Source organism: Astatotilapia calliptera, chromosome 11 (assembly GCF_964374335.1).
Source record: "Astatotilapia calliptera chromosome 11, fAstCal68.1, whole genome shotgun sequence".
NCBI lineage: Eukaryota > Metazoa > Chordata > Actinopteri > Cichliformes > Cichlidae > Astatotilapia > Astatotilapia calliptera.
Window position 1 is genome coordinate 24,111,744 of NC_137432.1, and position 116,640 is coordinate 24,228,383.

Here is a 116,640-nt window from a genome sequence, read left to right on the forward strand (position 1 = left end):
TCACGTCATTTTCATTACCAATTAGACACTTCCCAGATGGTATTGCCTGATGGGTCAGCATCTGATGCTACTTTTCTGTGTTCATAATTCAATCAGTTTTAACAAGATCTCCAACACCAGTGGCTGAAAAGCAGCTCCAAACCATGACTGAGCCTCCACCGTGTTTCACAGATGGCTGTAGACACTCACTGCTGCAACTCTGTCATGACCTTTGTACATATTGATGACAGTTTGAACCATCACTTTTTGATTTTCAACTCAGTTCTTGTGTAGTTTGGCATACCTCAGTGTTTTCTCCCTGTTTGCCTTCCTTAAAAACGGCTCCTTTACAGCCACCTTTCCCTTCCACTGAGACCATTTGTCATGAGGCTTCAGTGAACAGTAGCTGGATCAACTGAAGGATCAGATGCTTCTCTCAGCTCCTGTGTCAGGTCTTTGCTGGATTTTTTTTACACTATTTCTTAAGGACGTTACTTTGCAGTACTACTACTATAGATACAGGCCTGCTAATTCTTTTGTTCTCTACTCGTCTAATTTCCTGATATTTTCCTAATATTTTAAGGGCATGATATGCCAAGTTCAGCAAATAGCTCTCTTGAAACCACTTTGTTGGTACAAAGTATTATTTTATGCCTGTCAAACAGTCTTATCTTCAGCATTTTCTATAGATTTGACCATTATTAAGTCTAATCTAATCTATGACTGAATGATTCATAGGTTAGTGTTAAGTGGTTTAAAAAACAGGATTGGACTGAAAAGTGACCAAGGTTTGAAAGACCTTCATAAAGCCTGGAGAACTACTCAAGACCACTTTAACTATGTACAGGAAAGTCTGGCTCCTTAGAAGCAAGATAAAAAGAGATAAAGGGGAGCTCGAGACTTTTGCACAGCACTACATTTAGTAAATCTCTAGCTTAGAAGAAAATTTTTCTAAAAATTTAAAGACTTTTGTGTCATGGTGGAAATATACATTTCAAATAATGTGTTTATGCACATCTATGCACAGCTTGACGTTTGTAGTTATTTCTATCCCATAACAGTTCTGTATATTATTCCGTACTTCGACTTTTTGCAAATGAAAACAGACAGCATACTGATGACTTAATAAAATGCACTGTGTTAAATTAATTACCCAACAGAATATAAAGAAATATATATTAGCTTCTCATTAGCAAACAACAGGAAAATGCTGCTCACACTTTAATTACATAAGTGATGATGTAATGTGTAATACATAGTAAGGCACTTTAAATGCGTTTTTAGCACTGGATCTTTGATATTTTACATCTGTTTTGTCACAATATGTTTTATTTATGCAATAAATACATAAACTAGTATTTTTTATGTTGTATCAGGAAAACTTTGCCTAATTAAGGACCCAAATACTTCCTTCACCACAGATGTTTTTAAACTGATAAACTGTAGACATGGACAGAAACAGAAAGAACACAATACATATAAGGTGGGACAACAAGTAAGAACTGGCTTACTGGGTTGTGTCTGATGTGTGCACGTGAGCATTTCTGTGTGCATGCTTGCGCCCCACAGTATTTGACAAGGAGTCTCATCTGAGGGAGGAGGAAGAAGGGACAAGAAAATAAGTAAGCTGGTATTATTACTGCCATCTTTGTCATCTCCATCATAATTACAAATGACCTTGTCACGTCAGTCGGGGGAGGAAGTACGTCAGCCACCAGCAGAAACGGTTAACCATGCCTGGTGAACAATAGCTCTTGAGTTGTCTTTATCTCTTAAGATAATCACCATTGGTATGTTTCCTGTTCTTTTACTGACATATTTTACATGTATATAGCCTCGCAACTGCTAGATGACCGACAAAAGATATTCTGTTTTTGTGGCTCAGGTGGTAGTTTGATCCCTGGCTCCTTCAGCCTTTGTGTTGTTTTATCCTTGAACAAGATACACTAAATCTAATGAATCTTGAAGGTTTAAAAGTGCTTAGGCAAAGAAAAAAAACACGTTTTTGTTAAGGAGTGAATGAGCCTTGTAGTAAGAAAGCACGTTAAAAGCTTAAATTGAGTAGAAAAGCACTGTGTAAGAGTCCATTTTCTTTATTTTTTACATCAAAGCAGCTGACCCATGGATTCACAATAGTTTGGGTTTCCTAATCGGACAGATTGATAATCAATTGTTATGGGAAGAGCCTGACCTAGTGGGTTTGATCCATTTCAAACCTCTAAAGAGGTTTGTAAAATGTTTTTACCATTATGAAAGTAAGAAATGTCCATTTTTAAATAGTTTTTGAAGAAAACAAATAGAATTTAAGGAGGAATCTTGTCATGGAGTCCACCATACTGAAGGCAATTTCATCCTTGCGCTTCTCTGCATCTGTACACAAACTATATGTGTATTTGTTTGTGTTTTTGCAAGAGAGAGAGACTGTAAGAGAACGAGGGAGAGAAAACCTTACTGTTTGATTGTTAGCTCAGAGCTAAACAGATGCGTAAATAGAGATAGGAGAACCTAGTCACATCAGATTACAGCAAACAGCAAAAATCAAACTGTCTCTCACACTCTCACTCTCCAGCACACAAACACACATATGCAGTCACAGACAGTAGTCGTACCCTGGAAAACAAACAGACATCAGCAAAGCAATGTGCCTCGATTGTGCATCCAGCCTTTATTCGTCACAAGCGGAGAACGTGTTCCTATACTGTAACTATCCAGTGAACACATTCAGAAAGCGTGGGTCTTTGTTTGCTACAGAAGCATGCCGACGCGCATTGAGGAATAAATACAGTGATGATGCATACCATCACATGCCTCATAAACCCTAATGTTACCACTCGAACATCTCCGTAGACCCCAGGCAAAACGGAGAGCCCACCACAGGGACAGGGGGAAAGAGCGAGAGAGAGAGGAGCGCACGAGCGAGCTGTGATGATGAATTGATTGATGAATGCAAATGAAGATGAATGCATGTGGCAAATACAGATAACAAGAGGAATATGAAGAGCACAGCAGCTGGTTCACCTTTCCCCCCCCCCCCCCCCCCCCCCCCCCCCCGTAGCAGAAAATAGGAATAGCTGATATGTATCTAGCCTATTAATACCATGACAGCGACAGTGAACGCACCACTAAACCAGATATGGCTCTCTTATCGCAAATCGTATGGCCTAGGAACAGTGGCCACCAGTCTTTCTATACCATCTGGAGCCTAATCACTGGGATGGGACAAACAGATCAGCTTCATCGCCTAACATCCTAACCTTTATTGCCATATGGAACGTGCCCTTAAACTGACTACACATCAGTGTGCATGTAGATTAACGAGCAGTGGTTTATGTTCCTAATTGTTTGTCCCCAGCGCAGCATCGCTCCATCACAAAACATACCGAGTGGAAACAACGTGGTGGGCACTGGTGTGCGTGGAGGTGGACTGCGCATGCTTGTGTTTGTGGACTTAGCTTTATGATATCAGCAGATGTCTCACAGAAGTATCTGTCAGTATTTGCAGATTAATCAGTTAGTAATCACCATAAGTGGGAAGATAATAAATAAAACTAACTTAATTGCCATCCAGGTAATTTGGATGAACATGTGTCTCTTTTCCTAATTTTACGTGTAGAAAATCAGCTTCTTCACCACCAAAATAAAAATCGAATTTTTCTTTTATTTCAACAGCAGCGAAATTAGTTTTGTGTTTATTTCCCAAATTTTTATCTCTGAGTTTTCTGTCTCGGTGTCAAGAGGTAATGTTTTTCCTAATGAAGTTTAGTCTGTGTGAAAACATTTTGCAGCTCCTAATGACGACACAGCTTCTGGAAATAGATTCTGTCTCAACATTTTTCTTTCGCTCTCTTTTTTAAAATGTTGTGATTAACAAAAAATAGATTTTTCTGTTTGGAATATTTTTGGATTTTTTTTTTTTTTTTGGAACTTACATCTTGAGATAATAAAAAAAACACTTTACCAACAAAATCTTTTTTTCATGCACATTTGTGATGATGACTGTGTGATGCAGTATCTTTAAGACTGATTGCTCAAAGTCTGATAAAGGACTTTGAGCCTCTAGACATTTGTCTGAGTCTGCATCTGCACAACTGCAGTTTGTGTGCACACAGATAATTTTCAAATTGATGATGACTCAATTGGAAGCGAGGAGTACCTTCATTTACTAAGCTGCAATACTCGAATACATCAATACAAAGAGACTCCTTCTCTCTTTCTGTGGTTTCTTTTACATGCATGTCTACTTTTTTCCCCACAATCTCAAAGTCTGCTGGAAAGGTTAAACTCCTATCACAGCACCATTTCCAGAGCGATCTGAGACTAACTATTGATTAATGCTGATTTGACATTACACACAGATGAGGACAACACCACCTTCTACATTTAACAAATTAATTTTTGGGAGAGAGAGGACTGTAAATAAAAGAGGGAGTAATTTAGTTTATTATTTACCCCACTGTTTCATTTGCATTTCTCTTTGCAAACGGTTGTGAAAAGTTACTTTAATATAAATGTGTAATTTCAGCTCTCAGGCCTAACTCGGCTGCAGCGTTATGATCCTACTGCATGCGTCTTGATCCTCCGCAAGCCGCTCACACATGGTCGCTGACATGCTACTGTAGTAAATTTCTCATTCACATGCACGCTTGCGCACGCGCGCACACACATTTAAACACACACTCCATGCAATGCAAAGACGCACCAGGCAGGATGACACTCACATGTGGATCCACAAACGCTGGTGTGGCGCCTCCGTTTTGCTTGGAGAAGCAGAAAGAGGCGATAGGAGGCAGGAGGGAGGGGGAAAAAAAGGCAGGACGGCGAGGGAGGGATGCAGGGAGGCAGCCGGTGATGGATGGATGGAGGGAGGGAGAGAGGGAGGGGAAATGCGGAGGGACGCAAGGGAGGTGGCGATGGTGGTGGTGGGGCAATGAGAGGGCTGAGTGGTTCTAGTAAATATTTATATTGCATTATGATACGCGCGACAGTGAAAGAGGGAGACGGGGAAGGCAGAGAAAGGGGGGATATATAGAGCGTCCATCCCTTTATTAATTTTATTCCGGACCGCTAAGTTTAGCATTCAACACGTGTCGCCAGTGATGGAGAGAGGGAGGGAGGGGGGGAGAAATCGAGAGAGAAAGGGGGGAGAGAGAGAGGTTGACGGTTGCTAGGTGACGGGGCGCATATACTGAATTTTAACAAAAGATCGGGGAAAGAGGGAGAGCTGGAGAGGGAGAGAGAGAGAGAGGAGAGGAGAGAGGGAGGGAGAGGAAAAGAGAGAGATCGGAGAAATTGAATACATGTAGAACATATATATATTTAGATATATATTTTCACAGCGCGCGTGTCTGTGTGTGTGTGAGTGTGTGTGTGAGTGTGTGAGTGTGTGTGTGTGGCGGCGGCGGCGGCGGCGAGAGGGGGACACCCGCAAAACGGATACCTCAAAAAGGAAGGATGTGAAAAAGGATGGAGGGACCCAGGAAAAGAGGGGGGACAGGCTGCTGAAAAACAGTAAGTACATTTATTTTAATGATATTTGCAATGCGGAGGCATCTTTTCTTTTTCTTTTTTTTTCGCTGCTTCACTCCACGCACACAGACTCTGTGCTGCTGCTTAGATTAATTGCGGCTCGGGCAGTGAGAGGGTGCTACGCGTCATTGAGACGGGGATAGCGGGCTCGGGTGTCGGCATGTCGGGTGCGGACGCCGGTGATGGAGAGATGGATGGATGGATGGAGATGTGGAAACGGCCGGCGCACCGGGGCTTTGACCCCTCTGTCATTGCTGCGCCTGAGAACTCACAAGCACCTTAACGCATATGTTCCTTACAGCAGATGGGATAGGTAGTCTAATGACACACACAGACACACACGCACACACAGTTTACCGGTAGTTCAATTAATCATATGGACTAAACCTTTAGGCTATGATTTTGTCTGCCAGGAAATTTCTGTGCATTATTAATAAAGACGGAGTTTGGGTTCCGTTTAAGTCTTCAAACACCGGCGCTGGCTGCAGTTTCCCCCTCACTTTGCTGCGGATGTATTAATTGAGGCGATCATATCTGTTGATGCTCATTTTGTCGGGCTGCGTGGTCAGTGTCAGTGCGTGCTTGTGTTTGTGTGTGAGTGAGCGCGTCTGCTCGCTCGTCTTGCACAGCTATAGCGCTAAGCCCGCAAGATTGCCGATCAGTTTTGCCTCTTGATCTATTTATATCCCGATACGCTGAATATTTGGGCGTATGGCAGCGCGCAGTTATCCCTCTGTTGCCACCGAGGAATCTTCCCCCAACAGGCTGACTTGCCTCAAACATTCTCAGACAGCTGGAACAGGCGGTTTTTTCCTCTCTCTCTGCTTTTTTTTCTTTCTTTGCCCAGCTGCGTAAAGGAGTATGTGAGAGATTTCACTCTGTATGTACATTTTCTGCACCTCTTTGGGTGCCCAAATAACTTTTGTTTTTGCCTTATGGTACTTTAATAGAGTGAATAACAGGCACAACCAACACCATCATCATCATCATCGGTCATTTTCTAGAAAAAAAAATAGGCCTTGGCCCAAAGAGACCACCAATGGAGAAGCTCATGCTGTTGACCTGTAAAACGGAGAGGCACAGTGTTGCTTCTATTACAGATTTGCTGCAGTGTTTGAGAGTGGCAATGCATTGTGAGGCCAACATTTATCCAGATGGAAATTGGAATTAATGTGTTTGTTTTCCCCTGTTTCTGTGGGGTGTTTGGTCTCCCCCCCCCCCACCCCCGCCGCCCTCACCCCTTCACTCTCTCAGCTGAATTCTGTAGCTGATATCCATTTCAATCAGCTCTTTCACCCACAGGTGACGTGCTCGGTACAGTTTATCACTTTGCCTCACAAACCCTGTGAAATCTACGCACAGGCGTACTGCAGCAGTGTGCTGCCTGCACTGCTGCCCGTAAAGTGTTGCTTTCAGTGTCAGTAGAGCCCCCCTTCTCTGACGATCTGTCGTACAGTTGCCCAGAGAGAGCTGTACTGTACCAGCTGTGAGTAGGGGCAGGCAGGAGGGGAGGGGACGAGGATGAGAGAGACAGCAGGTGTGGAGGGGCAGAGAGAGGAAGACAAGGATGAGAGGTGTGAGGACAAGGGGGAGGGGGGTGGAGGAGGGATGTGAGCGGGAGAACTGGGCGAGAGATTGGGAAGGCAGGAAAACGAGGTGGAGAGTAAGAGAAGGAGTTGGTTGGAACTGAATCTCGGGGGGGGGGGGGTGTAGTTGGAAAAGCACATGAGAAGAGATGAGGAGAAGCAATAGAGTCAACATTTGTGTGCTTGTTTTCTTCAGCCCATGCTCTTCATCAATTTCATCTCATTGATTCTTTGACTCTGGCGCAGAAAACCTTCAAGCTTAGCTCAGTCCCTGCTTCGTTTGTCTCCCCCCAGTCCCCCGTTCCCTATCGCCTCCATCCTTTCCATCAAAACTCTCACCTCTGCAACCTGTAACTTCCGCTGCAAGGTTTCCTGTTCCTTTTCCCCCCTTCCTTCTGCCCGCCCTTATATCATTTGCTCAACGCAACGTTAGTGGATGGTTTCCTCAATTCTGCCGCCCACCCAAACCCCTCTCCCAGCGTCTGCACACGTGGCACCCAGTGTTCTTTTTAAGGTAAAGCTCGTTAGCACAGAACATCAATTAGTCTTTAACGAGATCAGAGGCCGCTGTTTTGGAGCGATTACTGTACTCTCCTCTCTCAGTCTTCTCCTTTGGACACTTCTTTGGGTTGTATTGATAAACGTGTTGCATATTCACTTTGGCCTGCAGCAGTGCAGCTCAGAATTTAATACATGTGGTTGGGAGTGGGCTGTGAGATGTCCTTTTTTGATGAATTATCTGACTGTCTTGTGCTATTTTCATTTGAAAACCCTTCGTTGGCTTACTCACAGCAATAAATAAATCAAACTCATTAAGGACAAATCTGTATTTTCCTAAGATAACACCTCTGACTGGTGCTCATTAAACAAATCCATATAATTTCAGGAAAGAATGCCCTCCATTGAAATCAGCAGGGAACACAATTTATCAAACTGACTCTTCTCTACAGTTTAAATTGATCTAAAGTGTAAAATTGGATACTACAGTCGTCAAGCTTTTAATGCCTAAAATCACTTAAAACATTTTTTTTTATTAATGATACAGGTGTTTAGAAATTAAATGATGTTCTGTTATGGCTTAAAAAAGAAACTGCCACTCAACACAAGACTTACAACTAAAAGTAAATTTAATAAATCTGAATCTTTTCAGGAAGTGCCATTGTGAAATTCTGCATAGTTATAGCTGAGATAATAAATTAACTGCCTGCACAAAAAATAATAAGACATCTTAAAATTTCTATCATTTTAGACCTTTTAAAGCAAAAACACATTTTTAAAAAATCCAAAATGTTCTCGCTTCAGCTTGTCCAGTGTCTTTTCTTCCTTCATTGAAATTCTGGGTATTTAAAGACAGTAACACACGTCACACTGGACAGGGAAGTTTATAAATCGTTAATGAAGGAGTCAGGCTTCATTAATGAAGCTACAAATAGGTACATTTAGTAGAGGATGCTTATTTATGGTTTTATTTCTAGCAAAATTTTTACATTTCCATTTAAAATCAGGAAAAAAGAGGAGTATAGTAGTAATTCTAATATATTCAAATTTAATCTGCGTCTGCTAATCAGATTTAACAAAACAACCTTTTTGGTAAAATCAGTGCAGGTACCTCAAATTTCTGCTGATTAGCTCCGTTACAGCTGCCAAGCTATCAGTGACAACTCAACCAATCTACTAGTAATTAGCTATACAAGTAACATTATGATGCACTTGATTGTGACAAGTGTGAGGAAAAAAACAAAAATCATCTGGTTAACCATGTTTTAGAGAGCGACGTCTCCCAGAATAAGGTATTTGGATAAACGTGTAAATGAATTAGTAGCTGTTGATGGAAGTGGTGCAAATATAGCTTTCAATATGATTTAAAATAACTGGAAAATCCAATACAGTAGTACAGTATCAAATCCTTTATGCTGATAGAGCTACATTTAGTAGAGTGACTTCAGAGGTGCATTCAAATACCTGGACTATATCACCTGTATAGTCACCTAACAAACAGATGGGAAGTAGAATCAAATGGACAGGTGGACAGGCTGGCTGACAGACACACTGATAAACAAAATCACACAGACACACACAAAACTGAGGGACATTTAGCGTGCACTCCTTGCACAGTGTTGTCTAACAGGTGTGTGCACACACTCAAGCAGGCATGCACACACACACAAACCTGAGCCAGAGCCCCGCGGCTTGTTTTGGGAATACAAGTCTGGAGGCAGAAAGCAGGCACACAGCTTCACATGGCTGCATGCAATACACAGGCACACAAACTCTCAAAAAGTACATTCAGGGAGAGACCCATGGGTATGCAGTCAGACACACACGCACACACACACACACACCAAAGCATACCCCAGAAATACACACAAAAGGAATACTGGCAATCAAACAGACACAAACACACAGTTTTGGATGAGAGAGGACCTTGGCCACGAGATGCGCACATTTATACACTGTATATATACACTTGTGTGCACACTGCATTGAGACACATGCGCACACACTGACAGACACAAAGAGGAAAGGCAGGACGAAGAAAAGTAATGAAAGAAAATAAAGAGATGTGCAGGAATGTTTTGCGGAGCGCAGCGTTTTGCAGCAATGTGGTGCGGTCCTTCATGATGATGGATGGGGCAGGAAATGACAGCATAAGTGGTTATTAAAAAGAGGAAATGGGGGCATTTATAAAAAACTACGTTAGGCTGTGTCTGCAGTCCATGTCTCGAGTCATCCCGAGCTATTGTGTCATGCCTTCGGATCTGTGAGTCTTCCCCGAGCTGCATGCGGAGCGAGCTTTGTTAAAACTCAATGTCATTCTCCTTTCAAAGAACTCAGGAGCTGGCATTTATAGTAGACTTTGTACAGTGTGCGATTTACAAGGTGCAGGTCCCAGGTGCGAAGTCAAACTTGTTTTATTGTCTTATCACTTCATATAAAAATAGCTTTGCACTATTTTTATGTTAAGTTTGAATGTGAAATTCCTCCATAAACAGGTGCCAACCATACAGCTGCTGAAAATGCAAATATGTGTGTTTGCACCTGAGTGGAATTTGCACAGTGTGTTATCTACAGTACAACAAGGAGGGGAAGACAAGGAAGGAAGAGGGAATGTCAGCGCAGAGATGGAGAAAAGGCTCTGATGAAGATAGTTTGATGTTGCTGTGCTGTTTTAATGTGCCTCATCTCTGCATAAATAGCTCCAGCTTCTAAAACTGGCCTTGTGATTTGAGACAGTTCTACAGACTCTCTCCTGCTTTTTTTTTTCGTTTTTTTGACACTGAAAAGAGTGAAATGTACAACGTGCACAGATGCTGTTAGCCTAACTCAGGATTACAATTAATTTGTTTTCATTTCAGGTTGCGATTTTTCATTATTCCTCCCGAATATTTTCTCACATCGAAGTCCTCTTTAGTCTATCTCTAAAGGTAATTAGGACCGAATGCCTTCTATTCAATTATGTAATTGCAATTTGAATCTGATGTGTCAAACGAGCCAATAAACCACCGTGTCCTTAAGCTACCCTTGTTCGGACTCATCAGGGCGATTGTTATTTGATCTGTCCTGTGGTGAACTGTGGCATATACTCTATAAAAGACTGCAGCTTTGGGAAAAGAGGGACACTTGTTCACACATTTTGCATGGAGCAGTATAGGAGACGGAAAGGAAATCAATTCTTGGCACTATATGCTCCATGTCATCTACACCCAAATATTAAGTCAGCTTTTTGCAGCTCCTATCATGAACTCTCCGGGGCAATGTCACTTTGTGAAGACTAGTTTTTGTGAGTATGTGTGTGGATCAGTGTTCACTGTTATGCTGTCGTTAGCTTTTAATTTGACTCAGTATCATCACTGACTCGACAAAGATGAATCATCAGTCATATGTTAGTCATGCCATAATGGTGGAAAAAGTGGGTAATGCGATTTTTATTAGAACCTTTCCACTCAGACCAGATGAATCACATTAAGACTAGTTTTTCTTTTTCTTGTGATAAAACACACTTTCACGTGAATGCTGTTTTAACACCTAGAGGGTGTTGAAGACACTCCCCAGTGGCAGTGGCCTCCTCCAGAAGGATAAAGTGCTCTGCCACAACACTAAGGGTCAGAGTTACTAAATTGGGCAACATAGCGCAATCCCCAAATAGCACTGATAGATGTGGTTAGCTTTACAGGTTATTCACAAATGTTGTCCTGTTTTCTAATCAGAGGTGCGGTCAATTAATTTCAATACCAAAAATAAGCTTTAACTATTGGTGCAATTAGGGTCATCCGCACAAACCTCTGAGTTCCCACCTTTTACACACAATCTTGTCACTGCGCTCTCTTTATAATACAGAGAGTGCTTCTTTTTGTATATCTGGCACTCAGAGTGGTCAGGATTGTTGTGAGGAACATGTTGAAGAGCCCAAGGCACTAACCCGAACTCCAAACTCTCCAAATACCCAATCTGATCAAGCATCAGTGGGATGTGCCATCTCTGGGTCCCATCTTTCAGTTGTGTTTTGCTGGCATGATAAAAACCTGCATGATATTGGCTGAAACTTTATTGTTGTGGGTTAATGGTGTTATTTATTTACATGTAAATTAGGCCCCGTCACACAGGTCTTGAGAGTCACACAGATCACTAGGAAAAATGTATATTCCCTGACTGTTTGGTGAATAATTGCTGAAAGCTGATGGCAGTCACTGTGAAATCGATTGCTGAAGCCAAACGCCCAGTCGCTAGGTGAAACTGGTCAGAAAGAAGAATATGGTGCACCACAGAAAACATCACTGCGATCGCTTTGCTCACTTGCAGGTTGCTCGTACTTTGCAAAGTCCGAGCTGACTTCCAAGCTACTCATCGAGTGCTTGTGCAAAGTGAGACGTAAACTGCAAATGAAGACTATTTGCTTTCTAAGTCAACGTTGTGCCTTTTGAAACATGTCGGTTGCAGCAAAAGGGGTTGCCTTTCACTTTTGCAAGCTTTACCTGCACGGTGAGTGATTGCAGACAAGTCGCACTGTGCACATGATGGGCTGCTGTGGCAGAGACCAAAGCCACCACAGGGAAGTTTTTTCCTTCTTGGGGTTTTTTCTCCTCTAATAGCAAAAGCACAGCTGTCAGAAATTTTTGATATCTCATGACATGAACCGTTTTCTCACTGCTTATAATTGCATTCTGTAAACGATAATATGAAATCTGCTGAAAAAGCTGTGGCCATCTCAGCCCACTGAGCACATCTCTGATGAGATACCACAGCTTCATATGTCAGGATTTTAAAAAAATGGAGAAGACAGACATTTCATATTTGTTACTGTGAAGCAAACATCATAGCATTAGTGAACTCCAAGGGTGAAGAGAACACAGCGGGGCTCTGACATCCCCTTCACTAACCTCTCACCACCTCTTATTATTGAAAATCACCCTGAGTCCTGATTCAGGCTTCTGCGGTAGGTAGGCAGGTAACTTTTGCAGTTAGTGAGGTTTGGTTAATTGGTGATTCTAAACTGGTCATAGGTTTGAATGCGGGTGTGAATGGATGTGTGTCTCTCTGAGTTGCGACAGACCGGTGATCTGTCCAGGGTGTACCCTGCCTCTCGCCCAGTGGCAGCTAGGATAGGCTCCAGGCTCCCTGTGACCATGATAAGGATAAGCGGAAGAGAAGGGATAGATGGATGGATTCCGGTGTTGGGTTCAGAGGGGTTTGCGGTTACGTCGTAGGTTGCGGCATAGATTTCCCACTGAAGCTATAAATCAGACCCTGAAAACGTTTGCTGGTCTCGATCTTTATATTCTTCTCCCCTTGCTGGTTAGGGTTGCTCTGTCTGCGTCGGAGTACATTTCCTGATCCACCAATGTTCAGACGATAGGCTGACAGAAGTGTTGCTAACACCTTTGGTTATGAGCGTGGGTGGAGCCAGATGTGCTGTGAATGCAGCTCAGACCTGCATCCAATATTGTTACGCGGCTTCAAATTCATGCAGAAGGAATCCAGCTTGATTCAGCAACATTTGGCACCTTCCTTGGAATGAGACGAGCTTAATATTTCTCCCACTTTAAATTTTCCTAAACATTTGGACGCCTGTGTAAGTGTCACAGACGAGCTATACACAGTCACCCGTACGTGCAAACCTTGAGCACGCTCGCCTGCTTGTGCAACTGTGTGCGTTGGCACTTGCCTGTGTGTGACCTTGTACAAAGACACAATAGTTATCAGTGAAGGTTTCCCACACCGGTTTAATCTGTTTATCCCCAGAATAAGATTGTGAATCATTACTATGCAGAGCCAGGTGCTTTTTTCTGCTGTGAGTCTTGAGCAGCTTCCTAGTTTGTAGTTGTTAAAGAATGTTTCACCTTACAGGTCCTGAAGGGCTGCTGTGTCGGCTGCTTTTCATCTTGCTCTTTTAATTAGTGACTGATTTAGATCTGGCTAGGTGATCCCAGTGTCTGGCCAATCAATGAGGGAATTAATGGAAGCAAAGCAACAGTGTGGCTTTGCGACTACTGGTTCGAGTTAGAGTGGGAAAATAATCTGTTTAGCTTCAATCCTTAAAAACGTGGTATTTGTTCAATGCTTTAATGCGATGCCACTAAATGGCGAATATTCCGAGGCTTATGTCGACTGCCTCATCACGTATGCTGTGACTCCTTCATCCATTTTGTTCCTAATTTCAGTCTCAGTGCTTGTTAAAAACATCAATCAGTCAAGCATTTCATTCATGAATGTACAGTATGTTATGTAAATGCTCAGTATGAATGCATTTTTATTATTAGATGCATTGATAGTGCTCTAATATTGAAGCTATTTTCCCTAGACCGAAAGCCCTCGGAGTTTCTGGATGCAGGTTGTGCAGTGAGAATTTATTCCTTTTAAAAACAAACGTAATAAGATAATCCCCCAGGCTGTGCGTTGTAAGCACATCTTAAGAGATTTGAGGGGGGGGAGGAACTACAAAAACAATTTATATGTACATTAGAAGGAGTAAATTATATGATATCATAGTCAACCTGGGAAAAGAAGGGAGGGCCAGGCACCAGCACTGCAGTCCTTTGCTGCCTTTTGTGTTGGGAAAATGAAATACCTTTGCTCCTTTTACCAGCATTAGCACTGGACATATAAGCTATGTAGTCTCCCTACAAAGCCATTTTTCATTCATTCAAGTAAAGCTAGTATAGGCCATTTAGACTTATTGAAATAATGCTTTGTAAGGTACAAATTCCAGCTGCAAGCTCCCCAGACGCTGGCCTTTCCACATGAAAGTTTATGACCTCGCTGGTATTTATGTCTGAAAACTCATGAGAGTAGTAGATCATTTGTTGCCGATGTTTACTGAATGGATGTGTTGGTTGTGAGTTTGAGGGAGGGAGAAGATAAAATAGAGAATAGAGAATATTTCTGTTCATCATTCATACACAAATTGATTTTGTTTATGCAGACTGTGCAGCTCAAAGCACTCTGTGTGTGAGCTTGAAATGCCCCGAGGATTAAATGAATGACGGGGTTGAAAGATAACACATACACACACACACACACACACAAGATAGTTGTGTTTTCATCACTTCTTAGGACATAGCACTGACTTATTTGCTGTACATGTACCCTTAACCTAAACCTAAGTACTACTTGGACAAAACATAATTCTTAAACTAAGGATTTATGTTAGGAGGACATGCTTTTTATCCCGAAAAGTGAGGCAGGATCTTCAAAATATGACCATGTAAACAGATTTATGTGCCTGTAGCTTGACTTATAAAACACACACACACACACACACACACGCGCACACACACACACACACACACACACACACACACACACACACACACACACACACACACACACACACACACACACACACAAACCAAAGAGAGAGAGGGGGAAAGCAAGAGAGTGTGGATAATTTAAGATGCCTAGGCTTTATTACAGAGAAAAATTAAAGGCCATGAATTTTATCAGCTGATTTTTCCTCTCAGGTTACGTGAGTTCATTTTTTTCTGAGCATTACAGCAATTACCCGGCATGTGCAGGTTCATAATAAGCAAAATCAAAAGGCATTCTCCACTTAGGTAATTATACACTCTGTCCTGAATGGTGCGAGTTAGAAAGATGAGATGTGGATAATGTCAAATATTTCAATAATGATCATCCGTAATGGATGTGATTTTCCCGTCACTGCTTTGTGTGTCTGGTGTGCCAGAAACCATAGAGACATTTTCCTTTTTGTTAAAAAACGAGGTCAGTGAATTGTTAGTGCAACACTGAGGCAGGGTCCAAGGTCAGCTTCATCTCATTTCCATCAATCCATAGAGGGACGAGAAACAAGGAGTGTTCTCCCATTCAAGTAATGAAAGTTATCCCCTCAATGTACAGAAGTGGAGCCCAATTAATTGACACTGTCTCTTGGCAGGAGAGTTTAATCCGAAACGTAAAAAAAAGAAGAAGAAAAAAGCCTGAATTAAAGGCAAGATCCTCTGAACCTCGGAGTGAGGTGCATTTTGTACGACCACATGGAAGCTTGAAATGTCAGAATAAAATGCCGTCTTGCTGTGAAGAAACATCAAAGTGAGATGTCAAGGTGACTGTTTCATTTTGTTCTTCCAAAGGGTTACGAAATATGAAAAGGACATGTGGAGACTACCTGCCAGAAACAAATGTTTGGCATGAAGAGCCAAGGGGAGATTTTGCTTTCCCATCTCACATAGTGCTGCAGCTTATATGAAATAATATCATATACAGTATATAAATTTGCATTTTGTGGGAAGACAAAGTAGAGCGGCGGCCTTGAGACTTAATATCGAAGAGTTTCTTTTTATTTGATAAAGAGGCAAACTCGATTTATTTCGCATCTTCTATATCACCTAACCTTAAATTTAAACAATCCATATGCAAAGCTGTCTCATAACAGAAGCAACATATTGTGATTTGTCTTTCCTCTTTGAGGACCTGCTGAGCTGATAGATGCCTGTGTGATTTTTTTTCCTTGAATGGCTTATGATAGTCACAGCTCTGCAAGTCCAAGCAGGGCAGCTGTGGCTGCAGCAAGCTTTACTACTGCTGTTTACAGCCATGCAGTAGAAACACACAGAGCACTGTACGCCCTACTGCTGCACGCTGAGCTTCTTGTCGATCACTCTGCACACTATGCACAATGGGAACAAGAGCCGCTCGCCTGCCTGGTGGCTCTTCTACTCGACAGGGATCAAAGAGAAAGAGAGCGATAGGGACGGAGAGAAATGGGAGAGAGGAAGTAAGTGAGGGAGGGAGGGGAGGAAGCAGAGAGTGAAAGAAGCGCAGGACAAAGACGTGCGTGAAGGGAAAGAATGGGGAGCGATAGAGGAAAACAGAGGGAAAGGAGAGAGGGCAGGAGAGTCGGTTACAGTGGCATGCTGCAGAGTGAGGTGGTAGAGAGACTGAATGAATGAATGAATGAATGAATGAATGAATGAATGAATGAATGAATGAGAGGATGAATGAACGAGTAAAACACCAAAAAATCCAAACGTGACTTAGTGAGACAGACTGAGTGAGGGAGTGTGTGTGTGTGTGTGTTAAGTGAGAGTGCATGAGTGAGTGGATGAACAAGTGCAGCAGGACAGAGAGGGAGGGGGGAAGGGAAAGAGAGAGAGAGAGAGGGTGCGATATTGGGAAGGGGGGAAAGAGAGGGAGAGAGGATCTGTTCCGTCAGAGAGGACACACTCCAGTGGCTGTGATTGAAGTATGGGCCAATTAACACGAGGAGCATTGAGCTCCAGCTGCACTCTTCTCTTCATTCCTCCGCTCCCACACACTGCCATATTATCCCCCACAACACACACACACATTGATACACTCACATATATGCACACTATGGACACCACACTGTGCTGGCACTTTATCTTATCTTTTAGTACAGTAGAGCTATGTACCAAAGAAAATTATTGAGGCTACACATGGCCGTTTTCTCAAGTACACTGTCGGGCTTAAATGTGGACAAATGAAAAAAAAGGAGATGAATTGAGTCTTCATCTTCATGAATGTGTGTTTCTTAACCTAGGCACTTAGAGCGAGAAGCTGCAATCTCTTCTAATAGAGTATAGCACAGTATTTATTAGATTGCATATATTTCAGATATGTTTTCTTGTGTGTGTTGGCTGTGGAAAATGGCCTAAGCTGATTCAGTGCAGCTCGTGCCACAGGCAGCTGAGAGCAGGTCCATTACTCTGCGTGACAGCAAGGAATGAGCAGCAGAGCCTCATTGTGGGCTAAACACAACGCTGAACACCGCACTTCCGCAACTCCACACTGCACAAACTCCAGACTACTCAAACTCCCATCCCCGCTCACGTTTCCCAGCAGATCCGATGCAGCGCGCGGTCTGGCACGCTGCCTCCATTGGAGTTCAGTGTGAAAGGGGCTCAGAGAAGTGTGGATGCCAGCAACTGACATCTACCCAAGAGCTCCCCACCTCTCTCAGGACGTGCTCTTCTACAGTCACCGCAGGCGCTCGAGCATACAGGAGAAGGGGGAGTAGGTGATCTTAAACATTGTGATTGTTTCCCTACCATCGCACTGACACCAAGAATCAATTTCATTTTTGTGTTCAGAGGCTATACAAGTTTTTTGGTCCCTTTAGCTTTGGCAGGAGTAATATAGGCTTCGCTGTTCTCCTTTATAGAAGGATGTACTGTACCTTCAAAGCTGATTTGCCTTCCGCTGCACAAAGCTGCAAACCTATTTTGATATTTCACAGACCAGGGAGAGAGTTTTCGCATAAGCTGCACATACACTCGCCATTAATTCCTATAAGTAATGATTTGAAATGGCAGCAAGCGCATTATGCAGAGTAAATCAAATGTTTAAGCAGAAATATGATAAGATGTGTTTTGATTGTGAAGTACTGGCTGGCAATTTTGGAAGAGAAAGACGAGACTGGCTTGCCTGTGTGAATGTTTTCTCTCTCATCTTCTTGATTAGCTGTCTCTGTCGGCCTAAGAATATGCTCTGCTCTTAAGTACCCGGTAAATATTCCTGAAGGTGTTTTTAGTTTGCTTCTAAGAGTCACTGGCATGTACGCTGGCTGTCTATGGTGCTGTAAATGCCACTTTCTTTGTTTAAAAAGACAAACTAAACAGCCTCAGCAGAAAAAAATTATAATAATTAAACTGTAGCTACAGTAAGCGGCTTATTACAAGATTGATTGACAAACGGAGAGATCAACACTGCACAGTGCACATAGTTTTAATGGAGCCGCTGATGTAATGATTTAGAGAGCTTATAATGATTGAGGGGCCGTGATGAATTTAAAGTTGTGGTTAGGTAAAAAAAATAAAAAATAAAAAAAATCAAAGGAAGCACTTTTCCATAAATTCAGATTTTCCGTTACATATTTATTGCATCTGCAGATGACAGACAAGGTCCAGGCAGTTCACCTAATAACGCACACGTGTTTAAGAAACGACTCTACAATAATAGATAACTTGCCTTTAATGACTTTCAGTAAGAAACAGAAATCTATACACCTTTTGATTAAGTGATCCCACGTAAAGCAATCCCTGGATTGTGGGCAGCCTCTTGCCAAGTACATTTGGAGTATCCAGCGCTTGTCTGGAGGAAGCTCCAGGGGACTGAAGAGGATGGTTTTTAAAATTAGGGGGGGCATACTAAAATGGAAGAGAATAAAAAGCATTTTAACTAAAGATTAATTTACGTTAGAAAATCAAATGGAACTGTAATCTCTCACTCGTTCTCTCCCACTCCTTCTCATTCCTCGCGTGTGTGTTAAATGTAAGCCTGCTTTTTTTATTCAGTCTGCAAAATTTCACAGATCGTAGGAAAATAATGAACTTATAGTAAGATATATTTAAATGAGGATTTATTTATAATTAACTTTATTGAAGCACGCCCCAGTGAGATGTTGCAATTTGCACTTTTGATAACGGGCAGAGTGTGCTGTAAGAAATGTGGATGCTGAATGTAGTAATGCGCTGTTCGCGCTTCCAGCGAGGCTCACCGATGGTGGAATAGCACACACTGGTTGTGCAGTGCAACGTAAACACCTCGTGAGACTGAAATACGGTGACAGCCCTAACAGTTATTGGCTGTGAGCTCGGCACCGTAGAATACATCTTCTCCAAATGAAATGATGTACTGTATTCCTGCAGTTCCATCTCTGGCGTTCTCATTTTCTACCTTTCTGCCCGTCTCCGTATGTCCTTTCCTACCGCAGCTTCCTTACATCAAAAAACACAGAAACCAAACCAAAAAAAGAGGAAAAAAACCCAACAAAGCCCTGTTTTCCTACCTCTCCTCTTCATTATTAGCTCCTCCTTTTCCCTTTCTTCTACTAACAAGTTTGTCTCCCCCTATCTCTCCACATCTCCATCTCTTTTTCTCACCCATTTCTATCAGCCTCCCTTATTCACCCTCTCATCCCACTCTCGCTCTCTCTCATTCTTCCTTTTTCTCTCTACTTCCCCACCACACACACCCTGTCACTCAAAACAGAAGGTTTGGCAGTACATTTGCCTAGGCCAGACACGTATACACATCCCAGTGATCAATATTTCTTTTCCTGCTACTCTCCCCTGTCATATTTTACACCACCTCCAACCTCCCCACCCACCTTCGCCCTCCCCTCTCCCCCGCCACCGTGTGGCCTGCTCCTCCACACAGTCTCTCGCTCAGTACATCCTAAGTCATATGCTCCGAATATTTACAGTACTTTTCATTCCTATTCATTGCACAGCTCTCTCTTGTGGCTGCTCCCTATCTTGCATTCCTCCGGTCCTTCTTTTTCTTCACTGCTGTCTTTTTTTATCCAAAAGACTGATCAGGGTCAAAGAATCGGCAGACTGTGACAAAGAGAGGCGAGTCGGATGAAGACAGAGCAAACAACATAGAGGGGAGGATAGGCCAAACAGAGGCACAGAGAGTTACTGTAGAGAGAAGATTATGTCAGAAGGCCCCTGCTAATCAATGCAACTGTGCCTGGTACCTGAAGCCATGAAAAACTGGGAGAAGAGACGGGAATGTAAAAACGGCAGAGCACAAGAGAGTGGGCTGAAAGTGAGGAGGACGTGGGGAAAGGGATGGAGGAGGGAGGGAAGGAGGGCAGCTGGCACCAGGAGCAAATTGAAAATGATTTGCTGTGTTTTTTCTCTTTTTTTTAGTGAGAGTGTGCGTGTGTGCACATATTAACCCTGCTATCTCCCAGGTAGTCATTATCTTTCTGTGTGGCTGTTTGCGTGGATGTGAGCGCGTACAGCCATGCATACTGCATTAACCCTCATATCTCTCTATCATTAAGGTGCTCTACAGGCGCAGTGCTGCTATGAATTTATCTCAGGAATGTTTGTGTGGCTTCAAACGCTTGCATGCTTGTGTATGCGCGTGGACGCGGTTGCGCGTGAGGGCGAGTGTGTTTACAGTTATCTTAATTGTTGTTATCATTCATGCAGCACAATAACCACCTCCGCCCCAATCTTTGTCTCTGTCTGCTATTAACTCTCTCTCCCTCTCACCCACCTTTTCTCTAACGGCCAGTTTCTATTTTTCCTCTTATTGTTCCTCCTCAGCCTGCAGCCTAAATAGCACCCATTTCTTTTTTTTTTTTTTTTTTTAATATTTTTGGATGGACAGAAACATTAATAAATAAATATACAACTGCAATAATCATACTGTCAGTTCTCTGTCCATTTCTAAACAAACAAACAAACTAAGACAAGCAAACAAACAACACACAAAAAAAAAAAAAAAAAAAAAAAAAAAAAAAATTACATAAATAAATAAATAAATAAAATAAATAAAACCCAGGAGAAACAAAATAATACACCGCCTCCTGGAGAACATCAGCAAAAACAAAAACGAATAAGGGTAAAACCCCCTGGTGCAAAAAAAAAAAAAAAAAAAAAAAAAAAAAAAAAGACAACAACCAAAATACCAATGACACATGAAATATCCCTCTAAGAGACCATTTATCATAATGTCTAAGAGACATTGTCAATGTACCGCAAAAAGGGACCCCAGACCTGCTCAAAAATATCTTCTCTTCCCTTCATTCTATACATAACCCGTTCATATGATGCCATCCTAGACATTTGTTCGGTCCATTCCTTGAAAGAACAGGGGCTGGATGACTTCCAATGCCTAAGAATTACCCTGCAACCAGTTATAAAAGCCAGACGCATCCACAATCTCTGTTTTTTTGAGAGAATGTTATCGTCAGGTAGTAGGCCCAGGACGCATATAGCTGGAGATTTAGAAAGATTAAGTTTAAAAATATCATTCACCAAGTTGATGATCCCATCCCACAAATAATCATTTTTCCGACATGTATACAACATATGAACTAGAGTCCCGACTTCCTGCTGACATTTCCAACAAATGTCCTTATCTGCGAGCTTCAACCTGACTAATTTACTGGGTGTCCAATAGTTTCTGTGAAGCAACTTGTACTGGATAAGTTGAGACTGTGTTTCAGGTGAGCAGACATACCATGATGAGATCAGCATCTTCCAACTGTCCTCTGAGATCTGGATACCCAGATCTTTCTCCCAACACCGCCTCAATCCCCCCAAACTGGGAGCGTGTGCCTCTCTGAAGCTCCCATAAAATTTAGATGCCCTGATTCTGTTATTGTCAGGGGTTGCAAACATCTTCTGAACACTAGATGGAGGGTCTAGATTATTTTTCAAAATGGCTTTAATACAATGTCTTATTTGAAAAAACCTCCAAATTTCCCTTGGATCCAAATTGAATTCTCGTCTGATTTCTGCAAACGATTTCATGCCAGTCTGCCCAAATAGGTCCCCCATCTGATTAATACCTGTCCTAGCCCAGGCCTCCCACCAGACCGGTTTCTTACCTATTAATACTTTCTTATTATACCAAATAGAGGCTCTAGCGGTGAGATAAGGGCTGCTGTTGGTATATTGGTGAGCTCTAAGCCAGGTCTCTTGCATGAAAGACAGTACTGGATCTTTAAACGGTACTGGCCTTCCCTTCTGAGTAAGGAAGGCCTCTAAAGACGAAGGGGCCACAAGACTTTCCTCAATCCCAACCCATGATGGCTTATCAGTAGAGGAATTATGTATCTTAACTAACTGAGAGAGGGAGAAAGCATAATGATACCAGACCATCTTAGACAATGCCAACCCACCACTCTCTTTAGCAGCATATAATTTAGACCGATTGAACAATGGCTTTTTACCTGCCCACACAAAACCCTCTACACATGTATTATAAAGCTTTAGCAAATTATGTGGGACTGCTATCGGTAACATGTGAAGAAAGTACTGAAGTTTAGGGGCAATAATCATCTTCACCAAATTAATTCTGCCCAAAAGGGACAGATTTATTTTAACCCAATTCTGCAACAGCGAACGGATGTTTTGAATCACTGGGGAAATATTTACTTTCATTATGTTGTCTAAACCAGGGGTCAATTTAATCCCCAAATAAGTCAGACCCTCGGGCATCCACTTGAAATGCCATGAACTCCTCATAACAGGCGGACACAATTTAGAAATAGGCATAGCTTCAGACTTAGACCAATTTATAGTGTATCCAGAGATTACAGAGAAAGAATCAATAATTGAGGAAATTGCAGGAACGGCCTGTTCTGGGTTAGTTGAAATCAGTAAAATATCATCTGCATACAAAAAAGTTTTATGTTCTTCTTGACCCAAATCCACCCCTCTAATTTTCTTACATTCACGTAAAGCTATGGCTAAAGGCTCCAAAAACAGAGCAAAAATGAGAGGTGATAAGGGTGAACCTTGTCTAGTACCCCGACTTAACGAAAATGAGGGTGACATTATCCCATTGGTAATAACTGTAGCCATTGGATCTGTGTATACCACCTGAATCCACTGCCTAAAAAAGGGACCGAAACCAAATCTCTTCAAGGTATGAAACAGAAAAGGATACTCAACTTTATCAAAAGCTTTCTCTGCGTCCAAAGAGAAGGCAACGACAGGGTCTAGCTTAGTCCTGCTCTTCCAGAGTATATGCAATATCCTACGTAGATTATCCGCAGAGCTTCTATTTTTCACAAAACCGACCTGATCCCTATGCACCAAATACGGAAGAACTTTTTCAAGCCTAAAAGCTAATATCTTAGAAATAATTTTTTCATCCACATTAATTAATGAAATTGGGCGATAATTCCCACAATGCTGTGGGTCTTTCCCTTTTTTATGTAATAACGTGATCACTGCCGATCGCATACTAAACGGTAGTCTCCCTCTTTGAAACGCATCTTGATATACCGACAGTAGTCTTGGAGCTAGTTCGTCCACAAACACCTTATAAAAATCTGATGGAAATCCATCATTACCTGGAGATTTACCCACTCTAAGGCTGCCGATTGCCTGCTTAACTTCAATTAATGTAATCTTACCTTCTAATATACTTCTTTGATCTTCCGACAGGCTGGGAATTTTAATAGAAGAGAAGAAATCTGACAGCCTCTGTTCCTCCACCAGTCCATTAGAAGTGTACAGCTCCTGATAATATTTAGTAAAAATATCATTTATTTCTTTTTTACTAGTAGTCAACTTATTATTATTACTAGGATCAAAAATAGATGGTATAAGGTTACTAGATTTTATCTGCTTAACCCTGTGTGCCAACATTTTACCTGTTCTCTCCCCTTGTTCAAAGTACTTCTGATTTAGACAAAACATTGCATATTCCACTTTTTTCTCCAATATGCTATTCATCTCAAATTTAAATTTAATTAATTTGTTCCATAAGTCCCTCTCTGGGAGCAACATATGTTGTTTTTCAAGCTCCTTGATATCCTGTTCCAACTTCATCAGCTTATCCCTCTCAGCTTTTTTAATCAAGGAGCAATATTGAATAAGGCGCCCCCTCAAATAGGCCTTAAAAGCATCCCAGGTCATTCCAACGTCGTCAATAGAGCCCTCATTGTACAACCAAAACTCCTTTATCATTTCCCTTATACATTCGCAATGACCCTTATTCTTCAGTATTGAGTTATTCAAGCGCCACCTAGGTGACGGTTTAATATTATCAGTGTCAGTAAGAACAAGGTCAATGGGAGCATGATCCGATATAGCAATGTTACCAATAGAGGACCCAATAGTTTGACTTGCCAAAGAACGGGACACCAAAAAGTAATCTATCCTGGAGTAGGTTGAGTGAGGATGCGAAAAAAAGGTATAATCTCTTTCTTGAGGATGAAGAAGTCTCCATATATCTACTAGACTCAGTTCCTCTGACATCACGTCCACCGCAGCGTTTGTTGGGTCCTTGCTTAGTCCAGTACAAGAAGATTTATCCAATAAGACATCCCTGACCCGGTTAAAATCTCCCCCAATTACAATGTGTGTGTTACCTATAGTCCGCACCATGTTACAGACTTCATGAAAAAATTGTGGCTGAGGAGAATTAGGAGCATATATATTGACCAATGTCATTTTCCGCCCCTGTAAACATGCATCCAAAACCACCCATCTACCCTCCTGATCTGTATAATGCTTAAAGACCTGAAAATCCAAGTTTCTTCTAATCAATATGACCACCCCTCTTTTTCTAGCCGAAAATGCACTAAAATAAACTTGCGCCACCCAGTCTCTTTTAAGCTTTAATGATTCGGCCTCATCAAGATGGGTCTCCTGAATCAGGGCTATATCAGTCTTTTTCTGTTTCAGATATGTGAGGATTTTCTTCCTTTTAATAACATTATGACAACCCGCTATATTCCACGACACAATTTTACATAACTCCATAACACCATGTGAGCCGAATTATTATACAAATTTATCCAGAGGAATATCCCATTTACCCATATAACAACTCTTAGAGCCAGTAACATGAGACAACCCAATGATCCAAAAATTAGGTCTATACAGGACAGTTGGTACCATACCATCAAAACCAACAACAAAACCAAACACGAGAAAAAAAAAAAAAAAAAAAAAAAAAAAAAAAAAGAACATGAAAACATAAAAAAAAAAAAAAAAAAACGCAGGTCCGTGGCACTCAAAAAAAATTCCCAGATGGTGTCCCTCCTTACGTCTCCCCCCCCCTCAGAAGTAAACCAACCCATAGCTTATCAAATCCTCTTAATCTACATCACCCGGAATGTTAACCAAATCCAGGCCGCTTAGAAATTGCTTAGCCTCAGCTGGGTTGGAAAACTGATGATACTGGTTATCCACTGAAAAAGTCATAACAGCCGGAAAACGAAGAGAATAGCCAATCTTGTACTGTTGCAACAAGCGGCGCACCTCATCAAACTTCCTGCGTTTTTCTTGTACCTCCTGAGCGTAATCCTGGAAAAAAAGAACTCTCATGCCTTTCCAAACGATCTGCCCCTTTTTTCTGGCAGCCGCCAGCACGGACATCTTGGCTTTATCCCGTAGGAAGCGAACAATAATGTGTCTCGGTCTGGAGTCCGCATTGGGCTTCGGAAAAGCTGGCCCCATTCGATGGATTCTATCTATTTCGTAGTAATCTCCCATCTCAATGTCCAGAGCTTCAGACAGCAGATTCTTCACGTAATCCTCAATATTACTGCCTTCGGATCCTTCTCTAATACCCGATATTCTAATATTCTGGCGCCGTGAGGAACCCTCAAGCGCCGTTACTTTTTCCTGCAGCCGCTGGTTCTGTATCTTCAAGATCTTACATATTGAGCTGGCTTTAGCCTCTTCGTCCTCCAATCGAGAAATTCTTGTCTCTGTTTCATCCACTCTCACACCCAAACTGTTCACAGCTTCCTTGAGAGACTCGATACCACCTTTCACCGCCGTCATGTCTTGTGCTACCTGCTCAAGCAGAGATCTTATAGAAGTCAGCTCGGCCGCCACACCATCTTGGGAAGGACACCTGGCATCGACTCCATCAGGTGTCTCCGCCATAGTAGTTAGTGAAGTAGCCTGAGTGTTGTGTGTTTTTCCTCGCGGCATAATCGAATCGTTGCGTAAAACGTAATGATTCTTCTGACTCCTTCCACTGAATTTACCAGGGCAGATCCCAAATAAGACAAATAACCAGCTCTAACCTATTTTTAACGAGGTTTCGGGGGAAGAGGAGTGCGCGTCTCCCACTTAAGCTGCCATCTTGGGCGGGCGTACCACGTGACCGAAAAAATAGCACCCATTTCATCTTCTCTCTGTCTTCCTTTCTTCTCCGTCCTTCATTGTTTTGTTTTTTTTTCTTATCCTGCATCTTTCGTCCAGTATTTTCTTCAACCAAGACTAACTTTCATTACCTCATGATTGGATTCAGAATTTGTTTCCCAGTTGACTGTATGAAGTCTCTGATCACTTTCTCTCTCTTTTTCTCCCCCGTTCTTTCTTCTACAACTCTTACTTAGTGTGTCCTTCTTACCCTCTTCTTTTCTTCAGTTTTTCTTTATTCTCTAATTTGATTTGATGTCCTCTGTATTGGACATGATAGAAAAGTCTAACTTAATGTCTTCGCTCTTGCTTTTTTCCTTCTTCTTCACCTCCCTTTTTTTCTTCTCCTTGCTGTCTCTCTTTCTTTCAGGCACCCTCTCTTAGTGCGATATATATCTGCCTCCCCCCCTCGGCAGGTTGCCATGGTCGCCATACCTACTCTCTCTCTCCTATTGGTCCTGGCAGAGTGGGCAGGTCTGGTGGACGCCTCCCCCCACCTCCTGCTCCGGCCGAGTCCGCGGGAGCGTGATGCAGGGGCCATGATGAACTTCAACATCGCCGTGATCCACGCCGGTGCGACAGTGCAGGCGGAGGCGGCGGTGGCGGGGCCTGGGGGAAGGGTGCTCTATCCCGGCTTTGGCCGGGTCTACGGCTCCCTGGGGGAGAGCGTGGTCACCCAGTGGGGCTCTGCTAACGTCATCTGGCTACAGGTTACACACTGTCTCCTCTATCTAGTGCTTGTTCAGCTTTACTTGAAGGAGGGGAATAACAATGACGATCCATTATTCATAATCACTCATTATTTTAGCTGAATAGGCAGCACATTGCTGCTGTGTGTATAGGCCCTGCTGAATGAGCAGGGAGCTCTGCTCCTTGACCACAACTTGTATGAGGAGCCAGACATGCCATGAATACTACAGACACCTTCTTTGTGACTAAGGCAAAGTCAAGACACACTGACCCACTCTCTTTTTCTCTCTGTCTGTCTTCGTTCCTCCCTTCATCTTGCAGGTGAATGACAGTAGTCCTAAGACAGTACTGTCCCAGCTGTGTGAGCTGCTGGCGGCGCGGCCCCTGCAGGGTCTGGTTTATGAAGAGGAGAGGCCCCCTCGCACAGCTTGGGGACCTTTGGCCCCCATGCTGGAGTTTGTCTCTGCACAAACAGGACTGCCCATAGTGGCTGTAGGAGGGGGAGCGGGGCTGGGGAGGATGCCACAGGTAGGAGGAGGGAGGTTGTAATTGGGGTAGGTGAGGAGGTGTTTGCGACTTGAGTGTGTGTGAGATGAAGTTAGGAGAGAATTAAAAAAAATATATATATATATGTATGTATACAAGAGGCCAGTGTCCCAGATTGTGTAGCTGCAATTGTGAGAAAAAGCAGGTAAAACAATCTTAGTATGATGTGTCGCACACTGAAGCATCTCGGATTGACGGGATTTTTAATGGACTATAAAGGGAAAACTGCTATCCCCATAACAACAATGTCACAACTTTGCACATCCTGTTTGTGAAGAAAAGGTGCCAGGGAAGTGCCTGCGGGATGGAGGGCAAGCTGAAGGTCAGGGTCACTGATCTGCAGAAACTTTACAGTGTTTGATCTGTAAATGGCACCAACTGGGGCTATTGCTATGCCTGTGATGTTTTGGGGAGGGAAGCAGTGAGTAGACACGAGTGTGTATGTCAGTGAGTAAGGATGTGTCTGCAGACTGTACATTTTTTTTTTTTGAATTACATGATTGTGTATGCATCAGAGAAAACTAGTGCCAAATTTCATCACCAAACAAGGGGGGGAAGAAATAAAAAGCAGTGCATTTGTGCTTACAAATAACTGTTTTAACCATTTACTCTTGAGGAATTAAATTGTAGCACTTTGATGAACTTCCTTTGAAGCTGTACCCTCGCCTAATCCTCATTCCCTCCCACCTCCTGCACAGACTTTTTAGAAACACTCCCTTCTGGATGTCATAGGAGAATTCGTGCAACAATCCAAGCTGTTTTAGCCCTGCGGCGGAGCGATTGCTGCTGCTCTGTAACAACTACAAGCCCCGTGATGCCTCGATGTTGTGCATAAAGATGGAGCAGTCCAGGGCATTGTAGTTCTTTTTAGTGAAAATGTTGTTTGTTAGTTACTCATGCTAGTGCAGCTACAGTTTAGACACAGAGGGGGAATTTTAAAGTGAGATTTTTAACCACATCTGCCACTATCTTCCCCAAATTAGGAATCAGGTTCCGTCTTTCTCCAGTTCAGCTCCTCTACCGCACTCCAATTAGAAGTCATCTTTGAGGTGTTGGAGGAGTATGACTGGACCGCCTTTTCCGTGGTGTCCACGCGCCACCACGGCTACCGGGATTTCCTGTCTGTGGTGGAGGGCCTAACGGACGGCTCGTTCATCGGATGGGAGAAGAAGAGCGTGGTGATCCTGAACGTGACCGACGACCCTGGGGGGGCACGCACACGAAGGCTGCTGAAGGAGAACGAGGCGCAGGTGAGACAGGGGGGAGGGAGGAGGGAGAGGGGGAGGAAAGGGGAGGAAGTGCTGCAACTATCATTGGGGGCCCCCCTTTCTGACAGGTGGCTTCCCAGCTTTTTCCTTCCTTCTTCATCTCTCCCTCTGTCCCTTCACGTCTCTCTCTCCCCTCTCTCCTCTATCCCTCTGTTCTTCTCTTCCCCTCCCGTCTTGCCAAAGCATAAAGAGTTCATCGGTACAACGAAAAACCACGAGTCGGTCTGACTTTGCCGACTGGCTTTTGTGTGGCATTGTATGTTCTGTGGTGATGCGGAGCGCTGAAGAAATCCAGCACTTATTATACAGTTTTCACCCGTTTTCCTTTTAAGAAGCTTTAAGGTTAAAAAAGTTGCCAAATGTCTTATGTCGTGTTCTTTTTTTTTGGTGTTTTCGGCCTGTCATACTCGTTACTGTATGAATAGAAACTGGATTGTAAAAAAAAAAAGATAAACAGGACTGTTCATCGTCTTAAAAAAACAATATTTAGCCGCACAGAATGAGTTTGTAATGAGCGATCAGTTAGTGCGCAGCTGCTTGTTGGAAGAAAATGACCGTAACCGATTTTCTTTTTTTCCTTTTTCTAATTCATAATTCAACCATTAACAAGCTGATGCTACACAATTGCTTCCCATTATGTAACTCTCACTCTCTTTATTTTGGCTTAAACTTAAACTGGCTTTAACTTAAAATATCCAAATATTACAAAGAAAATCAATCAATTCTAAAGCTTATGCTTCAAATTTTCTTTGACTTATTAATCTCGACCAGGATGATTTGTGGTTTTGCTTTGTACTTCTGACACGTTTCATTCCTTTGTACTGTATGCTTGCCCCTTCTTACCTTCTTTCATACATCCACTTTCATCACACTGTCTTTCACTCACATTTTTTTATACCACCAACCTCTCTTAAGCCCCCTTTTAACCCCCATGATCCTCCTGTTCAGATTTGTTACTAATGTCCGTGTTCTTATGCCTACCCCACCTCCCCTTCAAAGCTCCCTTTCTCCCTCTCTGCCTCCCCTCCTGTGCTTCTTTGCCTGGAGACAAGCTCAGTCTCCTCTGCCGCTTTGCTTTTCACCTCCATCTCTGTATGGCTACCACTCATTCAGTCGCACATCCCTCCTGCTGCACGTCTTCCTGGCCACAGACTCTGCTTACCGTTGGCTCGGTTTAGTCTGGGTCTCAATGTCATCGCTAATGTCCCAGAATGGCTACTGCAGCTCTGCGTGTGTGTGTGTGCGCGTGTGCATTTGTGTCTGTAAGTGTGTGCATGTGTATTGGATTCCTTAGGCTCCACTCAGCTGGTGTCACTGTTAATCTAACATACCGCCTGCGGCGAGTTGCCTATACGGAGAGCTTTCTTTTTAACCTTGCTTTTCATGACAGCTCCCTTGTTTTAGCTTTTCTCTATTGCTAATAAATGCTCGTGATTGGCTAGTGATGTATGTGTTTGCATTGCGTGCTCTCTTCTCTCTCTCTCTCTCTCTCTTTCTCTGCGCTACATTTATGATAATGTCTTCCACATTGTAGATGGCCCCTTGCAGGTCTGGGTCAATTTCAGCTCGGCTCTCTCGCTGTCTTTCATTTGTCCCATTCCTCTTCCAGCTTCTGCTTTGTCAGTGTTTCTTCTGCTCCTTCTGTCTTCATCTCGCTCTTTTTGTCTGTTTTGTGTTTCTCATCCTCATTTCCTATCTTTAGATATTGTGTGTCTTTTTTTAACAGCTGATTTCATCCTTCCTTCTCAATTAAGTCTCCCAATCTCTGTCTTCCACCCTCTGTCTCCCTCCTCCTCCTCCTCCTCTGTCACTCTCATTCCCTGCCTAATTCACTGGAGGTTTATTGGCATACGGGCAGGATTGTTTTGCCAAGCCATTACAGTTCAAAATTCAATGAAGGCGCAATTCTCAAAATGTGCTTTCAGTCTGTTTCCCTGACACCCCCTCCTATTGCATGAAAGAGTTGTCTTTCTCTTTTTTGCCCTTCAATTCTGCTTTGTCTCTTTTTTTCAAGCTGTAGTTTTATTTTTGGTTTCCTCATTTATTCTAAACACTTCACTTCTTTTTTGGTATTTGCCCTCACCTTCTTTCTCTGACTTCCTGCTTCCAGATGCTACTTCCTCTCTCCACTTCCTTCTCTCTCCAGTTTCCCAGTAACCCCTTAAAAACCCTGTCAATTTCAACCCTCCTTACCTCAGCATTTGCAGCAGGGCGCTCATCCCATGTCACTTCTGTCTAGCTTTAATATTTTTTTCTCTCTTTCTTCCCAGCCCCACTCAATCATCCAAACCCCTCTTTCACAAACATCTCTTATCTCTCCAGGCACTGATTTCACCAAAATATCATCCTTTGCTTTTCTTCTCTAACCCTCCTTCCCCCCTTTTTGATCTCCAAGGACTGACTATTCTCTGACTATCCTCCTCATCCGCTCACTTTGCCCTGGTTGTCTCCCGTTGTCTTTCTCTATCCTGTTTTTTAATAACATGTCAGAGCTTAACCTCTTCCCCCTTGTTTTCCCTCAGGTGTGTTTGGACTTTAACCGCCACCCCTCCTCCTCCTCCTCTTCTAGATCCCCACCTCTTCCTTGCCGCTTCTCTGCTCCACCGCTTAGAGTTGTTTGATTTTTTTTCCTTTCCTTGTTTTACTTCTGTTTTTATTAACCATAAATGTAACTTGTTTCATTAGGCCTAAGCTCATCAAGCACTGACCTTTACTGCTACGCACCTCTTAGCACACATCACATGCTGCCCTGCAGTCTTCCCTCTTTTTAGAGCGCCTGCATCCCTCTTGAAGTCTAACACCCGACTTCCATGCACCTTATCACATCAGCTTACAGCTATCACTTCTCTTACCTCATCCAGCATCCTTGTTATTTGCTGATATGGCCTTTTTATCAAACCTCCTCCCCTCCCATTCAGGTACACCTCTTCTCCGGCTCTATCTTTCTCCCCTTACTTCTCCCACCCTCTGTCTCTCTCCACGTCTCCCCTTTCCCCTCCTTATCTCACTAGTGTGTATGTGTGTGTGTGTCTCCCCTCGTCCCTGTTCCCTCCCTGCCTTCCTGCTGTCCTCCAGGTACGTTTGCTGTACTGCTCCCAGGAGGAGGCTGAGCTGGTTTTCCGAGCTGCCTGGGCCGCAGGTCAAGCCGGAGCCTCGCACATGTGGTTTGCTGTGGGACCAGCCCTCTCCGGTTTGGGCATGGAAAACCTGCCCCGGGCTTTATTTGCTGTACGGCCTCAGGGCTGGAGGGACGAGCCCCGCCGAAGGATCGCTCGCGGTGTGTCGGTGCTGACTCATGGGGCAGTGGCAATGCGAAAGGAATACGGAACCACGGGCGGGCCAAACTTTGTCACCAACTGCATGACGGATGCCAATCAGACCCAGAGGCTGCGAGGCAGGATGAGGTGAGAGAGATATCGGGGAAAGAGTGAAGCTCTAGAGAAATGAGGAGGGAAGGAGGAGAAATATTAGGTTGGAGGGTAAAACACAGCTGGCAAGCTCCAGACAAAATCTTTGAAATAGGAAGGAACAGAAATAGAGATGGAACATGGTTTAGTCTATGAAAGGAGGTCTGGTTCTTCGCCAGAATGAGCTGGAAGATATATGGGTGGAGCTGGTAAATTCAGTGTCAGAGAGCAGGCACAAAAGGGATATCTGAATTTGGAGCTGGCTATCATCCATGCAAAATAGATGTTGTTGGTGCGTGTAGTTGTGAGTTGGCGAAATTACCACAGCATCTGTAGCAAGCAGACCATGTCTCATGTATATTAATGAACTAGCTTTAATATATTCCTCGTAGGCTGTACAAACGCACAAGCAGCACACTCTTAACAGGTATGTCAGGTGGCTGTGGTTACCCCGGTTCATATATAACACCAGTCATTCTCACTCTATGTGCACATTGAACACAATATTGTATGGAGAGAGTACTCTAAGTAGTTTTCAAACATGAAATTGATTAGTTTATTTGCTGTAATTTTTTTGTAAATGATCCTCAGCACAAACGGTGAGGCAATTATTGGGAAATGATTAATGGATTCTCCTCTGTTTGTTTATAAATTATGTCTAGGAACAGAGCAGAAAGATGTTTTCGTTTCTATTTTTTTGCACTGCTACCTGCTGTTCACTGTCTGCAACTACAAGCTGCTGTTCCATATGAAGCTTTCTGTCATGCATTACAGAAAAAAAAAGAAAAGCTCTCATATTTTGTGTTTTGAAGCCAGCAAGATGACATAAGGAGACAATTAGAAAGCCTGTCCTGCGTGATTACCAGACAAACTATAGAGCCCGCAGCCGATGCCGAGAGCAGCAGTTGTTTGACTTCAAAGATCCTGACAATTCTGTGTGTCTGATCATTCGTCTGTACATTTGATTAACAGACAAGCCCTGACTGTCACCACAGAGGATCTGTGATTTAGTTTCAAGTGAGAGCAGGGCAGGCATTCTGTTGCATCAAACACAAGTGACGTTTCTTTTCTCCTCATATCTTTAAGATGAATGTTTATTCATTCGCTGATATTATGCGCTTTCTGTCCTCTCCCCTTCTGCCGCTCTTCAATGCAGATATTTCAGCAACATCACGCTTGGTGGTCGAGATTACTCTTTTAATAGTGACGGTTACCTGGCCAACCCCTTCCTGGACGTCATCTCGTGGACACCTGGACGTGGATGGGAAGATGTAAGGACATGACATAACTTCTTTGAATCTTTTATTTGCAGATTTATTGAGGTGTAAAAGGATAATTAGTTTTTTGTTGACAGTCTTGAGACTACAAGTAGGGAACAAAACAAAAGCTCTTAGCTGCTGACCCCCAGAGCAACCTTTTTTTGCTGATTTGAGCAAAATGAATAATATCTCTACAGTATGCGAGCAAGTAGAAGAGATTCATGTTCGAGTAATAGGCACATAAACTTGACAGTGAAGATATGCAGGTCACAAAGGTGCATGCTCATGTGAAGTTCAGGATTTCGCTGTTGGTGCCTCAGGAGAGAGAAGCTGGCTGCTGCTGCTGACCATCTGACTGCGCTTTGTGAATGTGCACACTTGCTGTACTCTGCCTGTTTGGTTAATGCTGCTTATTCAGTTCATTTCATGGTTACAGTGCATTCACGTAATACCACAAACAAGATTGCACACACACACACACACGCACGAACGGACACACTTATTACTCTGTAATGATCGGAGCATTGACAAACATCTAATCATCCTCAAGTTTGATGATTATAATTTTTTGAATTCACCTATTAAGCAAAACATGCACGCTCTCCAGCTTCTAAAATGAAATTTCCTGCTTTTTTATATATATATATCACTTTAAACTGAACATTTCTCATGTTTTTTTGTTTGGTTTTCTTTGGTTTGACCAATAAGCAACAATGGCCTCCCCCCATGACCACAGGGAGGCCATATTATTTGATAATTTTACTGAAATTGCTTCAAAAGGCACCAATAGAGCTCCAGTTTAGCGACTTGAATTAGCTGTTTTGAAGTTGTTGGAAAGGGGCATGGAAACATATCGCCATGGGAGTTTATGAGGATTGACTTGAGTGGCCGCTGGTGGCAAAGGTTTTATTCTTGGACTCTAAAGGAGCAGTGTTGCATGATTCATGTTTCAAAATAATCCCTATTTATCTTCAACATGGTCTGCAGTCCCACAGTTCATCCACTGTCTGAAACAAGCTGCTTTAGCTCCCTTTCCTTTAAGCCATCGTTCTGTTTGCCCCATAAAGAACAGACACTGATGAGCACCACCTCGTTCACTTGCTGGTGTGTCGGCTCGGGAAACAAACTGTAAACCTACCAAAAAATACCAGTTCCATTCCACAAAAAACTGTAACTTTGCAAATCCGTTCCCAGCTGTTAGTTTATATTTGAGCATGAATCTAATGAAAATTAAGATTGGACTGCAGCAAAAACATTTCAGTATTTAATCATGAGCTCCTTTTTTGGAATAAATAAATGGACTCACCTGACACTTTATTAGTTACATCTTTCTGGTGCCAGGTGTGTTGGCTCTTGAACTGTTTTAATACTTTGTGGCATAGATTCATCAAAGTGCTGGAACCATTTCTCTGAGATTTTGCTTCATGTTATGATGATGTTGCTGCAGATTGGATGTGCATTCATGAGCTCACATTCCTATTGGATTGAGATCGTCATATTCAAGAATCTACTTTGGAGATTATTTAAGCTTTGGGACGTAGCTTGTTATCAGAAGATGGGCACACTGTGCTCCCCATGGTCAGCAACAATACTCAGGTAGGCTGTGGTGTTTAAATGATCCTCAGTTGGCGTCCAACCCTTGCCAAGAGAGTATCCCCTATATTCTCACACCACCAAAGGCCTGAACCATTGGTACAAGGCAGGATGGGTCCAATGCTTTCATGTTGTTTATGCCAAATTGTGACGCTACCACCCAAACGTGGCAATCAAAACTCATCAGAGCAGTCTTCTATTGTCTAATTTTGATGAGAATGTGTAAATTGTAGCGTCACTTTCCTGTTGTTAGCTGACAGGAGTGGTCTTCTGCTGCTGTAGCCCATCTGCTCCAAGGTTCAGTCTGTTGTATCTTCAGATGTGCTGTTCTGCATATTTTGGTTGTAGCAAGTAGGTACTTGAGTTACTGTTGCCTTCCTATTAGCCCGAAGCAGTTTGGCCATTCTCCTCTGACCTCTGGCATCAACGAGGTATTTTCACCCAGAGAACTGCTGCTCACTGGATATATTTTCTCTTTTTTTGGACTATTCTCTGTAAACCCTAGAGATGTTTGTGTGGGAAATCCCAGTAGATGAGCAGTTTCTGCTCACCAGCCTTTCTGGCACCAACAACCATGACACATTCAAAGTCACTCAAGTCACTTTTCTTCCTCATTCTGATGCTTAGTTTAAATTTCAGCAGGTCGTCTCGACCATGCCTACGTCCCTAAATGCACTGAGATACTGTCATGTGATTGGCTGATTAGATATTTGCAGGAGTTGTTGAGCTAGTGTACCCTAATAAAGTGGATAGTGAGTGTATGTAGCTGATGACTGATGTTTCTATGTGTCTGCATACGATCATACTTGAGATTGAACATTTTTATACACGTAGTAACAGCTGCAATTATATAATTATCAGAATTATAAGGTTCAGTAAAGCTACACTGAAATATTCCCATTGTTTTTACAGAAAGTATATTAACAGGCTATTCAGTATGATCATTAAGATCAACATTTCAGTGATATGTTAATTATATCTCGCCATTCTCACTCACTATTCCCCTAGATGAAACGCTTTGTCTTTTATCTTTAATGAAGCTAAAATCCAGCTGTATACTGAGCTTTGTGAACAAACAAAGCTCAGTATACAGTCTGTGCAACTTTTGTCTGTTGATGGCCTTAAAAAAAGAAACGACATCTTAAGTTAAATGTAAAGTATTCTAGCTGATGAATTATTTTTTTTTATTTATTTATTTTTTTTGCTTAACCTCCAAAACTCATGAGTACTTCAGAGCGGTGAACAAACTTTTCAAGTTAGACTAGAACTGTGTGCCCGACAGGAGTGTAATTAAAATATCCTCAATCTTTAATGTCATCCAGGTCCTAGAGTAGAAGAAATTGACTGTTTAGAGCAATCCTAATAGTGTTTATATATGTGTAAATTTATATATGTATAAGAGAAAATAAGTAGAACTATAAGAGAATTTTATTCAAATGAAAATGCAGTTAAACATGTTTATTTACTTTATTCTTTGTCCATTCACAGAAATCGATTTCTTGATGTTGTTTAGACTAATAGTTGCTGATTTGTTTTTTTTTTTTTCTAAAATAAAGTGAAAATCAGACTTAAATAGTCCTGAAGGTTTCTGGGCTTCATCTGCATCTGATTGTAGCCTCACCATTGTTTTGTGTGCACATCTACCGAGCACCTGTACGCCTGGCGTGTCATGCATATTCTATAAAACAGCATTTGTTCAGGAATCCTTAATACGAAGCCTTGTCACCTGTTGGGGATGTTTTCCCTTTAATGCACTGGGATTTTCCCCTCGTCAGTGTCAGAGGAGAGAGAGCGAGGCTCATTTTCACACACACACACACCTGCCTTTCTTTCCCACACTGCACATGCATAAAGACACAAAAATCTCAGAACATTAATTCTGCGACTGGATTCAATTCTGCACAAATACAAGCAGCAATGCACCAACATACGCTTACACACAACCACAAATACACACATTGGTGGTTCTCAGCCTCCTGCTGGTTTTAACAGCCCACCAGAGTCCAGTCTCAGCATGTCGTAACATGCTGACTCCTGCCATATCCCTCAAATCCCTTTCAATTAGAAGCTCCTGCGCTGGTCCTTCGACTCTGTGCAAACGCAGGGTGCGAAACTCGCCCACATACACACATGCTTAGAGCTCACATGCAGACATCTACATATGTGCACACAAATGAGAGAGCATAGAGTATGCCTACACCCTTCTTGCACAATCCTTATTACACACACACACACACACACCCTCAATAAGGATAAGACGCCTGCATCTGCCTATTATGCACATCCACGCTGTTGGCTCTCCCTGAATATTTAATGTTCTCTTTACAATGACTGCACCATTACCTAGAGCATGGGAGCACCCAGCTTAGTACGCTGAAACACTGCAGACTAGTACTGAAGGTTGTCCAGCTTTTGCGCGGCTCGTTTCACATATGAGAAAAGCACAGAGAGACAGATTACTAGAATGAACCTTTATTAATGACAATCAGAACTGCTAAAGAAGAAGGTTTGAGTTTAAAGTGGCTCCCAGTTCCCGAACTTATGAATATATTCAGCAATTTTCATTTTTTACGTTTTTTGGCTGGTCTTTTTCGGACATTTGCGCTTTTGCCTTTTGGGGATGTTTCTTGTAGAAAGTAATGTGTTCTCCCATAAGCTTTGTCTGTTTTCTCTGCGTTTCCTGAGTGTGTTTTGATTGAACGTCTGCTGTGGAGCCTTGGTCGAAGTGCTGTCGAAATACAGTCATTGTTGTCACCGCCTCCTCTTCTCTGCCAGTGCTCACATTATACAGACAGGAAGGCGGCACAAAGCTGTCAAACTTTACAGTACTGGCCTGCTAAAGCACTCACATTTTCATTTCTTATCTTTTTTTATGTGACTGTGTGTGTGTGTGTGTGTGTGTGTGTGTGTGTGTGTGTGTGTGTGCGCGCGCGTGTGTATGTGTGTGCATTTAACGGCATATCTTCTTGTTTGTGCATGTGTTTACAGTTTCCATGTGCACTTTCTATTATGTTGTGTCTTTTTCACTTGTCACGACACTGTGATGTGACTTTTATTGGGTGATCACGCCGAGAATTGTCAAGAGAGGCCGGTAGAGGAAGTTTCACAAATAAACTCACTGTTCCTGGGTGTGGTTCATCCTTGTGCTGCTTAAGAAGTGTGAATATCCCAGGCACCCAGGCAGAGGCATCCAGTCCATCCCGGCTGCATTGCTATAAATAATGCTAAGAGAAGGAGACAACAATGATACGAGTGAAAAGATGCTTGATAGACATTTTCAGGTCGATAGAGGACAGAACAATCTGGTCTCATAGCTTCATGTAAGATTATCAAAACAAAAATAAAATGTTAGGGCCAGTTTTTTTTTAAATTAAAAAAAAGTCAAATGAAAGCATAACTTTGGCTCCAGGCTGTTAAATGTCCAAAATGTCTATGGATTTAAGCTCAGCACAGTTAGCCCCATCTCAGTAAAGCCCTCCTTCTATTTGAAACTTAATGGCACCTCTGATTGAAGTCAAGTTTTTAACCTTGTTCATATGGTGTTTTATTTAGGCATTCATTTATTTTTGGTAGTCGGATCATGAGTAAAATAAATAAATAAAAAATCCAGTCAGAGTTGAGGCTGGACATGCAACAAACCGATCGAAACCAGTCCTGTGAACTTGCTGCATCTGGCTAATTTATCAGAGCAAAGTTTGTATAACATCAGAAAGACACTATATTAACTGATAAATGACATCGTGAAGGGTGATACTGTTTAAGGGCATGTGTGAGTCTTCTGCTCACCACAAGTGTCTCACCTGTCCTCCTCCTATGCTCTGCTTTACAAACAGACCACAGACACACAAGGAATGTAGCAGAGAAAAGACAGGTGAAGTAAGGATAACGTTACTTAAGTCGTCAACAAGCTTCCCAAGAAGAGTTAATCCATCAAAATGCTTTATTTGTGATTGCAAACTTGTTTAGTTTTAACACTAAGCCTTAGCATCATGTAGTGTACTCCTGGAACTGGATGCAAACCTTGGTTTTGTCTTTCCTCTGAAACACAGAAACAACATGTGCTTTGGACATCCTGATTTATAAATTAAGCACATTTTACTCTACTAAACAACTCTAACAAAAAATGGACTTTGGCTGTGTAAACCACGATGTATTTAATAAGAGAATTTGTAAGGCAGATGCAGAGGGTGAGTGGAGAGGGTCTGCAGGCAGTTAGCTGAGGAATGATGTTAATTAAATAAGTTAAAAGCACAGAGTTGCATCTAAGGCATTTTAAGACATGAAGGCTTTATTTTCAGGGGGGAAATGAAATTTGTCATTTTAATGAACAGAGGTGAGTTTTGGCAGATTTAATCAATGCCAGGAGATGGATTTTAATTGGTTCATTCTACTCAGAACCATTACCATGAATAATGTTCTTATTTAGTTTAATGTCTGATTTGACAAACATATGTGAGTAACAGCTGCACCCTTTGCACAACCACAGATTGGCCACATGACAGTGAATATTAAAGGCTCGGTTTTCTAAAACAGAGTGAGTAAGCGCAGCATCCAAGTTATTAACAGTAAATATGATTACAGCCTTTCACAAAGTGCTACCTTTATGACCCCCTTTAAGATTCAGTTTTTATTGAGACTGTCAAACAGATCTTCATAGTAGCTGCAATCATCTGGTGCCACTATTTTGTGTGGTTGCTGCATTGGATTGTTTTTTCTGTCTTTTTTTTCTATTTATGTAATACAAGGATTTCAGAAAACATCCAAGCCAACAAAAACTACAGATATAAGTGTATTTAATAAACATGTCTCTGTTGAAGGGCTTTCTGAGATCGTTTTTATGCTCTGCCCTTTGGTTGTGATAGGTACTCTATTACTTCACACAAGCATACATACAGTTAGGTCCATAATTTGTTGGACAGAGATAACTTCTGCAAACCACAGCAGTGGATCCAGCCATCGATATGTGATGGAAGTGGAGACTTTGAGCTTTAATTCAAGGGGTTTTTGTGAAGAACACTGGGCAGAGTGGACCCAATCGCAGGACTTAGAGTGGTGAACTCGAGTGCATTTATTAACAGTGAATTAACTGTGATACATACAGATAGTGATCAGCAAGTTCTCTATAGAACTTGGCTGCCAGCATGCAGTTGAGTCCTATAGAGTCTTGCTAATGACCTACTAATTTTATTCAGGTGTGGTGCAGCAGGGACACGTTTAAAAGTTTCAGGACACCAGCCCTCGAGGACTGGAGTTTGACACCCCTGATATAGAGGCTTCTGAGGACAACGCTGGGAGAACGTTGCCCATAGTGAGACTCTGAAGCGAATGTTTGAAAGAGACATTCTGGTTTTTATTCCAGTCTATGTTTGGGTTATGGCATCTCGACCAGGTGTGACTAACTTCGAGAGGAGTGAGAGGGGCCTCAAGAAGACAGACAAAGTTGTTTTGAGTTGTTGCCAGAGAGAATGAGAGGATGATTTAAGATGATTTCTGCTGGAAACATGAGCCTGAACATGAGGTAGGGTTGAGCCATTTCACTGCTCGCTTGCCAGTATCCCTACTACTACTTGCGAGCGTGGTCTTTTGGGCACACAGGACAGGCATAAATGAAATGTCCTTTCACTCCAAAATAAAGGCACTCGCCAGCTGAGAGCTGTTCTGCGAGGGAGAGTCGGCCTGTGCAAGTTGCACGGGTTGTTCCTCATTGTTTTCACTAACACTCCATTCCTGGCAGCAGGTGCGTTCAGCCAGAGGCAAACCGCAATGAGTCCCGTCCATGAACACAGACACAGAAACTCAAGCACGAGGAGAAACAGGAGGACTGAGGGGGACAGTTTTACAAACATTTTGCATTAATTTTTTAGCAGTTACAGCCATTTTTATATAAAATGAATTGTTGACTGTTTTTAATACTTGGGGAAAAAACCCAGTAGATTCTCAACATTTTTATCAAAACTCTATAGTAAGTGTTCACATAAAATTATATTTGTAGTACCACCTGTGCCTTTAGACACTTTTATAATGAACTAGTCTCTTTCAATAGTAGTTCTCACAAACTACTGAATGTAAAGGCGCCATCTTGTTAAAACACAGCTAGAGTTCAGCTTCTTGCTGTAAAAAAAAACTTTTTTTTTTACAAACCTCTCTACCACATGTGCTCAACTGTTGACCTGCAGAAGAAGAACGCCACCTACGTTACTGTTACTGTGCCGCGTGCATAATTGTGAGCATTTATTTTAGTCTGGAGGTAAATATTATAAACTTCAGATAGCGTATTATTTCTTTCTTTTAAAAAAATTATTTTTTAAATGGCATATTATTTCTAAGCCCCTCAGCCAATACTTATTTTTGACCAACATTTCAGTATGATTTTTTGTTGTGTTTGTGTTTGTTTTTTAAATATTAAGGTGCTCTAAAAACCACTGCTGAGAAAAGACATGCAGAAACTATTTTACTGTGAATTAGTCTGTGTGTGGAAATGTGACCATTTGGTCCTAAAACACTGCAGTCCGCTCTGCTCACTGTTAAAAACAACGTGGCTGTGTGTGTGTACCAATATGTGCACCTCAATGTGCGTAACTTGTACTGGGATTCTTCCTCTGTGATCAAGTTACCAGTATGATTGAGGACGACAAATATATGGGACTGGGATCTAATAATAATTTGCAGTTAATTATGCCTCAATGAATAGTCCCAATTTTTTGCCCTCTAAAAGAGAACAACAAATACATGGACAGCCACAAAAACATCTCTGTTCAGTTGGAAAATCAACACTGCCCCCCTTTAGTAAATACCAGCAGCAGCTTTTTAAACAGCTGTAGCGCAGACCATTATTAAATCTCGTCTTAAACTGCATAAACAGTATTTTCTGAATGAGAAGTCCTTTCCATGCCCCTCCTCAAGCCAGCTAGACATCAGAGAGATATCTCGGGAAAGTCCAGGAAAGAAGCAAAGCAGACCAATAACTGGAAGTTAATAACAATTCATGATCTGACAGGAATGAAACTCGGTCGTGAATTTCAGAGAAAGGTACAGCCACAGTGTTCAGTCAGACACTGAAAACTTCACAGTGCTACTGGGAAACGTCCACAGGTGCATAAAACACAGCCTAACAGAAATACTCTGAATTTCTAATGCAGATTATATGCACATGGACACACATAAATTTATAAAGTAAATGGGAAAGAGAGTGAGTCTAACAAAGTTCTCTGAAATATTTTGTTACTTGTTAAGGTTGATTCAACCCTCCTGGCCAATCAGAATCCAGACTTAATTTGAGATAACTCATGAATGAACTGGAATACTGCCATCTTACACCTCTTGCTTCTCTGCCAAGGTCACACATTTTTATCAGCCTTTCAACCAGATGCCCAGATACAAGATTAAAATCAGCCCTTGCTTCCAACTTTCTTGCAGATCGGTGAAAAAGACAACCCCAGAAATGGGCCTGAAAAAAGCCTTAAAGATAGCAGCGGTTTGAGCCAAATTATCTTCTGAGATTAGTGAACATTCTGTTTCCAAAAATGGTTACACAAACTGATTCTGTTACACATTTGGAAAACGCTCGTTTGAATTACTTGAAACATTAATCCAAGTTAATTTAGCTATTACTTTCTAACAAGTCTTGAGACAATGTGAATATGACCTGTCTAAGTTTTTTCTAATGCTTTTTAATCTATATGGGAAAGATTACGTGCTTATTTATCATTACAACTAAAGGTCTTTTGCACTAGAGTACTGCACTTCCTCTAATGTTTCTCTTGTCTGTTCCCCTAGGTAGGCTGGTGGGAGAATGGCGTGCTGAGGTTACGGTACCCAGCCTGGTCCCGCTACGGGCCATTCCTTAAACCACCCGATGATGCCCAGCACCTGCGTGTTGTCACACTGGAAGAAAGGCCATTTGTCATTGTAGAGCTTGCAGACCCTGCATCTGGAACCTGCATCCGTGACTCAGTTCCCTGCAGACGACCCCTTAATGCCAGGTTTGAAAGCCTTGAAAGGAAGAGGGAGAAATGTAAAAGAAATAACTCACGTATTTTATTATGTATGTGATGTGATTATCTTTTCCATACCTTATTTTTGGACACTTTCATTTCAAAGATGGTGGTACTTTGGGAAAAGAAATAACGGAGGGTAATCTAATTGAAAGGAGTACTAGAGACTGCTTTATTTACTAGTGTTTGGAATGGAGTTCCTAAGCTCTCATGATGCCATCCAATTGAGGTGACATCAGTCACCTATCAAAACTGTGGTCTCTTCACTCCCTGGCCGTAATCAATAACAGACTGCTCTCCAGAGGATCAGTGGAATGACTCAGGGGTCTGGAATCAGATATGACCACAGTGGAGCTTTATGGTTCATCAGCTTCTGAAGGGATGACAGCACCTATCCTGCACAGGTCGATCAAACCTGTCAACAAGTGCTTGGCCACAGTACTCCGTTTTTGTGACCATATCCAACTGTCTTCCTTTCCTTTCCTTACCTTTCCTTAAAGATTTTCACCTTTAAAGTTTTACTATGATTATTTTTTGCTATTATCTTTTACTCTCTATGCTGTGTCTTTTTCATAGTGCCATCCATGAGGGTGTGGCTCCAATGAAGCAGTGCTGCAAGGGTTTCTGCATTGACATCCTCAAGAGATTGGCCAAAATAGTCGGCTTCACCTACGATCTTTACTTAGTGACCAATGGGAAACATGGGAAGAAAATTGATGGGGTTTGGAACGGCATGATTGGAGAGGCAAGTCTTTGTGAGTGTGTGTGTCTGTAAGCCCGTGGAAGCTCCCGGTTCTGCCTGTCTGCCTTTGTGAGCAATGTGTTCTCAATGTCGCTCCCGTATCACTTGTGCATGTGTGAAAAGGGTGTATGTGTGTGTGTGTGTGTGCCTCTGCATATTTGAGTTGCATTTTCGGTCAAGTAGTAGCATTCCTCAGTGTGTGGTCTCGCGTCCTGGGTGACCAGTTAAACGCTAAGTGTCACATCAATCGCTGTGAGAGTTATGGCCACTTAACCACTGCTAGCAATCAGACAGCTGTCATTTATTACACACTGCAGCAGGCGTGCACACACACACACACACACACAAAACAGAACGCATACTGTATTAGAGAGAAAATAACTCACGGTTAAACAAATTAGAAGGACAAGCATAATGTGTAACACATGCAGTGAGCTCACTCTCCTACAAACGCGTCCCGACAGTGTGTTATCTGCAGAGACACATCCTTAGTCACAAACGCGCACACACAAACACACACTCTGTCAGATACCCCCTAGCTGGTAGTCCTTGATATTTTCGTGGTAATATAGTTCATCATCCACCATCAAGTAAAGATACAGAGATGCTGGCAAGAAAATGAAAAAAAAAAAAAAAGAAGCATGCACAGACAGACAGAAAAGCATGCACACATCCTCACACACCAGCCGAGATCGATACGGGAGCTGCTGTTTCATTGAAGCGCCCTGCTGTTTCTATCTTTGTCCCAGAGGGAACTTGCCAAACGCCAGTTGTCACAGGTTCCAAAACAGTTCCACTGCGCTCTCCTGCTCTATCATTTATAACTTGAGCCCGTCTGTCGAATCTATTTTTTACATGCAAAAGGGCAAGCGAATTTTGTTTTCTCAAACTAATGTCTGTCTTTTGATCAGATGTTCCAAAGCCGGCCATTCTTTGATCAGGTAATCCAGAGACTTGGCAAAGTTGAGAGGAGGGTGCTTTGCTTTCCACTTCGCTTCATTTTTCTGCTGATTTGCTCTGAAGAGCGAATGTGCCATGTCTAATGTAGATTAACATTTCACTCATACAATCAGCGGACACAGCGGTTTTCAGGTTTTTGCTAGATGGTGGCAGGGTTGAGAAGCGTCCTAACTCATTTTGTATGCTAAAGGGATGCTGAAGAGACACATGTTCAGTATTTGTACAAGACCGAGTTTCTCATGCAGGCAAGTTTAATGATGTACAAAGGGTCAAGGTGTGACTTGTCAGCACCTTACCTGAAAACCTTCTGGACCGAAAAGGATGGGCTTTGTCTAGCTGTAACAGGTACACGATTTACTCATAATTACAGCCGATTTATTTCTTAGCGGTGCTGTTTGTCCCCCTTTAGGTGGTGTACAAGCGGGCGGATATGGCCATTGGCTCGCTGACTATCAATGAGGAGAGGTCAGAAGTTGTGGATTTCTCCGTGCCCTTTGTGGAGACGGGGATCAGTGTCATGGTCTCCCGTAGCAATGGGACTGTATCGCCATCAGCTTTCTTAGGTAAGAGGCTGTGTTTGTGGGCGGCGTGTAGCTGATGTACAGAATCTAATCTAATTGTGGAGCGCTGAGTTTGCATAACACGCCCCAGCCTTTGGTTGCTAGTTCTTTACATCAAGATTAGCCATTAGTTTTTCTTAGGTTCACGTCTTCTTAACTTTTACTTTCACTCCGTCAGCAGACTCCAGGCTCCAGCGGGAGAATAGTGTTATGGGCCTATAGACTGCATTGAGATGATTGTAAAAAAAAAAAAGAAGAAGAAGAAAGAGAAGAGAGTGTGTTTATGGGCTTTTGGAGAATATATTTGCTCCAGTGGTTTTTATTTCTCTGCATATATAGTCTCCATTATGGGCTAGATTTATGAAACATTCTTGTTTCTTATACTGATAATGACAGTTACAGTAATTTAATAATGCAATAAGAGTACAAAAAAGTGCATGTTTTTGTTTTTTTCCACAGAGCCCTACAGTCCAGCGGTGTGGGTGATGATGTTTGTCATGTGCCTGACCGTCGTGGCTGTGACTGTCTTTATTTTTGAGTTCTTCAGCCCCGTAGGCTACAACCGCAGTCTCCAGACCGGCAAGAGTGAGTGATGAGTCCAAGCTGTCTGTGTTTAATGCATCTCTGTGAAGTCCATCACTGTTGCCAAATGGATCAAAAGAAGAAACATTAAACACACTCCTGGAAAACTGGTTCAAAAAAAAAAAATCTTAGTCACAATGATCTTATGAAAGCATCTGATTGTTTTTTTTGTTTTTCGCTGTCTCGTTAGTTAGCTGTTGCATTAGATGGGGAAAAAATCTATGTGTATTTTGAATCAGCTGCCATGAATCTTTAGCTGTGAGTGTAGCAAAGAGGAAATTATACCTACAGTATACTGAACTCCTTCCAAGTATTCTCAATACCGAAGAAGCCATTTATTATTCAGCAGCATAGTTTGTACCCCTGTGATATTCAGTATGCCTGATGCCTTGGTCCAATACCCAGCCTGGCTCGCCTCTTTTACTGCATGATTGCTGTGTTCTACATAAATTTACTCCTCTGTCATCCTCCCATATATCCCTCTTATTCACTCTCGCCTCTCTTCTTCCTGCCTCCTTTATTCCCGCTGTGTAAAGGCAGGAGTGTTTGAGTCCTTTTGAATAGTGTTTTTGCACCAGGTGGTTTGTTGGATCGTGTAGCAGATGAATTGATATCTGCCATCTACGTAACGTATAGGCGCCACCTTATGAGGTTTGTTGTCAAAAGAAAATCTGCAAGGTTTCCTTTTTCATATGCTCCGAGGCTGTTTTTCATTCAGACGCGTTTAATCTGAGTCAGCCACGTCATTTACAGATGCCTGTGAATACACTTGTGCTGAGTACTGGCTGGATCACTTCCTAGAAGTAAATATAGTGTTACAACTGCTCTTTTTAAACTGAAAGATCTTCTTTTTAATTTCTTCTTTTCTTCCTTATCTTTCTGGACAGAGGCTGGAGGGTCTACTTTCACTATAGGAAAGTCTGTCTGGCTTTTGTGGGCCATTGTCTTTAACAACTCTGTGCCAGTGGAGAACCCAAGAGGAACCACAAGCAAGATCATGGTGCTGATTTGGGCCTTCTTTGCTGTCATTTTTCTGGCCTCCTACACTGCTAACCTGGCTGCCTTCATGATCCAGGAGGAGTACATTGACACAGTGTCAGGCCTCTCGGACAAGAAGGTACTTCATGGCTTGAATACTGATTAAGCAGAAAAAGCAGAAGGAGAATTAAAGTATTAGAGTGAGCTAAATCCCATGCATTTGAATGTTAAATTGATTAAAGCACAGGAATTTAGAAATGAATAAAATCTCATTTAACAGAACTCAATTACCACAGTTCTCGAATACTTAAAAGACAGTCCTAAATACTAATTTAAGTCCACAGACTGCTCTCTTTTCAAAGATTTGACTGTGCATGGAGTGTTGTAAGTTAGTCTGGAGAGTGGACAGAAATAGGTCAGACAGATTGGTGCACAGCCTGGTGTGTCTCATGCCCCTTCCGTCTCCCTCCCTCGTCTCCCTTTGCTCTGCTAGTTTCAGCATCCCGAGGAGCAGTACCCACCTCTGAAGTTTGGCACGGTGCCCAACGGTAGCACAGAAAAAAACATCCGCTCCAACTACCCAGACATGCACCAGTACATGGGAAAATACAACCAGAAAGGAGTGGAGGATGCCATACTGAACCTCAAAACCGGGTCTGTCTGCCATGAACCTTTACCTTTGTCTTACTCCACTCCTCTCTCACTCCTTCATCCATCCGTAACTGCCTATCTAAATAGAGTAGCAGGGACTTTGGGTAAAAGGAGGTGCGCAGCCTGTCCATCACAGGGTTAACGTGGAACGACACATCCACACCTGCAGCCAATTAAAAATCACTCACATGCTTGTCTTTGGGCTGTAAAAGGAAACCAGAGTACCTTAAGAAAACCCGCACATGTGCAGATACCCCACTCAACAAGCAGACTGGAACCCAGAGCCTTCGTTTTGTGAAGTGACATCCACTGGGCCAACATGCCACCTGGTTTGCACATGCGCTCATTTTTGTAAAATGTCCTCAAATTTAACATAAAATCATTTGCCTAAGACTTTAAGGGGACAACAGATAAATCAATATATATTATTACATATCAAAGCAAGTATACAGTGCTCTGAAAAAGGTTTTGCCCGCTTTTTTCTTTTTGTATATTTGTCACACTACATATTTGAGATCATCAGACAAAGTTTAATATGGGCAAAGACAACCCGAGTCGATGCAAAATTCAGTTTTTGAATAAAGATTTAATTTCTTAAGTGATTTTTCAGCCTACCTCATTTTGTCAGAGAGGCTGAACTTAAAGGATTTCTTGATTCAACAGGTCTAGCAGTTATCAGGCCTGGGTGTGGCTAGTGAAATCCAATCCAGCTTTCTAAATATGTGGTTAATCACAGCTATTTTTATAATTTAACAAGGGAGGAAATTACTTTTCCACAGAAGCTCAGGCAGGTTTGAATCACTTTTTTCTCCGATTCAAAAAAGCACTGTGTCACAATCTAAAGAAACAGCTGGGAAACAAAGTCACTGACATCTATCAGTCTGTAAAGGATTGCACCACCATTTCTAACCACTGCGAACCACAGTGAGAGCCATTATCCACAAATGGAGAAAACCTGGAATGGTGGTAAAGCTTCAATGGTGAAAAATGGCATCTGTGTGAGAGATCCTAGCAAAAACTACTGTTTGAAAAATATTCTGTGGACTGATGAAGAAAAAGTTAAACTTTCTGGAAGGCTTGTATCCTGTTACATCTGGTGTAAAACTAACACAGCATTTCATAAAAAGAACATCACACCAACATTCAGGCATGGTGGTGGGAGTGTGATGGTCTGAGGCTGCTTTGTTGCTTCAGGACGACTTGCTGTCATTGAAAGAACCACAAAATCCTGAAGGAAAATATAAGGCACACTTAGATTATGCAGCAGGAGAATAATGGGAAACACACTAGCAAATCAACCTCTGAATACCTCAGAAAAAGGTTTTGTTGTGGCCCAGTCAAAGTCCAGACTTAAATCAGATTGAGATGCTTTGGCACAACCTTAAATCCTTCCAGTGTGGCTGAATGAAAACACTTCTATAAAGAAGAGTGGGCCAACGTTCCTCCACAGTGAAGTGAAAGACTCATTGCCAGTTATCGCAAACTCTTGATTGCATTTCTTGCTGCCAAAGGTGGCACAACCAGTTATCAGGTTTAGGAGGCAATTACTTTTTCACACAGGGCCAGGTAGACTTGGATGGCTTTTTTCCCTTAATAAATGAAAACCTCCATTTTGTGTTTATTCAGGTTATCTTTGTCTAATGTGATATTGTGCTAAATATTGTCTAAAATTAAAATGAGTTGGATGCTCTGAAACATTTAAATATGCTAAATATGCAAAAAATAAGCAAAGATGAAGGGGGTAAATACTTGCCCGGTATACTTAACTTGATTTTCTCGATCTTTTTCACTGCACTTAGATTAAGCTTAGATATATATTATATAATGAAAATATTCTACCACATGGGATATTCAGCAGCTGTTGTTTATCTTTAAATCTCACAAAAAAAAAAGGCCAAATCAGTTTGTTTCCTCAAGACGATAAAAAACAAACCAAGCTTTTTTTTCTCCAATTAGTGAAATCTTTTAGTTAATGTTATGTCAGGATCATAGAAAGCATGGAAGGCAGGAGACCAGCAGCAAGATCCTTTACAGAGCAAAACAGGCATCAGTAGCCATGGATGACATTTATTAATTCAGAGTGTCACGAGTGGCATGAAATGGAGGAGGTGGTTTGCAAAGTGGTTTGCAGAGAAAGCAGCACTTCTGTGCAGGTTGAAGCATCTCAGATAGCGTGTCCCAAATTTGCCAGTGAGATGTGCAGCAGGCCAAACAGCTGTGCTATCAGCTGATGGGAGTTTGAGCTGGAATCAGTGGCCTGCGTTTGCATAAATGCAGGTTCCTCCTTGACCTGGGAAGCTGCAGTTGACATTCAACAAATCCGTGTGTTTGAAACGCCTCTGGCACGTTTGTTTGCGTCGGACGGAATGGAAATAGTTGCAGCAATGAACGACAGCAGATGTGGCCCGCTGTCACTGTTTGCTCCGGGTTTTTAATGTTCTCAGTCTCACACCAGCAGGCCATCACACACTCATTCTTTTCAACTCCAGCTAACGTTTCACATCTTTTGTCACACTTCATGCTTTCCCGCAAAGAGTCTCTCACCTTTACTCTTTCCCTTTCTCTCTCCACCTTTGCCGCTATCTCCACCCACGCACGCAGTGCAAACAGCATTTCCCTCTTCAGTTTCTAGTAGAATCTCTATCACCCGTCATGTGTTGGATAATCCCAGTTTACTTTATCCTAAGCTTCTGTCACCCCCCCTCCCCCATCAGCCCCCACTGAATCTTGCCTTGACACCACAATTATAACTCAGTGTTAACATGCAAAAGAATGAGGAACACCTGCTTTTCTCCAGCAGCTTTCTCTTCTGCTCCTCGGTACTTATCTTTCCCTTCTCCTCTTCATCTGCCCTCCTATGTCGCCATGTCTTTTCTTTCTCCTCCTTTTTTTTTTGGTCCATTCTTTCCCCTCCCAGTGTGCTTTCTCAGTGTGTCTGTATTTAAACTTTATAATCCTCATCACTCTCTAGCTCTATCCCATGTCTTTTCCCCCCTGAAGTGTGTAAATCTCTCCCCCTCTCTCTCACTCCCTGTCACAACGCTCTCCGCACCGTATAAATCCCCATCCTCCTCGTCCCCTCCGCTGCCTCCACCACCATCCCGCTCCCTCTTACCCACACATCTTTTCCTGATCTCTGCCTTATTTTATTCTCCTTGTGTTTTCACTCTTTCCGCCGAACCTGCTTTACTATTCCACTCTTCTTCCCTTTTCTTGTCATGATTTAACTTTTTATGCCCTCTCTATCATTCTGTGCGCCTGTCTGCTATATATTTTTGCACCCTAACTCCCTTCCCAGGTACATTGCGGCGCTATACCTTTATATCCCCTCTCTTGCCTCAGTCAGTCTCTCCATCCCTTTGCTCTTGTCTCCCATTAAATGATGAATGAATTCTCCCTTCATCCCTTTACAGGAAACTGGATGCCTTTATTTATGACGCTGCAGTACTGAACTATATGGCTCGGAAGGACGAAGGTTGTAAGGTGAGGACTTTTTACTCACACGTATGTGCATGCGGCATGCATTCACCTCGGTGGGTTTCTCAAGTTCTGCTCGTTGTCCTCTCTTTCAAGGTGATGACCATAGGCTCGGGGAAGGTTTTTGCCACCACAGGCTACGGTATCGCCCTGCACAAAAACTCACGCTGGAAACGTCCTCTTGACCTGGCCCTGCTGCAGCTGGTGGGAGATGGTGAGGACTGTGAGGAGGGGAGGGGTTCAGATGAAAATAATTAGGACAATGCAGGAGCAAAGAGAAGGTTACAGTAAAAATGAAAAGGATAGAGAAACGAGCCACAGAGTAGCACAAGAGTGTGGGGTGGATGGAGGACCCAGGGGGTAGATGAATGAGAGGATGTGGAGTGGTGGACGGGGGGAGTGTAAGGTGTGTGGAGAGGCTGAAGGCTCTAAGGTGTTTTGATTGTGACACAGGGAATAAGAGTGCGTAGGAGAGGGCCGATGGCACTTTTAAAGAGGTTTGCACATCTCTTTATTGGCCAGAGGAGAGGAGGAGAAACAACAGAGCAAGAAGAAAATTGTTTTGTTTGTTTGTTTCTTAGCAAAAATGACTTGATTGTGTTGATGTCTGCCTCCCCCACTGTCTCGCTACTCTCGTACAAACCTGTCTGAATTTCTCTGGCTTTCCTTTTCTCCCTGTTTGAAAAGCTAACAGAAAAAAAAAAGATTTACTTGTGTGAGTCACTGTTGTAAAAAAAAAAAAAAAAAGAAAGTCACAACTTGTGTGGTGGTGACAGATTTATACCTATTGCAGATTAGCTGAAACTGACATACAAAGTGAGGAAGTGTGGCAAAAAAGTGAAAAGAAACACCTGAAAATGCTCTGAATAGGAAAGTAAAACGAGGTATAAAAAACAACTATCATTAAATAGAGATGTTATTAGTGCGCTTTGTCTACTTTACACACTCGTGATTAGCACATGAGAATCTGTTTTTAGTCGTCGGTACACTAATGCTTGATTGTCATTTTACACAGTCCGCCACACACGTTTATTGTCTCAGTCGGATGCCGCTTGTTTGGCTTTTTCTCGTGTTTTAAATCAGCTTTGCTTATGGCGTGGCGGACAAAGCCCTTTAGCTGTTTCTGGCATGCAGACGCTTTAGCTGCTTACACACTGATAATGCCAATTTGGTGCCAAGATCTATTAAATAAGACTGGCGTCTGGAGCTGAATAGCTGGACCTGGAAAAGGATGCGAGTGTGTGTGTGTGTGTGTGTGTGTTAGCTAGAAAAATAGGGAGCCCAGACAGCCTTGACATGCAGTGTTTGTCATTTCTTTTAATTCTTGATAGATTTCCTTGTCCTTGCTTATGTTCATTGTAGCACAAACCCTTAACAGCTGTGCACGCTGGATGGATCTAGTTACAGGGTGGTGTTGAATGTTGAGAATTGTAGTTGTAGGAAGGCATTATTGGAGTGGATTACTAAGGAAGAGGATTAGTTTGTTTGGATGCGGAGAGCAGCAGGGGGTGGGGGGTTGGGGGGCTCACATTCAGCGTGCCCTCAAAGGCTGCATCTCAACAATCGCCCTGCGGCTCAAGGACTCAGCGTCGCACCTTCAGCGGGGCTAAGTCGTGTCACAGTGTTACATCATTATTGTACCATGCTGTGTTTGAGTGCTATCATTTTTTTTTTTACAACTGAATTAGAGGATAGCAGAGCACCCGAGATACTTTCCACTGCTTTCTCCAATGTGAGCACATTGTTCTCCTTGTTGTCACCTCTTGTGATCCATACCACAGCTTTAAGAGCTGGTCCATTGATCTCACTACAACGTTTTTTCGTGATAAATCAAAACTGCTGAGTAACAAGATTTCCCTTTCCCCTTCTTATCAGATCCACTCCTGTATTTTGCATAGTATCATGATTTTGATTCTAATAATATATTATTCAGTGAGTAGATATTAAAAATGTGAGAAGCTGGGTTTTTAGCTCTTGGCTGGCAGATTTTTAATTTTTTTTTCCCCCAGAAATCTTGCAATGAATGCAGAGAGGTTTGTCGTGTTGCGATAAAAGCATGGGATTGTACGGGTCATGGTTTGCTGCTCAACAGCTGTGGAGCTCAGTGTCTCTGGACATGTCTGGCATGATGCCCCATCTGGCACAGTGCAAAATGCAAATGTACACTTGCACATTTACATATGCACACTCGCCCACACACTTAGACACACACACACAAATACGTTTTTCTCTTATTAAATAATGTCTTTGTGGTGCGCTGCCAGCTCCGTGTTTGCAGTCTCGCCAGCTCTACCTGACCTGACCTGCCAGAAACGACATAGGTAGAGTGTGGATTTGACACACCTGTCAGATTTGGCAGACCTGAGCTGGCTGTGACTTAGAGGCAGAGACAACCGCCATCATAAAGGTCTAAGGGAGAGAAGAAACATGCACATTGAAAAAAGAGTCCAATTCATGAGGGAGACGAAGAAGCACAAGATGAATCACTCGGAGTCAAATGGCAGCGGAGCCAGGAAATGAGAGCGAGAGATCGGAGAAAGCATTCAGCTGAGACTTGTGAAGTACAGGACACTTGTGGGACTACCTGTTTATCTGCACCCTCAAGTAAGATATTTGATGTTTCCAAATCGGGCTCCTGTTTGGACACACAACTGCCACTGAAGGTCAATAATTCCAATGAATTCTCCACAGTGGGGACTACATTATAGAGTTAAAAACAGACATTGTGTCTAAAAAAGTGTGAGCATAAGATAAGACAGTGAGTTGTTACCTTAAACTGCCAGCGGGCTGCAGTAGCAGTGTGTCCATCTGTTGATGTAGCTGGACGCTACGGCCTGTTGGCTGATGATGTTCTACAGGAGACACATTAACCAGTTCACACAGATGACTGCATCAGCTTCATCTAAGCTACGCGAGCAGGGCTAATGATGGCACAAATGAAAAGGCAAAAGGTTGAGTTTTCGAAGAGAAGTGTAGTGTTACGACTAGATGTGTGACTTGTCAGCTTTTAAACTCTGCTCTTGCTTTTCATTTGAAATAGTTCAGAGAGTGCAGTGTGCAGTGAAGGCAACTTCATACCTGGTTATCGCAGCACTGCTCATCGGGCCGTTGTTATTAGTGCGACAGAAAGCTCTCATTATGACTTCTGTTAGTCATGATATAACTCTAACATGAATCATGCGCCGCATCTTGTAAATGATCAGCACTATGGTTACACCAGTAACCCCTGTAGCCAGTCACACATTTAGCCTGGAAACTCAGATTTGTTAAGAAAAGATATAGTTATGGGTAAAAAGTTGGTTCTCGGTTGGTTATTAGATGGGGATCTTAAAACCCCCAGAGCTTACCACCTGGGTGAGGATCCTGACCATCCCTCCAGCACAATTAACTGATTATGATCTTCTCTCCCCATCTCTGCCATTTTCTATCAAATCTCTCTCTTCACATTTTTCCTCTTTTTCTCTCCTCCCATCCTCTTCAAGCTGAGGAGCGTTCCACTGTTTGTCATGATGACACAATCTCACACAGCCCTCCATCTCTGTTTTCCTTCTTGCAGCCCTCTCTAACTCTGTCTGTCTCATTCTCCCTGACACGTTCGTGGACGGAGAGAGAATGCCGTTCCTCCTCTCTCTTTCTAAGGCTCCCTCATTACCGCTCTTACACTTTTCCATGCTCGCTCAACCTATCCAGCCATCTCACTGTGGCTCCTGGTCTCTCTTCTCTTCTCCTCATTTACTCTGGGTTACAATGTTGAGATTAGGTTGTCGATGCCATTTTGCTTCTCAGTGCTTCTTCATTGTTTTGGACCCTCTCCCCCTCTCTGTCTCAGTCCCCTTTCTCTTTGTTGTTTTGGACTCTGTTCTTTGTATTGCTGACCTCTGACCTTGAAGTGTCACCTTGGATAATGGGCAAAAAACAAGCCTACAGACCTGTACTTCAGTGCTTATCTATCTATCTATCTATCTATCTATCTATCTATCTATCTATCTATCTATCTATCTATCTATCTATCTATCTATCTATCTATCTATCTATCTATCTATCTATCTATCTATCTATCTATCTATCTATCTATCTATCTATCTATCTATCTATCTATCTATCTATCTATCTATCTGTCTGTCTGTCTGTCTGTCTGTCTGTCTGTCTGTCTGTCTGTCTGTCTGTCTGTCTGTCTGTCTCCTTAAACTAACTAAAATCCTATTGTCTCTTTCCCTTCATTCCCTCTACTTTCACTCGCTACCCCCCTTCTCTTCTATCCTTTATCCTCATCCTTCCCTTCCAGATGAGATTGAGATGCTGGAGCGCCTCTGGCTGTCAGGTATCTGCCATAATGACAAAATTGAGGTGATGAGCAGTAAACTGGACATTGACAACATGGCTGGGGTCTTCTACATGCTGCTGGTGGCTATGGGCCTCAGCCTGCTGGTGTTTGCTTGGGAACACTTAGTGTACTGGAAGCTGCGCCACTGCATGGCCACTAGTTCTGGAAAATTGGACTTTCTCTTGGCAATCAGCAGGGTAAGTGTTTTCCCCTTCGTGTGTTGGGTTTTTTCTTAATGTGCAAACATGTTAAATTTCTCACTGTTTTGAAGACATTCTGGCTGTCAATGTGTTTTATGTCCATGTGTCGACGGCCATTTTCACCCTGAAAACCTCTTTTTGTGCTAAATCTGGCAACATGATGGTAGACAGAAGGCTGTGCTTGTCACCATCTGAACACACATGTGTAAGCATGATCCTGTGTGTGACCTTTCCTGTTACTAAGCGTGAGTGTTAGAAATTGTGAGCTTTGGGGTCATTTCAATTCCCCTCTGTCAATTCAGGAGATTAATTGAAATTCAATTCTGCTCACATACTGGATATCCTCTTCCTCTGACAGTGACCTTGACAGAAACAACCGACTCCATGTATGTAATTATTGTAGCTTCACTGACAAATTATCCATTTCCCACTACTGTGGTCTCAGTTTATGCATTTATGAATGCATTTTATTAACCGTGCTGCGCACAGCTGTACTTATAAATAGTAATGAATGTAAAACTGAAAACGGCAAATTTGCATTTCTTTAAAACACCGTAAGTTTATGGATAGCGTTTTATTCTTACGCACTCCATTCTTATTCTGTTCTGCTCTTCCTCGCTCCTTCATTATCTTTAATGTAAGCTACATATACAGTAAAATACTGTGCCTTTTGTAACTTTTGTAGCTGTCACTTTTAGGGGGTTTAGTCAAACAGTTTGCAATGTAAACTGCCATCGTTCTTGAGGTCCTCACCCACAGGAGCATTTCCAGGATTTTAGAGTAAAGCAGCAAAAGCAAATTAGAATATTTAATCAGAAATAAAATCAGTGTAGCAAATTGGCACAGAAAACACTGGGCATGATTTTCAGACTGCACCCCTGTGTGCAATTACAGATTTGTTAAGTGAAAAGTGATGATGCACAAGTTTTAAAATATAATTTTGTGTTAGATAATTGTTTTGCAAAATGTGGGAAAAAGTATTAAGACTTTTATTAATAAAAGTTATAATCCTACTTAAGTTTTATAATCAAAATATATCGAAAGTACTGAAAGTAGTAAAGCTCATTATGTAGAATGGCACTTTTCAGATTACTACATATGTATCTATATATGTATTACTGGATCACATTTATTGATCATTTATGTGTGTATATATCTCACTGATTTTCCAACTGCTGATGATTTTAATTACTTTTATATATGATTGAACTTACTTAATATGGCTGATGTAAAATTGCAATTGATTTGCAAAATAATAAGAAACTAAAGGTTTAAAATAAATGATATGAACTACAAAGTAAACTATTTGGATCCAAAATATAGTAGAGTAAAAGCAGAAAGTAGCATAACATAGAAATAGTTAAGTACAATTACAATAAACCTTTAGTAAAGTACTTGAGCAAATGTAGTCATTTCCATTCTGCCTGGATCTGTCCATGCTGTTATCCAGTGGTGTTGGGCATTATAAGATTAACAGCACTCTAGTCAAGTGACATTGGAGGGGAGCTTTATTGCTATTATAGCGGCATGATAAGACACTGAAAAGAAGCAATGTAAAAGTGGAATGCAGAGCGTGGATGTAAACGCTGAAGTGGGTTATGGGACAGGCTACCCCCAGGAGGCTTTTGTGACAGCCATGGTGGAGAAATGGAACGCTCACTTGATCAATGAGCTGCTAAGCTACCAGCTGTTAGCTATTGGAATGTTAGCCAAGCTTTCTGGTGAAATTCACAGTTAACAGTTTAACATATTTTTGCGGTGTTGTGGCAAGCATGTTGGTACAATAAGAATTGAGAAATAGCTTATCTGGGTGTTGAATGGAATGCTAATTAGCCATGTGGAGCTGTGGCGTTTAATACCTGATTAAAGCATTGCTAATCTAGTGACAGCTTAAATGTTTAAAGATGCTTCAGGTGAGGAGGTATGAAACAAACCGTGAATTTAAAAAACTGTTACATCCCTAATATACTTACATTTATTCCCTCTTCAAAGCAAGATTTAATTAATTATGTCCTGATATTTATTTGGGAGAATACATTTGATTCTTTAGCCTTTTAAGTGACTAGTTTTGTATTTGTTCTCTCTTTGTCTTAGGGCATGTACAGCTGCTGTAGCTTTGAGGATGAAACAGCAACAGGTGGAGCTAAAAGTCTGCCAACGCATCACCACACAGCAATGGTTACAGTTCCGTCACAGTCACATGTTGTCTCAACGTCTTTGACCAACCCAGCAATTGCAATGGCGCAACAGCAGCAACAACCGCAACCGCAGCAACCGCAGCCCGTGTACAAAACACCTCTACCGGGCTCTCCTCCCACCGTGGTGCATTCTGGGACAGCACTGGGTCCAGCTAACACACCGATAGCTGGTGCGCCCCTACCTTGCTCCACCTTCCTGCCACGACCAGACCGCAGACTGGCTGTGGTGGATCGTTGGAGGCTGCCCAAATCTGCTACAGCCACCAACCCAATGGCTGTAAGGGGGGGTATCAGTGACATGGGACCCTTTGCTCAGAAAGTCCCACCAAACTGGGCTTCCACTGCTGGAGGGGCTGGGGGACTTGATGGTTATAAGCGTTACTATGGTCCCATTGACCCTGAGGGACTGGGGCCCTGCATGGAGCAGCAGGCAGGGTCCCAGACCCCCAAGACTATGCCCAGGGGCCACCCTCAGCCCCCTCCAGCCAGTGTGGCCTTCTACTCAGAGAAGGGCATCGACCATGGGGTGGGGAAGAAGGTGGTAGGAGGTGGCAGCGGGGGTCAGGGGAAAGGGGCTGTTAAACCTCTGGGCACTCCCAGACTGCCTCCTAAGAGTCAGGCACCTCTACCTCCTACACCCCCGCTGCCACACCCCTCCCCCCCTCTCCCCTCATCCTTCTTGAGGAAACGAAGGCCCAAGAAGCCCAAAGAGTCCGGGGGTCCACTATATGAGAACATTCTGCCCCTAGGGCGGAGGGGAGGAGCACGAGATGGTGTGAGGGAGGGAGTAGGGAGGAGGGCACGCCCCCTCTCTCCCCCACTCTCACTTCCTGTACCGGTACCCCTCAGCCCCTCCTATACCCCTCCTTCTCCCTCTGCATCCTTGCACTATACATCCTCGTCCTCTTCGTCAACCACATCATCCACATCCACGTCGTCATCTGCCTCATCTTCTCGCTCCACCTCTCCTACTTACTCTTACAGCTCCTCCAGGAGCACACGGGACAGAACTGGAGGAATAGATGGAGAGGATGATGATGACGATGAGGAGCTGACAGAAGAGTCAAGCCTCCTCCTTGGGAGGGGAAGAGAGAGGGAGCGCTCAATCATCCGGCCTCGTTCTCTCAGTCACGGCCGCCTGCCACCACCCATACCCCCCAGGAAACCACGCACGTCCTGGGGTGACAGAGAAAGGGAACGAGGGAGAGAAAGAGGTGGGAGCCAACTGTCTCAGCTCCAAGAGTGGTGGGCAAGCTGGAGTGAGAGAGAGAGGAGTGGAGCAGGTGGAGATGCTGAGCGGCAAAAAAGGGAAAAGAAGAGAAGAAAAGAGAAGGAAAAGGAGAAGAAGAAAAAGAAAAAGAACAAAAAGAGGAAAAAGCGAGAAGAAAGGGAAAGAGAGCGAGAGAGAGAAAGGAAGCGTAGAAAAGTAAAAAAGAGGAAGAAGAAGGCCCTTAAAACAAAGAAAAGGAAGAAATCAACAGGGGGAAAGCGGTCTGAGACAGAGGAGGGTGATATAGAGGCAGACAGGGAAGGAGAGGCAGAGGGAGAGAGGGAAGGAGGAATACAAGACTACTCTTCATTTTCTGCGCAGTATCGGAGCACATTTGGGGAAAAGGGGCGCGATTCATGGGAAGGAGATAGGGAGAGATGTAGAAGAGAAGGAGGAGATGAGGGCAATGACAGGGAAGAGGAGGACAGTGGAAGAAGCAGGGATAGGCGCCCTAAATCCTCACACTCTCATTCAAGGCATCGTACACCCAGTAAGCGCTATCCTAACCTGAACAAGCTCCCTGCGTCCGTCAAATTTTGGGTAAATGGAAGAGGAGGTGACTCTAATGCTCCTCCAATATCCCTCCATCCGCTTCTTCCGTCCTCTAAGCGGCGAAGAAGTGGGGGGATGGATAGAGATGATAGCGGCAGGCTTGGAGAACGGCGTCCTTTGTTAATGCGTTATGAAAAAGAGAAAGCACACACAAGAGAAGGGCTATCCTTCCATGAGTGGGACTCTGAAGACGACGATGATGATGATGAGGAGGAGGAGGAAGAGGAGGAGAGGGATAGAGTGAGGGAACGGGTGGAGGGCAGGGGAAGGAGGGCAGGTAGGGGGGCCGTCTCTGAGTCAGAGAGGGACAGGGCCAGGGCAGAGGACAGTTACTCAGATGAGGGCTCGTCGGGGGAGTTTGGCCGTTTTGAAAGATACTGGGAGGGAGGTTCAGGGGGAAGTGTCACTGGGATAGGGGGCATAGGAGGAGGAGGCTGGTTCTTTGGTACCTACCCCTCCAGAGAGAAAGGGGGCAGTGTCAACAGTCGAGATGATTCATTACTAGGAACTAGAGCAGAAGGCTGGATTGGAGCTGATTTCTGGGGATCGGGACCAGGTGTTGGTTGGGGTTCTGGGGGAGGGAGTGGGGGTTTGGGTTCGCAGTGGCCACCACCTCCAGCAGCCTTCCCTCCACCTCGACGATACTGGTCTATGGACAAAATTCCTGTGAAGGGTGAGAAAAAGTGGAAGAGTGGAGGAGGGAAGAACAAGGGACGATCTAGGGAAAGGGAGGAAGAAGCGCCACGGGCGACCATGTGTTCCTGTAGCCTTTACCCCCAACCCCATCCTTATCCACATCCCCACAGGAGCTCACACACCTCCCATTCCAAGAGAGGATCCACAGCACTTTCCCATAGCCAGGAAGAGCTTCTCCCCCACTGCCACAGCTTCAGCGGTGTCTCTCGTCCTAAGCCGCTGCCCCCCAAACCCGATTCCAGCCAGGCCAAATCAGGCAGCCAATCTAACCTCAGCCTTAGCACACAGCCCACAGACCATCCGCCTCAGCCCTCACCGTCACCACCACAGCAGCCGTCCATGTCTCCCACGTCCCTCCCGATGCCCATCCCACCTCCACCCTCCTCATCCTCTGTCTCGCCACCAGCAGGGGTAGGGATGGAAGGCCAGGCCCAGGCTCCGGCTTCAGCCAGTGCCAAACTCCAATATCAGAGACTGCGCTCTGTGCCACAGCCACGGAGGTTCTACTCTCCCCACCTGCCACTCAAAGCCAAGAGCCTGTGCTCACGTCGAGGGTCGGCCCACTTCTCTAGCCTGGAGAGCGAGGTATGACAGGGGGAGAGGAGAGAGGGAGACGTGAGAGCGAGCACCACTGCTGTTGAGAACCGTGGTGCCATGGCAGCTGGAGCCAGGGATGACGTCGGAGATATGGCTGCCCAGGTGACCACAGGTAATCAATTAGCAACTACCACTGCTGGAGCTGATACGGACAGTAGCTCTATTGTTAACACGAGCCAGTGTGAGAGCAACACTGCTGCCACCCGCTCCATCGTACGCGTTCTAGTGAGGGCGACAGTGAGACGCCATACCAGGGTGAGCTATGTGCGCCTGGATGGTTCCCACGATGATGATGAGAGTGAAGGCGAGGCTGCATCTCCGGGGACAGCAGCCCCAGAACTTCTTCTCTGCTCAGAAATGAGCTTTGTGATGTCATCTTCGGTTCTCCTCCCCTCCCCGAGTCACAACTGTGGATAACAGTAGTCTCCAACCTGTGAGTAATGATGTCATGTTTGTACACACACACACACACACACACACGCACGAACACACACACATACACAGATAAAATGCTCAAAACGTCTCCCTCCCTCTGGCTTTGAGAACACACCTCGGTGGGATGAGGAAAGACCCACCTTCTCCAAAAAGATGCCAGAATAGTTGTTGTGTCTGGCTTCCTCTCCTGTCTGGCTTTTGGCTTTTGAACTGGACTGGAGGACTGCTTGTCATGTGTTGGAGAGACCACTCCTTCCTCTTCCCTTTTGTAAATCAGATGATATGAAAAGCAATGCAGTCACCTCTCTCATGCACTGTCTGCCTGATCACCTTTCACTGGGCAGTGAGGACAGTGCTACTTATTTGCCCTTTGACCTCATGACACCATCAGACCCATCTAGCTCTACCCCAGGACCATCTACGTGATGTCATGTTTTACTAGAAACCCTTTTAACCAATCAGAGAGAAAAGGAACAACTTCTCCTCTTCCCTGTTGGAGCTTGTAATGCTTGAACACAGTTGAGTATCAGCATATTTGAATAACAAACTGGAGATCAAAAAGAGAAATAACAATAAGAACAAAAAAGACATGTAGCAGATTTTCTTTCATGTCTGTCTTTTCTTTTCTTATTCAGACTTTTCTCCCCATGCCCTCTTTTTTATTCTATCAATATCTGATTGTGTTAGTGTTTTAATAAAGAGGAGGCTGGATGTGGCTAGTGTTGGAAGTGGGAATGATTCAACAGCTGTGCCAAATTTAAGTGAAGAGCTTTTAAGTAAAATTGGTTTGCAAGTTATCCGTCTTCACAGATGAAATCCCATTTTTTATTTCCACATGCAAACTGCGCATAATTCACCCTCATGGAAGTGGATCAAGAGGATGATTGGTGCAATATCTGTAATTGGCACTAGATGGCTGCATAATATTCAAATAAGCTTATGAGACAATTGTGCAGGAGGCAGGAGTTGGAAGCAGGAGTTGTAAGTACATGATACGGAGGAAGGGTTGTTTAGCTATAAACTTTATTACTTTTATGAAAGTGGCCAGTCAGGATTTATTCTGAGGAGCCGAGGAGAGTTAAAAAAAAAATGCAGTGCATTGGAAAAAGCTCTCTTAGGATGTGATTTTATGTTGCTACTCTATTGTACCTTGGCAGAGTTTGTAGGTGATGGATTATAAGAAGCACAATTCCTCATTATATTTTTTTTTCAAACACGTGTGCCACACTTGTGCATGCACAATCTCCAGGTACCATATTTTGTTGGTGTAACTATTCACTTAATGTTGAAGTCATGTTGCTATAACGGAGAATAAAATCCACTGTAACCAGTGTTTAAGTACCACGACACTTGTGCTGAGGAAACTGCCCGCTGTGGCTGTTTCCTTTTGGCAAATAAGACTGAACGATATATATACTGTGAACGTTTTGAGGTGCACCTACACTAGCTGACACTTCACTGAATGCAGTCAGTGATAACTCGCGTTATCAAGATTATCAGATGACTGTTTGACTCTGAGCAATATTCCCACCTCCAATGTGACATGGATGCAATAGCACATCTTTTTGCATCGGACACATTCAAGTTTTAACTCTATTTTAAAATGTAAAAAAATCAGAGGTGTTCCATTCGTTCAATTATTTTCTTATCGGTAGGACAAATTTCATCTAACCTGGTCAGATACGATTGTGATCAGGTCTGTACGTCCAAAGCACCAGGCTGTAGCTGACCAGTATGACTATTTAAAAAATGTGTTTCAGAGAGGGTAGTGTTGTGTAGCATTGCACCTTCTGTGAGCTGTGCAAAAAGCCATCTACTGTGTAAACTGTGCCAATAATGCAGTGCATAGACTCTGTATTTTCATAATCCACCTCATCTCTCACGCTAAGACCAGCCACAGCCCAGCTCTTCTTCTGTCGTAGTTGAATGTAGCTTTGACATGATGTAGCAAAAGAACACCTACTTTTAGACTTTGTAGCTTTTCGTTTTGTTTTTCTTTTTTTGGATGCTGTTGATAAGGGTTAGAAGGAGGGAGGGGGTTGACCTGCTATGTCATGGGCTGTGCGTTGTGTTTGTGCATGTCGTCACAGATCGAAGGGTTAGTCGACCTTCTTGTATCCCCCTTTTTAACTCCTTTGCCTTGCAGTGAGGCCAGACTGTACCTTTTATCTGCACATGGATTGCTTTTTTTCTAAGTCTGCGTGGGGCAATTTTTAAAAACAATCTGTCGCTGTTTTTAGAGAAATGCTTTTGCCGTTTCCCATTCTTTGGAAAGCCCCGGAATCATTGCATGTTTAGCTGAATGAAACCTCAAAGATTTGTGGTGGGAGGGTTGTGTAGTTCAGTTTTAGCTAATGCTTAGGACCCAGGACAGCCACCTTTCAGTGAGATAGCAAGCTCGCTCTACTCTGCACCCCAACAGTGGAAAACACGTCAACAGTGCGACTGCTTCCTGCACACTAGAACAAGGTTCTTTCCAACCAATCAACAGGGTTTAAACCTGGTATGTCATTGAGCATTATTGATTTCTATTGAGGCGCTAATACTTAAGTCTGTGACTGCATGAACAGAAGTGACTCTTAAAAACCCTCTGGCTTATTTTGTTTTACTTATTTTATTTTATGCTGAGAAAAAAAAGAATATATTAAAAATATACTATGTTTTTGAGAATGTACCATGTTATACTGTGATTTAACTGAGATATTTTATTGTATTCAATTATCATTTGAATTCTATCATTTATCTATAAAGAAATATATATGTACAAATAAATATATACATATATATACATACAGGTATATATATATATTAGTTAAGTTTGGTATATTTGGAGGAAGTGTTAGATGAAATAGTTTTAAATGTTTTAGCTTTGTAGCGATCCTAGACACTGAAATCATTTTTGAATTTTGATTCCTCCTATATGACTGTGAAGACATTAGTGCCTGTGACAAAAAAGACAAGTAAAAGTCGAAACTCTCTATTCATCTGTATCTACTATAGCTATCAGTCTGTCACTCCTCTACAGTACTACCTAACATGACTTTTTTGGCATTCGCTGCTTTTACACATCAGTATGTTTCTCCCACACAGTCTGCTGTCTCTTTTGCTTTTTACTGCTCTCCTCTGCAGTTCCTTCTCCTGTTTTTTATTAACAAGCTATGAACACTCTCCACCTCTCCTCTTTTAAAGCCGCATCTCATGGTGATCACATCTCTTTGTTAATTAACCCATCCATTGACCTTTGTTTTTGTTTCCTTTGATCACTTTCTTGTTTTTTTTTTTGTTAAATCAGCTCATTACTCTGTCTCTCACTTAGCAAAAAACAGAGACCAGTAGATACTGTGTTCTTGCTCCTTTTGACTGATTGTTGATGATGATGATCAATTAATTGATTGATAAAAAATAATTAATGAACAATGTTGCTATTACTGATGTGACTGAAGTGTGTATCTGACGACCACACCACTGTAGTGAGTCTGGGCTGTACCACACCACCAGGGAGCAAATGGGGCCACAGTTGCTATGGTGTTGCCATGGCATTTTCATGGCGTTGCCATGGTGTCCTCTGCACCGCCACCACCTGGTGCCTGCTGGGTAATATAGCATAATGTCCTTCTCTTTCCCCAAAGTAATGGTCATAGTTCCGCTGTGCTTCCCTCTGCATAGCTTAAGACCTTAAGATATAGGACTTGGAATATTTAAAAAGGGGCAGCATGGTGGTGACATGTCTGCTGTTAATGCTGATCTAGACTGGACTGGTTTGGCTCGAAATGGCTATGAGTGTCAATACTGAGTTGATCACCTAATCTTTAAATCATCTGTGTGTGCTGCTCAGCATGTTCTCCCTTCACCTTCATATCACTTATAGCCTGAAACCAGTCGGGATCCAGATGTGGCTCCTTTGCCATGTTCACACTGCAAGCCTCGGTGCTCAGTTTGAATTTCTTGTTCACATCTGCCATTTCTTCTTCTTTTTTTTCTTCTTTTTTTGCTTGTTTAAATTAGTTTTTGACCCCTGTATGAATAACCTGCATGGTAGAAAGAACAAATCCAAGGGCATTACAAGCAGAATGTTGCTGTAAATATAGAGACCACTGAACACAGCGATTAGAGCATCGTTAATAGGCTGATGAGCAGTGGAAGCTAGCAAATTTGTGAGCAGATGTTAACAAGGGCTAGGATGAGAAGAAAGAGACTTCTCAGTTCTGACATTTTTGATGCAGCGCCACTTCTGTAAAAAGAAGTGTGTGGAAGCTAGAAAAATGCACCATGCCAAGAAGGGGCAGGTGCTAGGTTGAAAACAGGCATACAGCAAAGGAAAAAAATCAACAGCTTGCACACTGCAGGGCTCCAGTTTTACCTATTTATTGCACCACAAAGAATGCCACATTTCCAACCACTGCTTTTCATCAGAACTCTTCAGCAGTGGTGCTTAAATGTCACATTCTTTGTGATGCAATAAATAGGTAAAAATGGAGCCCTGCCGTGTTTCTTTTCTTGCAAGTGCAGTTGAAGCCAGCAATGGTGGGATTATGAGGTGAATAGCCTCAGTGAAACAGATTTGGTCAAAAAAAAATTAAGGATATTTTTTTTTGATAAACTATATAGCAGTGTACCTCCATCCCAACACAGTGAAGTAGAAAAGTGTGTCATTTCAAATTCACTGTTCAGACTGAGTAAAAGTAAAAATCAGATTTGTATCCAATTTAGCAAAACGCGGAGTGGTCAAAATTAGAATTGAAAAGATAGGACTGCATGCAAGTTGTGCAGACACACACGCACACACGCACACGCGAGCACACACACACACACACATACACAAATCCACACACAAATCAGATCTAAATCTGAGCAGAAAAACAACAAAGATCAGAACACCTTTGCCTGCAGTCTGAATGTAGCCTTTGTCTGCAATTTCATATTCCTGATTTAAAAGGTTTTTGTGTTATGGTGACATATATGCACGTGTATCATGTGCATAAATGATCAAAAGCATTATTTCGAAATTTTCCTGTTCCCGCTTCACTCAAGCAACAATCTTCATCTTCTCCTAACCCTCACTGCAAATGAATCATTGCCTCAAGTAGTCTGATGATGTCACACAGGTAGATGTCTGGCTTTGAAAACGCTCAACACACACTAACACACCCTGTAACTTATTTCTTAAAAGTGTCTTTTTTGCAAATTTAGCTACCCTGTGGAGGTTAAGTACATTCACAATGACTGTTCTGCTTGTTTTAAGCTGTCGGTCTCTTGAGTTTTCTGTATAGCCCTGCACTCTGCTTTGCTCTCTAATCCTTCAATTCTTGTGTTGAATAGCCAAGTTCAATTTGTTTTACTTGCTCTTCCTTTGATTTACCCCGCTGGCTTAATCTGCTTTGATTCATCAGATTTTCCGTTTGTTCAAAATGCATGCATTCAACAGTCCAGTCCAGCCTAGTACAGTGTGCTGTAGTGCCTGAGTTTGTAAGAGATCTTGGTGCAGCCTCAAGCTTATTCCCTCTGTCTATTGGCCCGTGACCTGGGAACTAATACGTGTGGCGCTCCAGAATTCAAACAGGGTCCTCATTGGCTGAATCGGCCATGAATTATATCACGGAAATACCGGAGTGTCACACGTTAACACTCGTCAGGTCTAGGGTCTGCATGTCGCTCTGTGAAAAGCTTATCCTACCACAGTGACAGGGCACATATACCCACAGCAGCCAGTGCGTGTGTGTGTGTGTGCATGTGTGTGTTTTCGACATTGTACAAGGCCCAGTTTTGCTCTAGTAACCTTGCCAACACTACAGGCCTACTTATGGGTTGCTAAGGCGGGTTGCTAGTTGGGTGATGTCGCTCCTAGCCCAGACTGGTCTGGTCTATGCCCTAATTTAAATGTGTTAGTTTATTTGACATTGTCTGTCTGGGGTGGGGCTGGAGGGTCAGTGCTGCACTTACTTCCTGAGAATTGCTTCATAAAATATGATTCTCTTTAATTAATGCCAGTGGTGCTGTGTTTCCTTCCAATTCTGTTGTCTCGAATGCGCTCATAAATAAGGGCCGCTGAGATTGTGTTTGTGGAGCGTGGCATGTCTGTGTGAGTGTGTTTTAGCTTGTGACAGTATTTTCCATACAAGCTATTACTCAGTCAGAACTCCTTCAAAGTAAATTTATGGAGAGCTCAAAGAGTAGTTTCTTTGGCATTCTATCAGGCTGTCCTGCCAGAGTGTGCGTGCGTGTGTTTGTATATGTGTGTGTGTGTGTGTGTGTGTGTGTGTGTGTGTGTGTGTGTGTGTGTGTGTGTGTGTGTGTGTGTGTGCATGCTCTGTAGCATATTTTTCCTCAGAGTTTTCTCAGCTCCTGTCAGACTTCTGCTTTGATCTGGCCAGAGTTGACCTAACATAATCCACTTCTTTTGCCCTCAAAAAGAGGAACACACCTAACACACTGCCTTAACCCACAACTTCAGGCTACAGAGTACAAATCAGAGCCGCCTGACCAGCTCAGGACCTGCTAAAACACACAAACAAATGTGTTTTCGATGATCAGAATAGAATTTCACACACAACAGACCTTTTCCCTAATGTAAATTTCTAGGATGTCAGCTGTAGACTCTTGTAGCATGTTTGTATTGGAAGACCACTGTTTAAACTGCATGGACTGAAGTCATTATCACGAATAGTGAATATAGAAAACACAAAGTTATATGAAACTGACTTTGAAATTGTCATCATCACCATTTCTTAAAAATCTCTTATCTAGTTGCCACTGCTGAAAATATATTAAAAGATATGGCACAGCCAAGCGAGAAAAAAACATCTAAATATTACCTGACACATGATATTCGATAAGAGCGTTGAGGGGGTCTTAAATATGTTTTGTTCAGCTCCCCGTGCGCCTGTGATCTCCTAATTAGCCGTGCTTTGTTAGTGTGATGGGCTAATGGCTAATTGCATTGTGAGGCCTCTGTGTGTACATGCAGTAATGACTTAACGCTCTAATAAGATTGAGTTACAGGCAGTTGGATCATTGTGTCCCCAAGCACTGATCTGAGGTCAGTGTTATGCTTTTCTCTCTAATGACTATGATGGGAGAGTAGATGGGGATAAACTGTTCCATGATCTCCCATGTGATACTTCTATCAATTGCATTGTGTCTCATCATTTATCTTAGAGTCGTGTGCAGTTGGATGCCAGCAGTGATGTAGTTTCCCACTGAGCGCTTTTGTGAATGTCAAATACGGGAATACAAATTTTATTTGATTAAGTATACATTATATTAAGTGCATGCTGCTCAACTCTGCTTTTCTCTGGAAGTTTTATAGTAAAAACAGTAGTGTGCAAAAGTCTTGAGCCACTCCTAATCTCTTTATATTTGCCTTCCAAGGAGCCAGATTTTCTTGTAATTTTTAAAAGTGCAAGGGTTCAAGTCTTTCTGGAGTTCTGTCAAAGTTTTTCTTTTGACATTGGCTGCTTTTTTTTTTCTTCTTAATTTCAGTCCAGTCTTTCTGTCTGACCATTTTCATTGGAATGTTTTTTGGTTAAACCACGACACTGACCTATGAACAGTGTTGGGGAGTAACAGAATACATGCACCGGCGTTACGTATTTAAAATACAGAATATGAGTAACTGTATTCTGTTACAGTTACCGTTTAAAAAGGTGGTATTCAGAATACAGTTACTTTGTTGAAATAAATGGATTACACGGCGGTTTATTCCTGTTTCATATGTTAGGCTGTGCCCTCTCTATTTTTGGTAATTTCACGCCGTTGGAAACCCAAGTAAAACAAGCACTAAGAGGCTCTAATGTCTGTGTCTCAATCTCGCGGCCCATGTCACCTCTACTTGCGGCCCGCATAATGACGTGACGAAATATTTGTAAAAATTATTATTCAAAAAATGATTTAATATGAAGGCAATAGGCAGAGTCTTACAGGCATAGCCCTAAAGAATGTAGCTTCATGGGCAGTGTAGCCCAGTTGTAAGTGAGCTATTAAGACTCGACTGTATACACTTTGTTCGTGTTTTTCTCCGAAACAGTAAATTTCGTTGGAGCAGCCTTTCAACGCCTCTCTCTGTTTCTCACTAGCAAAGTTGACCCAGACAGCAGAGCAAAGCTAGTTTTCGGCTACGAGCCCAACACCAACCCAACGTATTAGTCAGAGGTCCCTTTACTACAGTTCGGAGCCAGGGACCTGTTTTCTATACGAGATCACTGCAAAAATTGCAGCCTTACCTAATGTCCACCCTACTGTTACTCATTTTATATTAAGAATTAAAAATCTAGTTGGTATTGGTATCCGGTTGTTCAGTCTGACGTCACTAGCCGTGTCTGGACCTAAACTCCGCTGCAGGTCCATATATCAAACGATCACTATGGCATTACTGAGAGTTGAAAAACTGTCTAAAGTCTTTCATCTTTAATAAAATGATCAGCGTTCTGCTCTACCAGGTGTAACAATTGAATTTAACATCCAGGCATCCATGAAAACGGAATTTATGACATTTAACGGAGTTAGAAGTTAGCAGGGAGTTAGCTCGCTAATTTTCTATCTAAATACAATATAGCATGTCCTGACTGCTGGGTTTTGGAAACAAATTAAAACGTACAGCTCTGTTATCATTTCCAACATAAATGAAGACAGAAAACTAAACAGCAGTGACGTTTGTAGGGTTACTGAAGTTGGGCTAGCTGGTATTTAATGATGTGCTACGTGACCGCTAGCGACACAGCTATGTTAGCATAATATAAACAAGCTAACTTTTTTTCCACTCGATAAAAGTTAACGTGAGTATTCTCGGTGGTCAGGAACAAATGTAATCGCATGGCAGGATGCTGTAAAAGGACCAAACTTCAGCCAGGAGAACAACTGAGATAATCCATCCATAATACGAGGTTAGTCATTCATATACTGCTGCATGGGCTGGGCTGTAGTTACATCCTAAGATTTTAAAAACTGAGCTTAAATAAATGATTAGCGGTAATAAAAGCCGAGGGAGGTCAACAGTGATCACTGACTGTTTTAGGAGCTTTTTGAGATTAAATAAAAGAAAATACATAACATTAAACATGTTAACAACACAAAAGCCATATTAAACGCAGACTACTTTAGGCCCGGAAGAAGGATTCGTCACGTCATCACTTAACAATCGGATGGCAAGTATTCTTCAGTAATCACACAGCAATAGTACATTCATGTAGTTGTAAAAAAGTAAACCAAAATATTCAGAATACGTTACTGTCATTGAGTAACGTAAAGGAATACATTACAAAATACATTTGAGGGCATGTCTTCTGTAATCTGTAGTGGAATACATTTTAAAAGTTCCCAACACTGCGTATGAATTATTCAAGCCTGTAAAAGGCACCTAACTCAAGGATGTGTTGTGTCTACACATAAGAGACAACACCTAATTTGTTCCCATTTCTTTCATTAAATCAATGAACACTGAAAAGATAGCAGAGTTAAACAGGCAGAAAAATAGTAATTTTGTATCAGCAAGGTGATTTCCAGAGAGAAAAAACTGAAAAAACTGAGGAAAATGTAAAAGGAAACTGAAAAGTAGAGTACAAAAGATGTGGCAGGCCTAAGACTATCTACAGTAGATGAACAGTGTCTGAACGTCATGTCTGCAAGAAAGGAAAATAATAAAGAAGTGGACTGAAAATGTGTGACAACAAGTCTTATGGAGCGATGAATCCAAATGAGAAATTTCTGGTTTCCTTATCGTCTGTATATAGGAGGTACAACTGTGAGTATCTACAGACATCTGTAAAACAGTGGTGTTGGAGATCTTGTCAAAATTGATGGGATGATGAACGCAGAAAAGTACCATCAGATTTTGATCCACCATGCAATACCATTTATAAAGCTTCTGATTGGCAGCGTCTTCATTTTTCAGTAGGACAGTGATCCTAAAGACACGGCCAATGCTTTACGAGCATAGCTGGATAGAAAAACACACAGTGGAACTATCAGTCATGGATTGGTCTCCCTAGAGCACCCCCCCCCCCCCCCCCCCCACACACACACACACACACCCTTAAAATTATTGAAGCAGTGCGAAATCAATTTGACAGAGAACCAAACAAAAGGCAGCCAAGTTTCGAAGAACAGTTTTTAATTTTGTTTAAGAATCCTGGAGAACTATTCCTGAAGACTGCTTAAAGAAATTACAAGAAAGATGCCTAAGACAGTTCAGGCTGTGATGAAGAATAAAGGTAATAATTTGAAGTACTTGCTTTCAAGCTTGTTGGGCTCCATTTTTAAAAAGCATAATGTCTCCTTTCATTGCTTTGCAGATGACCTAAAGATATATTTGCCTATAAAACCAACAGCCATGTTTCTATTCAGACACTAGTAAACAGTCGCAGAGATGTACAATCCTGGTTGGAGATAAACTTCTTTAATCTGAACAAAAGAAAAACAGAAATTGTATTTGGGTAACCCGACCTCTTAGATGGATATGACAGCGCCATCGGTCTTTTAGCTTTTTTGCAAAGAAACTTGGTGTGAGTTGACAGTGCTTTAAAATTTGATGTTAAGACAAGTTTCTTTCAACTAAGGCTTCTCAGTAAGGTGAAGGTCTGCCTCCTGCCACATGACTTTGAGAGATCACACTATAATTTACTTTTTGTCTAAACTATTGTAACACTTTATATGTTGGCTCTGATATGTCCTTACCTTGTCGCCTGCAAGCTGTTCAAAATACAACAGCTGGCCTTTCGACTGGAAAGACATGGTATGATCACATCACACGTATACTGGGCTCCTTACACTGGCTTCCAGTCCATTCCAGTTTTATTACTTGTTTTTAAGAGTCTTAATGGTTTGGAGCCACCTTACTTAACAGAACTTTTGAAATCCTACCAGAGTACCAGAGTACCAAGGTTAAACTAGCTGCTCCCAGTCTCTCAGTCATTTTAAAACTCTTTTAAAAACGTATTTGTTGCTTTCAGGTCTAGTTGAGCATAATACCCTGGCTTTGATTATCCAATCAGTCTTATTTACTTGTTTTATTCGGTTTTTTAGTTTATTTTTATTTTTAATTTAGTAACTGTTTTCTATGGTGTACGTTTTGTATATTTTGCACTTTGGTCAACGAAGGTTGTTTAAAACATGCTATATAAATAAAGTTTCTTTGACTTGACTTATAAACTCTGTTTTTGCCTTATATACTGCTTATGTTTCAATAGATAATCGGACCTATTTCACGTTTTCCTCGCAAAATATAAAGAAATGAGAAGTGGCTCAAGAATTTTGCGCAGTACTGTAGTTTGGGTTAATCTGCTGAAGAATAACTAAACCCAACCCAACCCCCAATTTTCCCATCTTCTCCTCCACACACCACCACCCTAGCGCACCCAACCTCAGGTATTCAAACACATACAGTATGATGACACACACATTGATGAAGGGTGTGCGGGAATTGAAGGAGTGTTCTGCGTCCCTGCTGAGGTGCAGCAGATTGATCCTGTACTGATCTGCCACCGGCTCCCTGGGGATTTGTAACGCATGTCTGCAGCGCAGGGCTTAACACTCGCTCGCTCTCTTTCTGTCTTTGTCGCTATCATTCTGCCTCTGTCTAGCGTTGTGTCTTGCTAAGCAGTGCAGTGGCTCCATGCTCCTACACCTCTCCAATCTCCATCTTTCTCACTATTCTGCCAGTAACAGGTTTCCTTCATCTTGTGTTTTGATCTTCTTTTGATTCTGTTTCCTCCGACTGACTCCGTCATTTCATTTATATTCTGCTTTCTCTAGTTTATCCCTTCCTTAAAATATTTCTAACCAGTGTGTTCCTGCACTATTTGATTGAATTCCTACATTGTTTCTTCTAATCTTTTATTGTCTGTTGCACATGCCATATGCATTTTTGTATAATTATACATATTGATATGTATACATTATTATATAATTTCTTATCTTCTTTCTGTCTTTATATCTATATCCATGCGTATCTCACACACTTCACTCAGACAGCATATGTGGAAAGAGTGCTCTGTTTCTTTTTTATCATGTATGCTCCGCCACAGGGTTCTACAACTCATCAGCTTGATCTCTGAAGTTGAAAAAACATCCAAGCATCCTTTCATCTTGCTCTTTTTTTCCCCAGCTACACAGCCAATTTCTCGCTTCTTCCACACGAGCCACACCGAGCTACATCCGGGGACAAATGGGCTAACTGACCCACAGCTAAAACCAATGTTTGTTTATGTGTGTGACAGAGAGTAAGAGAGAGACAACATGTGCACAAATGTGTGTTTGTATGTTTGCACTTCCTTTATTTTGGCCATCCCAAGCAGTGTTTGTTGCAATCTGTGGCTATTTGATTAGTTTTAATGGTAATGAGCACAGAGGGTGTTTACACAATAATGCACATGCAATTTTTTATGCAAATTTTCTCATTTATTCGCATCTCTGCGGATAGTCCGTCTCAAACCATTAGAGTAAACCACAGCAACGTGTATTTTCTGTTGTTCTGCATTGTGCTCATGCTGACACAGATTACCCAAGATGATGTTTTTTGTTTGTTTTTTTTTCTCAATGAAGTGCTTGTTCTAAGAATAGTCCAAAAAAACGGCCATCACAATGGCAGATTGCTGGAGGTGATGTGTTAAAAGCCTCTTTTTAGTTCAGCCTACTATCCCGAAGTTATAGATATTATATTTACATAAAGATAAAACAGAGGAGAGCAGGGTAGTACATTTGAGTAGCCTTAAGAGAATATGAGGCTTTAAAAAAAACACTGAATGAATCATCTTGTTTAAAAAAAGTAATTTTCTATGAATGAACTGAACAATTAATAGAATAATCATTTCAGCTCTAATCTGAGCGCCGGCGCTATTCACCCTATTTAAATTGTATTTTCTTGGTTCGTCTCTAAAGTCAGTGTTTCAGTGCTGACAGTCCTTAAGAGGGAGCATTCACATCAACAGCAATGCAAGTTTGCTGTCTTGTGCAGCTAGTATGTGTGCAACAACATTAACACCGCATCTAGGACACAATAATTATTCGTATTACATCCTTATTTGCCACTGCTTGTGTGTGTGTGTGTGTGTGTGTGTGTGTGTGTGTGTGTGTGTGTGTGTGTGTGTGTGTGTGTGTGTGTGTGTGTGTGTGTGTGTGTGTGCGCGTAGTGCCGCCTGCCCAAAGGGAATTCATCCTAGAAAACTGGGATGAAGATTAAGATATCCTCAGACTTTACCTTGTTCTCCACATGCCTCATTATCCAATCGCCCCTCTTACCCTGAAACCCCTGCCCTCCTGCTTTCATTCTTCCCCTTGAGCGCATTTTGTTCACAACCTTCTTTTCCTCCTTGTAGCAGTAAGGAAGGTTTTGCAGCCCAAAAGCTGAGGCTTTGAGTTCTTGTTAGTTTTTTTTTCTTTTGCACATACCCAGTGGAGACAAGGTCTGCCAATGGTGAATGTTTTATATATCAAAATTAAAAAATGGTCAAGGTAGAAAGAAGTTTAAAGTTCACAAAGTCCTTATTTTAAAGTAATGGTATAATACATAACTACAGGTATATGAAAGAAGTTCATCATACAGATGTCTGTACCGCTCAGTATTCCCAACAAAACAGCTACAAGAAAAGTGAACTTACATTTACGCGAATGCTCATGTTCCTCTGTTGCTGTTGGATGTGTAAATAAAAAACTATTAGTTAACACAATCAGACATCAGGGTCAAGCTCACTGCCTGAGTGTTTCTAAAAGTTTCTAAAACATTTGTAAATCATATGCATTTATACAATCATTCAAGTTAAGCAAGAGCCATTACATATGGTTTCCCTCTGCATATGGTAATGCACAGTTACACATCAGTGGAAAGCATTATGCTGAAGCAGCATGCTAGAATGTGCTAAAACAAAATAGGAAAGCAGTTTGTTGCGCTACAGGCATACAAAGGAAAAACAGTGGTTGGTTGGAGATTAAAAAATCTAGTTACCTTTAAAAATGGCTTCTGCAAAGATGTGGACCAGGTCGGCCACCACTCACGTCTTCAGAAGTGATTTTAGTGCATCAGGACAGATTAAATGGCAATGAGATTATTAACTATTTTATAAACTATGATTATAAATTAGATGGCAATTTTTTTGCAAAGCAGTGGTTGCAGTCAGTTTTGTAAATATTTAGAGACAGGTTGGATCCCATCAGGCAGCCTCTGCACACACCTTGCAATTGAGAATAATCACCCAGAAGTTAAGGGTCTTGCACGTTCAGTCTCCGGGCAACTGCTGCAAATACTTGCAAACAGTCACTGAATGTCAAAAGATTCTGTGCAATCATCAGGCAACCACATTTTTCTCAGTCATAAGGAGGTCCTGTCCCATTTTTACTCTAGTGGGCCCGAGACATTAGTGTTGTATTTAAATCGATGGATAGATTCTTTGTATCTGAGAAATGAAGCCAGTGTGCAAAAGCCAACCTTGCATTCTTTTTAGCTTCCTAGCTGAGGACTTGTAGGTGGTCTGGATACTCCTTTGAGCATCATTTTTTGTATATGCAGTTGTAGTAGTCTGAGAGTCAGTAGGACGTACTCAGCATTTGAAATTGGTCCAGTGAGAACAGGAACAGTGCTCTGGTGGTGTCGCCTCAGTGTAACCGTGGTGACCAAGGAGCTGTCAGACAAGACTCAAACTTCTGGTTTAAGGCTGTGCAGTTGTGCCATCCACCACCCCCTTCTAACGTGGGAATAGACTGTAGGTTTTCTTTCTTCCTCACATGTAAAAAGGAAACTACAGGGAAAATGACACTAAGTGGAAATATGACTAGAAGCATTCCCTGACCACACATCAGCTTGTGATAAGATGGAAGAGAGCATGTGTTAGCAGATGGCAACTCCTGTGATTTCTAAAAAGTCTAATTGTATAGAAGTCTACGGCTCACTTGATTTAATAGGTCAGTAAACACGTTCCTATTACAGTTATGGTTTCAGATGCTAGTTTAAAGTCTTTTTTAATACACCATGAGGTTCATTTTCTAAGTTATGGCCGTATTTAGAGGAAAATAAAAAAGAAGGATTTGCTTTAGGGCAAGGCATACTTTATGAGTGTGCAGTCTTCTCAGCTCCTTGGTCATATCCACCCCACACTTGCTTATTTGGTTTCAAAACACCAAGATGGTGAACGCCTGAAATTCAATATTTCAAAATGGGATCCCACAGCTTGAGTCCATCTTTAATCAAGCTATGACAGAGACAGACTTCCTGGAACTACACCGGTTCAGCAGAGTTGTAATGAAAATCATAACTTGTAAACGACTGCACAAAGTGATGTAATATTAAAGACATTAATACCTGACACCTCTTACACGCTTAGATGTTTGATTTGCTCAAATGCCTCTGTTTAGGCGTGCGGTTTTCCACTTTGCAGCATTTCACATTGCACTGAGAGTCAGGTCAGGAGTAAAACAAATATGGAGAGCAGGCTTATTTGTTTCAGGACTGAGAGTTTTGTAGGCCATGTTGACAGACCCTAATCGCCTGCCAAATGTCTCATCTGACTGGCGTGGAGGTTTGTTGCTCTCTTTGAAAAACACAGCGGACCACACTTCATTAAAAAAGCAAATAGAAGCCAATACTGGCAAACAGAGCCAATTTGATTCTGAAGAGACAAATTTAACAGGCAGATATGATTACCTCAGACACCACTTCTCCCCTGATTCCACAAACAACAGTTAGGCAAGTCAATTTACCTTAATTTCATTGGAGAAAGCCAGCCAGCCAGCAAGGTTGAAGTCGGTGCTTGATACGACTGAGCACTCGTTAGATGATAATGGATGCATGTAATTGGTAAAGTGCTGATTGCTCCCCCCTCAAAAAGATTCTATCGGAGGAGAATTTTCTGTTTCATTAAGCCATGGTCAGAAATAATGAGATGGCCATCTGTAGACTGTGAGAGAAAAAGAGTGAGTAGGGACTAGTGGTTGGTCATAACTGAGACAGGTTTTTTGTGGTGTCTTCAGCCTTCTGTTTTTTTCCATTGTCAGATATATATTTCCTTTTGGCTTCAGTTCTTTCTGTGTCTATAGCATTTCCCTTTGCTGTTAATCATGCAGGCCGAATCAGTGTGTTTTGCACACTTCCACGTGTATATGTCTTTTTGGTTTACAGCCTTAATGCATCATTGGCTGGCTGCACACCAGCTCACTTTTATGGCCCGGGATCAAACACGCACACATGCTTCAATGGGCATGCAAAAGCACACTGATACAGACACTTTTAGAGCCATAAGTGCTTACTCATCATGCCGCATGGAGAGAACGCATTGGGAGCCATTTATGTTTTGTTTTCCAATGCATTTATTACTGAAGAGTGCATGGTCTGCTGCTTATATTTTTGTGCCCCTGTGTCTTTCTCTCACTGCGCAAGGACATCTTTCTCATTTAGTTGTGACAACAGAACAAGAACATGACTCATCCAAGATAAGACCAATGAAGACTGGGAGTCTTATGGGCCAGAAAATGAAGACAGCAAAGGCAGTTCTATAGAGAAAAAGCAAAGGAAAGCCCCCTCCCTATCATTTCCAATCAGCTGCTGGTTCTGCATGACTAATGCTGAAATGACATATATCATTGTCAGATAGGGCATGTTCACACAGCTGTTATTTTTTTTCACCAAAAATGACTGACTCTAACACACACGCACACCTTATGCACGCTAGCTCACTATTATCTTGCTGGCTGACACCATTTTGCTCTCTAACAATCTTGCTAATTATAATTGTTAATTAATTCTCTGCCAGTGTCCTCATCAGGAGACTAATAACCTACATTTCCATTAATTAGACCTTCAACCCTTCGCTCCCTCTCTCAGTCTCTCTGTCCCACTCCAATCCACCCCTCCATCCTCTGCCTCTGATCCTGCCTGCTGCTCTCTTCTCCCAGGATCATCCGTGGACCACACATGGCCTGCACACATACATGCACACATAAACTGTGATTAATTGTGTCTGTGTGCGCTTGCATTAGTAGCATTGTGATGACAAACGTTTGTTCTTGCTGTCGCTTCATGAGCTTTCAACCTGTGAAAGGGATTGTGATTTTAAAGTTAAACTAATGAATTATGAAAATGTGTTTATTTACTTCTGAGTGACAGTCAGGTGTAAAGATCATTGCAATCTCTCATGAATGACTTCTAAATATAGCCTGGCTCTTGTTGACATCTCAGCACATCCAAAGATCATAATGAGCATTGCACTGCTAACCATGGCACGTAGTCTCCAAAAACAGCGGCATCATTCTTACACTATGATTGCTGCATGAATGCTATTTACAAAGACTTGCTGAGAGCTCAGTAGTGCAGATTGGTAGCTTTTGTTACTGTCTAAGCCACAGGTGTCGAACTCCAGGCCTCAAGGGCCGGTGTCCTGGAGGTTTTAGATGTGTCCTTGATCCAACACAGCTGATTTAAATGGCTAAATTACCTCTTCAACATGTCTTGATGTTCTCCAGAGGCCTGGTAATGAACTAATCATGTGATTCAGGTGTGTTAACCCAGGGTGAGATCTAAAACCTGCAGGACACTGGCCCTCGAGGCCTGGAGTTCGACACCCCTGGTCTAAGCACAGTAAGAAGGTCCTGGGTTTAAATCCAGTCTGGGTCTTAGTCTTGATCCCTGACTTTGTGTGGGTTCTCTCTGGTTACTCTGCCCTTCTCCCACTGTCTGAGCGTGGCTGGTGGTTACCCACTGTTTTGTCTTTTTGGAAAGCTAACCAGCTCTTTGTTCCAGCTCCATATTTGCTAAACGGACATGAGATGTCATTGTTCTCATCTGGCAAGAAAGTGAAAAGGCACATTTGCAAATATCTTATATTCTAGTCTTACTTTTATAAGTAGAGGCCATTTATCTGAATTTGACGTGCTGGAGCACACCCTGGCCCTTCTGGGCTGTGGTATAGACAAATCACCCCTTCTGGTCATTTGTCTATAAATTTGTTCCCCTTCTTTTTGAGGTTATAAAGCTCTCTCAAAGGTATCAGGGGATCTACCAGGCCCATAGCAGCCACCGCCAATCTATAATGATCTCTGGCCTAGGTTGTTTATTCATTATCAAAAAATTTGTATATGAAGCTCTTGGAGGGGCAGGAGCGTGTGTGGTGCAGTGATCAGCCTAGCAAGAAGGTCCTGTGTTCAAATCTTGATTGAATGTGAGTGTGAATGGTTGTCTGTCTCTATGTGTTAGCGCGTCTACCGTTTGGCACAGGGCAAACACTCCTTTTTCCTTATGACATCTGGGATAGGCTCCAGCCCAACTGCAACCCTAAATTGGATAAGCAGAAGAAAATGGATGGATGCTTCTACTACAAATCTGGAAGCATTTAGTTCTTTGGACTCTTACCGGGTCTCAATAAATATGTGTCCCTATAGAAAAGGTAAGAAGCTACTGCTCGGCTGTGTATGCAGCAATAGGTTGCATCTGCTGTTGTAGTTTGGACTGTAAGGCTTTGTGTTTTTATGGGCCATGTGTGTCTCACTATCTGTCTGTCCTTTGAATGCCCACAAACTGTAGAGGCGGCAGACAAAAAGTCCCACTCTCATGGAGACTACTCTTCCCATCAGGCTTAGCTGACCTGGTTTCAGTGCAGAGCGGAGCAGTGTTACTATATCGCCACTCTACTCCTGATCTCAGAACGCTGATGTGAAAAGCTGAGCCGTAGCAGCATGGACTAACAGGGATGTTTGTTTTGCAGGCCTGTTGATCCTTCAGTCAGCTGGATCGGCAGCAAACTTGAGTTTGTTTCCACTTTTAGCTACGCTCAGCCATTTCTCAGAAGCTCTGCGTTTTTCTTTCAGACTGAATCCTCTCTCTCCATCTGGCACAAGAGGAAGTGAGAGACAGTTGGCACTTGCTCGTCCATACTGTATTTGTGGTGCTAAAATGGCATGTTCTACCTCATCCGTCCTCCTTCCTCTACCTCCCTCACCCTCTCCTGAGAGAAGTAACCCAGATTTCAAAATGAATCGCCGCCTATTCCCCTCAATCTTTCTCCTCTCTCGCTCTCTCTCTCTCTCTCTCTCTCTCTCTCTCTCTCTCTCTCTCTCTCTCCGTATTTCTGTTTTTACTTCCACTCTCTCTCCTTTTCTCTTTCTCTCGTCCTCCTCCTAGTAAAAACCGAATCAATCTTGGAAAGAGAATACCACCTCTCTATCTCGTCCTCCTCCTCACCCTGCCTCTGGGTTAACGGATATATATCACTTCACTTCTCTATATTTGGTTCCTAGAAAGCTTGAGTCTCTCAAAACGCTTGTTGCTTACCCATTTTTCATTTTTACATTTTTCTTTTCATTTTTTTCTTTTTTTGGGGCTGTTTTTCCCCTGCTAGCCACTGCTTTTTCTTCCCCCTGTTCTCTTTTTCCTGAGGTGACCAGCTACAGGTGTGACACCTTAGCCTTTCATTTGAAGTGAGCCAGACAGAGAGGAGGAGGAGAACACGAGGAGAAAGACATCTTCAGCTCAAAACTTTCCTCCAAAATTGTCCCAAATTCAGGTATTAAGTCTTTATTATCTTTTCCGTGTGAGTCTGTACAACATTTATTTCTTCTTGTCATTATTCTACTCATTACTGAGCCCTGTGCCATTTTTCTTACCGTCCACTTTCACGCCTTTGATTGATTTGCTCCTGCTTCTTTGCTGAGACACAAACATTTCATCACATTTCTTTTATGGTATGGGTTTTCGCTGTGGGCTTATTTATTTATTCATTAAATCTCTGTTGGTGTTTCATTTATCATTTAGTAGCGTGCAACTCTTGCACCACAATCTCTCCAGCTAATATTGCCGTTTTGCACTTTTTCCAGCGCATCTCATTCCCTATAGACATGTACATATTATTCTGGTCCAAACTTTTCTTCAGAAATGGGACTAATTGCTAAAAAAGGCAGGCAGGAAGATGAGGAGAAACCAGGCTCTAATATTGGAGCAGCTGGTGGGGGTGTTGTTGACATGGCAACAGAAGTACAGTTGACATAACGACCAGGGGGTAGGAAGGGAAGGGGGGTAGTCATAGCTGCGAGGGACATGGATATGCATGGGTAGCATGGGCAGGCAGTATGTGGGACGCAGCGAGTTGCACTAATCGTTTAGCGTCTCTTAAGAGACTCCTGTCTCAGCATGTGAATTAACCTCCCTGTCTCCTTCATTATATCTCTTCTTTCTCTTTCAATCTCTACCTGCCACTTTCCCTGTGCTCCCTCTTTCGCGCTGCACTTCCGGCCCATTCATCCCTTCTCGATCTTTCTCCTCATCGCGTCACTCTTTCACCGCTCCCTACCCTACATCCCATGTGCCATTAATACAACTTCTGACCCATTACACTTTTCATCCATCGTCCTCCTCCCGCTCCTCCTCCTTGTCCTTGCTTCCTCCTCTCCGCCCTCTCCTCTGTTCTATTCAAGGTCTTCTGCTCAAAGCAAAGCCTTCGTTACTAACACTCATCATCCAATCCCCCTTACCTTTTCATCTTTTTACCGCATCCTCCAGGCATCATGTCTACCCCAGTCTCCCCGTCCCCCTCGCTCTCCCCACTGACACTGGCCTCCCCTACATCTGCAACCTCCCCCAGTGCCTCCCCTCTGCCCTCGCCTCTCTCCCCTCCACCCAGGGTGCCCGTGTTTCAGAGGAAGGGAGCGCTCAAACACAAAAGGATTGTCGAAGTGAAAGACCACCAGTTTACAGCACGCTTCTTCAAACAGCCCACCTTCTGCAGTCATTGCACCGACTTCATATGGTAACACACGTACACACAGACTCACACACAGCTACACAGAAACCACCCCAACTGTTCAAACACCACCTCCTCAGGCATCCCACCACTCCACGTAGTGCTGACTTTCACTGCTTTTTTTTCTTTTCTCTTTCTTTCACCCTTTCCAGCTGCCTGCTGGAGAGACTGCCCACACTGACCTGCTCTGATCACATAACCTCACCTCCACACTGCCGCCCACATAATCCAGGCGTTACTTTAGGAACTCACACACGCCGATGCATTGATTTATATACTGAAAAAACACACACAAACAAGAACTTAATTAGAATATGAACTTTAGCCTGACTGCATTAAAACAGACAGGCACCAACCCTGAAGTAATTTAATTTTTTAGTAATAATTAACTTTCTTTTTTTAAAGGGGTACTCTTTAGTTTCATAAATCTGAAGGACTCATAAGGGATGGACTGAAGAATCTGAGATATCCACAATAATAATGCAGGAGTAGAAAACATTCAGTCTGAAATTCAGACTGAGACTTCAAAAGGGTTAATGTTTCAGACTTCTGCAGTCTCCTCCTGAGAGGCAAAACACATCATAGGATTGTTTTCACAGAGTTAGTAGTATGCTTTTTAATGAGTAAACTAAACCAAGCAGTAAAATACAGTAAAAAGCAGTAAAATACAGTAAAAAGCAGTAAAAATTCTAAAATGCAGTCGGTTTGGCACTGATAGAGTTTTACCATGTTTACTATCTGCTGTAATTGCTCCAGATGGTGCTGGACTGCATTTGGAGATTTGAGATTAATGTTACAGAAACTCTGACATTAATCTCAGAAACACCTAAATCCCAAACTGGGATTTGGTGTAAGTATTTAAGGTTTTAAGTATCTAGAAGTACATATAAGTATTTACAGGTGACTTTAATAACTTAAAATATTAGATTACCTTTAAAAAAAAAACCTGAGAGTAAAATAACATACCAGTGCTTATCATCATTTATAACATTTATGCGCGTATACATGAATTTAGAATCAGATTTGACTTCTTTATGATCAGACGACACCCTGTGAGCGCGACCACTGAAGGCGCAGTAGTCTGTGTTTATCGTTGTGAGTGTAAGGGGCTGTGTGTTTGAACATATGGTGGGAGTGTATGTTGGATGCAGGGCGCTGTACGTGCCAGCAGCCTCTGGGTATCTTTCAGGACATTTCTCCAACTGGCTGCTGTCTTGGCAGTGGTAGCAGCTCTTAGATGAGGTTGAAAACTCTCTTATTTTGCACAAGATGTCAGAGCAGACGCTTTCAATCACGGTGTTAGAGGCCCCGGGGAGATTGTTAGATTAATTAAAGACTAAGGCAAGATTGTTCTAATTTGTAAATGTAAATATCTTGTTTATTAAGTCAAGGTCTTAAAGAGGAGTGGGTTGTACCTGTTTTGGCTCCTTTGGGTAATAACTAAGCTAAACTGTCTGAAAACATTAAAAAAGTGAAATTGCTTCGTGTCACAGTCCAGTCTTAGCATACTAACAAGGATCATAGTTTTTAAAATATTTGTTATGATACTTAAACCTTTTAACATCTACCAAGCTGCTGGTCACCTGCTTACTGTTAGGGTCAGATGGTATTATCCATATACTAAACAAGTGGATTATTTAAGGAAACATTGCATATATAGTGTCATTTTGGTCCTGTGTTTATTTTTTGTTTTGTTTTTTATTCTTTTACAAGCTTTTCCACTTGTGTGTGCCAAGTGGGACAAAAAAACCCTATCTATAAATAGACTGGATCCTAACCTAATCCTTATCCTAACCAGAGCACCTGGTGGATGTTAGGAGGCTGAAGAAGGCTGAATTGTGATTTGGCATAGATGGAGATCAGATTTGCTGGTCATAACATCACCATCAAGTGTCTCAATAAGCCATAATAGTGAGCCACATCAGAATGGTCTGAAATTAAAGCATCCGTATTGTCAAGGTAGAGACAAGTCTCCAGTGTGTCACAGAGCTAACAACAGGACACACAATTTCATGCTCACATTAGCATCTGGAGCCAAATTAGAATCACCGGTTAACCTAACATGCATGTCTTTGGGCTGTGGGAGGAAGCCAGCAAACTTGGAAAGAATCCACACAGGCACATGCATCCTCACAGAAAGGCCCCAGCCAGTCATCGGGTTCAATCTCGGGCACTTCTTGCTGTGAGATAACAGTGCTAACCACTGCACCGCTGTGCCACCAACTGCAGCATCCATCCATCTAGTTATCCAATAAGGGATTGCAGTTGGGCTGGAGCCTATCCAAGCTGTCATAGGGCGGGAGTTGGGGGGGGGGGGGGGGGTACACCCTGGACAGCTCGCCAATCTATTGCCGGGCTCACACAGAGAGGCAGACAACCATTCACGCTCACAGTCACACCTATGGCCAATTTAGAATTACCAGTTAACACCTAACAAGCATGTCTTTGGACTGTGCCAGAGTACCCGAAGGGAACCCATGCGAGCACGGGGAGAACATACAAACTCCACCCATAAAGGCCCCAGCCGGCTGATGGATTCGAATCCAGGACCTGCTCGCTGTGAGGGGACGGTGCTAATTACCATCAGAGAGAGTGTCATAGATTCTCTATCTGCAGCAGCAAAATTCATTTGTTTATTATGTGTTTGTTCTATTGTCACATGTCAAAGTGTGTTTTTTGATAAAGAGCTTTCTCAAAAAAAAGCTCCAAGAGGGGTTAGTCTGATTTTTTTATAGAAGCATTTTATTCAATTGCATGTGTTTGGTAGATTTTTTTCACATCATTAATTCAAAATGCAGTTATCCCCTACATTAAATTCTCTGTGATATCTGGCCAGAAAGCAGCTCTGTGAATCCTCACCATATCTGGTTCTCTAATGCTCTCTGCTGGTCAAAAAGCAGAACTGGTCGGATGCATTTGGTGCTGCAGACACGGACTTCTGTTGAGTGCCTATCAAGGATCAGATTACCCTCAGCAACCCTTTCTTTAATTATTACTCAGCCAGATGGTGAACTGATTGTAGATCAGTGATTATGGTCAGTTTCCTATGAACCCCTGAGCCTCTCCGGTATGACTGTAGAGGAGCTGTCGAGGTCTCTCGTTTGCCTGCCTTTCTAAGTCTTCTAATCAAAACTTGATCCACAACAGGCAAGCTGCTGAGTGGACTGTTTAGTCAATCAATGAATTAATTATTCAATTAAAGCTTTAAGGAGACCATGGAAGCTAGCCAACATTGCAGAAGCATTGTATTGGTGTGTGTGCGTGTAAGTGTTTGACCTGGTCAGCGGTGAGGCTTTGAAAGGAAAAGCACTCAAACTTCACACATAATGACTTAGTATATCAAGTTGTTGGTGTTTTTTTGTCTTTTTATGAGACAATTTGTTCTCCACTAGAGTCTGCATTCCTGTCTTTATACAGTGCAGAGTAACGCAACAGCAATATCTCATTCTCCAAAGCTAAATATTTCACCTTAAGGAGGACTGCAGAAAATTGTTTTTGTATCTTAATCCATGTGTCTTTTTCACACAGGGGCATTGGGAAACAGGGATTCCAATGTCAAGGTAGAGATAAACCTAGCATTATTGCCTTTCCTTGCAGCGTTAATCTTCTCTGATGTATTTTTTGTCCTGCAAAGCAGATTCATTCTGAGATGTTTGCTTTCTCTAGTTTGCAGTTTTGTGGTCCACAAAAGATGTCACGAGTTTGTGACCTTCACGTGCCCCGGCTCTGTGACCGCCCCCAGACCAGATGTGAGCAGACATATCTTTTCCCTTCTTATTTTCGGTTTTTGTGAAGATTTGCATCGTCATCATCATTTTTCAACATCCTTTGATGACAGTAGCATGTGTGCGTGAGTCAGCCATCAGTCCATGCATCTTTCTCATCATGCAGCCTGTTTCCATCCATGACGTCTGCACTCATGTCGTGCAGTCCTAGAAGGCATCTGAAATGCTGGGAGTGGGAGATAGGGTGTGGGGGAGACACAGGTGGAGGGCAGGATGGACTGATAAGAGTGAGAATTAGAGGGGGGAGAAAGAGAGCGAGAGCCACAGACTGCTCAGTCTTCTTCTGTGTGGCATTTTGAGGATTTCAGGGAGATTTGTCTTTCACTCACATTTTTTTTCTACCAGCTAAATAAACTGCCTGAGAATTGAGGTCAATGAGAAAATGTGTGTGTGTGTGTGTGTGTGCATGTGTGAGAGATCGAAAATGGATGAGACAGTGAAAGAACACACAGAGGGAAAGAGAAGAAACAGGGTGACAGTTTTTAAATAGCGACTCAGTGCGACAAGGGAGGGAAAACAGTTTGGGAGAAGGTGGTGTATGAAGCGTGGCGGTGGGGTGGTCTGATGAGCTGAAGAGAGATAAAAATGATTCATCCCTCTGTGCACAGTATATACACGCTCACACACACGCAGACACTGTGTGTCCTCTCCGAGTGGAGAGATCTAATTGGCTTGTCCACGAATGCCCCACTCATCTTCTCTCCGCTAATCACGCTCTGCACGTGTGTGTGTGTGTGTGTGTCTGTGTGTGTGTTCCACAATCATCGTATGTATGTGTGTGTGAGAGAGAACGATTTCTCAGCGCAGATTGTTTTTCTGTTTTATTTCAGGACCTGAAGAGTCGACACACATTTAAGATCCACACGTACTCCAGCCCTACATTTTGTGACCACTGTGGCTCGTTGCTGTATGGCCTCATACACCAGGGCATGAAATGTACCAGTGAGTTTCACTCCACTCTATGAGATACATAAATCTACGTGCTTCGAGCCTTTATTAGCTATTATGCTCAGATGAATATCACTCCACATATGCACATTGCTGAAACTCACATCTGGAGAAGACTTCCAGCTATTATTATCATTAATCTTTTTTTCTTTTCTTTTTTTTTTTGGCTAAGATAAAGGAATAGTTAGTCACTAAAAAAAGAAAAGAAAAAGCGCTTGTTCACTTTCTTGCTGAGAATTAGATGAAGAGTTTGGAAACTAGTGGAGAGTCCAGGAGGCTTCTATACCCCGTGAAGAATGTCTGGCACATACCAACCAATAATTTCAGAACTTGCTCACATAAATGTTCTTGTTTTTTGAAAGCTAGTGAAGCCCACAACCACTATTCCTCATCTCATCTTTTTAATTATTATGCTTAATAAAGCTAGTGGATTTAGACCGATTACAACTAATTACTCCACATGTATCCAGCGCATGTCTGTGTTCACACTTTGTCTTTTGTGCGTCTTTGTGTGGTGAGGCTGTGACATGAACGTCCATCGGCGATGCGAGACCAGCGTCCCCAGTCTGTGTGGCCAGGATCACACAGAGAAGAGAGGGAGAATCCATCTGACCATCAGAGGAGAAAAGGAGGACGTCTTTGTCACAGGTGGGAGGACCCGCTGGATTCAACCAATTTAAACAAAAAGCAGGCTTCTGCAGGAAATGTAAGGTTTCTCTTCTTTCCTTTTATTGTTTCACTGCTGTTTCAGTGCGGGAGGCTCGTAACTTGATGCCCATGGACCCAAATGGCTTGTCAGACCCGTATGTTAAACTGAAATTGATTCCAGACCCAAAGAGCCACAGCAAACAGAAGACTAAGACCATCCGCTCAACACTCAATCCCGTCTGGAATGAGAGCTTCACCTTGTGAGTCCTTGCAAACTTTAGGGTGGAAAATTTACAGGGTTCTGCCACAAACGTTGCTATATGTAAAATCGGATTACTCAGCGGCGTTAACCTTTACTTTCTTATAGGTGCATCTTTGATATCCAGGGGAAATAAGACATTTCAGCAAAGGTCACACTGAAAAGGGATGATTTCGTTCTATGCTTTGTGTTTCATCATGTATCAAATTGTCACAAGTGTGTGTTTGACTCCTCAGCTCCGTGCGTGGTCACCAGTGGGACAGGCGTCTGTCTGTGGAGATATGGGACTGGGACCGGACGTCTAGGAACGATTTCATGGGAGCGCTGTCGTTTGGCGTGAGTGAGATCTTCAGGCGTCCAATCAGTGGTTGGTTCAAACTGCTGGCCCAAGATGAGGGAGAGTACTACAACATTCCTGTGCCAGACCCGGACCTGCAGGTAGGCAGCAGGCTGCTTTATATGGACATAAAGCCATCAGATGGGCTCAAGGTGAACAAAAAGCAAGTGACGGGATATTTATACCTGTATTCACCAGGAAGTGGAGCAACCCTTTATTTTGTGCCATGCCTTTGACCATTCATCCTTAGACCTTGGCATAGCTTTTATCAGCTTATAATTACCTACATCTAACAAACAGCAGCTGCCACAGCTCATACTGGGTCAGCGTCTGTCCTGCTGAACTATCCCGTTTCCTACAGTTCTATCTAAGGAAGAAAAAAAAAACTTGGAAGATTAATGCCGGTGTTATTGCTAAATAATTAGATAATAAATTATACTGAGTGCCCTTTCTTCTCTGTTGCACTCTGCATCCACCAGGGTGCAGAATTGTGCTGCCTGACTGCAGTCCAAAACTGGGGGGTAGGAGGGAGTTTGAGGTTTGTCTTGGGTTCCTGTTTTATGGATCTGTGTGGGTGTGTGTCGTTTATCTCTCGAACATCCCATTTTATTTCTCCAGGAGCCTCAGCCAGATGCTACTACACCTTCTTTGCCTCAAGCGATGCCTTCCCCGCTGTCTGAACCATTTCCCGTGGCCCTGTCCCCGACCCTCATTCCCTCCTGTCCCCCTGTCCACACTCCGGGCCCTGGCAAAGTTAAAATGGGCATCCACGATTTCAACTTCCTCATGGTTCTTGGAAAAGGCAGCTTTGGCAAGGTAAACGAAATGCCATCTTTTCTTTTGTACACACAATCATCACCTCTTATCCAGCAACTGTGAATGATATCAAAGAGACCATTCATGCTGGAAACAACAAAGATTATTCCTGGATTTAAATCCTTTCTTCTATCGATGGACTTGACCTTCAAGTGGCATTTCATGCAGCAGCTCCCAGGCACAGGAAACCAGAATTTCTTTGAAAAAAATAATAAATTACCCTTTCTTACGAACATACTCACTGTCTTTACTTCTGCTGCCAAATGATTCATTTAACCCTTTGCTGCTTTTGTGTTGTCAGCAGTCGTGAGCTTCCCACATGCTACACAGGCAGTCATCCTGGAGGTGTTCATTTCAAGGGAGCCTTTGCTCTCCATTTTCTCTTTAATTCCCCAGTAGATGAGACATAATGAAGAGAGAGGAGTTTTGAGTCCTTCTTCCTCTTCTGAAATCCCCCTGTGCTGTTTCATAACTGTCAGAGGAGAGTCTACAGAGGACAGGAGAAATAGACTCGACTTACGTAAGATGTGAGGAGAGAGGGAAAAAAAAAAAAAAAGGACCCAAGAAAGGAGAGACAGACCCCGGGGCTGCTGAGTGAGGGAAAGTGAGAAGGAGACAGACAGAGATAGAGGGAAGAGAGAAGGATTACTGTGCTGCAGAAAGTGACAAAATGACCAAAAAGGAAATGGGATAACAAGAGCGGCAAATAGAAAAAGTACATGCTACTAAGATTTGTAATATTCTGCAGGGTGATGAGTCCTATTTTTATGTGAGTTGGTTTAAAACCACGACACAGAGCAGGAGACACGATCACAGATGGTAGGATTTCTCCTGTTGATTGGCAGTTCATCAATAGCCCTGCACACACACACACAGAGGGAGTGATCTTAGCGTAGTCGCACTGTTTTATATATATATTTTTAAAAACGGTGTAATTTTCAGTGCTATTCACCTCCACTTGAAAGTAAAATGAGATCCTTAATTTCCACTCGCCTCTATTACAGCTCAGCACTGAGGGTTGATCATTTCTAACAGTGTTGTTGTCAGCATTTTCCATATTTATTGACCATATTTATCTCAGTGAAACCTGGATCACGTGGCACTCATTGTGGAAAATTATAGCATCATTAGCACTCAGAGCTACCCACGAGCAGCCAGTTTAATAGGAGTGAGAAAATGTGTTTTTAATGTCTGATTAAAACACGAGAGCAAGCTTTTAGGGCTTTCCCTGTCCACTCGAGACATTAATGTCTCGAAACCCTCAGGCCTGTTTCAACTTTAATTAAACTTTACATTGAGTTATTTCATCATACATGTACATTACCAAACTTGCTGTTATCCATTCTGAAGTTATAACTTTTTCTTTTCCTCTTGCACTATATATGCCTTTTATTCATTTTACACGGGCGCTGGTTTATTTAAACAGTGGAACTAGTTTTCTCCTGCGACCAGTGCACCTCATCACTGCTAACACAATAACCTAAAAAACACTCAGACCTGACTGCAGTACAGCACGTCACATGCATGGCTGTCTTTGGAGCGAGAAGAGTTGCATTGGGGATTTTTTTTTAAGTCTGAGAGGACTTTATGCCAAAGTTATAGTCATTTTTTTAAAGCTGCTCCTGGTTTGCTGCTGTTGTGTTATCCGTTCAGAAATGTTCAAAGGTGACTTTGGAATTTTGGGGAAATTGTGTTTTCTCGACTCTCTAACATTTCAACCCGAAAGCCAGTCCTGTGTTTTCTGTAAACATTTTGTTTATTTATGGGTTTTGAAGACATACGGTAGCTGCTTTGCAGACTTTTGGGATTCACGCTTGTCTCCTTGTTTCTTCAGAAACTTTCTCTTCTCTTCCCGCTCCTGCACAGGTGCTGCTGGCAGAGGAGCGAGGCAGCGAGCGTCTGTTTGCCATAAAAGTGCTGAAGAAAGACGTTCTCTTCCAGGACGAGGACACGGAGAGCGCTCTAGTAGAGAGGAGGGTTCTGGCGCTCCTTTCTCGTCCTCACTTCCTCACGTCCCTCTACTGCGCCTTCCAGACTGAGGTGTGTGGGTATCTGGGTTCCCAAATGATCTATCTAAATTTCATTAAATTGGCCATAAAGCTGCCTGACACTTTGGCTGCATCGTCCTCCCAGGAGTTGTTTCGGTCCAGGTTGGGCGAATTCCGATTAATAAATGAAATAATTAGCTTGCTTTCTTTAACAAGGTCCTCGGTCCTGAAGGAGGTATTTTAACAGATTGCTTTTTAATTTGGACAAAAGGTGCTTATGCATGAGGAGCTTGCGCATGTGTGTGTGTGTGTGTTTTTGCTTCTGCAGGACCGACTGTATTACGTGATGGAATATGTCAACGGAGGAGACCTGATGTTTCACATTCAGATAGTTGGGAAGTTCAAAGAGCCTCACGCAGCGTATGTAGTCAAAAAGCTCCTTTAATCACCGTCCTTATCTACACAAAGTCTCATTTCCTGCCTTTTTGTTCTGTGCTCTCTTACATACACACTCGTCCCTTAGCTTTGTTCATTATACCTGGTGACTCATAAAAAGTCATCAACTCAAGTGCCAGCCCTTTTCTCTTCCCCGACTTTCTCCTCCCACTAATCTTATCGTATCATCTACATTCTCCCTCCCCCTGGCTGTTCTTCTAATCAATAATCTTTGATCAATTATCTAAAACAAATTTTTGCCCTGTTGCTCATTTCCATCTCTCTTTCTTCATTTTCCTGCCTTTCATCTCTTTGGTTGCTTCTCCCTTTCATCACCCTCTCCAGCGCCATTCCCTCTCTCCTAACCTCTTGTCATCATCCTCTTTTGAATTAGCTGATTCTCTGTCCCTCCTTCTCCTCCTCCTCTCTCCCTCCAGGTTTTATGCGGCAGAGATAGCGGTCGGCCTCTTCTTCCTCCACAGCAAAGGCATCATCTACAGGTAAAGAAGTGGGCTGCTTCATAACGTGGCCTGGTTTGCCCGTGTTCACTTCAGTCTGCGTTCGGCACAGACACGACACAGATTTATCATGTCTCTTGTAGCTAATGACTGTTATAAAGATGGTATCTATCAAAGTGATTCATACCTGTGTGGCGTTTCTCCCCTCTCAGGGATCTAAAGCTGGATAATGTGCTGCTCGACAGCGAGGGCCACATAAAGATAGCAGACTTTGGGATGTGCAGGGAGGGCATGTTCGAGGGCGACACCACACGTACCTTCTGCGGCACTCCTGACTACATCGCCCCTGAGGTACCGTGACCGCTGCCCTCACGCTATTGTCCACAGTCACTCCTGATATTTCCCTCATTTGTTCCTTATTTTCCCTCATTTTCCCTCATTTCACCCCTCTTAGTTTGCTTGACCTGTTCTGCATTGCCGCGAGACGCCGAGTTGCTTCGCTGCAGCTCCCCCTCGTCTCTTCTGTCCTCTCTGACCTTGTCAGCAGTTTGTGAATAATTAACTTCACATGATTCAGTAAGCAGTGGTGTGTGATTGTACTATGAGAGTGTTGCATAGAAGTCACTACTGTCCTTCAGAGACATTGTTTTACGAGCATAGCGCCGCTTTCTCACAGCCGCTGACAGGTTTAACTTGCATGTAAAGTCTTTATTTAAAAATAGTTAAACAAACCACTACAATGGGTAGCTTGCCCTTGCTCATACCCGGCAGTTATAAATTTTGCCAACTTTACTTTTTAGTACATTTCCAGAAAATGTAGTGAGGTTTATTTCATGTTATTATGGGATTTCAGCAGTCTGTAAAATTAAGTAGGTTTTTATTTAAAGTTATGGTTAATGAGTTGAAGGAAGCAAACAAAGAAGTGTTTGTGTTGAGCTGCGGTGGAGCACTTAAAAAATGATTCTTTGCCCTCATAAACATGAAAGATGAAAGGTTGTTAAGTAATGAATAATTAAGGAAAATATCCTTGGTATAAAATGAGTGTATACCAATAAAATACATTTCTTTTGACCAGATTCCATTGAAGTTAATGTTCCACATTGTACCTATGCAATAGTATTACATTGAGAATTTACATGTAATCACATTACTTCAAGTCAGCAGTTTATTTTTCTGAATGATAGGAAAAGGGTGGCAAAAAGCTCGGCTATTATCTGTATTTTTTTTTAAAGTAGAGAAATCCGTTTCATCGGTCAGTATAAATTTGTAACAAAGAAATCCTGTTTCAGTTTTCATGTGCGCCACTGTCTGTGGTTGAAGACGGAGCTGAAATTGTGTGAACATAATGAGATGAAGCACTAAAAGACTAAAAGGGATGTCACTAATGTCAGTGCAAATATCAGCCGCAGTGAAATAATGAAAAAGCAAAGGTGGTTTTGCTTGACGTTCTTTTGATATGTAAACCATAACTGTCTGCCTGTATAATGTTTACCTTACAAATTGTTGGAAATGCGTATGTGCCCCTTACCGTGTGAAGTGATCTTAAACAATTTACTTCAGAGAAGGCGTGAAGGCGCATCTCGGTCGGTGGACTCGTAGCTGAGTGATACGGGGGGGGGGAGAGAAAGTGGGGAAGCGACTGTTGTGTGCGTCTTTGATATTGTAAACCTTGCTGTGGAACCCCTGGGTATTGACTCTGTTATGTAAACACCCATTGATTCTCCTGTGTCTGCCATTTTGGAAGAGTTGCAATATATTTCCCCAGAGGCTGGGGATTGTTCCCTCGTGCCCCTCTGCACAGCACACCACCACCTCCCCCTCCTGGCATCCACACACACGCGCGCACGTATCGGGGAAACAAACAAACAAACACACACACAAGCTTGTGAACACAAGTGCAAATCCAAATCCGTGTGTTGATTATTTCTGAGCTCATTCACACATGAACCCTCCCTTACGCCGCACTTTATCCTTTCGCTTCTCTCTGTTTTTCACCCCTGCTGTTTCTTGTAGCTGCATATCATCCAAGCAGCCAGCTGCCTCTCTCTTCCTATCGCTGCACTGCCATTCTTCCCCATTTATATCTTCTCATACATTCTCCATCCTTTTTCCCTCCCCCAGATTGTGGCCTATCAGCCCTATAATAAAGCAGTGGACTGGTGGTCTTATGGAGTGCTGCTGTATGAAATGCTGGCAGGACAGGTAACACTCAGCTTAATCCTAACAATAGCGTGCACAGACACTTTAAGCCCCCAGTACTCGTCCTTTGTAATCACTTCAAAAGACTTTCAAAGAACTTTAATTTCATTATATTCGTTATCAATTTGCCCACAGGTCTGTGCTTAAACTCTTCCGCTCTCTCCCTCACTCTCTTTTCCTTTAAGCCGCCATTTGATGGCATTGACGAGGAGGAGCTGTTTCAGTCCATCATGGAGCAGAGTGTCTCATACCCAAAAAGTCTCTCTCGGGAGGCTGTAGCTATCTGCAAGGGAGTGAGTTCAATCCTCGTTTCTCATATTAACTTTTAACACACGGGCAATTAAGATAAAAGTTCATGTACTGTAAATCAGGAAATGAAATAACTCTTTACTCGTGCAAGATTGTATTCGGTCGCCTAAAGGAATAGTTTTTGGAACTATGTTAATTTGCTTCTTTACAAAGAGCTGGACCGACACCACTTTTACAACTGCCTGTTAGATATCAGGCTGGAGGCAACCAACTTTACTCTTCAGCGCAAAACTTTTTATTTTTACACTACAGTGTTTTTATCCATGTTTTGGACAGTTGAGTTTTATTACTCACAAATAGTGAGTAAGAACTGTTTTGTTTTTTTTCCGGTTGTTTATGCATAGCTAAGTGGCTGCTGGCTGTAGCTTCATAATTGGTGTACAGATAGCAGAATCTTAATGATCTTCATCTCTCTGCAAGAAGCAAACAAGCATAATTCCCAAAAAATGTCAAGGTTTTTCAAAGTGATAGTGCAATAAAAATCCATTCGTTGGCAAGACAACAAAGGAATAGGATTACAGTACATGATTCCAAAATAAAGCAAAGCTTATCATGCACACCGACTGCTCTAACCGAGGCAGATCATAAACAGAAGTCATTTATTGTATCACATTATTATCCCAGCCTAGTCGCTTTTTCTCACATTTCTCCCCTCATTTCCTCCTCTCTTGACTCAGCTCCTGACAAAGCACCCGGCCAAGCGCCTGGGTGAAGGAGAAGATGCAGAGAGGGAGATCAGAGAGCATCCGTTCTTCCGCTGGATTGACTGGGACCGTCTGGAGAGACTGGAAATCCCGCCACCTTTCAAACCCAGAACTGTCAGTTCAGTTAAACAGATGAACCACATGTTCCTTCTTTCTTCCTCCTCCTCCTCTCTTTCTTCTCTTCTCTGCCTCTCTGAGGACACTTATAGGGAATTGGAGCTGTCACTTTCTTCCATCTGTCTCCTTTTTCTCTGACTCCCACATTGTCCCTCGTTTCCCTGCGTGTTTCCTCCACATTTGCCTTGGCCTTTTCATTCCCTCTTCCTCTCTCTGTCTCTTCCTCTCTCCCCTTCACATCCCCTCTATTTCCTCATTTATCACCTCTTTGGGTTCTTAGATAGGCTTTAAGAGCTCAGGAACAGACAGTTCAGTCATAACAGACAAGACCTTCTGACCTTGGGGTCTTGCCTACTCCTCCCATATGCAAATGTATGTCATCATTAGCCTGCCACTTGCCAAAGTGCCGGCGCACTGGCCGTTTGTGAGGTGTGCCTTGAGTGAGCCGAGTATGCTCAGGGGTTAGAGGCCAGGCCCATTAGCCAAATGAGATTCATATCATTCGGCAGAACGGCTGTCATATGCTGTTAGGCATCTGGGGAGGATATGTGATCAGCTTTCTTCCTGTGTGCTTCTGTAGTGAGATAAAAGGAGGTCTCAGTGAGGAAAAAACGTGGGGGTGGATTCTTTTTATAGTTTAACATTTTTAATAAACTATTTTTGTTCCGGGGGGAGGGATTTTGTAAAGTTTATTGTGGATGCAATATCATGCGTGCATGAAGATGTGCCCCAATCTCAGTCTTGTGTGTACATACCTTCTCTTCTTCTTCATCGCCAGGGTGGGAAAAAAGGTGAGAACTTTGACAAGTTCTTCACAGCTGCTCAAACGGCGCTCACCCCCTCGGACCCGGATATACTCGCAGCCATGAACCAGGAAGACTTCGAAGGCTTCTCCTTCATCAACCCAGACTTTGCTCCGTCACCGCTCACCGCTGTTTGAAAACGGCTCCCAAATCTGCTCCAGCCGCCGTTCCAAGTCTAGCCAGATGATCCTGTTATCCTTCCGATTGTAGTTTTATAGCAGAGAATTTGAACGTGAGAGCTAGCAGCGAGTATTACACCTCTCATAACCAAATTCAGACGTTTACATGAAAATGCCAAGACACCTCGATTTTCGGGCACTCTCTTTGATGCATGTCTATTAACTCACTCATCACACAATGTGTATCAACACTGCAAACATAGTCAGTACTATGGACTGCCATCTTAGACTTTTTTTATAAGACTTAACTTGATCTAAAGGTACTGTAGTATGAACGTGAGAAAAATAATCTCTATGCATGCAGATAGTTTTTATAGCACTAGACTATCCAAGGCAGATACTTTACTTTCCTTTCCTTTAAGTAAAGTAGTCATATGTTGTGCACACGTGTAATTTACCAGTTATATTTCACCAGTCAGGGTTTCATTCATGCAGCTACAATGACCACACAGTATGTAAAAGCAGGACATCTCACCATTTTGATGCCAATTCCACCTTAGCACTTTGTATTGTCCATTGCAAGTACTCAGCATCAACAGCACTTAAATGTTTCTTTCTGACTACCTACAGTATCTCACTCTGGGGTTTTTTGTGCTCTCTATTTTGGATAAATGACATGTTGACTATGAAGCAAATTGAGCGGGGAGCCATTTTTAGATATTTGTGTATTTTATAAGAGAGGCGTCCTGTGGAAGCGCTTAGTCAGACTCCTCTGACCTGGCTCGACCTCAAGGTTTAACGACTTCAGATGACCCACTGAGATGTTTAAACAATGCAGTTATCACAATGTGACAGTTAGGGTGGACCACAGCTCTGCTCCACCCACCCAGGCTCACACTGTGTGGTGTGTAATGTCACTGGAAGGGAGTCCTCATTTGACATTCACAGTTTATCTGCATTATTATTATTTTTTTATTCTTGAGCACGCTATGGAATATGGCCTATCTGCATTGCAACTACAAATATCCTATTACTCCAAGTAAACATTACAGTTTTATCAATAAAAGCCTCTTTTTAATGTCTTTCCCAGACGAGAGGCTTGTTAGCTTGCACAGGTACATATACTTATGATTTTAATGGTGTATGCCGTAAAGCTTTTTGCTGTGTAATGATGTGCTCACAGTATTGATTAGGAGTAATTAAAAGTGAGGCTCACTGGGACTGTTCAATACGTGGAAAAATAACAGCAGTGCTGTCATTAAGCCCTATCTGAGCAGAGCAGGTGGCTGCAAACTTGCTGTGCAAAAATCTCATCCCCGTGCTCTTATCTAATGAACCAGCTGGTCATTTTACACATAAATATGCTTTATTTCTTTGATTCTTTTTTTCATGTACAGTTTTGCTTTACATCTGTTTGCCTGTTATTTTAGATCCGATTGAGCCAAAGTCAGATGTCAGTGCACACAATCCCTCAGTACGATAATTACAATAGATGATGATCAATAGTGCAATAGATCATTGATAGATCATGTATCTGATAGGTTTTGTTTTTATGTGCTGGAAAAAGAAAATAAAGTTGATGGGAAAAAATGATGAAACAGCACCAGTGAAGTGTCTCTTTCTGTGATGGCGTGCGAAGCTGCTGACAAACAAACACGCACGGCCTCTCGCTTTGTCTTCACTACGAGCCTGCCTCCCTGTCACGCTCCTCCCCGCACTTTCACACATACTCACGCTCAAAAGTGCAATCCCTGGCATGTGAACACACTCACGCACGGAGAAGATGCTGACCCCTCTGTTCAGTGGGCTACTGTAGCTGTTGAACCAGCAAAAACACCTCTCAGGCATCTCCCTCCGTGCCCTCTTCCTCTGAAGCAGCCCCCCCCCCCCCCCCCCCCCGGCCCCTCCAGCATCACCATGATGGGACTAATATCCCTGTGGAGATCTGAGTTATAACAAGTTGACCTTCACATTAAAATCTCATCAACTTCCCATCTCCCTGTCTACTTCCCTCCCTTCTCTATCTGCCCTTCATCTCTGTTCCCCTCTGTTTGTCTTTTCTGTCAGTTCTGCACTGTAAATGCTTTACTGCATCGTTGTACATCATTCTTCAATAATCACCTGTCCAAATTTATTGTGTTGCTTGTATCTCTTTGAAATACTCCTGTTGCTGGCTGTTGATATGTGTAGCTTGTCTTCTCCCGGCCTCTACATCAGTATTATGATCTGATTTACACTTATACAGTATTTTCTATGCTAATGGTGTTCAGGCAGTGGATATGTAGGAGTATAATTTTGAGTGGACTATATCATATAAAAGCATATTTTAATGAAAAAAACCTTCTTGATCTTTGTGTTGATTTATTTCTTTATTTTAAAAAAAGCCATTGTTCATACTTGCTTATGTTAAAGTGACTTTAATCTGAATATACCTGAGGTAGATATGTTTGTAATGACAGATAAACCTTCTTAATTGTCTGGGATATGTTTCTAATCTGCAGTGCAGACCTGAAGAGTGTCAAACAGAAAATAAAGCACGTAATGACACTTTTCCTCATCAGCCTGTTTCTTTTACATCTAAAGCTGATTCTTAACTTCCATCACAATCTTTTCTCTAGCACTGACAGCATCAGCCTTGGTGTAACTGAACCACCAGCGCTCAGTGGTTGGAGTTGTATGTGCAGTCCATCATTCACTGTCACTCTGACACGATATCATCCCCCTCCTTCGCCACTGCCTCCTCTGCTTCTATCTCTATCCTTCGTCGCTCCTATCGCGCCTCAGTCTCTTATTCTCGCCCCCCTTAATCTCTCACTCTCGTTCTCGCTCGTGCCCTGAGGTCAGAGTGTGCTGTAGACTATTGATATCGTTGCTAAAAATATATGAATCCTCCACCAGCCAGCTAAAAATAGAGTAAGGGACACAGACCACAGGAGACAAAGAAGGAGGGGACAGGAGGAGAACGTGAAGGAGAGGTTACTACACGTTTTTCTGATATTCATCAGTACTGTGGGGTTGAATGAAAGTCCTTATTCAGTCATTAGTTATCTACTGTGCGATACTGAGGGTAGGTAATCTATCGTTTGTGTTTATTTTCAAAACTCCACACAGCAAATGTGTGAAATTTGGAGTTTTTCACCCTTTCCATCCCTAAAGATACTCACTAATGAGTCCTCAACTTTTTTCGTTCAGCTTCTCTTGGCTGGAAAACGTTATATTTATTATATAGTGATATATAATATTGTATATTACTGTTCATCGTGTGAGAAAATTATTGCAAATGTTTACCACATGGACGTTATTTATTCCCTTAAAATCATTTTAAAAGATGTGACATCAAGTAATTTATAGAAACTGTATGCTCATGGCAGCTTCTGTGAAGGTTGCTGGGACAGTTTCAAAGAGTTTTAAAGAGTGAGTACAAAAGCAAGTATTAAAAAAAAAAAGCCTATATTATTTTCTTTAAATGTGACAACACATCCAGAAAAATTGATGTTAAAAAGGATGAGTGAGTATTACTATACAACAGTTTATACAGTGAAGTGCGATATGACATCACTCCACTCCACCTCTCTCTCTCACACACACATACTCACATATACTCTCTCTCTTTCTCTCTCACTCTCTCTCCCTTCGACACTTTTACCCCCCTGCTCCCGCTACAGTATGTCTCTTTGGTAACCAAAGTAGCTTCCTGAACCGATCCACCGCAGTGCCTGGGACAGACGGAGTGAAAGAGAGAGTGAGGAATTTTAGAGGATGGGTAAGGGGGCTTAAGGGAAAACACACAGAGGAGAGAAGAAGACAGGGAGAGAGAGAGAGTAAGAAGGAAAGGGGGAAAAGGAGAGAAGAGAGTGAGAGGAGAGACAAAACCCCAGCAAGCCTCCCTGGTGTGAGGTTTCTTGGCTTACTGACGTGTGCGCACGACTCTCGTGGCACGGTGAGTATTTCCCCCTCTCATTGAATACCTGCATTTATGCGTCTTTTCGTAGGAATTATAATCATGACTCCCCGTTTTGTTTCGTCTTTTTAACCCGACTTAAAATGTACGTGCCTGTGTGACAGCTGTGAAAAGAGCTGAATTCATAAGTCGTGTTAGCGTAAAGATAGCCGCTCGTGCTCCAGTGAGAACGCACGCGAGGTGGTGGTGGGGGGCAAAAAATGTTCTTACCTGACAGCTAAGTCGTTGAGCAGCTCTATTTATTTTACCCATTCCGGTTTTTCAACGTGAGTCGCTCACATGTTCCCTGCTCTGTGTTTATCATCTCAAAACTCCGCGTGTGAGTGCGTGTGACAGCTGCGGGGGTGGGGGGCTAAACAAACCCGTATAGATGCTCGTGTGACTGCCTCACTCAGTACTAGGGTGTTCTTTTGCGGGTACGTGAGAGTATAGTGGCAGTGTTTATCTATCCGCTTTGCACCGTGAAAAAAAGAGAAAGAAATGATGCGAGTGGATTGTCAGAGTGTGTCTGCGCAGAAACCACGAGCAAAACCTTCTACTGAGTCATGGTATCCACGTTTAGTTCCCGTGAAGTCTTTTATTTCCTAATGAGTGGTTTCATTGATTTCTCCAGGGCTGACAACCAGTGCACACCTTTTAATTCGGGGTACGCGCACTCCCGTTGTGCGCGTCCATGTCGAGTACTCCTTCCATTTTTTGGGCCAAGGTCTTTTCTCGTGTTAACCTATATCTTCTCGATACACTCCTTCTGTGCCTGTCTTTAAAAGATCTCTCCACACGTAGTTCGTCCCCATCTTCTCTTCTTTCTGCTGCTTTTGCTTTCGTTTTATTTAAGCTGGGTTGTTTCTTTCACATCCTCTCCTCTTTTCCATCACTGCCTCTTTCTTTCTTGGTGTCTCTTTCCTGAGAGGCTTACAGGTGATGTCAGTCTGCAGATTGTGACAGATTGGAGTGAATTAAACCTTTTGTCCCCCTTGTGGCTCCTATCTAACCAATTCAATTGGCTCATTGCTTTCAGGATGAAGGAGCTGAGGGGCTGTGTCAGAGCACTAAAATGGGATTGTTATCACAAATCTAACAGGAAACTGATTTTTTTTCTCCTTTGCTCTTTTTTTCAAACTCAAACCCAATCTTAAGTCTGAGTGCTTATTTCTTCAAAAGCCACAGCAGCCCTTTAGAAGATTTCTGGCACAATAAATCAGTGCTTTTAATTTTTAATCCCAATCTCTTACGAGCCAGCAGGTCGTATTTTTGTTGTTGTTCTTGGATTTCAGTGTGTTTCTATGACGTTGTGCTCAAAAACAGGGTGCTGTCCGTGGTGCTGAACAAGTCTGAAAACAGGGTGCTGTCCGTGGTGCTGAACAAGCCTAGGAGAGCAACTCGGGCACATCAACTCGTTTGTGCAATTTTGCAACTCCACTTTGATTCACACTCGTTTCTGACCACTCTGGCATTTCCTCCAACAAGTTGGGAAGTGTGATTATTTCTTCGTGAGCCCACTCCTCTGTGTCCTCTGATCTTATCTTTATACCTCATCGGTCTATCCCTCCAATCATGCTGTGTCATTTCACGGAGTTGTTTTTGAGTTCACGGTGACCCTGCCTTGAACTCTTTAACTTAAACTTTTCAGCACCAGTCGACTGTTACTGTGGCAGCGGGAGCTGAAATTGGCCTGCCGTGTGATTTAGACCCCCCAGTTAAAGAAGGAAAGTTAAGACCAGGGCAGCAGGAAACTCATGTGCAGCTTAAGCCCATGCAAATCCTCAGTTGTTCCCTTGTGTGGCAGATGACAGTGCCAATTTGTATCCTGCCCTTTATGTATCTTGTAAGTTTTCCTTTTAATCTCAGTGGCTTTCCATCTTTCATGTGTTTGTCTGACTGGACTTTTTGTGGTTGTGGTTCCTCACTTCTGTCTGCCCCATTAGTAATGCAATCCTTACTTCATCTGCTTCTTTCATCCTTTCAGATGCCCAAACTTGTCATTTCTCAGACTATTTCTCTAATGTGTACCCTCTACCATCACCCAGTTCTGTTCTTACACATCATTATTGTGCCTAGCGCACAAAAGAAACTCTATTCATCCCTGCTGCTGCATAGAAACTGAGGGAACTTAGTGGTCACATCTCCCACAATGGGTGTCCAGATAAGACGAGACCAGGCTTAATCTTTAAGAGTTTGTTCCCCAGTAGACTACTTTTTTTGTAACCAGACTTCTCAAAGACTCAAAGGTTTGTCATACAAAGAGAGAGCAGAATAATAAAGTGGTTCTCATGTTTTAGTCATTATTTGACATTAAAGTTTCTGTTGTCACAGCCGTCGGAGGTGCACGATAAATGGCCCACGCTGTTAAATTAATTTGCGACCCTGAGCGTTACTTTTTTAAGTCATTATTTTATGCAGATGTATTGTCGTATGTTTAATAGGTGTGAATAATTGATTTGCAGTTTCTGTGCAGCAAAAAGGGGGTCAGGATTTACAAGGGGTGATGCAAGAAACTGTGGAGATTTTTATTAATGACCGTGAAACAGTGTAGTGTGAGTTCAAATAAGAGCTCAGAGCAGCAGTGATATGCTGAGGAAAGGCTCAAGCGCACATTTTTCAAACCTTAAAGCAACGTGTTACATCAGCTGAAGAACATGGATGATTCCACTCCCGTCCTCTACTGAAAGAACAAGAGGTTGAAGCTTGAGTTGTTGTTTAAAGAAGTTCTTTTGCTTTCTTTCCAAGCTCCTTAGATTGCCATGACCTGGATGACTGAGAACCTACCCAAATGAGTTGCTACATGTTTACCAAAATTAGATGGTGTAAGGGTGAAAAAGGGGCAGCACGGCGGCACGGTGGTTAGCACTGTTGCCGCACCGCAAGAAGGTCCTGAGTTCAATTCCACCATCAGGCCGGGGTCTTTCTGTGTGGAGTTTGTATGTTCTCCCGGTGTCTGCGTGGGTTCCCTCCGGGTACTCCGGCTTCCTCCCACCGTCCAAAGACATGCAGCTTGTGGGGATAGGTTCATTGGATAATCCAAATTGCCACTAGGTGTGAATGGTTGTCTGTCCCTGTGTGTTGGCCCTGCGACAGACTGGCGACCTGTCAGGGTGTACCCCGCCTCTCGCCCTATGACAGCTGGGATTGGCTCCAGCACCCCCTGCGACCCTGAAAAGGATAAGCGGAAGCGAATGGATGGATGGATGGTAAGGGTGAAAAACCATCCATGGTGTGGTGAAAATCAACTCTGGTCTCAAGCAAGCTAAGGGTTATATTTTAAAGTGGCTACTTAATTCTAGAGCGCAATGGTTAGCACTGTTGCCTCACAGCAAGAAGGTACTGGGTTCAAATCCACCATCTGGGCCAGGGCCTTTCTGTGTGGAGTTCGCATGTTCTCTCTGGCTTCCTTCCACGGTTCAAAAGCATGCAGTTAGTGGGGTTGGGTTAATTAGTGATTATAAATAGGTGGAATGGTTTTCTGTGACCTGTCCAGGGTGTACCCTGCCTCTCCCACAATGGCAGCCCCACGACACTGAATTGGATAAGCAGAAGAGGATGGATGGATGGATGGATTACTTATTCTACCTATAGCCCACAGTTTCGATGAACACAGCCCTGAAAAATGATGTTTCCTTAGTAAGCACTAGGACACTAAAGTAGTTTTTAGTGGCTTATGTCAGATTGCAGTGCTTATTTAATGCTTCTATTACACTGTCAGGTTTTATTTATTTCATCTTAATTGCTGCACACACTGCAAGAATGTGAAAATCACAAACTAAAAAAGTGTGCAGCTGCTGATAAATGCAAGTCATTCCAGACACATCTCCAGCATCTAAGTGATTTCAAATGTTGACAGTTGGACCTAATTAGCCGTCTAAAGCTAGAGAAACATATTTTTCTAAGGAGTGTTAAGAATGTTTAAAGATTATATGATCATACATAGGGAAATGTGTAAAGAAATGCAAACACCATGATTAGTTAGTGGGAGTGTCTGCAGGTGATCACCACACACTATGCAGCTCAAAAAACCTGTGTTAATAAGGTAAGGGAAAAACCAGGGTGAAGACCGTCTGGCAGACACTCACGTCTGCTCATTAGGCTCATTAAGCTCGTTAGGCATGTTGTGCATCATAGTACCTGAAAGCTGTTCTCTCTTCTCTTCCTTCATCTGGATTTAAAGAGATTTTTAGCAGGAAAAGCAAAGGGGGGCAAGTATAAGATTTTGAAAAGTGAAAGGAACGTCAGCCTGATGTCCTCCACTTTTGCAAACACTGCAGTGAATACAAATCAAAGGAAAATATTCAAACTCTCAGGCTGACAAGTCATCTTCATTATTGTAATAAACCTCACAATATAGCTATAACAAATTACAGTAAGCATCAGCCTTCTCTGTGTTTCGCATGCCTCCATTACTTATGAAGCTGATGACACTGAACAAGGTTCCAAATTAAGCAGAGGCTACACAGACACAGAAACTCTTGAATCTATACAGACAGCATGTTCAAGTCTTTCCCGGTCAACCAGAATTAAGTCACAGAAAGACCATGTGTGAGTCACGTAAGACCTCAACTCTCCTTCCTAATCTGTGTATCTGTTTTTCTGCTTTTTTTTTTTAGTCCTTTCATAATTTTATTTGTGAATTCATCATTCGTTTTGTTGGCTCCTCTCTAACCTTAAACAGGATTGGTTGCCAGTGAATGTGTCACTAACTCTTCTTTAGCAATAACAAGGCAGGACAGGAGGATAGCCTGTAGCTCTTTTTCCCCATGTGAGCGTGTCACATGTCTGTCTCAGAGTTTCCCGTCTCTAATGACCTCCCCTTAGTGAGCCCTTCCATATCTACCTATATTTCTGTCTGCAGTTTTGATGTGCCTCTCTCATCCTGCCTTCCAGATGAGTACGTGTAGCAGCCGTGCGTTAACCATCCTGTCCACAGTGTTCGGCGCCTGCGGACTGTTGCTGGTCGGGGTGGCTGTGTCCACGGACTATTGGCTCATAATGGTGGAGGGAATCATCCTACAGCAGAACCAGAGCCAGGAGGTGAAGATGGCGCTCCATTCAGGCCTCTGGAGAGTTTGCTTTGTGGCTGGTAGGAAGATACAGCACATGTATATATATATATGCAAAGAATGACTGAATTCATATTTGATCATCACGCAGTGACAAACACACAGAAAGAGCAACAGAGTGAGAGAGCAGAAATCAGAGAAAAGACAGCTAGCAACCTTCCGGCCTTTGGAATCATAGCTGTCACAAAACATGATCGTTACCTGTGAGCAGGACTGCAGAGACCCACATGCTCTTTTGATTTTAGTGTGTTTCTTCATGCACCACTGACTTTGATCCTTGACCAACCCCAACATTTTCCACCTTTTGTGGTTGCTCACAGGATCAGAAAATGGGAGATGTGTTGCGTCAGAGTATTTCACCGAGCCCGATATAGAGATCACCACTGAAAACACTGCGAACATCCTGAGTGAGTAAAACACAGCAGCGGCATTACACTTCATCTACTGTGTGAGAGCCTGCGGCGGTGTCCCCCTGCTGACTGTTTGAGGGTACTGATGTTTGAGTGCAGCAGTTCATCAGTGTTAAAATTCATCAGCAGGTTCTGTAAGTTGACAAGTTTGAGAAAAAGAAATCCAAAGATGTTGAATTTAGAAAAATTATTCATCCAGTGATTCAAAGGTTTTATTTTTTCATGGTAAAGACTTTGCATGAGGTATAATATGTTTTGTGTTAAACCCTTCAGATTGCAGTAGATTACCAATGAATTAGTAAATTCAGTGATTTAACTCCATAATCTATTAGATATTTCACTACAAATTTTATTTATATAGCACGTATTAAGTGTAGGACTGTGTTAATAAAAAGGTTTTGAGTCTGTTTTTGAATGTACGCACAGACAATGTATCCACACTAACTGAAAGCACCCTTTGTGGACTGAGATCTGACTCTGAAAACGTAAAACATTTGAGCCTGGTGACCTCAGTGGTCTGTCTGGGTTGTAGAGAGTGAGTGATTATATTTTTGTATATCTGCAATTGCTGTAATGCCATTTATTTATATATTGTTGTCAGAAGTCAGAAAGAAGAAAATTACAAGGAATTAGAGGGGGGGGAAATGACAAATTCCTGTTGTCTCCAAGTAGAAATGTTTGTGTTTTACAAGTTTTATAGGACTTTCCTCGTAGACGTGACCCCATTGTAAAAAAAAAAAAGTTTATTCAATTCATGCTCAATTCATCTAGGATGAGACATAAGTCTTATGAAACATGCAAGACATAAAAAAATAATGTAATTTAACTCTTTTAAGGCCAAGATTATCATCTCCTCTCTCCCCAGTTTAAGGTCACATCCTAAAACGTGCATTTAACACTGTGACCTCTCCTTCCTCCAGAGATGGTGCGTACGGCCACGCCCTTCCCGATGGTGTCGCTGCTCTTTGTCTTCACTGCCTTCGTCATCAGTAACATCGGACACATCCGACCTCAGCGCACCATCCTGGCCTTTGTGTCCGGCATCTTCTTCATCCTCTCAGGTGGGACCCATTACTCATGTCCTGCTGTTACTGCTCCCTCACTCTGTGATTGATTACAGCGTCCTGGTGTGTCCTGTGTCACACATGCAGACACTCCATCACAGCTCTATTTCTGGTCTGTGATGCAGGTGTGGGGAGTGTCAATAGAAAAGGTCAATGGATTTGCTTTGAATGTTCCCGCTGGGTTTTTCATTTGACTTTGTCTCGTATAAACTTTATTAACTTGTTAATTAGGAGTAGCTCTTCCTCCATATTTTAGTGGCATATTTTTAAAAGAGTGTTAAAAAAAATTGCAAAAACCTTTGAATATTTCTTAAGCAGCTTAAGCAGGTTTTTCAGCAGCATTTTCTTCATTAGTGCAGCCGGTCTTGTTGAACAGCAGATGGCGGTAATGCTCCCGTTTCTGGTGCTCAGCCTGATCGTCAGTGGCCACATTGGAGCTTGTGTTCTCTGGCGGTTCTTTCTCCTAACACGCACTTTTGAGGAGGAAGCGTGACTGCAGAGCTCAGAGGAGTATCACGCAGAGTCTGATATGATGACTTCGACATGCCATTTCAGAGTATACGAGGTAATAAATGTTATGTAATGAAGGTTACATAATGTTTATAGCCTCTGCTGGAGTGTCACAGTGTTTTACTTTATGCCTTATTTTGATAATAGGGTGATAATAAGGTGCAAGTGTATCAAATTGCTTACATACTCTGCTGCACTAAGCCTCTCTGTGCCTTCCTCCTGCCTTCCCTACTACACACCCCTCTCAACCCTCCCTCCCCAGCCCCTCTCCTTCCTCCTATTCCTTTCCTCACCCCTTCATTCAAAGGATATTATTTCTGAGTCATTGTTGCTGCAGTGGTGTGTGCGGAAGGATGTTCCACTGGCATCTCTGACGCTGTAGTCTGGTAAATATTGTAGTTTGTATTGGCAGGCTGGGTGCAATGGCACCCTGTTCTGGTTAACATAACAGTATTCAGCGCAGGAAATAAAAAAACAGCATGGGGCCACAGATGTTTAATCTTGGTTAGAGGCTCTCCCGCTCTCTCTGTTACTCGCTTTCCCTCCCTCTCTTTTTCTGTTTATCTCTTCCCCCAACAAACACACCACAGATGAGCTGCACGCCTCCTTGCACCATTTACCTTCATGTTTGCTTCCCCTTTGTCTCACACTCAACACTTCTTCTTTTCCTGCCTCTGACTGTGCACGTGCCTGTGTGTTCCTTTGGATTTTCAGGCATTAACTCAGATAAAGATGTACTTCTGCTGCAGGATTGACAGCAGCACGGTTTCTGCATTTCCCACGCGTTTCAAATTTAAGTCAACAACGAAACCAGGCCATTCACGTAGAGGGCATAAGCACTTGACAGCCCTGTAGTGCACGTGAATGTTGCGGTGAAATATTCATATTCGCTGCTTACAGCATGATGCTGTCTTTGAATATTGATACTGTGATGTTGGCCATATGTTGCATCTCATAATTTTAACATAGCCAAAGTAAGGTGGAGGGCAGGTAAGTGTTCCTGGAAAAGAGAGGTTTAAATGTTGTATGGGATGCTTCTGGCTGATTCCAGATCATCCGTTCACGTTTGAAAGGCACTTCTGTTTCCAGTACAGTGAATATACTGAATTTTTCACTATAACATATTCAAGTTTTCACAGCATGCTGCATCAATTCTGACTGCATGACTTTAATTAGCATGCTATGTTAGAGGAGCAGAATTATTCTCTTTCTTTTGTTACATTTTAAGTGGGTTTTTTTCAGGGTTTCTTCTTCTTCTGCCTTAAGATAAATAGCAAGTAACTGTTAACTGTTTAATAAAGAGAAATATCCTTACATACACCTAATCAGAAACAGCAGTCATTATAAGAGAACCTTATAATACTTAAATTATAATTTTCCTCCCAGTAATTCATTTTCCCACCTTTCATACCCTGACATGCTGCCAGTCTGTCTTAGTGAATTAAGTTATTAATTAAGTTGTGCTAGCATAATAAGACATTTTTATAATGAAGATTTATTATTATGTATTTATTTATTTGCCTGATGAGGATATGAATGACATACAGTATGCCAGCATGTTCATTCATCCACTCATATATTAAAAAGAATGTGGCTTTCCTTGTAATGTGTTGCAATCCTCACATCATAAAAACTAAAGGATTTGAAACTTTTTTACAGGATTATGTTTGAGGTGGTTAAAGGTGTGTTAAGCACTTGGTTATAGAAACACTGGTGTTATGGTTAAACCTGGAAAAACACAAAGGTGGTGTGACAGGTTACGTTGATATATCCTGATATATCCTTTTTAAATCAAATTGTCACAAAAGTGCTTTTGAATCCTGAACCTAGTTACATGTTAACTGCATGTTAAAATCATTTGCCGCTGAAAGTAATCCACAGTGACAGTATGCTCTATTTTATTTCTTTTTATTTTATTTTTTGCAAAAAGAATCTTATTTTTTAAAAAGACTGTTTTCATTGTAAAAGGAAAAATGTTCAAAGGTCTTTGTGAATAACTGATATGAAATTTCTCGTCTGTCTCTCTGGTGTCTTTTCCATTTCTCGATCAGTGTAAGTATTTTGAAAGCTAATTAGCTGGCCTGGCCCCTCCCCATCTTTCTCTTTCACTCTGCACACATTGGTGTGGCTGTCTGGATCACTTTTGTATGTGACTTTCTTTCTTACGCTCAGTGTCATTGTTAATGTGCTGTGTGCAGGCCTCAGTCTGGTGGTGGGGCTGGTGCTCTACATCTCCAGTATTAATGACGAGGTGATGAACCGTCCCAGAGAGCCTGAGCAGTTCTTCAATTACCACTACGGCTGGTCCTTTGCCTTCGCTGCCTCTTCCTTCTTACTCAAAGAGGTCAGTCGAGGCTCTGTGTGTGCTAGTTAGAAAATTTGGGAAAGAGAGTGAGAGGCCCTTTTCAGACATGAAAACGTGAAGCTGCTTCATCTTTTTGTTAAAGCACAGCATTTTGTCATTCAGACATGGTTCGCTTATACAATATTTTCCTCACTGCTTCATTAAAATATTCCCACTGCATCAGGGGCATCTCCAGATTCCCATTCCTGTGTTAGGTGTCTGCCTCAGAGTATCAGAGTGTGCAAAAGCACTATATTGCCAAAAGTATTCACTCACCCATCCAAATCAATGAATTCAGGTGTTCTTTCCTTTGTACACCTGTGGCCACTTCCATGCCACCTTTACAAGTGCGAGCGTGAAATTTCCTCGTGGCTAACGGTCAGCTGTTAGTGGTTTTATAACAAAGTGGAAATGAGTGGGACTGACAGCATTTTAACTATGAAGTGATAAGCCACGTAAAATCACAAAGCAGGGTCAGCAGATGCTGATTCTTTTAGATTAGCTCGAGAACAGTGCATAGAGAGCTTCATGGAATGGGTTTTTATGGACACCCAGCTGCATCCAAGCCTTACATCACCAACCACAAAGTAAAGCGTCACGTGCAGCGGTGTAAAGCACGCTGTCACTGGACTATAGAGCAGTGGAGATGTGTTCTCTGGAGTGACGAATCTTCTCTTCTCCATCTGGCAATCTGATGGACGAGTCTGGGTTTGGCAGTTGCCAGGAGACCAGTAGTTTTTGAGTATAGGGGATTATGGGGGATTCTAGTGTGGGGTTGTTGTTCAGGTCTGGGCTCAGCCCCTTATTTCCAGTGATAGGAAATCTTAATGCTTCAGCATACAAAGACATTTTAGACAATTTCATGCTCCCAACATTGTGGGAACACTTTCGGAACGGTCCTGTTCCAACATGACTGAGCACCAGTGCATAAAGGAAGGTCCATAAAGACGTGGATTAGCCCTGACCTTAACCCGACAGAACATCTTTGGGATGAATTAGAAGGGAAACTTGAGCGAGGCCTTCTCATCCAACGTTAGTGTCTGATGTCACAAATGCCCTTCTGAAAGAATTGTCAAAAATTTCTGTAAACACACTCCTAACCCTTGTGGAAAGCATTCCCAGAAGAGAAGAAGCTGTTAGTGATTATTTCCAAACCTCGACCATTATCAGTTCTGTTGTTAGTAATATATTGTGTCTATATTACATATTGTGCTGGTGGTGCAGGGGTTAGGTCTGTCAGCCTCACAGCAGATGTTGGTTTGAATCTTGTGGTGGGCGGGGGACTCCCTGTGTGGAGTTTGCATGTCCTCCCTGTCTCTTCATTGGTTTCCTCATGCTACTACAGTTCTAAGATTCTGGATAAAGCAGATAAAGTGCTTAAGTTGCATTGATTAAAGCATTTTATGAACATGTGTTTAAAAGTGATTTGTACTCTAATGCACTGTAGAAATTTGGGTGGCTGTAGCTCAGGTGGTGAAGCAGGTTACCTAGTAATTGGAAGGTTGGTGGTTCAATTCCAATCTGCATGCCAACTATCGTTGGGCCAAATGCATCCATCAGAGTGTGAATGTTAGATAGAAAAATATTAAGAGCATTGAAAAAAGTGTATCAGAACACAACAGACTTGAAGATCACTTCTAACCAAATTTTCAACACAATCCTTATTTTTGAAAGACATTTATGTTTTCCCATAGTCTCTATGACTCCTTCTTATTGTGCCATTCCTCTTAAAAATATATATATCCTAGAAACACACCTACACTAATCAATTACGTTTGCTTCACATCTGTCGAAAAACATTGCCAGTATTGACTGTTGTGAAGTATAACAACACTTTTGAACACAACAATTTAAAGTGTCCTATCAACACTTTGTTGTTGTTTCCACTAGTGTAACTAAGAGCAGGATCTCTGCAGCTGAGAGAAAGCTGCGATACACCGCTGGCACACAGGCTTCAAGAGAAAGACTTTTCTTGTCTCTTGTGGATTTAGAATAGCAAAAATGCATCATGCCAAATGTCCCCATGTTAGGAGTTTAACAGCTCACAAAGTAACAGAAGACACACGTGAAGTTGTAATATTGTGCCTGCTTTCCTGTAATGTGACTGGAGGTAGTTCAAACTTGTGCTGCTTAAAAATTGACAAGCCAGCATTAAGAAAAAGTGACCATGAAGCTGATGCTGTAATATATGAGAGATGTCTGACAGGGGCTATAGTGTGTGCTTGAGTGTCTGATTGCACACGTGCAACACAGTTTGTATGGTGCAGGTACTCCCTGCTGAGTGTGATGATCTGTATTCTGAAGGTAATGTGAGGTATTAGTGGTTATGATGCAGAACAGCAGGGTTTCCGTACAGCTGTGCTCATGTGTGAATTCGTGCATGGTGCAGTTTCACGTGAGTCCTCATCTTCACATATCCCTTCCTTCTCTCCTTCCTCCTCCCCGTCCTGCAGCTTCCTCTCTCCTGTCATCAGTGGCCCTGCTCTTAATGTGCTGCAGTGGCTGATTCAGTGTAAACTAACTGTCTCCTCTGATTTTTCCCTCATCTTTTCTTTTCTCCGGACTCCTTGTTGGCTATTGTTTTACCTTTAAATTTATTTTATACATTCTTCTTCATGTCTCCTTTTATTAGTCATTTATAATCACATCCCACACACCTACTCGTTACTGTTTCTTTGAAATGTTGTCTCTGAACAAAATACGCACTGTCACATATAATCTAATCTCGCTCATCTCTTTAGGGGGCCGGTGTGATGTCAGTCTATCTGTTCATGAAACGTTATGCAGAAGAAGAGATGTACCGCCCCCACCCTGCGCTCTACCGCCCCCGCTTGTCTGAGAGCAGCGACTATAGCGGCCAGTTCCTCCAACCAGACTCCTCCTGGCCCCCACCAAAACGTGGACGCAGCACCTCTGAGGCCTCCAGCGACATCTCCATCCAGCTTAACCAGACTCCGCCAGCCCCATCAAAAAGCAACCTCCAAGCGGTTGGTCCAGGCAGCCCACCTTCTGGCTCTTCTTCCGCAGGAAGCTACCAGATGCCCCCACAGCCTACCGGTTATCCCTCCACACACACCCTGCCCAGGTCTCACTCCTCACATCCCCAGGGCCAGGCTCTTCCAATGGCCATGCCTCCATCACCCGTACCTCCCCCTCATTATCACACACACGTGCACATGAGCGCTTCCCCCTGTTAGGAATAAGGAGCTTCAGGAAGGAAAGTAGACTCTTCATAATCATGTACATTTATATGTGATGACAGTAAATGTTGAGCTTGAATTGCAGATCATGTCAGAGGAAGTGGAAGGAGACCAAATATATTTTCAAATGTTAGTTTTGGAGCAAATATGAACTGAGATCAAAGGCAGTTTTGGAGATTGAGCGGGAAGCTTTAACAAAAACTGTGGACTGAGAGAAACAAATAGGACAAAACATGGAAGAAGGGAGAAATAAATGGGAGGAAAAAGTGATTCCTAGAAAGACATAGAAGGTTAAGCTGAGTTACAGAGGAGATACCAGCGAGGGAGAGTGAGGCAGACAGAGCGTGGGGCTGCGGTATAATACGGAGATACTGCAGTGCTGCAGGAAATTTGTATGCACTTGGAAATGTACAATGCAAAACACTCTTCACAAAGAGAGAATGCACATAGCTTTTTTTTTTAACATACATATACTATGCCGATACATGAACTATGTACATTTTTACCAAATGGCAAATGCAGTTAAATATTCTATTGTCTTCTCTGAATTTAGTAAATCATCAATTCAGTTTCACAACTCACACTGTCAAGTTAGAGTGATCAATATCATGAATTAAAAATAGTTTTAAAAAGAAGTTAAGTAATGCTGAATTGAGAAAACTGTGTATGGATATCGTGTGAAAATAAAAAAAACACAGAAATTGATGATGCAATGAAACATCGTCAGGAGAAATCAACTTACTGTTTTACATCTTTGTATAAGATACAAATTTCTAACTTGCTGTATATAATTGCTCACGAGGGTGTCTGTAGTAAACTGTAAATGAAGCTTTGGCACAAATTACATCAATGAAAGGTCTGACTCATTCTGCTTTGGAGGAAGACTCTGCAACAGGCACACCACAGTCAACAACACGCCCTCAGGATGCAGGCATGCTGGTTTGAAGGAGGAACCACCCAACAATGATACAGGCGGCTGATGCCCTCTACTGGCCACTGTCCTGCACTGACCCCGGTATCAGCCATGGGTCTGGTTCACTACTTTAATGCACTCTTACTGCTTCCCTGACCTCCACTGTGTGTCTATGGCTGGTGCAGCACAGATGACAAAGTTACACTCATGTAAGGAATGTATGACGATGATGAGACGAGTGTTTGTGAACGATACAAATCAGGAGTGACACATAACTTTAAAGAATGATTAGAAAGATTTTAAAAGCTTTGTAGCTGTAAATGTCTATCTGGAAAAAGTCACAACTAAGTATTAATTGCATTTTTACTTGCTGCTTAACGAACAGCGGCACACACCATTAAAGGCAACATTTAATTTAACATTTTATTATTGCAGCTTGTTTGGCAGGCATTTGTGACAGCATTAGTACAAAGTTTTTAGAATATCTGAAATAATGTGAAAAACTAAAAAATATAACGTTGAGCTCTTTCTGTGTGTTGATGAGTCTCTGAGTGATCCCTGTGTCTATGAAATGCCGACAAATGACGATTAAAAATTTGTTATAATTTTTCATTGCAGTTCCAGAGTTTTCAACACATTCAGCTTGCTCTCAGGCAGGGAACATAAAATCCTCACATAATGATGCAGATTTTTTTTCAGTAATAATTAACATGATTTATAGATTTTAATAGTTGCAGATTAATTTTCTGTTAATAAACTACGGATAAACAGACTTCAGCATCTCTCTCTGGGATGGATTCCCTGTACCAGCAGACATAGGAGGCTCTTCTGTAAGATGTTTGTAGCCACACGTGATTATTTTGTGGTGGTTTTGAAATGTAGTGAGGTGCTTTCTCAGACGGTCTAGAACAGGGGTGTCCAAAATAAGGCCCGGGGGCCAGAATCTTCCCAGAAAAGAGTCCAGTTGTGAAGAAGGATACACATTTTGGATTTTTAACTGTGCTTTCATAAGTTTTACAACTTTTCCTTCCCCTTGGCTATTCATAAAACACTAATAGATAAACATTTAAGTGACAGAAAAGTTTACACTTTTCCACTTACTAAAGAAATGTCTGTTTTGTTTTTTGTTTTTTACATTGGATCCACAGTAAAAAACAACAACAACAACTGTTTTATAATTACAGGACAGTGGGAAATGAGCTACTAGAACTTTTTCAGTAATTTTACACATCTATTTCTGACAATTTTAGCACAAAGAGTCATGCTGACCGATTTCTTTCATTTATTGCAGCATCATTTCTTTATCACGTAGAAGAATTGAGACACGTTGTTGAAAGTGCACTTCTTTTTCTTATATCAAGATAGCGATTAAAGGCATAGTTAAACTTCTTCACACTGACAGAAAGGGGTGTTTCACTGGTCCGGCCCATGATGTACAATGAGTTTGACATCCCTGCTCTAGAAGTTGAACGCTTGTTAAATGATGCAGTATCACAAAACCCAGAGCAAGGCAAGAAGAACCTGCACATCAGAAACATAATTCTTTCCTCTATAATAGACACATTTGCTGTTTGTTTTAAGGTGCATCTCTCACAGCGAGACATCCCTATAATAATAGTGTATATGGGCTCATTATAAAGATCACTGTGATGCTGGAGATAGGGAAACACACTGATGTCCTTCACTGCATGAGTGGGATGAAAATTATAGCTCACAGCTCACAAGTATAAAGTGAGATCATTGTGATGTCATGTTTCACCTACATGCAGGGTTATACACTCCCCTGCTTTTTCTTTAAGCACTTGCACACATTGGAATTGAGATGACACCCAGTGTACCTGCAGCTGTCTTTGTTGATTGTGCTGTTGCAGTTAAGGGGTCAAGTGCCTTGCTCAGGCACACCTCAACAGTAGCTGTTAAAGTTTTTTTCTCCAGTCAGTTAAAGTGTGCTTCACTAAATGACTTTGGAGCAGCTGAAAATAACTTTCCCTTTTAATTCTCAGAAGTATTTAATAATACTTTTATAACTCCTAAACTCCTTTCATCTCTTCAACTCTTTGTTTTTCCATCTCTATCCCTAGCCTCATGATTCGTTTGCCTCATGATTATATAAAACAGTGTAGCTGTGCTTGCTTCTGCGGAACAGCCTGATCTTCATCCACATTACCAGCTTTCTAAAATAAAAAATGGGCAAAAGAATCCTTTTTTTAGTGTTTCAAAGATACTAATGCTGTCTAATCTGGTGCTATATGATGCAGAAGAAAGTCACTGCTTTTAAAAAGTTGGTCTCTGACACTCACTTTGCTCTGCTGTACAACACTTTTGTACAAAACTTTTAATGTGGGTTGATTGTGCTCTGTTTGCACTTCTGTTGTTAGATGTTCAAAATGTTGCCATTTCATTTTAATTATTTTATATATTATAGCACTACTACTACTACTACAATATTGTAGTCATGTGATTAGACATTGTCCTGGCTTCTGGCTGCTCTCTTTGATTGAGGGAACCTGCAAGTGGATGGATGCTGTACTGCAATGAATCACTGGGTGTTAACTAGACTCCCTCCTCAGTCATAGCACGCCAGCACAGCCTGAGGGCAACAATTGATCAGAGTGTTGTATGGGTGTGTGTGTGTGTGTGTGTGTGTGTGTGTGTGTGTGTGTGTGTGTGTGTGTGTGTGTGTGTGTGTGTGTGTGTGTGTGTGTGTGTGGCTGCATTTGCTGGCATGTGTACTTGTGTTTATCACAGTGAGACTTGAAAAAAAGGATAAGAATTAACAGTGAGAGATATAAAAAATTTTTTTTTACTTATTCCTGTCTCCAAAAGCAGGGATGTCTGTGCTGAACACTGTGTCTTTTAAAAGTGTGTCACAGTAAAACAGAAATGCCAGTTTTTGGTGAAGGTCACAAAGGAAGTACAAAAAAGGAGGGCGTTGTGTAAGTGAACTAATAATACGTACAGTGCAACAGCCTCGTTGTGGTTTATGACCAAGCTGTAACTCATATCAATCTTTAGAAAAAAAATTAACACACATATTTCTGACTGAAACCATTATTAATTAAAAATGAAGCGCAAGATGCTAAACATGTGCATAGATGCATAGGAGGTGCAGCATGCCTGGTTTGACATCAGAAAGTCAAACATCCACAGTCAATACAACTAAAACAATGTGTAAACTCTGCTGTGTGATCATCTGGACTGAGGGTTTCCTGTGTGCGAGCGCCTCTCCTGATGAATGAAGCCCGACTGTAGCTGCAAACAAGTGAGATTAAACCGTGGCCTGTGCTTGTTTGGACACTTTTCTGCAATAGTGTACTTTACACCGTGAGCGTGTGTTGACTTCTGTTTTCCCCTGCCTTTTGTTTGTGTGTG

The 116,640-nt window shown here is 42.4% G+C and overlaps 4 protein-coding genes across 7 annotated transcripts; all 4 read left to right on the top strand.

The window, feature by feature from the left end:
- The first annotated feature begins 5,137 nt into the window (after positions 1-5,137).
- LOC145431815 (glutamate receptor ionotropic, NMDA 2D-like) lies at positions 5,138-28,440 on the top strand. Its single transcript, XM_080308012.1, has 3 exons — positions 5,138-5,487; positions 26,574-26,913; positions 27,215-28,440. Exons 2-3 carry the CDS (start codon positions 26,626-26,628, stop codon positions 27,440-27,442), a joined length of 516 nt encoding a protein of 171 aa, XP_080164138.1. The 5' UTR covers positions 5,138-5,487; positions 26,574-26,625; the 3' UTR covers positions 27,443-28,440.
- On the top strand, positions 27,744-61,180 carry grin2db (glutamate receptor, ionotropic, N-methyl D-aspartate 2D, b). The gene is made up of 14 exons (XM_080308284.1): positions 27,744-27,761; positions 28,423-28,689; positions 31,783-32,111; positions 33,271-33,385; positions 42,743-42,948; positions 43,537-43,705; positions 45,072-45,225; positions 45,682-45,807; positions 46,692-46,921; positions 47,276-47,436; positions 50,847-50,916; positions 51,007-51,124; positions 55,196-55,431; positions 57,529-61,180. Exons 1-14 carry the CDS (start codon positions 27,744-27,746, stop codon positions 60,739-60,741), a joined length of 5,412 nt encoding a protein of 1,803 aa, XP_080164410.1. The 3' UTR covers positions 60,742-61,180.
- Positions 61,181-75,062: 13,882 nt separating this feature from the next.
- Positions 75,063-98,362, top strand: prkcg (protein kinase C, gamma). Of its 3 annotated transcripts, none has more exons than XM_026186033.2 (17): positions 77,656-80,657; positions 81,565-81,896; positions 85,419-85,450; positions 85,557-85,639; positions 86,506-86,617; positions 87,143-87,271; positions 87,375-87,531; positions 87,767-87,968; positions 88,486-88,683; positions 90,550-90,723; positions 91,000-91,091; positions 91,544-91,606; positions 91,777-91,915; positions 93,686-93,766; positions 93,949-94,056; positions 94,750-94,890; positions 95,672-97,418. In XM_026186033.2, exons 2-17 carry the CDS (start codon positions 81,655-81,657, stop codon positions 95,831-95,833), a joined length of 2,115 nt encoding a protein of 704 aa, XP_026041818.1. In that variant the 5' UTR covers positions 77,656-80,657; positions 81,565-81,654; the 3' UTR covers positions 95,834-97,418. The 3 variants fall into 3 exon arrangements, with proteins under 3 accessions (XP_080164137.1, XP_026041818.1, XP_026041819.1); XM_026186034.2 differs by having other exon boundaries at positions 81,650-81,896; XM_080308011.1 differs by lacking the exons at positions 93,686-93,766; positions 93,949-94,056; positions 94,750-94,890 and having other exon boundaries at positions 75,063-80,657; positions 95,672-98,362.
- A 1,064-nt stretch (positions 98,363-99,426) lies between these two features.
- cacng7b (calcium channel, voltage-dependent, gamma subunit 7b) lies at positions 99,427-113,878 on the top strand. Of its 2 annotated transcripts, XM_026185717.2 has the most exons (6): positions 99,427-99,755; positions 104,652-104,847; positions 105,148-105,234; positions 106,158-106,298; positions 109,010-109,155; positions 111,897-113,878. In XM_026185717.2, exons 2-6 carry the CDS (start codon positions 104,652-104,654, stop codon positions 112,350-112,352), a joined length of 1,026 nt encoding a protein of 341 aa, XP_026041502.1. In that variant the 5' UTR covers positions 99,427-99,755; the 3' UTR covers positions 112,353-113,878. The 2 variants fall into 2 exon arrangements, with proteins under 2 accessions (XP_026041502.1, XP_026041501.1); XM_026185716.2 differs by lacking the exon at positions 99,427-99,755 and having other exon boundaries at positions 102,026-104,847.
- The last annotated feature ends 2,762 nt before the right edge of the window (positions 113,879-116,640 follow it).

Excerpts from the sequence above, each read along its gene's own strand:
- LOC145431815 (XM_080308012.1), top strand. The coding sequence starts at position 26,626 with ATGGTCGCCATACCTACTCTCTCTCTCCTATTGGTCCTGGCAGAGTGG. Across the intron at positions 26,914-27,214 it reads CTAACGTCATCTGGCTACAG|GTGAATGACAGTAGTCCTAA; the intron begins GTTACACACTGT and ends TTCATCTTGCAG.
- grin2db (XM_080308284.1), top strand. Across the intron at positions 42,949-43,536 it reads AGACGACCCCTTAATGCCAG|TGCCATCCATGAGGGTGTGG; the intron begins GTTTGAAAGCCT and ends TCTTTTTCATAG. Across the intron at positions 45,226-45,681 it reads ATCGCCATCAGCTTTCTTAG|AGCCCTACAGTCCAGCGGTG; the intron begins GTAAGAGGCTGT and ends TTTTTTCCACAG.
- prkcg (XM_026186033.2), top strand. The coding sequence starts at position 81,655 with ATGTCTACCCCAGTCTCCCCGTCCCCCTCGCTCTCCCCACTGACACTG. Across the intron at positions 87,532-87,766 it reads TGGAATGAGAGCTTCACCTT|CTCCGTGCGTGGTCACCAGT; the intron begins GTGAGTCCTTGC and ends TTGACTCCTCAG. Across the intron at positions 88,684-90,549 it reads GAAAAGGCAGCTTTGGCAAG|GTGCTGCTGGCAGAGGAGCG; the intron begins GTAAACGAAATG and ends GCTCCTGCACAG.
- cacng7b (XM_026185716.2), top strand. The coding sequence starts at position 104,625 with ATGTGCCTCTCTCATCCTGCCTTCCAGATGAGTACGTGTAGCAGCCGT. Across the intron at positions 104,848-105,147 it reads GAGAGTTTGCTTTGTGGCTG|GATCAGAAAATGGGAGATGT; the intron begins GTAGGAAGATAC and ends GGTTGCTCACAG. Across the intron at positions 105,235-106,157 it reads AAACACTGCGAACATCCTGA|AGATGGTGCGTACGGCCACG; the intron begins GTGAGTAAAACA and ends TCCTTCCTCCAG.